Below are 118,812 nucleotides of genomic sequence, written 5' to 3'. Positions count from 1 at the left end.
GCGCAAAACGCAGCGTTGTGCATGCGTTTTGCGGCGGTTTTTGTTTGCGTTGTGCGCTGCGGCGCCGACGCTGCGGCGCACAACGCAAATGTGAACGTAGCCTAAGACAGAGTGGGGCCACACATGCTCCCATAGTGCACCATATAGAGCCATTCAGCTGTATTTACATATGCTGATGATCTTAAAGGCAATCTATATAAGAAGGCTTTCAGGGCTGATACAGCATTCTTTAATGCTCCTGATGCGGCCTGCAAGAGAAGAAAAGTTTTATTATTACTCGCCCGAGGGCGGTCCGGTCCGATGAGTGTCACGGGTCCGGCGCCTCCCATCTTCTTGCGATGCCGCCCTCCTGTTGCTTCATGGCTCCCCGGCACTGCGCTCCTGCGCAGGCGTACGTCTCTGCCCTGGTGAGTGCAGACCAAAGTACTGCAGTGCGCAGGTGCTGGACTTCTCTGACCTTTCTCAGCGCCAGGGCCGGCGTTAGCGGCAGGCAGACCAGGCAGTGGCCTAGGATCCCCACTCCCCCAGAGGCCCCCAGCCTGCCGCCAGCGCCAACTACCCCCCCGCCAGCGCTGACTTAATTCAACTATATCGGTGTCTAAGATGCCGGTACAGTTCAATGCAATGATGGAGGAGAGAGCGTCAGCTGACACGCTCCCATCATTCCCCTCTGCCCCTGACACTGCGGCTGCGCGATGATGGCTGTGTGCCGGGCATTCTGCAGACACTGAGACTGGAGCCAAGCTGGGAGCAGCGCGGGCACGAGGAGAGGTGAGGATTGTGGGGTTTTTTTAATTATATTAATGAGTGAGGGGAGGGGGTCGGCCACATTATATTCTCTGGGGGAGGGTTGTATTATATTGTATGGTGGCCTACATTATATTCTATGTGGGGCTGTATTAGATTCTATGGGGGCATACATTATATTTTAAGGGGGCCTACATTATATTCTATGGGGGGCTGTATTAGATTCTATGGGGGGCCTACATTATATTTTAAGGGGGCCTACATTATATTCTATGGGGGGCTGTATTAGATTCTATGGGGGCCTACATTATATTTTAAGGGGGCCTACATTATATTCTATGGGGGCTGTATTAGATTCTATGGGGGCCTACATTATATTTTAAGGGGGCCTACATTATATTCTGTGGGGGGCTGTATTAGATTCTATGGGGGCCTACATTATATTTTAAGGGGGCCTACATTATATTCTATGGGGGGCCGTATTAGATTCTATGGGGGCTTAAATTATATTCTATGGAGCGGCTGTATTCTATGGAGGGCTGTATTATATTCTATGGGGGCCTACATTATATTCTATGCGGGGCTGTATTAGATTTTATGGGGACCTACATTATATTCTATGGGGGCTGTATTATATTCTATGGGGGCTTACATTATATTCTATGGGGGGCTGTATTATATTCTATGGGGGCCTATATTATATTCTGTGGGGAGTTGTATTATATTCTATGGGTGGCTGTATTATATTCTATGGGGAGGATTGCATCAAACTCTTTGATGGGGCTACATTATATTCTATGGGGGCTATATTAGATTCTATGGGGGCCTACATTATATTTTAACGGGGCCTACATTATATTCTATGGAGGGCTGTATTAGATTCTATGGGGGCTTAAATTATATTCTATGGGGCGGCTATATTATATTCTATGGGGGCTGTATTATATTCTATGGGGGCCTACATTATATTTTAAGGGGGCCTACATTATATTCTATGGGGGGCTGTATTAGATTCTATGGGGGCCTACATTATATTTTAAGGGGGCCTACATTATATTCTATGGGGGGCCGTATTAGATTCTATGGGGGCTTAAATTATATTCTATGGGGTGGCTGTATTATATTCTATGGGGGCTGTATTATATTCTATGGGGGCCTACATTATATTCTATGGGGGCTGTATTAGATTTTATGGGGGCCTACATTATATTCTATGGGGGGCTGTATTATATTCTATGGGGGCCTACATTATATTCTATGGGGGGCTGTATTATATTCTATGGGGGCCTATATTATATTCTGTGGGGGGTTGTATTATATTCTATGGGTGGCTGTATTATATTCTATGGGGGAGGATTGTATCAACCTCTTTGATGGGGCTGCATTATATTCTATGGGGAGGTGGGCTGTATTATATTCTCTGGGGGTTACATTATATTCTATGTATTAAATTTATTCTATGTATTAAATTCATTATATTCTATGAGGGGTGATTGCATCATACTCTATGAAGGGGCTATATTGTATTCTATGGGGGCCTGCATTATATTTTATGGGGGGCTAGATTATACTCTATGAGGGGGCTACATTATATTCTATGGGGGCTGCATTATACTATATATGAGGAGAGCTACATTGTATTCTATGGAGGGGCTACATTATATTCTATGGGTTCTGAATTATATCCTGTGGAGGGCAGCATTATACTCTATGAGGGGGCTACCATATATTCTTTGGAGGGGCTGCATTATATTATATGGCGGGGCTGCATTATACTCGGGGCTACATTATATTCTGTGGGGTGGCTGCATTATACTATATGTGGGTTGCATTAACTGTGTCGAAGACTATGGGGAATACATTATACTGTATGAAGAACTATGGGGTGCATTATACTATGGAAAGTGAATTGTACTACATGGATGACTATGGCGGTGCATTATACTATATGGAGCACTATGAGGAGTGTATTATACTATATGGAGGACTATGAGGAGAGTATTATACTATATGGAGGACTGAGGAGTGTATTATACTATATGGAGGACTGAGCAATGTATTAATAATAATAAATAATAATCTTTATATAGCACCAACATATTCCGCAGCGCTTTACAGCTTAACAGTTTCAAACACAACAGTCATAAGTAACAACGTTAGCAATACAATAATTAAAGAGCTTACAATCTACAATGAGGTGGGGAGATACAAAGTACAGGTGTGTATTTACAATGATTTATTTACATAGATGGTCCAGCCATCTTCAGGGGGTGGGGGATAGATGGAGATAGTGAATGGGCTACACACACACACAAACGTAAAATGACTTTGATTAGTGAACATGATAGGCCGCTCTGAACAAATGTGTTTTGAGGAAGCGCCTAAAACTATGCAAATTGTGGATGGTCCTAATATCTTGGGGTAGATCATTCCAGAGGATTGGCGCAGCACGGGAGAAGTCTTGAAGTCGGGAGTGGGAGGTACGGATTAGTGCAGAGGTTAGTCAAAAGTCTTTTGCAGAGCGCAGAGGTCGGTTAGGCTGTTAGACAGAAATGAGGGAGGAGATGTAAGGGGATGCCGCACTGTGGAGAGCTTTGTGGGTGAGAACAAGTACTTTGAATTGTATCCTGTTATGAATAGGCAGCCAGTGTAACGACTGGCGAAGAGCGGACACGAGTAACGATTAGCTAGATGGACAACCCTGGCTGCTGCATTAAGGATAGACTGGAGAGGGGAAAGTCGAGTAAGGGGGAGGCCAATTAGTAGAGCATTGCAGTAGTCCAGGCGGGAGTGGATCAAGGCGACAGTGAGGGTTTTCTAATATGTGGAGGACTATGAGAAGTGTATTATACTATATGGAGGACTGAGTAGTGTATTATACTATATGGAGGACTGAGTGTATTTTAATATATGGAGGACTATATTATATCGAGGACTGAGGAGTGTATTATACTATATGGAGGACTATGAGGAGTGTACTATACTATATAGAGGACAGATTAAACCAAAAGGACAAAACAAAAACACAGGTGAAAAATACCAAAATAATTCCCTGTGTCCGTCAGGAGATGTTAAACCACATAACAGTCCCGTACTAACAAATATATACCTATAAGCAAAAAGTACGACTCAGACCATAATTATACAAAAAATACCAAGCTTTATTGACAGATAAATAACCAAGGACACCAATGATGATGTGTACCAATACAAATGGCACCATAGACCCGAGGTTTATATGTATATCATGATCTCTACTACCATATGAGTTGTAACCAAAGGTATATATGCCTATACTATATAAGCCACTGGGCGGTATAGGCATATATACCTTTGGTTACAACTCATATGGAGGACTATGGGTAGTGTATAATACTATGTGGAGGACTGAGGAGTGTATTTTAATATATGGAGGACTATAGGGAGTGTATTATACTATATGGAGGACTATGGGGAGTGTATTATACTATATGGAGGACTATGGGGCACATTATATTATGTGGAGGACTATGGGGTATGCATTTTACAATATGGAGGACTGTGGTGCACATTATACCATGTGGAGGTCTATAGGGTGTATTATACTAAACAAGCAAAATGCTGCATACTCATCAAGTGATTGTTTATGCAGGAACAAAAAATCATTGTTCTCAGCAGCACATCGCCCGGTGTAAACTGTACATGTGCTGTTGATAACATGATACTGTATGAGGACAGATTGATCTAATAGTGTTTGTTCTGTTCCCATCATTCTTTCTCAGTTGGTGTAAAGAGGTTGGGAAACAAGCGAACTACTTCAATATTGTCGATCACACTCGTTTAGCGGCCTGAACTCAGCGCATGTAAATACAACAGAAATATGTCAGCATTTGGGGCCCTATTTTAAACTTTTGACTAGGGCCCGACTTTGCTTAAAACCAGCCCTGCCCAGCACCTGCGCACTGCAGTACTTTGGTCTGCCCTCACCAGTGCAGAGAAGCACGCCTGCGCAGGTGCACGTTGTCGGGGAGCCATGAAGCAAGCAGGAGGGTGGCATCGCAAGAAGATGGAAGGCGCCGGACCCGGACCTGCGACACCCATCGGACCGGACTGCCCTGCAGGTGAGTATAATAAAACTTATTTTTATTCTCTTGCAGGTTGCATCAGGGGCTTATATACAGCATTATAGAATGCTGTATATAAGCCCTGAAAGGCAGTGGCTGTATCTTATATTGACCAAACCCGGTGACAGCTTCCCTTTAAACGAGTGTGATCAGCGATGTTGAAGTAATTTGACACATTTTTCCCGGCTTCTTTACAGCGGCTGAGGAAGAATGATGGGCACAGAACGATCACTAATAGATCAGTCTGTCCCCATACAGTATGATATCAGCAACATATCTGCCGTTTTCACAAGGCGATGTGTTGCTGAGAACAATGATTTCTGTTCTTGCATAAACAATGCAATTGATCATTTAGTATAGTGTGCCTCATAGTCCTCCACATAGTATAATGCACTGCCCATAGTCCTCCATATAGAATAATGCACTCACAATAGTCCTCCATATAGTATAATGTGCCTTATAGTGCTCTATACAGTATAATACACACCCCATAGTCCTCCACATAGTATGATGTGCCCCACAGTGATCCATATAGTATAATACACCCCATAGTCCTCTATATAGAATAATGCACTCCCCATAGTCCTCCACATTGTATAATACACACCCCATAGTCCTCCATATAGAATAGTGCATTCCCCATAGTCCTCCACATAGTGTAATACACATCCCATAGTCCTCCAAATAGTTTAATGTGCCCCATAGTGCTCCATACAGTATAATACACACCCCATAGTCCTCCACACAGTATAATGCATACCTCATAGTCCTTCATATAGTATAATGTTCCCCATAGTACTCCACATAGTGTAATACACACCCCATAGTCCTCCATATAGTATACAGTGCTGTGCAAATTAATTGGGACAAAGCATTTTTTAGGTAAAATCGTAAGTTGGTTACCAGTCAGTGATTCAAACCAGTTTTAATATATAATAAATAAATCTTGGTCAACTAGCCAGTGGAAAGGTAATTTTCAGAAATAGTATGTAACTAGTGCATTATAACATTTTATTTTTTTGCTTTGTCCCAATTAATTTGCACAGCACTGTAATGTGCCCCATAGTGCTCCATACAGTATAATACACACCTCATAGTCCTCCACATAGTATATTGCACACACTATAGTCCTCCATATAGTATAATGTGCCCCATAGTCCTTCATATAGAATAATGCACTCCCCATAGTCCTATATATAGTAAAATGTGCCCCATAATGCTCCATACAGTATAATACACAAAAATAGTCCTCCACATTGTATAATGCACACCCCATAGTCCTCCATATAGTATAATGCACCCCATAGTCCTCCACATAGTATAATGCACACCCCATAGCCCTCCATATAGTATAATGTACATCTCACAGTCCTCCATATAGTATAATGCGCTCTATAGTCCTCCTTGTATATATACCCCATAGTTCTCCATATAGTATAATGAACACCCCACAGTCCTCAATATTGTATAATGCACACCATATAGTCCTCCATATGGTATAATGCACATCCCATAATCCTCCATATAATACAATGCACACCCCATCGTCCTCCATATAGATGCACTCCCCATAATCCTCATATAGTAAAATGTGCCCCATAGTGCTCCATAAAGTATATTACACACCCAATAGTCCTCCACATTGTATAATGCACACCCCATAGTCCTTCTTATAGTATAATGCACTTCATAGTCCTTCACATAGTATAGTGCACACCCCATAGTTCTCTATATAGTATAATGCACCCCATAGTCTTCCATATAGTATAATGCACACCCCATAGTCCTCCATATATTATAATGCACACTCCATAGTCCTCCATATAGTACAATGAACATCCCATAGTCTCCATATAGTACAGTGCACATCCCATAGTCCTCCATATAATACAATGCACACCCCATAGTACTTGTTAGAATCTGTTTTATTTTTGACCATCCGCCATTGTTGTGGTTTTCTGGCTGCTGGTCTTTTTCCCCTAGTGCTGGGTTGCCTTAGGTCAGGTGATTGTATCACCCTTTATTACCCAGCACCTGCCTCCCATTCCTTGCTGGACAACAGTGTTAATCCGCTAGACTTCTGGCTAGGTGCTTTGATAGCTTTCTGTGTTTGATATTGTGCAGTTCTGGGACCTCTGCTTCTGCTATCTTTAGCTTCTGTTTTCAGTTCGTTTCTGCAGCCGTCCCTTTGTTTTCTATTAGGAGGTGACCTGTTTTTATACCCAGTCCTTAGATGTTTCAGGGACCTCCTTCCCCCTATCTATAGGTCTTTGCTGAGATTAACCTAGGATCATTGTGGGTCTATTCGCAAGGAATGGGTCGCCCACTCCATCATAGGCTATCAGCCTAGTCTCAGTGCAGGGTCAGTTTTCCCCCTTCTATCCTAGTTCTGTGTTGCAGTTCCGTAACGTAACAGTACTCCATATAGTATAATGCATCCCTTAGTCCTCCACATTATTATTATTATTATTATTATTATTTTTTTTTTTTTTTATTATTATTATTATAGCGCCATTTATTCCATGGTGCTCCACATAGTACAATCCACACCCCATAGTCCTCCATACAATACAATGCACACATCATAGTCCTCCATATAGTGCAATGCACCCCCATAGACCTCCATATGGTACAATTCACCCCTATAGTCCTCCATATAGTACAATGCACTAACCATAGTCCTCCATATAGTACAATGCACGCCCCAAAGTTCTACATATAGTGAAATGCACACCCCATAGTCCGACTCCTACATATAGTAAAGTGCACACCCATAGTCCTCCATATAGTACAATGCATCCACATAGTCCTCCATAGTACTATTCACCCCCATAGTCCTCCATATTGTACAATGCACTACCCATAGTCCTCCATATAGTACAATGCATCCCCTATAGTCTTCCATATAGTATAATGCATCCCAACAGTCCTCCACATAGTACAATGCACCTCCATAGTCCTCCATATAGTACAATGTACCCCATAGTGCTCCATACAGTATAATACACACCCCATAGTCCTCCATATACAATGCACCCCCATAGTCCTCCATATGGTACAATGCACCCTCCATAGTCCTCCATATAGTACAAAACACCTCCCATAGTCCTCCATATAGTGCAATGCACCCCCCATAGTCCTCCATATAGTATAATGCAGCCCTCCAGAGGAGTGTAATGCAACCCCCATAGGAGTATAATGCAGCCCCCCACAGGAGCATAATGCAGGCAGCCCCCACAGGAGTATAATGGAGCCCCATACAAGTATAAAGCAGCCCCCCACAGGAGTATAATGCAGCACCATAGGAGTATAATGAACACCCCACAGAAGTAAAATGCAGCCCCCACAGGAGTATAATGCATCCCATCATAGGATGATAACAGGAGTCCCAAATACATATTATACAGCCGGGATCGTGGCAACAAATACCACCCACCACCAGACTAACTCAATCCGCTCCAAGAAATACATGTGAATAAGGAGGAAAATAAGGAGCTTCAATGAAATTTATTTGGATAAAAACAATAATTTTATTGATCAATGTATAAAGGTTAAAAATGCCATATTATATCACATAGTAACAAGACAACGCCAATCCAATGCAGAAAAGAAAATCCACCCAAAACCCCCATGATCCAATATATGTCAAAATGACTAAAAATATACACCAGGCAGGGGTGCGCGCTGGGCATGACGCCCTTGTCTGCATTTCAGGACCTGATGGCACCAATGCGCATGTGCCAATAGCGCTACTGTGATTGGCCATCCGCGACCATGTGACCGGGTTCACCAGGGTATTTGAAGGTCCTATGTGGAATCTGGCTTCATTCCCTTGAGAAAGCGGTACTGTGCTGCCGCGAAACGTGCGTCAGGGTCCATCATCTGGCTTTCCCCTTTCTCACCCACTCACCGGGATTGCTCTGCTTATTTACCTCTCCTGTTTTGGCATTTGTTATGGCATTTATTGATACTCAGCTCCTTTAGGGAGCTTGGTGCCACGTTATTCTTTCACCATTGTGCTTGAGCCTACCTGGTGTGTATTATTAGTCATTTTGACATGTATTGGGGGTTTCCCTGGGGTGATTTGGGTGGATTTTCTTTTCTGTATTGGATTGGCATTGTCTTGTTACTATGTGATATAATATGGTATTTTTAACCTTTATACATTGATCAATAAAATTATTTTTATCCATGTTTTTATCCATATAAATTTCATCAGTGCTCCTTATTTTCCTCCTTATTCACATCCTATCATAGGAGTATAATGCAGACCCACCCACAGGAGCATAATGCAGACCCCACAGAACTATAATGCAGCCCCATACGAGTATACTGCAGCCCCCCACAGGAGTATAATGGAGCACTATAGGAGTATAATGCAGACCCCATAGGAGTATAACGCAGCCCCCCATAGAAGCATAATGCAGCCCCCCACAGGAGAATAATGCAGCCCCCACAGGAGTATAATGCAGCCCCATAGGAGTATAATGCATCCCCCACAGGGATATAATGCAGCCCCCACAGGAGCATAATGCAGCACCATAGGAGTATAATGCAGTCCCCACTGGAGTATAATGCAGCCCCCACAGGAGTATAGTGCTGCCCCCACAGGAGTATAATGCAGCCCTCACAGGAGTATAATGCATCCCCTCATAGGAGTATTATGCAGCCCCCCATAGAAGCATAATGCAGCCCACCACAGGAGCATAATGCAGCCCCCACAGGAGTATAATTCAGCCCCATAGGAGTATAATGCATCCCCCACAGGGATATAATGCAGCCCCCACAGGAGCATAATGCAGCACCATAGGAGTATAATGCAGTCCCCACTGGAGTATAATGCAGCCCCCACAGGAGTATAGTGCTGCCCCCACAGGAGTATAATGCAGCCCTCACAGGAGTATAATGCAGCCCTCACAGGAGTATAATGCAGCCCCACTGGAGTATAATGCAGCCCCCCACAGGAGTATAATGCAGCCCTCCACAAGAGTATAATGCAGCCCCCCCTCATAGGAGTATAATGCAGCCCCCATAGGAGTATAATGCAGCCCCCCACAGGAGCATAATGCAGCCCCCACAGGAGTATAATTAAGCCCCATAGGAGTATAATACAGCCCCCCACAGGGATATACTGCAGCCCCCCACAGGAGTATTATGCAGCACCATAGGAGTATAATGCAGACCCCACAAGAGTATAAAGCAGCATCCCACAGGAGTATAGTGCAGCCCCCATAGGAGTATAATGCAGCCCTCCACAAGAGTATAATGCAGCCCCTATAGTCCTCCAGTATTATGGCCACCACAAACTCACTGATTTAAAAAATACATAAATACAATACTGACATCTCGTTCCCCCAGCAGCTCCACAACACGGCACAGCGTGGCACACGTTAAAGTGAAGTCATTGCGCCTGCTGTGTCAGAGGCAAAAGGAGGATGCTGGGAGAGAGAGCGTCATGTAATGTTCTCTCCATCATTGCTTTCAACTATATCGATACAGCTGAATGCACAATTACGGTAGGAGTGCCAGCAATGGGCCCCCCTGACTCATGGGTCCCATAGCGGCTACGTGGTCTGCCACTATTAGCTGCGTACCACTGGCTGGGGGCCCCTGGGGCAATGGGAGCCATAGGCAGATGCCTAGTCTGCTTGCCCCTAACGCCAGCCTGTGCTGCTGGGGCTGATTATGTCCTGCTGAGGCTGATGATGTCCTGGGGCTGATGATGTGCTGCTGGGGCTGATTATGTGCTGGGGATAATGTGCTGCTGGGGCTGATGATGTCCTGGGGCTGATGATGTGCTGCTGGGGCTGATTATGTGCTGGGGCTAATGTGCTGCTGGGGCTGATAATGCGCTGGTGCTGATGTGCTGCTGGGGCTGATTATGTCCTGCTGAGGCTGATGATGTCCTGGGGCTGATGGTGTGCTGCTGGGCCTGATCATGTGCTGGGGCAGATGTGCTGCTGGGGCTGATGATCTGGGGGGGTTGATTTGCAGCTAATGATGTGCTGGGGGTGATGTGCTGCTGGGGCTGATGTGCTGTTACTGCTGTGCTGGTGCTGATGAGCTGCTGAGGCTGCTGTGCTGGTACTGATGATGTGCTGCTGGGGCTGATTATGTGCTGCTGGGGCTGATTATGTGCTACTGGGGCTGATGATGTGCTACTGGGACTGATGTACTGCTGGGGCAGATGATGTGCTTCTGGAGCAGATGATGTGCTGTGGGGGGCTGATGATGTGCTGGGGCTGCTGTGCTGCTGTGGCTGATGATGTGCTGCTGTAGCTGATCTGCTGCTGGAGCTGATGATGTGTTGGTGCTGACGATGTGCTGCACATCATCAGCCCCAGCACATCAACAGCCCCAGCATCACATTAGCCACATCAGACTCTTTCATAATATGATGCCCCCCAAACACAGTATAATGGACCACACACACTATATAATGGCCCTCAGAGTATCATGGCCCCCACACAAAATAGCATAGCACTCACAGGCACCAACACAATATATGATGCCCCGCACACACAGTATCATGGCACAGTATGATGCCCCACAGCTCACCCACATACAGTATGATGACCTCCACACACATTTCATCCACAGTCCTGGCTTCACGTTTGATTATTCTCAAATCTTTGGCAGTTTATGTGCTTCTTTTTTTCTCAACACATTTTTGAGACCCTGTTGACTATTACCTACTGTTAACTACTGCCTAATAATTCTGCACACCTTGATAAAGGGTATTGATATTCTTAGGTCACATTCTCCCTCATTAGATGATAAAAGCAGTTAGTGGACAAATTCCGCTCTGCCAACAGAATTGAGACGTATATATCCCAGTATGGTACAGTAGGAACGTGGTTTATTTCAACGCGTTTCGAAGTATATAGTTACTTCTTCAGGAGAAACCACATGTATCTGCTGCAGCTTTGATTTTCTACATTATATGCTGTTTTAACAGACTGAACAGGTGAGTATAATATGAGTGTAAAGCTTACTGTTTGATTCGGATAAGACCCTATTTGCTCACTCTCCTACAGCTCATTATATACATCACCTGATCATCTTCATGCAATATACCTCTTGGAGGTCATATGGTCAAAATAGTCGCTTGCCTATTGATGGCACACACATTACATCGTTATGCCCGTCTTTATGTCAGCTAGAAGGAAGGTCCTCCAAGCAGGTAGATTACAGCACTTTATACTCTTTCTCACGTAACCATACTCATTTATTGCAAAGGAATCTATTGATGACTATCTAACCTGCCTTCGCATTGGGGTTCATCTTGAAAGTCTAAAATCAATCTTTGAAAGAAAATCAGGAAGCCTTTCACGTGTTACTTTGTTGTTTATTACTGCATATAGTATTTACAGTTGTGTAAAAAAGTGTTTGCCCCCTTCCTGATTTCCTATTCTTTGGCATGTTTGTCACACTTAAATGTTTCAGCTCGCCAAACAAATTTAAATATTAGACAAATATAATACAAGTAAACACAAAAGACGGTTTTTAAATTAAGGGTTTTTTTATTAAAGGAAAAGGAAATCTAAAACTACAAGGCCCTATGTGAAAAAAATGATTTCTCCTGTTCTCAATTAAGAAATCACTTACATAGGACCTGCCTGACAAAGTGGAGTAGACCAAAAGATCCTCATGCCGTGATCCAAAGAAATTCCGTAACAAATGAGAAACAAAGTAATTGAGATCTATCAGTCTGGAAAAGGCTATAAAGGCTTTTCTAAAGCTTTGGGACTCCAGCAATCTACAGTGAGAGCCATTATTCACAAATGGCAAAGATATGGAAACAGTGGAGAACTTTCCCACGACTGGCCGGCCAACCAAAATTACCCCAAGAGCGCAGCTATGACTCATCCAAGAGGTCACAAAGGACTCCACAACAACATCTAAAGAACTGCAGGCCTCACTTGCCTCAGTTAAGGTCAGTGTTCATGACTCCACAATAAGAAAGAGCCTGGGCAACAATGGCCTGCAGAACAGAGTTCCAAAATGAAAACCATTGCTGAGCAATAAGAACACAAATGGTTATCTCACTTTTGCCAGAACACATCTTGATGATCCCCCAAACTTTTAGAAGAATACTTTGTGGACTGACGAGACAAATGTTGAACTTTTTGTAAGGTGTATGTTCCATAACATCTGGTGTAGAACTAACAGCATTTCAGAAAAGGAAAATCATACCAACAGTAAATGGTAGTGGTAGCATGATGGTCTGGGGCTGTTTTGTTGCTTTAGGACCTGTAAGACTTGCTGTGGTAAATGGCCCCATGAATTCTGCTGTCTACCAAGAAACCCTGAACGAGATTGTGCGGCCATCTGTTCGTGACCTCAAGCTGAAGTGCACTTCGGTTATGCAGCAGGACAATGATCCAAAAACACACCAGGAAGTCCACCTCTGAATGGCTTAAGAAAAACAAAACTAAGATGTTGGAGTGACCTAGTCAAAGTCCTGACCTTAATCCGATTGAGATGCTTAAAAAGCAATCACAACAATTCTGCAAAGATGAGTGACCAAAATTCACCCAGAGCGTTATAAAACACTCATTACCAGTTATCACAATCTCTTGATTGCAGTTGTTGATGCTATGGGTGGCCCAACCAGTTATTTGGTTTAGGGGGCAGTCACTTTTTCACACAGGTCCCTGTAGGTTTGGATTTATTTTTCCCTTAATAATAAAGACCTTCATTTAAAAACTGCATTTTGTGATTACTTGTGTTATATTTGTCTCATATTTTAATTTGTTTGGTGATCTGAAACATTTAAGTGTGACAAACATGTAAAAGAATAGGAAATCAGCAAGGGGGCTAACACTTTTTCACACAATTGTGTATAAAGGCCCCGTCACACTTAGCGACGCTAAAGCGATCCCGAGAACGATACGACCTGTCAGGGATCGTTGCTGCGTCGCTATGTGGTCGCTGGTGAGATGTCAAACAGTGAGATCTTCCCAACGACGCAGCAGCGATGTGGCGACCTGTAGCGACCTGTACAACGATGTCGTTGGTCGTTGTGACCCTGTCACATGGCAGCTATTATGACGATTCAGACCTCGATGAGGGACGTCCTGTGTGACGTTGTAGTCAACGAGGTCGTTGGTAAGGTGTCAAACACAGCGATGTGTGCTACCCAGCGGGACCTCAACGATCAAAAAAAGGTCCAGGCCATTCCGACACGACCAGCGATCTCACAGCAGGGGCCTGGTCGCTGCTACGTGTCAAACATAGCGAGATCGCTACTGAGGTCGCTGTTGCGTCACAAAACTTGTGACTCAGCAGCGATCTCGCTAGCGATCTCGCTTAGTGTGACGGGGGCTTAAGAAGCATCTGCAGTTATGTGACTAGAAAAAGCTTTCACTACACCTTCAGTATATTAGTTTATTAGTTAAGTAGTTACCATCAGCCCATAATTAGTCCTTTAAAAATTGGCCTCTAATGGGTCATCCATGTAATAGATTACCGTATATACTCGAGTATAAGCCGAGATTTTCAGCCCAAATTTTTGGGCTGAAAGTGCCCCTCTCGGCTTATACTCGAGTCATGATCGGTGGTGGGGTCGGCGGGTGAGGACTGTCATATACTCACCTAGTTCCGGCGTTCCTGTCGCTCCCCCTGTCTCCACGGTCTCCGGGTGCCGCAGCTCTTCCCCTGAGCGGTCACGTGGGACCGCTCATTAGAGAAATGAATAGGCTGCTCCACCTCCCATAGGGGCGGAGCCGCCTATTCATTTCTCTAATGACGGTGCCGGTGACCGCTGATAGAGGAAGAGGCTGCGGCACCGAAGACCAGCTGTCCGGGGGAAGGAGCGGGACGCCGGGAGCAGGTAAGTATGACATATTCACCTGTCCTCGTTCCACACGCCGGGCGTCGCGCCATCTTCCCGGCGTCTCTCCGCACTGACTGTGCAGGTCAGAGGGCGCGATGACGCATATAGTGTGCGCACCGCCCTCTGCCTGATCAGTCAGTGCAGAGAGACGCCGGGACGGGACGCTGAGGAGCTGGAAGGTGAGTATGTGTTGTTTTTTTTTTATTGCAGCAGCAGCAATGGCACAGATTTATGTGGAGTATCTATGGGGCAACGGTGCAGAGTGCTATATGGCACAGCTATGGGGCAACGGTGCAGAGCACTATATGGCACAGCTATGGGGCAACGGTGCAGAGCACTATATGGCACAGCTATGGGGCAACGGTGCAGAGCACTATATGGCACAGCTATGGGGCAACGGTGCAGAGCACTATATGGCACAGCTATGGGGCAACGGTGCAGAGCACTATATGGCACAGCTATGGGGCAACGGTGCAGAGCACTATATGGCACAGCTATCTATGGGGCAACGGTGCAGAGCACTATATGGCACAGTTATGGGGCAACGGTGCAGAGCACTATATGGCACAGCTATCTATGGGGCAACGGTGCAGAGCATTATATGGCACAGCTATGGGGCAACGGTGCAGAGCACTATATGGCACAGCTATCTATGGGGCAACGGTGCAGAGCACTATATGGCACAGCTATGGGGCAACGGTGCAGAGCACTATATGGCACAGCTATGGGGCAACGGTGCAGAGCATTATATATATGGCACAGCTATGGGGCAACGGTGCAGAGCACTATATGGCACAGCTATGGGGCAACGGTGCAGAGCATTATATATATGGCACAGCTATCTATGGGGCAACGGTGCAGAGCATTATATATGGCACAGCTTTATGTGGAGCATCTATGGGGCCATAATGAACGGTATGGAGTATCTATTTTTAATTTTGAAATTCACCGGTACCTGCTGCATTTTCCACCCTAGGCTTATACTCGAGTCAATAAGTTTTCCCAGTTTTTTGTGGCAAAATTAGGGGGGTCGGCTTATGCTCGGGTCGGCTTATACTCGAGTATATACGGTACTTATTTTTTCGGCTTTGTTCCCACATGGCAAAAACGCTGCTTTTTTTCCCGCTGCATTTTTTCTAGTTATCCACACCAAAGAATGTCATTCTGTTTTGATTGTTGCATTTTTTTAATTGCATTTCCCCATTTTTTATGCATTTTTGGTCCAGATTTGAAGCAGCAGTTTTTAAAAGTATTTTTTTATTGCAGGAATGCTAGGATTGTGTACTTAAAAAAAAAGAGGCGTCATTTTTCAGGATTGCCTATAGGGAAAAAAAAACCTGCACAGTTCAACAGCATCTTTAAATGTCCATTGGGTAAGAGTTTACATGAAATCACATTGTTAAATAGATTTACTGCAAAAAAACAAACAGTATTTAGGCAATAAGGGTAAATAGCCTCAATCAGTTGTGATCAGACGTGTGTGAAAGCATAGCCATTGGCTACTAATGAATCTTTCATAGTAATAAGCATTGAGTCATTTGTGGTGCTAAAGTGGCCATAAAAGGGGAATGTTCTGACCCCAGAAAATGCCTCTGATAACTCAAATGAAAAATAGTATTAATATAACGATAAAGTCATTCACTTGCCATCATAGAAAATTATATTCTAAAGCAACACTCAAATCCAAAGCAATGTCACCGCACAGTCAAAAGAGGAATGATAGCAGCAGGTTTCAAAGGGAAAGCACCGGGTATGTGTGCCACATTTGGCCATGTGTAGCCACATTTTCATCCTGGATTGGTGGGTGTGTATTCCAATCCATTGCTACACAGTTTCAATAAATTGTGTCATTATCGCTGCAGAGATGCAGACTTCATTGGCCATATGGGCAATGACAGTAATAGATGACCGTGAAAGATCTCATAGGTCAAAGGGGCACATCGCTTCCCTTTGTCATAGTGATTTCTGCAGGTTCTCACCTGGTGGACACCACTGACCGAACACTCACTATAATCTAGGGACATGCTATAATCCATAAAAATGTAACAAATTTTGGAATTTCTGTCCTTATTAGTCTTTGAGACATTTGCCTACAACATGGACTCCATCTGGAAATGTATAAAGCCTAAAAAAATGCACTTCTTCTTAGTGTTCATTGACCGCGGCTGAAGGATAATCGTCCCCATCAATGTAACCTTTTGTTAAGTAGGGAATGTGGTCACCTTTTTAGTCACCTTTAAAACCCCTTTGAAAAGAATACCAGTGCTTTTTCTTTTACGGCAGGGCCTAAGTGGCCTTAAAACAAATATTGGACATAACATAAGGACACTTATCTGTCGGACAATTAGACACATTCCCTGCAGTTGGAATTTTAGTGTTTCAGCTTGACATTCCCAGTGTAAAAGTTGTGTGTGGTGGTCATATAAAGAATTAGGCTCTTGGTACTGGGATGGGTTAGGATTTATACCTCACACGGTTTAGATGCTGATAAGGGACTATTTGAGTAAGTAATGGAGGAAGTGTGTGCCTAATGGTCCTACAGATTACTCTATAGTCTCTCCAGTGCACCTGGGCAATGTCAACTGTTTATTTCCAGACAAGAAGTACGTGCCCCACTGCAAAGGGAAACAATCCACCCAGGAACTCTGTATGGACAGGAAGACTTAGCAGATAGTTTAGAGGTGGATCTGTAATTTCCCACAAAAATAACCTTAACCAAAGTCAACAGATAAGGTGGGGCTTTAAGCATGGCTTTATACACAAGACGTTAAGGCTTCTGAAATCGTAGAATAGAAACCTATTACCAAGACAAACTCTACAGGAAAGTATCACAGAGCTGTTTACATAAATGTAGGGTCATCTTTTCATGGAAAGAATTTTCTCACTATGCGCTTTTGTTTCTAGAATGTCTTTATGTGAAGCAGACGGAAGCAGTCACGCTTGGCCGCATCCATACAAGACCAACCATCACACCTTCATTTACAAACTTAACAGCAAAAAGAAACACATTTGTCAGCACTCAGATCTCCCACCGGTTAGAACGTTTCTAGGAGAAATCAGAAATATAATACCAGATCCGTATGCGCAGTCTTTCATATTGAGCAATGAGAAAAAAAATCAACCTTAAGCATTGGACAACATGAAGACCACAAGCTAAATAATCGGTGTATAGAAAGCCTAGGAGGTTATACAGCTCAATATTTAGAGTTGAAAACTGTGAAAAAAATAAACCAGATCAAGCATTTAGCCAAGCACCTAATCCATAAACCATAATAGAGCTGCCACTTTAATCTCCGAAAGGTTTCTACACATTTTGATGTTATACATTGTCAAGCATGACCCTGGATTTCACCTGCCAGTACTGTGCCAGATACCCAGAAAGTTCCAAGTTTAACATTTTGAAATATTTTTACATTGATTTTTTTAATTGTTAATTTCTCTGAAATGGCTGAATACGAAATTGCAGGTTCTGACCTCAGTTGGTGTTCCCCATGAAGCCTTCACAATCCTCCTGCTTTCTCACAATGTCTTAGCCTCGGTGCATGTGTCTTTTCTGCCTCCCTGTCTTAAGTTAACATAGGTTGGCAAGCTGTAATTTCTGTTGTCTGTGAATAACGGTGCCCTTAAAGCAGTGAGGGAATGATAGTTGTAATTGGTCTTCAATATTGTGATTCTGGAAAGTTCCTATGATATATTGCCTGTGTGCTCATACTGTACCTCCACGTTCCTCTAATACTACACTGAAGCATATGGAAGTTTTTTAATAGATTCTATATGAAGCTGTGAAAACTAAAATTGTGGTATTCTCTAACACTGCTGCCCCACTTACACATACCAAAGCTCGCAAAATCAACAGACAGCCCTGGCACACCAGGCTGACCAAAGAACTGAGGCGAGCTTCCAGGGCTGCTGAGCGCAGATGGAAAAGATCCCACTCCAACGAGCACTTCATCGCATTCAAACAGTCCCTCACTAGTTTCAAGACCACACTCGCCACAGCTAAGCAAACCTACTTCTCATCTCTCATATCCTCCCTGTCTCACAACCCTAAACAGTTATTCAACACCTTCAATTCTCTCCTCTGTCCCCCAGCACCTCCTCCCTCCCCACTTATCTCAGCTGAAGACTTTGCCTCATTTTTCAAGCAGAAGATTGATAACATCAGAGACAGTTTTGGTCAACAACCCCCAGAGCCCTTCCTCCCGACTTCCCAGCCCTCCACCTTCAAATCCAACTTCTCCACCATTACAGAAGATCAACTCTCCACTCTACTCTCAAGATCGCATCTCACCACCTGTGCACTTGACCCGCTCCCATCCCACTTCATCCCAAACCTCACCAAAGTCTTCATCCCAACCCTAACCCATCTCTTCAACCTATCACTAACAACTGGTGTTTTCCCTTCAAGCTTTAAACATGCCTCAATCACACCTATCCTCAAAAAGCCTTCTCTTGACCAATCCTCTGTATCTAGCTATCGCCCGATATCACTTCTCCCTTATGCCTCCAAACTACTGGAACAACACGTCTACCTTGAACTGTCCTCCCATCTCTCTTCTTGCTCCCTCTTTGACCGCTTACAATCTGGCTTCTGGTCACACCACTCCACTGAAACTGCCCTAACTAAGGTCACCAATGACCTCTTAACCACCAAGAGCAAGCGACACTACTCTGTCCTCCTCCTCCTCGACCTGTCGGCTGCCTTTGACACAGTGGACCATTCCCTATTACTACAGACCCTCTCATCCCTTGGCATCACAGACTTGGCCCTATCCTGGATCTCATCATACCTAACAGACTGGACATTCAGCGTCTCCCAATCACACACCACCTCCTCACCTCACCTCACCCCCTATCTGTCGGAGTCCCACAAGGTTCAGTCCTTGGGCCCCTGCTCTTCTCCATTTACACCTTTGGCCTGGGACAGCTCATAGAATCTAATGGCTTCCAGCATCACCTCTATGCTGATGACACACAGATCTACATCTCTGGACTAGATATCACCTCCCTTCTAACTAGAATCCCTCAATGTCTGTCCGCCATTTCATCCTTCTTCTCCGCTAGAGTTCTGAAACTTAACATGGACAAAACAGAATTCATCATCTTTCCCCCATCTCACGCGACCCCCCCAACGAACCTATCCATTACAGTGCATGGCTGCCCACTCTCCCCAGTCCCACAAGCTCGCTGCCTCGGGGTAATCCTTGACGCTGATCTCTCCTTCAAACCACATATCCAAGCCCTTTCCACTTCCTGCCGACTTCAACTCAAAAATATTTCACGAATCCGTACATTCCTCAACCAAGAATCTGCAAAAACCCTAGTCCATGCCCTCATCATCTCTCGCATTGACTACTGCAACCTCCTGCTCTGTGGCCTCCCCTCTAACACTCTCGCACCCCTCCAATCTATTCTAAACTCTGCTGCCCGACTAATCCACCTGTCCCCCCGCTATTCCCCGGCGTCTCCCCTCTGTCAATCCCTTCACTGGCTCCCCATTGCCCAGAGACTCCAGTACAAAACCCTAACCATGACATACAAAGCCATCCACAACCTGTCTCCTCCATACATCTGTGACCTCGTCTCCCGGTACTTTCCTACACGCAACCTCACAAGATCTCCTTCTCTACTCCCCTCTTATCTCCTTCCCACAATCGTATACAAGATTTCTCTCGCATATCACCCCTACTCTAGAACCCTCTACCACAACACATCAGACTCTCGCCTACCATCGAAACCATCAAAAAGAGCCTGAAGACCCACCTCTTCCGACAAGCCTACAACCTGCAGTAACCACCGATCAACCAAACCGCTGCATGACCAGCTCTATCCTCACCTACTGTATTCTCACCCATCCCTTGTAGATTGTGAGCCTTCGCGGGCAGGGTCCTTTCTCCTCCTGTACCAGTTATGACTTGTATTGTTTAAGAATATTGTACTTGTTTTTATTATGTATACCCCTCCTCACATGTAAAGCGCCATGGAATAAATGGCGCTATAACAATAAATAATAATAATAATAATAACAGTGTTCCCCAACATCAGTCCTCAAGAGCCCCAACAGATCACATTTTCAGGACTTCTAAATCACCGAACAAACATAGTAGTCTCGAAAGCTTGCAATTTGTTACCATCTTTTCAGTTAGCCATTAAAAGGTATCAACCACTGAGGACTCTCAATTCTAAACATTTTTCTATCTACTGGCTAACACGGTATGAAAATATATATCTTTCCCGAACAAACATAGCTTTTAATGCTAAACATAAGGCACTTATATGTCAAGATATATATTCATGACTCAAATACCCCAATTAAGTGTCCCTATTGTGGGTGGAAGGAAGGAAGAAAAAAATACCCTAATATATTACTAGTATCTCACTTGCTAACAGCGGAGGTTAGCACCTTATTCCTGTGCAGTGATGCCCCCTCTCGTCGGCGGCTATCCCTCCCTCTCCCTAAATCGCCCTATGGTAAAGATAAGGGTGCAGAGGATTTAGACAGTAGAGAACCATATGTTAGTAATCAGGTCAACATAGCACCCTGTTTCTGATATATCATATGGTACGTGCACTATATCAGAGAGGGAGGCTTAGCTAGCCAAAAAGGACAAAAGTAGTTTCAGAACAATGTCAAAAGCTGTGGTTTAGTATTATATTAGGGTATTTTTTCTTCCTTCCGTCCCCCCACAGTACGGACACTTAATTGGGGTATTTGAGTCATGAATCTTGACATAGATGTGCATTGTTTTTTAACATTTAGCATTAAAAGTTATGTTTTATATGGTTTACTCCTAAATAATTGGGTACTTTGTTCGGTGATTCAGAAATAATTCTTGGATCTTCTCTATTTGACATACAGTGATTTTTCCTGTCAATCAGTTCTAACAGCGCTGTGAAGATCAGGTCGGGGGAAATGCAGGACTAGTCTCGGGTTATGGTGTCCTGCCAGCTCTTCAAAGTACACTTCATCTGAAACGTTGGAGCGTTTCAGAGAATAATATCCCTGGCTACACATGGACTGCGGGGCTGTGATTCATGCCGCCAGTGGTTTGGGCAGCATGAATCGCCTGACAGGTTTCCTGTAAGAATTGGTTGTCCATGTAGTTTACAACTCCTTTAAACACTCATGATGATGAGTGCCATGAAACCAATAGATATCCTGATATTGGTCATTTAGATTACAGAACGTCTAGGCACGGCCAGTTTGACCTTTTGATAATCTATTTGCAAAAATGTCAATACTATTTTAATTCCAAACTCAAAAAGCCCTTCCGACCTCAGACACATGATTAAAATGAAGTTCCTCCAGCTAAAAAAAGACCCAGGAGTTCTGCAACAGATGGTATGATCTGTACATCATCAAGAAATTCTGGGGTTTTCAGCAAAAGGCAAGAAAGCGTAAAACAGCGAAATTCTATAGAACTACTACACATTTATGTAATAAAAAAATATATATTTTCTTGTAAGCATACACAACAATGACCCAAAAAGAACTGCTTCAGAATTAAAATTAAAGGGCAATTACGGATGGATGGATAAATAAATACATTACAAGGCTTCTCCTATACTTTGCAGTGTTAATACGGCCAGTACACAGATGTCGTCCGTGTGCCGTACATGTTTTTCACGAGCCCTTTTCATTTGTGCTGCTGGAAAAATTGTACATGTCTCCGAGATCCATGATCCTAATTATGCCAGTTCTCCCCAGAGTGCTCTCTTTATATACCTGCATCTATAATGTGCTACACTGACATGTGACCGCTGCAGCCAATCACGTGACGATAAAGCTGCATTTACACTGGAAGAACAGTCGTTTCAAAATAATTGGTCAGTCGAAACAGGCTGCCGAACATTGCAGCGAAACGCTTGCTCATTGGGTGAAATGATCAAAAGACCGTCAATCTCAACGGAACATCATCCTATGTAAACAGGTCTTGCACTCCCAACTGCACGGAGCGATCTACTGCAGATCACGTCGTTTACCGCGGTCTGCCGGTGTAAACAGACTATTAAATGACCACTGATTGGTAAATGTTTAGGCCGTTTAGTGCCGCTGGTCGGTCAAGAAAATGGGATCCTTACAGTATTGTAGTCACATCATTGATGCAATTGTAAGAAAGGACCAGCAGCGAAGTTGGATGAATAGAGCAGAAGTCGGCAATCTTGACTCCTACTGGAATGGCAGAGGTAATTAACTACTCCATGAACCTCATTAGAGCAAATAGAGTGGTGGCCACATACAGTCCTGGACAAAAGTGTTGGCACCCTTGAAATTGATCCAGAAAATGAAGCACATCTCCCAGAAAATTATTGTCATTACACATTTTGTTATAAAGATATTTCCTTTGTGTGTATTGGAACAACAACAAAAAACAGAAAAAAAAGGCAAATTGGACATAACTTCTCACAAAACCCCAAAATGGGCCAAACTAATTTGTTGGCATCCCAACTTAATAATAGGTCGCACACCCTTTGGAATAAATAACTGCAGTCAAATGCTTCCTATAACCATCAACAAGATTCTTACAACTCAAACTGGAATTTTTCACCACTCTACTTTTTCAAACTACTCCAGGTCTCTCATATTTCTTCCAACAGCAATTTTAAGATCTCTCCACAGGCGTTCAATGAGATTTAGATCCGGACTCATTCCTCGCCACTTCAGAACTTTCCAGCACTTTGTTTCCATGAGTTTATCGATGCTTTTTGAAGTATGTTTGGGGTCATTGTCCTGCTGGAAGACCCATGACCTAGGACGCAAACCCAGCTTTCTAACACTGGGCACTGCATTGCGACCCAAAATCTGTTGATAATCTTCAGATTTCATGATGTCTTGTACACATTCAAGGTACCCAGTGCCAGAGGCAGGATAATAATCCCAAAACATCTTTGTACCTCCACCATATTCGATTGTAAGTACAGTGTTCTTTTCTTTGTAGACCTCATTCCGTTTTTGCTAAACAGTAAAATGATGTGCTTTACTACAAAGCTCTTATCTTGGTCTCATCTGTCCATAAGACACTTTCCCATAAGGATTTTGGCTTACTCACATACATTTTGCCAAACTGCAGTCTAGCTTTTTATGTCTCTGTATCAGCAGTGGGGTCCTCCTGGTTCTCCTACCAGAGCATTTCATTTCATTCAAATGTTGACAGATAGTTCATGCTGACACTGATACACGCTGAGCTTGCAGAACTTCTTGAATTTCTTTGGAACTTGATTGGGGCTGCTTATTCACTATCTGGACTATCCTGTGTTGCAACCTTTCATTAATTTTTCTCTGCCATCCATGTCAAGGGAGATTAGCTACAGTGCCATGGATTGTAAATTTATTGATTATGTTTCACACCGTGTTCTCCATGCTTAAGGTGGCACACACAGACACAGAGCGCAAAGATTAAGTCAACTTCTTCCCTTTTTGTCTGGTTTCAGGTGTGATTTTTATATTGCCAACACCTGGTCCTTGCAATTTCAAGCGTGCCAACACTTTCGGCCATGACTGTATGTGTGTTATCGCCCCAATTATGCCTGCTACTTTGGGACTACTATTCTTTGGATGGATGGGGGGTCAGACCCCAAGTGATTGCATATTTATCACCTATACAGTCGACAGTAGTTAAAAATTTTTAATGGAACAATCTCATTAAAGGGGTTGTCCCACAAACAACATTCACTTTCATCAATAGATCTTGGACTAATAATAATTTCCACAATTGGATGTGTTTAAAAAAAGTTAATTTTAAAGATGATTTTAATCAATAGATGTTGGAATAATAATAATTTTCACAATTGGATGTGTGCTAAAAAAATGTTCCTGTGCTGAGATAATCTTATAAATGTGCCCCTACTGTGTCTTACCATGCAGGAACATGGTCTGATCATACCACATCTCCTGGACAGGTAGGAGTATACAGACATTACAGCATGGGATCGCAAATAATTCTCTTTGAGATAAAACATTTTTTAAAAACAGGCAAGGAAATGTTTTACTTCACAAAAAGAATCAGCTGCTAGTCCATGCTGTGCTATCTGTATATACTCTTTTGCTTCCCCCCTGCCCAGGAGATGTGGTATGATCAGACCATGTTCCTGTACGGTCAGACACAGACATTACACAGTAGTGGCACATTTATAAGATTATCTCAGCACAGGAACATTTTTTTTTAGCACACATCCAATTGTGGAAATTATTATTATTCCAACATCTATTGATTAAAATCATCTTTAAAATTAACTTTGTTCGTGGGAAAACCCCTTTAAGGATTTTTTTTGGCCCAAAGTAAAGCTCTTGCATCGTACAACTGGCACCACAGTAGTATTTTGTGAAATCCAATAGATCTATCCCAATTGTAGAATCCAGAGAAGCACAATACACTGGTTACAACACAAATATTACACCAAAATCACAGGATGGGAATTTATATAGAACAAAACCAGACAAGCGTCAACGCAGAGTTCTGTATAGTTCTCAGATAATAACTCGGGGAGTCGGGAGCAAACTTTGCAGGACCCTGAATAACAAGCATCAATAGTGGACTGAATGTGCTTGTGTTTTATGTCATTAATCAAGGTTGTGGGCATGATTTATTCTTCTGGTGGCAATGGATGACCTGCATGTGGACAAACCTATTAATTACAGAAGGGTTCCACATACTTTGGGCCATTAGATACACATATGGGAAATTCAATAATTTTACAAACATTAAATGCATTGCTTTGTAGCCCTGTAATGTAATGTGAGGTCACTGCGGAGGAAAATACATTAATATACATTTTCTCACGATAATTTTCTCTTATCAAGGGTGAAATTTTATTAAAAGAAAATTTTACAAATGTCATAAGTGTGATATACAAAACTAAACCAATGCATTTCCCTTCATAAATAAATCCTCAAGAAAGCCGCACAAAAACAGGAAAAATAGAATTTCATATTATACATAAGAAAGCAATCCATTGTGCAATATGACTATAAATGGAATTATCGTAATTCTCTTGGAATGTCCGCCGCTGTTGACAAGGTTGTAGACCAAGGAGAGCATAGTAAACATAGCCAAATGCATCGGTGATAGGTAAACATTGGTGCCACCCTACAAGAAGTTCTAGCCCTTAGTGGAAACAGTATATAAATATTGTACTAGTGTAAAAGACATTCCCCAATGATCAGATATGGAATGAAAAGCCATTTCTCTAATCTGTTATTTAAAAAAAATAAATATATTTCATGTGGAAACATCAATGTGAATAAATAAGATTCCAAGGCAACAATGTAATAAGTCATACATTAAATAATCACACATTCCGAGACATAGTCAATCATTTTCGAGTACCTTCCCCCACAGTCTTCGTACAGGACCTGGTGTGGTGCTGCAGTGTTAGCTTGCTAAAGAGTAATGTAAAATCGGTCTCTGTTCCTCTTGGTTAGTTCCTCATACTGGTGCTATGATATAAAGCACGGCGGTAGTGGAAGGCTTATTAGTGTCACAGTTCCTAATGCAGCCATGTGCTGGATGTCCGCGTCACTGTATATAAGACAGTACTTCCCTTTCGGTAACTTTGTGCAAACAATAAGTGGTGGACTCATCTCTGAGTCAGACCTGGCGGGTGCCACCCATCATACTACAGCACTACCCCACTATTCATATCTCCACAATTAGTATCTCAATCTGGTGTTTCACCTCCAGATTGGGTGAGTATCCATGTAAGTATTCTTGTTCCCCCTTGTAAGGGTTGAGTTGACCTCACAGTGTTTAATGACATGAATAGCTACACGAGCCACAGAATTAGCTTTCTTAGATGAAAGTTGTGATGTCCAAGCCTCACCCTTGGGTGAAGCGGGAATACAATGTTTAGAAGTTATAGAGGGGCTTCCATTGCCCTCAGATTTAGCAATGTCACTATTATTTGCATGTGAACTTTCCTTCTCCTTGAAGGGGCCCATATTTTTGCCTGGGATTGATTTACTCGCTCCAGCAGCAGAGAGACTTATTTTTTGTTGCATCTTGCTATCTTTGCTCTCTTTTTGCACATGTCTAGGTTGTTTGATGACAGATGGACTCACTGATGCCATGGCTGGGTCTTTGGTTAAAGGGACTCTTCTAATCCCCAAATCATTAGTTTTTGCTTTCTTTGGGATGCTCCTTCCATTTCTCCCTGCAGAGTTTTTGATGGCATCTCCGCTCTTGTGCTCCAGATTGTAGCGGTTAGTCCCAAAATTGTTCTCTAACGTTGGTTCTACTCTAACACCGTTGGCTTTTTCTGAGGTATTTTTTAATTCCCTTTTCCATTTGGAGCAAGGACTATTAGTTTCTTTCTGTACCACTGTATGAACATCCCTAATGCACTTTGAACTATATTCTATGTACTGGAGGCCTCTAGAGGCTTCATTTGATGGGTCCACATTTTTCTCCTTTGACATTACAATGTGATCAATAGTTTCTTTCACTGTGATATCTTGTTTAGCTGATAATGGCTCCACAAACTTTATCTTTGACACAAAACGTCCAGGCTGGGATCTCCGAGTTTTGGGAGTCTCAGATTTATTAACAATTTGATTTTGACCGGATGCATCAAATCTTGGTGGAATTGATGATGGACTGGATACCTGGGAGGCAGGGAGAGCCACTGAATTCCTCATGTTCCGCACTGCAGATTTCACTAATGTGTGTTTAATTGTTTTAGCAGTAACTTGGGTTGATGGTTTGGAACTCTTAGGAAGAATTGATGATTCTGACACAATATTAAGTCCATTTGCCTGTTGGGAAGATGTAAGGTCAGATGTTTGGGCAGGGTTCTCTGATTCATTATGGTACGATATCTGGAAGGAATTATTTTTTAGTTTATTTTCTGAAATATCTTTAAAGTCACTTACTGTCTGTGATTTCCCTTCAGCTACTGTCTGCAAAGAGGTATTGTATGTACACGGCATGACTGATTTTGTATTGCTTTCATGCACTTGAGGATCAGGTCCAACAAGACCTTCAGAAAATGTAAAAGTCTGGGGCGCAGAAGGGTAGAGTATTTTCTTGGACAGATCCGGTGTTTGAGGAGCACTGTCACTTGTGTCCTTTTCTATTAATTTCTTGACAACTTGAGCTTTCAAATTGTCTGGCAGAGCTCCTGGTGTAAGATGCGTATTATTACAATGAGTTTGTGACTTGCTGAGATTGTCACCATCTAAATGTACAGGTATTGTTTTTAGTAATATTTGGCTGGCACATTTTTGTGTTGGATGGGATGGTGATTCCTGGAGAAATGCACTTGTAATACAATGATCTGATGATATTTGGATTTCTTGTCCATGTAATGCTTTTGATTGTTTTGATGCCTCAAATATTAAATGGCCCATTGGATGATTGTCAAGTAATTGTACAGAACTCTTTTCTAGACAATCTAATGATTTACTCAACACATGACAGTCTTTCAATGGAGGAGAAAATGTATCTGTGAGGCACTTTATCTCAGATTGTTGTAATGAATTATCAGGTAACTCTGATATATTTTCCAGCTGGTTCCTATTATATAGTATGTGCTGTTCGGTTTCTGAACATCTAGACCTATGGAGTGGTTGATGATCAGAAGCGTGACATGCATATGTCTCGGGGAACACCTGGAAAATCTCTGTTTGCTCATTTGATAATAGCAAACTGACTTTGTGAAAGTCAACTTTGGCTTCCGACTGGTAGGAAGTACTATTTTTTGTAACAGGTAATTGATAAAGTCTGTTCTTGCTTTCAGTATTGACATTCTTTTGACTTTTATACTTCATCTGTTGCTTTAGAACACGCTCAGACACCTTCCTCATCTGCTCAGCACTCTTCTGCTCACAACGTTCCTCACCTTCATCACCACAAGATATAAAGGGCTTTGTGCTGTTCCATCCTAAAGAACGCATTCTGCACACTCTTCTTCCCACAGGTCGACTTGCGTTACGTAGGTTCCTCTCCAGTGTAAGTTCAAGTTCATCTTTTGACTGGCTCGCTTCTAGTGCACCACAAGTAGCCATTGAATGTCTTTTCTGTAAACGCTTTTTTTCCCACTCTTTCCGTCTCTGTTCTTCCTGATCCCGGTGTTTATTTTCCTATGTGAAAATTATTTATATCATGAGATTTTACAATTATGCATGATATTATTGTAAAGATATTAGCTTACAAAAAACTTTCAGTGGTTCAGATACTTCTCTAAACTACTCCCTGTGCTTGATACAAGACATGACACCCTGTCAACCACGTGCCCATTTGCCTCTGATACCACCAGTGTTCATGTATTTTACACTAGGAGAATGCTGGTCACACACACCGCCAGAAAGCTACAGCCATTACAATGCTTTTCTGTTTATGGACTTCACTAGACTTATATTTTATCCATACAACATCTGATAAAGAACTGCTAAATATTCAGAATTGTTATTACAGATGGTACAAATTATCACTGATCGGGAACAATCATTTTATTCCTAACAGCATGAGGATATGTAACAACTTTCTATTACTATTACCTTTATTATTATTCACAAAGCACATTAACTACTGAGAATGTGTAGGAATGTGCAATATCATTAAGGGTCTACGTGGTAATGTCTCTCATTCTGGAAAGAGACATGCCTGAAATGCCGGTATGAGGCGACTTATAGGCCATGCAATGCTCTGTTTGGAAATTAAATATGCAAGTTGCCACTTCAAAGGAAAAGAAGACTACAACTCTAGCGCCATCAACTGGAAGTAGCAATCCTAAAAGTCAATATTGACCCTTTAAGGATTCTTGCGACTAAGAATAAAAGCCAAACCACATACATGTACTCCAATTGCAAACATGTGTTTCAGGTAGCTTGCCCCTCTTCAGTGCAAAGCAGGAGAACTGATTTGGCTGGGTGAGAGGCCTCTGACTGGGGTCTAAGGGGCAATGGCTTTCCTTGTAAAGAGTGCCATGCCTAACATGCCAGTATGAAGAGACTTATAGGCCATGCAATGCTCTGCTGGGAGTTAAATATGCAAATTGCATATTTAGAATAAGGGAAATGTTATTTTGCTCATACATTTGCATGAGTAATATTAGAGGAATGGCAAAATGTAGATGATAACAAAATATGCTGTACAACTGATGGGGAATACAATCACTAAGGAAGATGATCAGGAAAGTTGCCTCTAAGCAGGTAATGAGTGCAGAGTAGTGAGTATAGATGCGGCAGCTGCATGTGGGCTCTGGATCCTGGGGAGATATAAAATGTCCCACTGACTCATATAAGGACACCAGGACTATAAATGATGCGTGATAGTTGGGGGGTGAGGAGCTGATATCGTTTTCAGCGCACATCATTTGGGCTCCTAACCAATTCTCCTTGCTTTATATCACTTAGGTATTTCCCTTCCGCAATCCGAAACATAAAGGCTGATCCCGCACCATCTTTTCCATGGACGGTTCTGATGAAGGCCAAATGACCGTCTGAAACGTCATAGTGGATTGCTTGTATGAACTACTTTCGCTGCATCAGCTTTGGCGCGCCAAGTTTTAGGAATGTTATTATAATTGGAGAGGAATCCTAATTGAGCACCCACTGGTTAAGGAGTGCCAGCAGTCTTCTTAATCTGTAGACTTCAGCCCAGACACGTCCGGCATGATATTAACAAAAATCATAAAAATAGCGATTCTGGAGCTACATCCTTGTTCAATAACCTCCCAGATGACATGCTACCATTGCATGACTAAAATTAATCTCATGTTTCCTGTAACAATGAGAATGAGAAAATCTTTTTCACATGCGTGTTAAATGGGAGCAGGAGTGTTACTGATAGAACAGATTATGATGAAGCAATGAACTATGTCTGCCGTACTCCGTTCTGTGCGGCGAGGGGAAGTGAGAGCCCGGCGGTTAGTCTGCTGTTAACCCTTGTATCTGCCCAGAAAGTATTAATGTGAAGATCTGCGGTGATGTTCTGGCTATGCTCAGCTTCCTCAATAAATTCTGTTACCATTGCAGAAGTATCAATTTATCAATTATTATCAACAAAAATGGTATGTTTCTGGAAATCGGGAAATCTGTAAAATAATTGCGGCTTGCTCAAATGCTTGCTGTGTTAAAGGGGTTGTCCGGCCTTGGGGAACAAGTCTGCAGACACTCTATGTGACTGTAGACTGGCAAATCCTCAATACATGCACACTGCAAGCTGTCAGGATTCTCTAGTGCCGGCGCTCGGCGATTTGCATACTTCCAGCCACATTCCAAGTAGATGTGTCGCGCGCCTAGTCGGCATGTGACCGCATGTATGCAAATCGCATTCGTAGGTTCACATGCCCACCATTCCCGATGCTGGCACTGGAGAATCCTCACAGCACGTAGGGCACAAAAGATGACTGCAGACTTGTACCCTAAGGCCGGACAACCCCTTTTTTAAAAAAAAACAAAAACAATTCTGACATTTTCTGCATACGCCCTGTACATTTTTCTCAATCAGCTTCATGTAGTAGGGAATAATAGTCTGCAGATGTGGAGATCCTGGTAAGCAGAGGGCGCATAAGCTGTGTTCACACTTTGTGTTTTTCTCGCATTTTTTTGCCACACGTTTTTGCCTTGAAAACACTGTATTTTACAGGCCCAACAAAGAGAATGAGATTCCTTAATTCTCATGTACATTACTTATTTTTTTCCTCGCAGACTTAAAGCAGTTTCATATCTGCAGCACGACAATTCTTTCAGTGTTTTTGCATAGTTTTTCACCCATTCTAATGAATGGGAAAAAAATCATAAAAAAAAAAAACTCATGTATTTTTCCTGCCAACACATCAGAATTTGCAGGAGATTACAGGAACAAGTTGGAGAGTGCAGTTTTGAGGTATATTTACTATTTGGGGAAGGGACAATATAGTGAATTGTGAGGATAGGCCACGGAAGTATTGAGGCCCTGCTGTGACTAAGGGGGGCTAGGAGTCAGCGCTAGGGTTACAGTGGCAGGAAAAAACTGGGAGGAAAAAGACAATTAGGGTGTTATCCAAGGGAGATAGGGGTATTAAATAAGGTAACCTGATTCAGTTGTGTATATACAACATTTCTATCACTTGAGACCGGGAAAACACAGACAAGGAGGATTTGTGGATAATCTGCGCTGCTGGTATCCCATATAATAGATTCAAGTCAGTCCAGACAGAAAGTCCATGTGGTTTTTCTTTATTCAGTCAATGCGTTTCTAAATACTACAGACTTCTTCATCAGGACAATGATGCTTTTCTTATCCTGATGAAGAAGTCTGTGGTACTTCGAAAAGCGTTGACTAAATAAAGAGGAACTGCATGTACTTTCTGTCTGGACCAGTATCTATTATACGGGATACCAGCAGCGCAGATTATCCACAGATCCTCCTTATCTGTGACTACAGTGGGAAGCTTTTAAAAAGTCAGCCTGCCATGATTTTTTACTATGTTTTCTAAAGAAAAACAAAACAGGAGATTGTCAACCATGTATTCGCAATGTTTTCTTTCTGCTGCCTCTAAAAGATAATTACCAAGGAGAGGTAGGAAATATTAGCAATGGATCCAGGAGACTGATGTCTATGATAACAGTGCTGTGCATGGTGACACTAGCGCGAAACCACGATGTACATTCAATCATCGATAGGAACGGAGATCTGGAAATCAGGGACATATTGAAGAAGGGAGGAAATGAAGCAAGACTGGAGTTTTCTATAATAAGATGCACATGCCTCTTAATAAATGTGGGCACCTTAGGACTGTAGATTCCAGCGGCCATGTAGTCCAGTGTTCTGGCGTACAGTATAGTAAGCTTGACATGTGGCGTCCTTCCTTTTTATAAGACATCAAGGCCAATGCAAAAAGTGACAAGGCGGATGCAAAAAGTTGCAAAACTGTCCGCAATTAGTGCGTGTGGCAAATTTTGTGACTGTTTGACAAACGTTTTCGTGCATACGGGTGATGATAAATTTCTCAAGTGGCTTTCTAAAATCTAGAGAAGCTGATGTATAAATGGCCTGGCTCTCCTACAGCGCTCAGGACAATGTCATACATGATGCTCACCATCACTACCTGTCACACAATGGAGGAGAAGCAGCTGTTATTTTCCGTTTACTCACCTTAATGGCTAGCTGAAATTTTTGAAAAAAGCAGCTGAACACTTTGCAGCATTCCTCCATGCGAAATGTGTCTTCATCCTCACAAAGAAATTCTCGTAGGTTCTGTCTGGAGGCCTGCAAAGCATCTATTTCCTTCTGAACCTCTTGTAACCGGTGATCGGCACACTGGGAAACAAATTCATTATGGTCACAACTTCATACAATCCTAAATATTCTTTATACATTGTTAATATTGTATATTCCACAGACAATGAAAGCCTAGAGAACACTGTGGTGTGAATGAGGTGGTCTACAGCTATTACCCACCTGTCCCCAAACTGTTGGTGTCTGCCCCCCGATTAGTCTACTGATACATGGGTATATCCATCAATAAAGCTGCTGAGACATCACAACTGGTTTATATTCGGGTATGCATGTCCGACATCACAAGTGAGTTTAGGTTAGGAAAGTTCCCATCACAAATGTATTTCAAACATTTTAGTAGCAGTGACATCACAAGTCAAGTTTAATCAGGTAACTGCCTATTATCTCACTATTGTGTTTCTTGTGGCCAAGCTACAGAACAAAACAAGTGGGATTCCATCCTGTAAGCTGTTGTGACATCACACCTGTGTTTCCATCCTGTAAGCTGCTGTGACATCACACCTGTGTTTCCATCCTGTAAGCTGTTGTGACATCACACCTGTGTTTCCACCATGTAAGCTGCTGTGACATCACACCTGTGTCCATCATGTAACTGTTGTGACATCACACCTGTGTTTCCACCATGTAAGCTGCTGTGACATCACACCTGTGTCCATCATGTAACTGTTGTGACATCACACCTGTGTTTCCACCATGTAAGCTGCTGTGACATCACACCTGTGTTTCCACCATGTAATCTGTTGTGACATCACACCTGTGTTTCCACCATGTAAGCTGCTGTGACATCACACCTGTGTCCATCATGTAACTGTTGTGACATCACACCTGTTTCCATCATGTAACTGTTGTGACATCACACCTGTGTTTCCACCATGTAAGCTGCTGTGACATCACACCTGTTTCCATCATGTAACTGTTGTGACATCACACCTGTGTTTCCATCATGTAAGCTGCTGTGACATCACACCTGTTTCCATCATGTAACTGTTGTGACATCACACCTGTGTTTCCACCATGTAATCTGTTGTGACATCACACCTGTGTTTCCACCATGTAAGCTGCTGTGACATCACACCTGTTTCCATCATGTAACTGTTGTGACATCACACCTGTGTTTCCACCATGTAAGCTGCTGTGACATCACACCTGTGTTTCCACCATGTAAGCTGCTGTGACATCACACCTGTGTTTCCACCATGTAATCTGTTGTGACATCACACCTGTGTTTCCACCATGTAAGCTGCTGTGACATCACACCTGTGTCCATCATGTAACTGTTGTGACATCACACCTGTGTTTCCACCATGTAAGCTGCTGTGACATCACACCTGTTTCCATCATGTAACTGTTGTGACATCACACCTGTGTTTCCATCATGTAAGCTGCTGTGACATCACACCTGTTTCCATCATGTAACTGTTGTGACATCACACCTGTGTTTCCACCATGTAATCTGTTGTGACATCACACCTGTGTTTCCACCATGTAAGCTGCTGTGACATCACACCTGTTTCCATCATGTAACTGTTGTGACATCACACCTGTGTTTCCACCATGTAAGCTGCTGTGACATCACACCTGTGTTTCCACCATGTAAGCTATTTTTGTGACACCGCAGGAACGGCATCGGCACAGGTAGCAAGTATAAGCTATTATTTTATCAGTGCCAAACATTTTGATCAAGAAGGGGTTGTCCTAGTACTGGACAATTCCTTTAAGGGATGGATGCGGCTTATATCACCAAGTTAGAAGCGAGCTCATATACTGTTAATGTGTGGAGGCCTGTGTGGTTGGCGTCTGCCCCTGTGTACATATACATTGACATTTACTCTTGTAACTTCATATATTAGGTTTGAATATATTATGACAAACATCAACACTGAATATTTTTTCTTTTACCAAAAACGTAAATTTCATCACCAATTAGCCCCATATAAGCCTGTAGTGTGGTTGCTGAAGCTGCAGAGCGGTTTTTCCTGTATGGAGCTCTGATCCTCTCATCTACACTGCTATGACAGTGAGTGTGCTCAGTACTGCCACCTTTAGGCAAATTTATAAGGAATAACTTTTTCTACCAATCACAAAATGCTAAACTTAATATAAGCTAATGAGTGATATTCATTTCACTGCGCTTCTTTATTGCCTTCCATCATGTCAAGTTTAAATAATTTGTTATCAGGTAGACCAGGTAGACCAGGTAGAATTGATGTCATCATAATACTCTCATACCCAAACTGGTCAAAGTGGGACACTGGGCCGACTGAAATATTCCACCTAGAGCAGCTTCTCCAAGTCCATCGGAGCACATCAAACAGCGCCTGCTGAGCAGAGCTGAGCACATTCCAACTACACCTCACAATCTAGAAGAAGGCACTGTCATTCAAGGCTCATCTACGAAGTAGTAGTCCCAGCTGCTACCATCACAAAGCCTTCCTACACCAGGAAGCCTCCCTACACAAAGTACCCAAAGCCAGCCTGACCAAGCCATCAACCTACATGGCCTGACAAAAAGCGAAATCCGGAAGATGGTACACAAAGTCAAAGACGAATATCTCAGCATCTGGAGGAACGACATAAACAAATCCCAGATACTGGCGATAAACCAGAACCTACAGAGGGAGTACAAACTGGCCCCATATCTAGAGAAACTAGAAAACCCCAAAGAGCGACAAATCATGAGCCGGTAAAGACTGAGCGCCCACAGCCTACCCATCGAATCCGGGCGGCACCAACAGAACTACAAGCCAGACAGACTCTGCCAGCAGTGCCCTCAGGAGGCCATGGAGGACGAGGCCCACTTCCTGCTGAGGTGCCCCAAATACTCCGCAGTGAGGGACACTCACTTCAAGAGACTGTCTGATCTCCTCCCAGACTTCACCTCCATGGAGGAGGAAGAGAAACTGCCGATAATACTGGGGGAAGAAAAAAGTGCAGTGGCCATAGCAGCAGAATATGTCAGTGACTGCCACAAACTAAGAGGAGACTGATATGTCATCGACTTCTATACCCCACCCTGGATATGTCCCCATCCTCAGACTAAGAAGAGCCTGATACATCATGGACCTCTATACCCGACCCTGGACACGTCCCTATCCCCCGACTAAAGAGCCTGATATGTCATGGATTTCCATACCCCACCCTGGACATTCCCCTATCCTCTAAAAGGAGCCTGATATATCCTGGACCTCTATATGCCTCCCTACCCCCGTCCCCCTATTTTTAGCATTTGCTTTGGCAATGCTAATATGTACTTAGTCCTGCCAAGAAGGCTCATTTGAATTTGAAACTCATTTAAAAGGGGTTATCCACTACTTCCTAAAATTTACCTAAGGGTACTGTCACACAGTGGCACTTTGATCGCTACGACGGTACGATTCGTGACGTTCTAGCGATATCGTTACGATATCGTTGTGTCTGACACGCAGCAGCGATCAGGGACCCTGCTGAGAATCGTACGTCGTAGCAGATCGTTTGGAACTTTCTTTCGTCGCTTGATCACCCGCTGACATCGCTGGATCGTTGTGTGTGACACCGATCCAGCGATGTGTTCGCTTGTAACCAGGGTAAAGATCGGGTAACTAAGCGCAGGGCCGCGCTTAGTAACCCGATGTTTACCGTGGTTACCATCGTAAATGTAAAAAAAACAAACAGTACATACTTACATTCCGGTGTCTGTCCTCCGGCGTCTCAGCTTCTCTGCACTGTGAGCGCCGGCCAGCCAGAAAGCGAGCACAGCGGTGACGTCTGACGTCACCGCTGTGCTTTCCGGCTATGGTGCTTACACAGTGAAGAGAAGCAGAACGCCGGGGGACAGACACCGGAATGTAAGTATGTACTGTTTGTTTTTTTTACGTTTACGCTGGTAACCAGGGTAAACATCGGGTTACTAAGCGCGGCCCTGCGCTTAGTAACCCGATGTTTACCCTGGTTACCCGGGGACTTCGGCATCGCTCCAGCGCCGTGATTGCACCGTGTGACCGCAGTCTACGACGCTGGAGCGATAATCATACGATCGCTGTGACGTCACGGATCGTGCCGTCGTAGCGATCAAAATTGCACTGTGTGACAGTACCCTAAGGGAAAGGATCCTTAAATAAAGAGAGAAAGAAGTAATTTGTTCCTCTTTTCCAGTCCTTCCTTTCTGACAGTCAATGCTGAAAGTGATGACATTCGTCCTACCAGTCACCTGAACCTACAGCCAATCTGTGGCATCATCAGTCTGCTCAGTAGTGGTCAGGATGTCATCACTTCAGTCCCGGTAGAGATCATCACAGGGGCAGTACTAGAATAAGGGAGAGGGGATTCCAGTGGTACATACTGCTTATTTATATATTTTGTAAGGATCCTTATCCTCTGATAAAAAAAAGTATTGGACTACCCCTTTAGGTCATTAATGCAATGAGGTCAAGCCTACCCAGTGTACATCAACTCCCACGTGAACCATCTCGCTCTCATTTCAGATTCCTATGTAAATGCTGTCATCATGGGGCTTATTAATTTACCTCCAGAAACTCCTCCATCTGTATTCTGAGCTCTTGTAGCTCTGGAGCAGCCAACGTCTGATGGATTGAAGCTATCCGAGACTGCAGCCGGTAGAACTCCTCCAACAAGCTATCTTCAGACAACCTAGGAGCAAAACCAGATCTGGTCAGACACATAAATAAACCAATGTGTCTGTATAATTACAGCTCAAAAATAACTTTCAAGCTCTTTTAACCTCCAATAGAACAGAAAAGAATCTAAAAAGCGGAATAATAAGGAATGTAACAACTCAGCTCCTTGCCACTTACCAAACATAAAATATATAAATGTTGTTAGCATTCGCCATACATTGTTATTAGAATGACGGGGGAGTCTGCCACACCCCAATTTATTACTAGGAAAAAATACAAGAAGCAGAACTAGCATTCTTGACAAAGGCTTCAATAGCCGAAACCTTAGGTTCCATTTTTTTTTTATTACTAAACACATTTTTTTGCATAGTGCTGCTTCTAGATTTTTTTTTCTGGATTTATTATCTGTTGGATTAGGTCTGTTGGAGTGTGCACTGCTGATAAAAGTCCAGTGCCGCTTCCTTGAAATTGTAGAACGCATCAATAAGATCCTAGGATGCGTACAATCCTCAGTGACTGATGTGGATGAAGCCCCCTGAAATCCATTCATCAAGCAAAGTCAGAGAGGCAAACCTGATGACAGGTTCCCTTTAAAATGTAAAAGCCCCTACTTAGATACTAGAAAAAAATGTTACATTGATGTGTCCACCTTTACTTTTCCATAATTTTTACAAAAAAACGGAAACAATTTAGACTAATTCCCAAACAGACACAAATAGCATAAATAATACCTAACAGAGCAATGTAAATTTTTATTTTCAAAGTTGGAAGATAAGAGCAAAGTTAAGAAAGGACACATTTATTTCCTGGAAAGATGTGTAACAACTAATATCAATCTACATAGAGAAACAAAAAAATGTGCTGGCACTGCTATATACACTGGCCAAGTATCCACCAAAGTGATAGCTTGAAGTTCAGCACATGGTGGTTTAAAATCCAATAGATAATAGGAAGTGAAGTCCGGCACATTTTGCATGGATACGATGACTTTTAAACTTTATTCTCCATAATAAAAGGTAAAATCCAAGACAATCAAAAACGAGGAATTCTGGTGTTTCCAGTTCGTGTTGCCCATGGGTCATTCCACGTCAAGTGGACCAGTTTTAAAAATCGTCCCCACTCGACCTTCTCCGATTTTGCTGAAAATTTATAAGGATGTACATGTATGTTTGAAAAGAGGTTCTGTAAATTTTTAGGGCCAGATCTCAAATACATTGGGCAATGTTGACCTTTCACTGGAGGTTCCACCAAGCCTGCGGCTTCAGCTAAGAGGATTTTGCAAACTTTGGCACATAGCCATTAGAGTTCTATACTGGCTATGATGCTGAAATTTGGCATACTAGCTCAACTTTTGCTGCTAAACACGATAAAATTATTACTGGCTATGACAAAACAATATTTCGGCCGCAATTTTGTGTCAAAGTAGCTTGAAAAACGCTTCGCGTAAAATTTATGCCAAACTTTGCCCATATATAACTCAAGACCAAAAACCAATAGTAACTGGTGCTTTGCCCTGTACACCAAACATCTACATAACTTTGCATTGCTGCAATATCACGGTCAAAGCATATGTATTTGTGGAAATATTCACACCCACATATGATGAAAAACTTTAAAAAAAATGAATTTTACCTATTTTTAGGTCAAATTTCTCAAAAAGGGTACCCCTAAAATATATGAATTCTGATATCATTAGAAAGAGCACATTTTTCTCTACAAGGATCATTGTTTGTTTTTTTGGAGTCTCTCAGTTTAAGAAATGAAAAATGCCACTGAACATGGTGTTATTTATTAATACGCAATGAATGGTAACTGCACTATTCAAACCCTTGCGTTGGTCCATGGTGGTTATGCCACAACCAATTCCCTAAGAAATGGTATTATAATCCTATTAAGAATTGTAATAATGCTGTCTTTCGAGAACTGGCAGCCCCATCAATGATGACTACAAAGAGCACATATGCAAAATGGTCTGTGGAATTGAATCCAAGGACTGTATGTTTGGCCGTTGTGATAAATGCCCGGGTCTTGAAGTTTTAAAAGAATTTCTAGTCAATGTGTTTGTCAACAGTGACCCTGAAGATATTATTGAGTTCAAAAATGGATTCACACTGATCGAGACACGCTTGATACCAAACAACTGACTATAGAAGATTTCATTGAAGAATTGGTTTTGAAAATTTCTAAATCACTACATCGCCAAGCATCAAAGTTGATATCTGAAATCGTTGAAGGAAAATCTGAGACCTGGAGAGCTTGTGATCCTTATGGACTTTGCTGAAAATTACTCATTTATTGTTCAAGATGCCATTCAAGGTTTCCACTGGGAAAATAGTCAAGCTACAGTACACCCATTTGTAATTTACTTCAAGGAGTTAAATGGTGAAGCTGCGCAGAACATCAGCTTGTGCATAATCAGTGATTGCTCACGACATGACACAGTTGCAGTCCACACTTTCTTAACAGTAATTGTGGAGTATCTCAAGACTCATCTATGGGATTCGTCATATCCGCTACTTCAGCGATGGATCTGCAGCCCAGTACAAAAATTTCAAAAATGTTCTCAACTTGTGCCACCACAATGCTGATTTCAATATCAGCGCTGAATGGAATTTTTTTGGTACCAGTCATGGAAAGTCACCCTGTGATGGGATTGGAGGGACAGCAAAGAGGTTGGCAGCTCAGCAGGTCAGGATTGTGATTTCCTTGCTCCGGGGCGACCCTCAGGATTGGGCTTTTGCATTGGCTCCAGGGGATCCTGCGTTGCTCAATGTGGATGCGTTTTTTCTGGCCTTGGGGTTGCTTTATGAGGAACCTCAGTTAGAACTTCAGGCGGAAAAGGCCTTGATGTCCCTATCTCAGGGGCAAGACGAAGCTGAAATATACTGCCAGAAATTCCGTAAATGGGCTGTGCTTACTCAGTGGAATGAGTGCGCCCTGGCGGCGAATTTCAGAGAGGGTCTCTCTGATGCCATTAAGGATGTTATGGTGGGGTTCCCTGTGCCTGCGGGTCTGAATGAGTCCATGACAATGGCTATCCAGATCGATAGGCGTCTGCGGGAGCGCAAACCTGTGCACCATTTGGCGGTGTCTACTGAGAAGACGCCAGAGAATATGCAATGTGATAGAATTCTGTCCAGAAGTGAACGGCAGAATTTTAGACGAAAAAATGGGTTGTGCTTCTATTGCGGTGATTCAACTCATGTTATATCAGCATGCTCTAAGCGTACTAAGAAGCTTGATAAGTCTGTTTCAATTGGCACTTTACAGTCTAAGTTTATTCTATCTGTGACCCTGATTTGTTCTTTATCATCTATTACCGCGGATGCCTATGTCGACTCTGGCGCCGCTTTGAGTCTTATGGATTGGTCCTTTGCCAAACGCTGTGGGTACGATTTGGAGCCTCTTGAAACTCCTATACCCCTGAAGGGGATTGACTCCACCCCATTGGCTAGCAATAAACCACAATACTGGACACAAGTAACTATGCGGATTAATCCGGATCACCAGGAGATTATTCGCTTTCTTGTGCTGTATAACCTACATGATGTGTTGGTGCTTGGATTGCCATGGCTGCAATCTCATAACCCAGTCCTTGACTGGAAAGCTATGTCTGTGTTAAGCTGGGGATGTAAGGGTACGCATGGGGACGTACCTGTGGTTTCCATTTCATCATCTATTCCCTCTGAGATTCCTGAATTCTTGACTGAATATCGTGACGTTTTTGAAGAACCTAAGCTTGGTTCATTACCTCCGCACCGGGAGTGCGATTGTGCCATAGATTTGATTCCGGGTAGTAAATACCCTAAGGGTCGTTTATTTAATCTGTCTGTGCCTGAACATGCTGCTATGCGAGAATATATAAAGGAGTCCTTGGAAAAGGGACATATTCGTCCTTCGTCATCTCCCTTAGGAGCCGGTTTTTTCTTTGTGGCTAAGAAAGATGGCTCTTTGAGGCCGTGCATTGATTATCGGCTTTTGAATAAAATCACGGTTAAATATCAATATCCGTTGCCACTGCTGACTGATTTGTTTGCTCGCATAAAGGGGGCCAAGTGGTTCTCTAAGATAGATCTCCGTGGGGCGTATAATTTGGTGCGAATTAAGCAGGGGGATGAGTGGAAAACCGCATTTAATACGCCCGAGGGCCACTTTGAGTATTTGGTGATGCCTTTTGGTCTTTCAAATGCCCCTTCAGTCTTTCAGTCCTTTATGCATGACATTTTCCGTGATTATTTGGATAAATTTATGATTGTGTATCTGGATGATATTTTGATTTTTTCGGATGACTGGGACTCTCATGTCCAGCAGGTCAGGAGGGTTTTTCAGGTTTTGCGGTCTAATTCCTTGTGTGTGAAGGGTTCTAAGTGCGTTTTTGGGGTTCAAAAGATTTCCTTTTTGGGATATATTTTTTCCCCCTCTTCCATCGAGATGGATCCTGTCAAGGTTCAGGCTATTTGTGATTGGACGCAACCCTCTTCTCTTAAGAGTCTTCAGAAATTTTTGGGCTTTGCTAACTTTTATCGTCGATTTATTGCTGGTTTTTCTGATGTTGTTAAACCATTGACTGATTTGACTAAGAAGGGTGCTGATGTTGCTGATTGGTCCCCTGCTGCTGTGGAGGCCTTTCGGGAGCTTAAGCGCCGCTTTTCTTCCGCCCCTGTGTTGCGTCAGCCTGATGTTGCTCTTCCTTTTCAGGTTGAGGTCGACGCTTCTGAAATCGGAGCTGGGGCGGTTTTGTCGCAGAGAAGTTCCGATTGCTCCGTGATGAGACCTTGTGCTTTTTTCTCGCGTAAATTTTCGCCCGCCGAGCGGAATTATGATGTTGGGAATCGGGAGCTTTTGGCCATGAAGTGGGCTTTTGAGGAGTGGCGTCATTGGCTTGAGGGGGCTAGACATCAGGTGGTGGTATTGACTGACCACAAAAATCTAATTTATCTTGAGTCCGCCAGACGCCTGAATCCTAGACAGGCGCGCTGGTCGTTGTTTTTCTCTCGGTTTAATTTTGGGGTGTCCTACCTGCCGGGTTCTAAGAATGTTAAGGCGGATGCCCTTTCTAGGAGTTTTGAGCCTGACTCCCCTGGTAATTCTGAACCTACAGGTATCCTTAAGGATGGAGTGATATTGTCTGCCGTTTCTCCAGACCTGCGGCGGGCCTTGCAGGAGTTTCAGGCGGATAGACCTGATCGTTGCCCACCTGGTAGACTGTTTGTTCCTGATGATTGGACCAGTAAAGTCATTTCTGAGGTTCATTCTTCTGCGTTGGCAGGTCATCCTGGAATCTTTGGTACCAGGGATTTGGTGGCAAGGTCCTTCTGGTGGCCTTCCCTGTCTCGAGATGTGCGAGGCTTCGTGCAGTCTTGTGACGTTTGTGCTCGGGCCAAGCCTTGTTGTTCTCGGGCTAGTGGATTGTTGTTGCCCTTGCCTATCCCGAAGAGGCCCTGGACGCACATTTCGATGGATTTTATTTCGGATCTTCCTGTTTCTCAGAAGATGTCTGTCATCTGGGTGGTGTGTGATCGTTTCTCTAAGATGGTCCATTTGGTTCCCCTGCCTAAGTTGCCTTCTTCTTCCGAGTTGGTTCCTCTGTTTTTTCAAAATGTGGTCCGTTTGCATGGTATTCCGGAGAATATCGTTTCTGACAGAGGTACCCAATTCGTGTCTAGATTTTGGCGAGCATTCTGTGCTAGGATGGGCATAGATTTGTCTTTCTCGTCTGCTTTCCATCCTCAGACTAATGGCCAGACTGAGCGGACGAATCAGACCTTGGAGACATATTTGAGGTGTTTTGTGTCTGCAGATCAGGATGATTGGGTTGCTTTTTTGCCTTTAGCGGAGTTTGCCCTCAATAATCGGGCCAGCTCTGCCACCTTGGTGTCTCCCTTTTTCTGTAATTCGGGGTTTCATCCTCGATTTTCTTCTGGTCAGGTGGAATCTTCGGATTGTCCTGGAGTGGATGCTGTGGTGGAGAGGTTGCATCTGATTTGGGGGCAGGTAGTGGACAATTTGAAGTTGTCCCAGGAGAAGACTCAGCTTTTTGCCAACCGCCGGCGTCGGGTTGGTCCTCGGCTTTGTGTTGGGGACTTGGTGTGGTTGTCTTCTCGTTTTGTCCCTATGAGGGTTTCTTCTCCCAAGTTTAAGCCTCGGTTCATCGGCCCGTACAAGATATTGGAGATTCTTAACCCTGTGTCCTTCCGTTTGGACCTCCCTGCATCTTTTTCTATTCATAATGTTTTTCATCGGTCATTATTGCGCAGGTATGAGGTACCGGCTGTGCCTTCCGTTGAGCCTCCTGCTCCGGTGTTGGTTGAGGGCGAGTTGGAGTACGTTGTGGAAAAAATCTTGGACTCCCGTGTTTCCAGACGGAAACTCCAGTATCTGGTCAAATGGAAGGGATACGGTCAGGAGGATAATTCTTGGGTGACTGCCTCTGATGTTCATGCCTCCGATTTGGTCCGTGCCTTTCATAGGGCTCATCCTGATCGCCCTGGTGGTTCTGGTGAGGGTTCGGTGCCCCCTCCTTGAGGGGGGGGTACTGTTGTGAAATTGGATTTTGGGCTCCCCCGGTGGCCACTGGTGGAATTGAACTGGTGTGCATCATCCTCTCTGTTCACCTGTTTCCATCAGGATGTGGGAGTCGCTATTTAGCCTTGCTCCTCTGTCACTTCCATGCCGGTCAACATTGTAATCAGAAGCCTTTCTGTGCATGTTCCTGCTGCTAGACAACTCCCAGCTAAGTTGGACTTTAGTCCTTTTTTGTTTTTGCATTTTGTTCCAGTTCACAGCTGTAGTTTCGTTTCTGTGTCTGGAAAGCTCTTGTGATCTGAAATTGCCACTCTGATGTTATGAGTTAATACTAGAGTCTTAAAGTAATTTCAGGATGGTGTTTTGATAGGGTTTTCAGCTGACCATGAAAGTGCCCTTTCTGTCTTCCTGCTATCTAGTAAGCGGACCTCAATTTTGCTAAACCTATTTTCATACTACGTTTGTCATTTCATCTAAAATCACCGCCAATATTTGTGGGGGCCTCTGTCTGCCTTTCGGGGAAATTTCTCTAGAGGTGAGCCAGGACTATATTTTCCTCTGCCAGGATTAGTTAGTCCTCCGGCCGGCGCTGGGCGTCTAGGGATAAAACGCAGGCTACGCTACCCGGCTACTGTTAGTTGTGCGGCAGGTTTAGTTCATGGTCAGTTTAGTTTCCATCCTTCCAAGAGCTAGTTCTTATGTTTGCTGGGCTATGTTCTCTTGCCATTGAGAACCATAACAGGCTGCCAATTCTCGAAAGACAGCATTATTACAATTCTTAATAGGATTATAATACCAATTCTTAGGGAATTGGTTGTGGTATAACCACCATGGACCAACGCAAGGGTTTGAATAGTGCAGTTACCATTCATTGCGTATTAATAAATAACACCATGTTCAGTGGCATTTTTCATTTCTTAAAATGAGAGACTCCAAAAAAACAAACAATGATCCTTGTAGAGAAAAATGTGCTCTTTCCAATGATATCAGAATTAATATATTTTAGGGGTACCCTTTTTGAGAAATTTTACCTAAAAATAGGTAAAATTAGTTTTTTTTAAGTTTTTCATCATATGTGGGTGTGAATATTTCCACAAATACATATGCTTTGACCGTGATATTGCAGTAATGCAAAGTCATGTAGATGTTTGGTGTACAGGGCAAAGCACCAGTTACTATTGGTTTTTGGTCTTGAGTTATATATGGGCAAAGTTTGGCATAAATTTTACGCGACGCGTTTTTCAAGCTACTTTGACACAAAATTGCGGCCGAAATATTGTTTTGTCATAGCCGGTAATAATTTTATCGTGTTTAGCAGCAAAAGTTGAGCTAGTATGCCAAATTTCAGCATCATAGCCAGTATAGAACTCTAATGGCTATGTGTCAAAGTTTGCAAAATCCTCTTAGCTGAAGCCACAGGCTTGGTGGAACTTCCAGTGAAAGGTCAACAGTGCCCAATGTATTTGAGATCTGGCCCTAAAAATTTACAGAACCTCTTTTCAAACATACATGTACATCCTTATAAATTTTCAGCAAAATCGGAGAAGGTCGAGTGGGGACCACTGGTCCACTTGACATGGAATGACCCCCATACCCAATAATCTTTATTGTAAATCCATTAAACTATAGATGGTACTGAAGAGTTTTTCTGATGCTTTTCGAGTTGATCTAAATCTTAATCAACTAAGAGTCAGATTGACTCAAAACGCATCACAAAAACTCTTCTGTACCATCTATATTTTAATGGATTTGCAATAAAGATTATTGGATTTTAAACCACCAAGTACTAGACTTCAAGTTATCATTGGGCTTTATCAGTCTGGAGCCTCAACAACTTAGTCCATGCACTTATCATCTGCAGGCTGGACCAACGTATGCACATCAAGCAGGGGTGAGCTGTATCTAACAATACTATTCATCTACACACACTCAGATGCCCTTGTCATTCCAATAGGAAAAAGGAAGTGAAGTCCGGCACACTTTGCGTTGATAAGATTACTTTTAAACTTTATTCAGCTCTTTAAAGTCGATCTGGCTCTTAATCGATTAAGAATCAGATTGGCTTGAAACGCGTCAGAAAAACTCTACTGTATCTTCTATATTTTAAGGAATTTACAATAAAGATTGGATTTTAAACCATGTTATGCTGGACTTCAAGCTATCATTGGACACTCACCACTGATAAATTGACTTCTTTTACTGCTTATTCATAGTCAACAGATGCAAAAACGAGACATTAAAAGATACGAAATAGAGATAAGGTGCATGTTTCTATTTTGCATCTTGTGACAATGAATGAACTATTAAAGGTGTAAAAACATCAGTGGTGAGTGCCACATTATCTTCATATGCTGGAGTAAAGAATCTCCTGATGTGACCACCACAATGCCTAACACAGAAAATTTGCTGATTTTTAACAATTTGAGAGCAGAGAACAACTCAAGAATAAATATTTTCCGGTGATCGTGTTTTTTTTATTCTTCTTTGCAGATGTCTATTGCTTTGTGTTTCGTGTAAAATAGAATGCAGAGCCACATGTTTTTAGCTGATGTGAAGAGGGGAGTTTAAGTTCAGAAAAGAAAACCATTCACTTATTTTCAGTTCCACATACAGATATATATATATATATATATATATATATATCATTACGGGTGACTTCAAACAACGGTCAGTGATCGCTTCTTGTATTTTACAATAAAGAGATTGGCTCGGGCTCACAGATAAATGATTCCGTGATTTCGGAAAACCTCTGGGACACATCTGTTACATGTGAAAGCGATACAGAATATGAACCGTGGAAATATGGTAACATATGTGGAAAGAAAGCATGGCTGAAATCAGTAAGGGTATCAGAGTAAGGATGAATGCTTCCAGATCTGAAGCAGATAAGGTTTATACAGGGGTGAATTATATGATATACAAGCATTTTCCTAAAATTTATATCCAAGGAAATTAAGAAAATTCACTGTTCATGTGGAAATAGATCAGTCTTCTATGTGAAAATAAAATATGCACCAAGAAGCTTATTTATTGAATAGTTCTGTATATATTCTGTTCGAGTAATACTAGCTACAGTGGATATAAAAAGTCTACGCTCTCCTGGTAAAATGCCCGGTGTTTGTAGTTTAAAAAAAAAAAATTCATACCATGAAAAATAATTTCTGAACTTTTTCCACCTTTATTCTCCCCCATAATCTGTAGTAATCCACTGAGAAACAAACAAAAATCATTTTGAGGGGAAAATAAAAATAACAAAATTAAAATAATGTGGTTGCATAAGTGTGAACATCCTCTTATAATTGGGTATGTTTGTGTTCAGAATTATCCAGTCACATTTAAACTCATGTTAAATAGGAGTCAGTACACTGCAGCCATCATTTACAGTGGCGCTGATTAACCCCATATAAAGTTTCTGTTCTTGTAGGATTTTCCTAAGATTTTCAAAGCTATATTTTACAGTAAACTCCACGGTCTGTAAACAGCTTACAACAAAGCAAAGGGATCTCATTTATGAACGTTTGATCAGTAAAAGGGAATAAAAAATTTCCAATACATTAGATCTACCATGGACACTGAAGACAGTCATCAACAAGTATCTAAAATTTGGCACACTAGTAATGTTTCTAAGAACTGGACATTCCTCAAAAAATTGATTGAAAGACAAGAGGAAAATTGGTTCTGGAGGAGTGTACAGAAACACTGAAGAAGCTGAAGAAATTTCTGGCGAGTACTGGTTGTGTACTGCATGTGACAGTAATCTCCCATATTCTTCATATATCTGACCTGGAGGTAGGGTGGCAGTACAGAAGAATTTTCTTGCAAAAAAAATCCAAGCACGTGGGAAAATGTGTTATGGTCTAGTGAGACCAAGGTTAAAACATTTTTACCATAACTCCAAAAAGGTATGCTTGGCACAAAGCCCTTACTGAACATACATTTCAGTACGCCAACATTTCGGATTTTAAAATAATTTTTCAAGCTGGTGTTATACGGTATTCTAATTTACTGAGATAATGACTTTTGGGTTTTCATTGGCTGTAAGCCATAATCATCAACATTAACAGAAATAAACACTTGAAATAGATCACTCTGTTTGTAAAGACTATATAATATATGAGTTTCACTTTTTGTATTAAAGAGCTGAAATAAATTAACGTTTTGTTCATATTCTAATTTTGTGAGAAGCACCTTTATATATTATAATTTATATAATAAAACCACCTGCAATGTTACCTCTAAATCCTAGCAAGTGAGCTGATCATCTCCAGACATGGGCGCTGCACGGAAAAACAGCAAAGCTATAATTAACTGTAAAACACCTAAATATACGGAGCCACATAGTGTCCAGGCAAATAGTGTTAGTGCTAATGCAGTGAAGGGGGTTTACTGCCAGGGCCGTCTTTGGTGGTCTACGGTGGTACATGTGTTATAGTATTAGCATCCCTGGTAATAAGGGGCTGAGAGTGGGCTAACGTCGGTATGTCTGCTGATCCAGGGACGTAAAAGAGGTTAATGTCAATATTCTTATAGGTCTACTACAGTGAATGCGTAAATGTAAAAAACACTGGTGGTATAGGGCAGCAGAGGGCTTAATGTCAGAATCTCTGGTGGTCTAAGGCAGTGAAAATGGGCTAATGTTAGGATGGCTGGTGGTTTAGAGGAGAAAGGGGTAAATTACAGCTTCCCTGGTAGTCTATGGCAGTGCAGGGCTTCATGTAATAAATCCCTAGTTGTCTAAAATCAATAATAAACATGACACTCAGCTTTTTTCCTTAAGGTGCACAAAATACGTAGTTGGAAAAGTCCATAAGTGGTCTCATCAAGCCCCTATATTAGTTCACATGCATCCAGAAGAAGCGACTAGGAAGAAAGTCCAGCATGACCTTATGTGTGGCGCCCCAGGGTCCTGGTCGTCGCAGTGGTATTGCTTTCCTCTCGGGGAGAGTGATGCTACGTTTCGAGGCAAAGAAGGATAACTGCATCCAGGTATCACAAACATGCAACACATTTCACACTCCAGGGGGAGCTTCTGCTCCTATTAGGTCACTCCCCACATAGGTAAAACTGGTCGCCTGTAGGGAAAGTGAGTCAGTTGCTGGCTGAGCTCAGCTCAGTTAGTTGGTCCCTGACAGGAGTGGGATCCTGTCAGTGAATGAAGGAGAAAGAACACGGAGCTGTGCATGCCCTCAGAGCTGCAGCTCCTAGGAAGAGACATTGAAGGCAGAATTGTATTGCAGCGAGCATGAAGTAAGTCGTAGCAAAGGAGAGAATACCAGAAGGGGACCAGCCCTACACAGGCTGCCTTCTTCTGAGGTGCAGAATCCCGGTAGCTGGAACACCAAGGGAGTAAGGACCTTTATGCTTTGCTCCAGAGACCGGCAGGACAGCTTATTGCAAGTTACCTGTCCGCCCCTACACCCAGGAGGCACGGTGGCACCCCTTAGAGGCTGGGGTATGCTAGAGTCCCTATAAACAGCCTCAAGCCACCAGTCATACGGGTTTGTCCTATCCTATCTGGGGGACAGAGAAAGACATTACATCTGTGAGGACCTTTTGTGAAGCCTTAGGCAGTAAGGAACTACAACACTGCAGCGCAAGGGAAGGCTACTGATTTCCACCTGGACAAGGGGCCTCTGGACTTGCCTCCAAACCGGCCGGGCTCTGCCTGCCCTGTGATCTGGTGCCCTGGACTGTGGATGCTGAAGTCTTCAGTAAAGGTAAAGAGACTGCAACCTTGTGTCCTCGTTCTTCTCTGCGCCATTCACCATCCACCATCTACACACCGGGAAGCCCTGGGGATATACTTCACCTTTGGGAAGGTATACCATCTAGCTGCCATAACATCACCCCAGCGGACCCCTTAAAGCAGCGTCAGTCACCCTGACCGAATACCAGAGGTGGCGTCACGCTCACGAACACAAACTTTATCCCTTTAAAGACCTTTCCCTTTTACACGGACGTCCAGGGCCACGGACCGGGTCAGCCACCATGACACCCCCCTGTGAACTGAAGGACCCCACGGCCCCATGGGGGCGCTCCATATGCACATGTAACATGTTTCGTGACGCTTCTCCTTTGTAAAGTACCCAGCATTTTTGAGGGGTCAAAACCACAGCGGACTCCTATTAAAGCAATCTGAAGGTCGCACAGAAGGACATGAGAAATGCAGCGATAATCGGAACTACAGATAAAGACGCTGGGTGAGAATTCAACTTATATCGGACAGCTAGATCCAGCTGAAGACATTACAGATGTCTGACTATAAATCATGTATGTGGTTAGACAGAATCCCTCAGAAAAAAACACATCTCATATTGAACAATAATTGTGAGCCCATGTCCAGATACATACAGACTTATTGCACTTACTTGCTGGCGCTGTGAACGTGTTGCAGTTTGTCTGCAAATGAAAGGAATCTTGGATCTTTTTTTTGGACTTCCTTTAAAAACAAAGAGAAAGTTAGAAAGAAAACATAATCTAAAGTAAAACCTAAGGACAAACAATGCAAGCGGCCCGTAATGCCAAATCATTAGTTTATGACGTCTGAAGTCAGTTCCTGTTTCTTTCTAATCAGTACTGAGCTGACAGAAAATTAGTAACAGAACATTTTATTGTAAAATGATGGCGGTAATATAACGAGTGCCGATAAATATGGCTTCCATTACACCGGCCCAGCCTTTCCTGGCTCCTAAAGCAATGCTTCACTAGTAGTGATGAGTGAGTGTGCTCGTTATTCGAGTTTTCCGAGCATGCTCAGATGTTCTCTGAGTATTTTGGGCATGCTCGTAGATTATGTTTGAGTCCCCGCAGCTGCTTGATTTGCGGCTGCTAGACAGCATGAATACATGTGGGGATTCCCTAGCAACCAGGCAACCCCCACATGTGTTCAGGCTATTTAGCAGCCGCAAATCATGCAGCTGCGGGGACTCAAATGTGGCACCCCAGGAGTTCGGGTACCACAGTAGTGCTGCCTTCCTCTCGGGGAGGGTAGTGATATGCCTGGAGACAAGTGAGATTTCCTTTGGCAGATTATCACACACACAACACCTTCTAAATCCAGGACAGGAGGGGGAGCTCAAAACCCTGTTTTAGGGCAGCTTTCCTGAATAAAGATCCTGGTTTGGAAGAGGGGTTAGGCTAGTCTGGAGCAGACAGTGAAGGGAAAGGAGCAGAGGAGAGATTGAGAGCTCAGGGAGACTACAATAGAGCCTCCTAGGAGCCACCGCGCAGAAACTGGGTGCCGGGAGCCCGAGGCTGTGGGGAGCTGTAAGCCCCATAGCAGAACCAGAGGGCATAGGACTGCATGTAAATTGCCAACACCACACCTGAGGCACAGCAGCAATTTAGACCCTGGAGTCACCGTGTAAGAGACCCCAAGAGAACAGCTCAAGCTGCCTGCCGTGCAGGTTCTGTCCCAGGACAGGAAAGAGAGAAAGGAGTACTTGGCCAGCAAACTACAGGTAGCAAGGTACCAGAAATCCAGAACATAGTGGAAGGCTCCCAACCTGACCTGCCAAGGGGATTTCACTGGACTGTGGATTACCACCTTCAGTAAACCAGGTAAAGACTTTACCACACTGTGTCCTCTACTTATTCGACGGCTTATACCATCTGGCCCATATACCTTGGGAGCCCTGGGGACCCCGCTTCACCTGTGGGAAGCATCACCATCACGGCTGCATCAACATCCCCCAGAGGACCCCTATAAAGCAGCGTCGGTCACCCTGACCGAAAACCACAGGTGGCGTCACGAATAGACTACATCATGCCAAACCCCTTTAATTGAGTCCCAGGGCCACAGACCGGGTCGCAGCGACCGTGACAGCCCCGTTAAGACCGGACCCGTACCTCACTGCCCTGGCGGGCGACTCACAAACATAATCTACAAGCAAGGCCAAAATACTCGGAGAACGCCCGAGCATGCTTGGAAAACTCGCTCATCACTACTCACTAGTCAAAATTATTTTACCGCTAGGGAGAATAAAGCTGTGGATGCAACAAATTTTATGAGACCTGGGTCTCTAAGTAGTTTGGATGTACCTAACTACTCTTGATAAATCCCCTCCGCTCATGTGCTTCCCCATCCTTGCTGCAAAACCAGAGCACTTAGGTTATGTACGAACAACACCAGAGAACTCAATGAAGTTTTCCTACGCAAATATGTTATTTTTTCCCTGAAGCAGCTTCAATGGCAGTTTTGCTGTCGTTTTTGCGGTGGCTCCGCTACCAGCGTCTTTTTTCTAGAATTTATGTTATAAATAGAGAGTGGCTTCCTAGTAAAAACTGACCAAAGGATGAACATGTAATTTCTTTTAACGGTTTCACAGGTTCCAAAGCCTAAAGCGATTAAAAGAAGTAAAAAAAAAAAACAGAACATGGCACAGCAAAGTATTTTTACATTGCTGTGCAATATGTTTATTCTTTAGGTGTTTCGCAGCGCTTTTTGAGGCGGATTCTAGGTGTAATCTGACTGAAAAATACACTGTGCACAAATCCTTATTGGTAAAAGGTTATAGTGGCTTTGTAGCCAAAAATATGCCTTTATGTCTTGTAAAACGGCATCAGAATGGGGTAACCTGGCATTATGTAGTAGAAACAAGTAGCAGCAGTAACAGCGGAGCCATATAGCAGCAGACTGCTGAAAATATAGTTCATAAAAATGGACTTCTGGATTGCAACACTCACTGGTGAGGTCTGAGCCCTAATGGAGGTGATCTTAGCACACAACTGTTCATTGACGTGGATTTCTATGACAGATCTGTCACACGCAGGTCGGAGATCACCATCTGCAATACTAAGCTCTACCTGTGGCCTTCAGATTCTGCAGCAATGGAAACATGTTTCTATCACTATTCACTACCTGGCAATCACACTTTCCTGCCCAATTTCCTATAATGCTCTCTAGGGTACTAAAGGCCTGGCGCTGCTCTGTGGTGCAGTAACTCATAGAAATGAGACTGTAGAGTTGGTGCAAATCCTCTTACCTGCCGGCATCTGCAGCTCTTCTTTTGATTGGTTGGCCTGGAGTGAGGTCATGGTTGCAGCGTGACATACATGTGACATCACTCCAGGCTGGCTAATTAAAAGAAGAGCAGCAGCCATTGGCAGGTAAGAGGTGGTCCTCCGGCTCCCATGCAGCGATCATAGGCCACAATGTGACATGTGAGTAGTTTCACACCAGCTCTACCTCTGAGCAATAGACAATCCCAAATGATGTCCATGTGCCATAATGAGTCTTACAGGGCTGTTCATATTGATATATATATGTATATACTGTATATATATATGCATTGGCGGAGAGAATTTGGGCCCTTTACAGTCTAACAGCTCATCATAATGTACAATTCCAGCTGCTTCTCGTGTGGTAGTGCCCCCCCATGTCTCTGGAGCACACGCTGCCCCGATGATACGTCCGCCCCTGTATATATGTGGTTGTGATGTTTGGGTGTCCATATGTTACTTGTCATGTGGTGATACTGAGGTCTGCTCACAGGACATTATATTGCTATACAGACTTCTACATGAGGGCAGATTATATACCAGTCGTTCCTGGAAACTATTGTAAGTTTCATTAATTTCCCTTTCTAATCTGCTATAATTCATGATCACTTTGTGTTACAATCTAGAACGATTCTCCTCAGCTTGTTTTATCTTTAAGTAATGGCACACTCATTGATTTGCTACTGGGTTTTATTCAATTTCTCAGATTTTAAATCTTTATGGGAAAAAATGGATGACAAGATTTAACAAATGATCCGGCCACCTTACAAACCACTGAAAGCATCGATCATGGCCACCTAAGTCTCTATTCTAATGGAATACTGTATGCATCAGGGTATATATAACTTGGCATAAATGATAGGTCCCTGCAGACTGATAATAAGTCATATAACATGAGTCACAGGGCGTCTCTTCTTAATGATTACGCAATGCATGTCCAGCACAATTCAATGGATATTGTTATATCTCACATATTATTGTGGCTTTTATGACACATTTTAGTGCTACTATTAATTATTTTTGCCTAAAATACAAATAAAATCCCGAATACAGGGAAGTTCCCCAAAAGATACAAAAAAGGAACTTTTGTTCTCTCCTTCCTTACAAATAGTATGAGATGGTGACCACCACAATATGTATGTACGGCGTAGGGATTCAATTTTCAATCTTCCAGAATCCGTCCTTTCCTCAACCCTCACTCTACCAAAATGCTTATGCATGCCCTTATCATCTCCTGCCTCGACTACTGCAACATCCTCCTCTGTGGCCTACCTTCTAACACTCTCACACCCCTCCAGTCCATCCTTAACTCTGCTGCCCGACTAATTACGGTAATCTCTCTCCTCGCTACACTCCTGCTTCCCCTCTTTGCAAATCCCTTCACTCCAATTTCCCAGCGTATCCAGTTTAAACTACTAACACTGACCTACAAAGCCATCCATAACCTTTCTCCTCCGTATATTTCTGAACTAGTAATCTCCCAATATCTTCCCTCATGTAATCTCTGGTCCTCCCAAGACCTCCTTTTCGCCTCCACACGTTTTCGCTCCTCACCCAATCGCCTCCAAGATTTCTCTCGACTATCCCCCATCTTCTGGAATTCTGTGCCCCAGCACGTCCGGTTATCCACCACATTTGGATCCTTCAGACGGAACCTGAAAACCCACCTCTACAAGAAAGCTTACAACCTGTAATGACCACACGACCACCTCAACACCATTGGAGCTACTGCAACCCCCGACCTACTGCCTCCTTCCCCATCCTGTAGAATGTAAGCCCGCAAGGGCAGGGTCATCTCCCCTCTGTACCAGTCTGTAATTGTTAGTTTGCTTACTGTAAGTGATATTTGTATTTTGATGTAACCCCTTCTCATGTACAGCACCATGAAATCTATGGTACTATAAAAATAAATAATAATCTAATTTTGGTGCCAAGATACGTTTCCATTTAGCCTTTGTTCTTTTCAGCACAATTCATCCACATACCATCACTACGAAATGCAAGAGATTCATCCCGGGTTTGTTGGCTTTTGTGTCGGCAAGTTTGAGCAGAGATGACACACGAAAACCAGCCGCATTCCCAGCATAGCCGCCCTGCAAAGACAAAATGTGTCACAAGGAAGAAAAGTAACACAAGGTGCAGTGGACTGTGAGAAGACACCTTACAATGGAGGAAACGCGACCTACTCCGTCATCTCCCCTCACCTTTCTGTCTAGAGGAGATGACAATCTAATTGTTCCTCTAGCACCATAAGGACCGGTGAAGTGAAAGGCACTGAAGCTGCAATACCAGACACAGCCCAAGGACAAAAAAGGCGTTTCAACAAAAAGACATTTCTTTAAAAAACACAGATGCTTTCTTCGAGTCTCATACAACCCCTGTAATCAATGGATTCTCAGATGTCATGCTCACTTATCAATCCAACAAACATGATATTTCTTTTATGATGTGTTACAGCTAAGTACAGATGAAAAGCTTTATGGTAACTTGATATTCTTTATGACAATGCAGGTTGTTAAAGTGGAAAACGTGCTTGTGACACAATTGATAGACTGGTGTGATTAAAGAGGAGACTTGTCATAAATATATCATTCTTTACCTGATGTTCTCCTGAATCTGGCATTGTATTTTTTTTATTGTTACACTGGGGCAGAGAGGAAGACCCTGGCGATAGGGAACAGGGAGAGAGGGTCAACTCCGAACATAAACCTGAGTCTGATCACTGAACTCCCTATCATCCCCAGATGGGTCCTTCCCCCCTCGTGCTTGATCATGTGCCTAAGCTCTTGACAACATGAGGAAGGTACAACAAACAGTGGGAAAATAGCACTCCTCAGCTTCTCCAACAGAAACGAACACCACAGCTTCTACATAGACTGGCTCCTTCAAAGAGGTCAATATAGATGAACTCTAACCAGCAAGGAATGAAGCTAGCAGTGGGTTTATATGGTGGAATGGAGTGGTCACAAGGTGCTGCAGCTGAGAACTCAAGCTCCAAATTCACAACCAGAAGAGAAAGGGTCCTTAATAGTGATGAGTGAATATACTCGTTACTCAAGATTTCTCGTGCACGCTTGGGTGTCCTCCGAGTATTTTTCAGTGCTCGGAGTTTTCGTTTTTCTTGCCGCAGCTGAATGATTTACATCTGTTAGGAAGCATAAGTACATGTGGGGATTCCCCAGCAACCAGGCAACCCCCACATGTACTTATGCTGGCTAACAGATGTAAATCATTCAGCTGCAGCAATAAAAACTAAAACTCCGAGCACTAAAAACTACTCGGAGGACACCCGAGCGTGCTCGAGAAATCTCGAGTAATGAGTATATTCGCGCATCACTAGTCCTTAACTCTTTCAGCACCGAAAGAAACTAAATCCACTCCAATTCAAGGTAAACAACAAACTGATCCTAAAGAGGACCTGAGATGTAATAAACGTTGTGACCTTCTGATCCCAGATCCTCCAGGAGTCACATAAGGGCTTGACACGCCTGAGACACTTATTTCTGCACCTCTCCGCTCCGGGATAAGACCTCCTCTTCCCTGTATGTAAATAGAATCTTGTTAGACAAGTGGACGTGGGCCTCAACTTATCTTGAGGATCATGCCCAGTTGACTAAAATAATTAGATTTATATACAGGAAAGAGGGAGCCATAACTCGGGAACGGAGAGGAGCAGAAATAAAGAGAAAAACCATGCCAGATTCAGGAGAACAGCAGAATTTACGCCAGGTTAAAAACACACATTTATTGTAAGTGACACGTCCTCTTTAAAGAAGTTGTAGATTAGAAAAAAATGCTACTTTCTTGGTGAAACAAAGCCCTTCTTGTGTATTGTCTGTGTCTGGTACTGCAGTTTAGTCCTGTGATTACTGACTGCTGGAGTGGTCACATATGCCCTAGCCACTTCTGTTATATTGCTCTCTGAAGCAGAATACAGAAAGTGAAGGATGGACACTAATAGTGGTCAAAAGACCCCACTGACTTATAATGGGTCAATTGGGTTTACATCATGGAGTCTGTTATTTTACCGTATGCTGCTCTATTTTTATGAAAGTTATGATGAAATCCAAACAGATATGAACATTTATTGTTACTAATGGGTTTCTACTCTGTACACAGCTTATATTCTGTTTGCACTATACTGAAGTGTGAATCTGGCAAATAATGTGGCACGGTCAGGATAAGGGCAGGTGCAGATGACAGTCCGTGGAAATTGGACTGCACTTACATGTCATCCGTGTGCAGTTTGATGGTTTCCACGGACTCACTGACTTGCATGGCTGAGTGTGATCCAAAAATCGGATGAAACTTGGACATGCAGTGATCTTTTCCTTGGACATGTGCGCTGCCCCATAGAATAGCATTGGTCCAAGTGCAATCCGATGTTTGTCAGATCACACTCGGACCGATAATATGGTCATCTGCTCAAGTAATAAGAAAGTACAGGTGCTTCTCACAAAATTAGAATATCATCAAAACGTTAATTTATTTCAGTTCTTCAATAGAAAAAGTGAAACTCCTATATTATATAGAGTCATTACAAACAGAGTGATCTATTTCAAGGGTTTATTTCTGTTAATGTTGATGATTATGGCTTACAGCCAATGAAAACCCAAAAGTCATTATCTCAGTAAATTAGAATAATTAACAAAAAAACCTGCAAAGGCTACCTAAGCATTTAAAAAGGTCCCTTGTGGAGTAGGCTCCACAATCATGGGGAAGACTGCTGACTTGACAGATGTCCAGAAGGCAGTCATTGACACACTCCACAAGGAGGGTAAGCCACAAAAGGTCATTGCTAAAGAAGCTGGCTGTTCACAGAGTGCTGTATCCAAGCATATTAGTGGACAGTTGAGTGGAAGGAAAAAGTGTGGTTGAAAAAGGTGCACAAGCAACCGGGATAACTGCAGCCTTGAAAGGATTGTTAAGAAAAGGCCATTCAAACATTTGGGGGGATTCACAAGAAGAGGACTGCTGCTGGAGTCATTGCTTTAAGAGCCACCACACACAGAAGAATCCAGGGCATGGGCTACAAGTGTCGCATTCCTTGTGTCAAGCCACTCATGACCAATAGACAACACTAGAAGCGTCTTACCTGGGCCAAGGAGAAAAAGAACTGGAATGCTGCTCAGTGGTCCAAGGTGTTGTTTCCAGATGAAAGTAAATTTTGCATTTCATTTGGAAATCAAGGTCCCAGAGCCTGGACGAAGAGTGGAGAGGTCACAATCCAATTTGCTTGAGGTCTAGTGTGAAGTTTCCGCAATCAGTGATGGTTTGGGGAGCCATGTCATCTGCTGGTGTAGGTCCGCTGTGTTTTATCAAGACCAAAATCAGCGCAGCTGTCTACCAGGAAATTTTAGAGCACTTCATGCTTCCCTCTACCAACAAGGTTTTTGGAGATGGAACCTGTCCACACTGCCAAAAGTACCAATACCTGGCTTAAAAACAATAGTATCACTGTGCTTGATTGGCCACCAAACTCACCTGACCTTAACCCCATAGAGAATCTATGGAGTATTATCAAGAGGGAGATGAGAGACACCAGACCCAACAATGCAGACGAGCAGAAGGCTGCTATCAAAGCAACCTGGGCTTCCATAACACCTCAGCAGTGCCACAGGCTAATCGCCTCCATGCCACGCCACATTGATGCAGTAATTGATGCAAAAGGAGCCCCGACCAAGTATTGAGTGCATTTACTGAACATACGTTTCAGTAGGCCAACATTTCACATTTTTAAATAATTTTTCAAGCTGGTGTTATAAAGTATTCTAATTTACTGAGATAATGACTTTTGGGTTTTCATTGGCTGTAAGCCATAATCATCAACATTAACAGAAATAAACACTTGAAATAGATCACTCTGTTTGTAATGACTCTATATAATATGAGTTTCACTTTTTGTATTGAAGAACTGAAATAAATTAACTTTTTGATGATATTCTAATTTAGTGAGAAGCACTTGTAAGTGAAATCTAAAAAACATCAAGGCAGCGTAAAGAGAATATGTCAGCATGCTGGAAAATAGCGATGAACGATGATTGCTGACAGTGAAGAACTGGCTGATCCTCATATATACAGAGTTACAATATGTATGGAGCAGATGACTTACAGCGTTCATAAAGTTGCCAGCATCCAGTACCAGCTTCAGGATGAAATGAAGTTCTGTGCACTGCAGCAACTCTAAAAGAAACACAAATCAGAAATATCAGAACACCTTATATCTGAAACCATCAGATCACTATTTATATTTATTGCTGTAGATAACTCTATTCCGATTACAGTGAGTTAGTAATTATATGGTAATTGTTTCTCATATTAAGGCCGGGGTCACACTAGAGAGTTTTACGGACGTATGACAGGCGCAAAAACAACGCATTGCACACGGACCAATGATTCTCTATGGGGAAGCTCCTATCTGCCCTATATTTCTCAGCCGTATTTTACGGGCTGAGAAAATCACAGCATGCTGCGTTTGTCAGCGTATTCCGAGAAAAATCCAGCAATGAAAGTCTTTGGGGGCGAGAAAAATATGGATTAGGCCTGTTTCACACGTCAGTGGCTCCGGTACGTGTGGTGACAGTTTTCTCACGTACCGAAGAGACTGACTCACGTAGACACATTAAAATCAATGTGTCTCTGCACATGTCAGCGTGTTTTCATGGACCGTGTGTCCGTTTAAAAAACACGGAGACATGTCAGTGTTCGTGGGAGCGCACGGATCACATGGACCCATTAAAGTCAATGGGTGCGTGTCAACACGTTCCGCACACGGATACCGTCCGTGTGCCGACTGAGGACCACACGGACCGTGCAGGAGACAGCGCTAGAGTTAAGCGCTGTCCCCCCTGCGTGTGGTACTGAAGCCGGCAATCATTCCTTCTCCCCAGCAGCGTACGCTGGAGAGAAGGAATGAAAAATCAAGTTTTTTTTATTTTTTTTGTGTTTAAAATAAAGTTCCTGGTCACCTCCCGCCTCCCACCCCCTGTGCGCCCGCCAGCTGGCATTAAAATACTCACCCAGCTCCCGTGATGCCTCCTCTCAGCGCCGCAGCTTGTCCTGTGTGAGCGGTCACGTGGTACCGCTCATTACAGTGATGAATATGCGGCTCCACCTTTTGCTATCTCCTTCCCAAACCCAACAGGATATGAGACATGGTTTACATACAGTAAACCATTGCATATCCGTTATATTTTTACATATTCCTCACTAATAATGTTAGTAGTTTGTGTGTGCAAAATGTTGGAGCTCTAGGTGTTAAAATAAAGGGTTAAATCGCGGAAAAAAATGGCGTGGGCTCCCGCAAGAGTGGGAAAGCCAGTGACTGAGGGCAGGGATTTAAGGGAACCTGTCACCCGTTTTTTCGATAGGAGATAAAAATATGGTTCAATAGGGCCTGAGCTCAGCTTTACATCAGTATCTTTCATATCCCCCAATTCCCCACCTTTGCTGCAAAAATACCTTAGTAATCTCTCCGTTTCCGTATGTCAATCACCCCGGTCCGGTCCGATGGGCGGGGCTTAATCGCAGTCTCTCCCCCCGCTCCTCGGCGTGTCAGACATAACTACATCTGTGAATAGCACAGATTGCGGTCAGTTTCTGCGGTTGCGCATTGAATTAGCGCCTCGCACGTGTGCAGTATTCTTTGACCAACTGTGGGCAAAGCATGAAATCATTATTGCGCATGCGCTGGCTTTTGACCCTATGCTCTGTGCCCCGGAAGCATAGAAAGACTTCCGGGGCACAGAACGTCAAGGAAAATGCCGGTGCATGCGCAATAATGATTTCATGCATTGCCCAGAGTTGGTCAAAGCATACTGCGCATGCAAGAGACGCTAATTCAATGCGCAACCGCAGAAACTGACCGCAATCTGTGCTATTCACAGATCTAGTTACGTCTGACACGCCGAGGAGCGGGGGGAGAGACAGCGATTAGGCCCCACCCGGGGTGATTGACATACGAAAACGGAGAGATTACTAAGGCATTTTCGCAGAAAAGGTGGGGAATCGGGGGATATGAAAGATACTGATGTAAAGCTGAGCTCAGACCCTATTGACCCATATTTTTTATCTCATATTGAAAAAACGGGGTGACAGATTCCCTTTAATAGCCTAGAGAGGAACCATGGTTATTGCCCCCCCCCCCCCCGGCTAAAAACACCTGCCCCAGCCACCCCAGAGAAGGCACACCTATTCTGGTACTTAGCCACTCTCTTCCCACTTCCCCCTTTACTAATATTGAATTAATAATGGATAGGTGGCCTATTGACATCTGTCCATTATTAACCAGGCTTAATGTCACCTTACATTAGCAAGGTGACATTAACCCTTTATTACCCCATATGGGAAGAGAAAGGCTAAGTGCCAGAATAGGCACATCTTACAGATGTGCCTTTTCTGGGGTGACTGGGGGCAGATGTTTTTAGCCGGGGGCAATAACCATGGACCCTCTCTAGGCTATTAATATCTGCCCTCAGTCACTGGCTTTTTCACTCTTGCGGAGAAAATTGCGCGGGAGCCCAAGATTTAGCCCTCTATTTTAACACCTAGAGCTCCAATATTTTGCACACACACACTACTAACATTATTAGTGAGGAATATGTAAAAATATACCAGATATGAAATGGTTTACTGTATGTAATCCATGTCTCATATCCTGTCGGGTTTGGTAAGGAGTTAGCAAAAGCCGGCAAATGAATTACCGGCTTTTCTGCTATCTAGCGCTGCATTAAATATAAATATATACAGTATATATATGTGTGTCTCACTGACATATATATATACATATATATATATAGACTGTATATATGTTTTCACGAATATTTGAGCCCATGGACCCATTATATGTCCATTTTGCAAAAATCTCGCCGTACGGATGCCATACGGATGACACACAGATATTTTTTGAAGAAAAAAAATCGCATCTTCGCATTGAATACGGATCACTGTTCAGGAACTTTTCTTTGTATCTCGGCTGTAAAAAAACGGACCGTATTTTTATACGTTAGGTCTGACCCCGGCCTCAGTTTGCAGTAAATGTAACAAGATCTTGGCAGGTAAAGGTGAAAGACTAATATTTCAAAGAGTTTCTGCAGCAGAAGTATTCAGCCATGAAACAATAGTATCCCCTTTTGAAGCTGCAGATCTTAGGTCACCATGGAATACATAAGGCTGGGTACAGGAGACTGGGTATTCTCTCATCGGGGAGAATTAGTTTGATTATGCAAATCATACTCAGATCAGAGTTTAATCAAAGTGTGATCATAGTGTGATCTGATTCTCCCGGATGAGATGAAGATGGAGAAAAACATTTCTCCATCTTCTCCATTGTGACAGTCAGTGGAAACTAGACTGCACTCAGATGTCATCCAAGTGCAGTTCGATGTTTTTCATTGACTTGCATAGCCAAATACGAACCGAATATCGGATTGAACTCAGGGATGTAGTGATTTTCTCAGTCCGGCTCGATCTGAAGACAAAATCTGGCATGTACACGGTCCCGTAGCATAACATTGGTCAGAGTGCACTTCCATGTTTTATCGGAGCGCACTCGGACCGAAAATAAAAGTGTCTGCATGAGCCCAGATGTCTACACTCATATAAATTTGTAATGAATGATCCTGTATGTGCTAGATTCCAAATGTCGCTGGTAACCCGCCTTCACAGAAAAGCAGGTAAGTACCTAACTGATGGGATACAATGCCATATACCGTCCAATGCCAGCACTGCAGGAAAGCACAAGCATGGAAAATGTTACAAGGGTGAAGGCAGTTACCTAAGGGCATGTGGTCTGTGTGATGTTACTTTGTTGGGGGTGGCAGTGTAGACTGGGAGAATAAAGACCCTTTGTAACCACTTAATAACAATAATTAAGGAAAAGAAAAGAGCTAAATATTTAAGAAATAACTAAGACCTATGGAATTTATTGGCCATGAAATACGCTGTGAAAAGTGTTATGCAGAAAAGTGATTCACCGCAGTTTACTTATCAAAAAGGTGCGTTAGGTACAAAGACTTGCAGTGCTACGGACACAACGGGGGCAGACCACTGCGTGTCAGACATAACCAACTGCTGGCATCCCCTGCCTGTGTACCAGGGATGGGCAACCACTGGCATCCCAGGAAAGCTCTCAAGTGGTGTGATCAGCTCTAGGGAACAGATCCTAGCCATTTCATGGATCTATTCGAGGTTTCTTAGTGGGGGCAATCCCCCCTGAAGCGTTCCGTGAGGTTATGCTGCGTATGTTGAGGAGCACATGTGGCGGCTTATCGCTGCAGTGATCCCCTGGCTGGCCATAGATTACATTAATCAGCGTTAGGGCTTATTCACACTGCGGTGTGTTGTACAGAACCCATATGTGTTGTACAGAACCCATATGTGTCACTTCCAGAACTCTATCAGGCCACAATGTATCTCCGAATGCTTCTGACTTTATAAAGAGGCATTAACCCCTTGTATCCGCAGTAGGGTGGTCTTGAGTTGCATGCATGAGGCGCTGCCTTTATTCCTGGCTGTATATGTCTAGGAACAGAACACAAGGCAGCCATGAAGCCCCGTATCCTTATATGTCTGCTGATCCATGGCCCGGCTCCTATGATTACTTTACTTGGTATTGTTTATCTTGTCAACAGTAAATATTTTACTGAGCTCCATGTGAGAAATGTCTCCTGGACAAGAGGAAGGAGTCAGGAATGGTTCTTCTCCTCATGTCAGTAATGACTCAGCAGAGGATCGTTAATGAATATGGACCCTCTCCATGCCAATTCTATGTCTTTTTGATTAATAATCCTTTTTGCTATTGGGTTGCATTAAATATAGTGCACAGTTTGTCTTCTGCTTGCGCTGTCTATTGCTGGCTGCAGAAGGAGGTACCTGGGAATCTCTCAGTGAGCTTCATCATGAGCTGTTTTTGGCTGATTTAATTATGACCACATAAATTCAGCTCAATGAGTCCGCTGAGAGGGGTTCTGGAGATAAAAGCTATAAACTCTCCCAGCAGAACAAGTTCACCGACTGCTTCTCAGTTAGTTGATTCTGCAGCCAGCCATAGACTGTAAAACGCAGAGGATATAGAAGGTTAAAGGTGCAAAAGCTTTAAATGCAAAAATAATTTTTAACCAAAAAATATCTGCATTTAAGTAACCCAAAGGCGTCTATATCCTTTAAGTCTCATAACATGTATTTTCAGGGGACACATAAAGAGCTTTCACACAATAAGCACGACTTTGCTACGTACATTGGGCCCAACCTGGAAGTACAAGGCTATGCCCAGCGGGATGGAAAGCAGATGTTGGACCTGCACTCATCAGACTTTGATGGCATGTGCAGTTGGTATTCAAGTAAACCATATCATGGAAATGCCCCTTTAGGATATGTTCCCACAAGCCGAATACACCAAATATTTTCCACTGCAGAAAATCTGTTGCTTATTACAATGGCAATGTTGTAAATTAGATTTCATTGAATTTCACTTGAATTTTGGGATGAATGACCGTCCCAGACCCCTGCATGGCAAATGTACCTAGATATGCCAAATAGATTGACTCAATTTAAAAGGGTGGTCCGAAACTAACACTGATCCTAAATCTTTATCTATATAAAGCCCCACTCCAGCATTATTTTATTTTTATTTCAGTGCTGGAGTGGTGTCACTAATCTAAGGTCACTGACCGTAGTCTTATACCTACTGTACCAGCTGCCGTCTTCTGCTCTTCCCAGTGTCGCGCCGATCCCATGCCGCCATCTTGTGACTACAGCTTCAGACTGGCCGGGAGGTAGCAGCAACGGTCACTCACAAGCTCTCAGTATAAGTCTATGAGAGCCACGATCTGGCCCCGTTCTGGCTCTCACAGACTTACATAGAGTTGTGACCTCCAGCAATCACTGGGGCGAACCGGCAGGTCACAAACTGCTGAGAACCGACCAAAGCAGCACAGATAAAAGATGAAGATGGCGGCTGCTAGGTATAAGACTAAGGGCAGGCGACTTAGATTAGTAGCATTCCAGCGGTAAAATAAAATAAAAAAAACGCTGCAGTGGGGCTTCAATATCATAATCTAATCGCTTTTCTAATATACTTTAATTAAAAATTCCAGACCGTTCCATCACTACTCCTTATTTTTTTTACTAACTTCCTGTTTGATGGCGGTTGGTTTGAGAACCCACAGTGCATTCTGGGATACTCAAACAAGGCGTCCTCAGGGGGCAGAGGCTGCGGTCACTGCGACAGGCTCTCTTCCCACCCTTAAATGAACCATGACCTCAGTTTCAGGGGCTGAGCAAGTCCCAGCTGTACTGAGCATGTGACGGTTGTCAATTCCTACACATGCTCAGTAGGAGCTTTTCACTGTACAATATTATTTTTAATGCATAGTGACATTAGTGAGCAGGACCAGCAGAGATCAGCCCCGTCCCCAAAACTGATGTCACAATCGGGGACGGGGCTAGTCTCTGTATTTCCTGCTTGTCAGGTTCTCTCCTGACAGTGCGCTCTATTGCCGACTTATCACTTCACACCAAAGCCAGTGAGGGAGTGCACTGTCACTGTGCATTAAAAAGAACATTGCACAGTGACAAGATCCTACTGAGCATTGACAACCGACACATGCTCAGTAGAGGTCAGACGTCACCGACGATGCTTTGTTTCAGGGTGGGAACAGAGGCTGCGTCAGTGAGTGCAGCCTCCGCATCCTGGTGATGTCTTGTCTGGGTACCCCAACTTGAATAAGGTTATAGAATGTTTGATGAAAGTACATTAGAAAAGCAATTAGATTATTACACTAAATAGACATTTAGGATGAAATCATTGTTAGTTTCGGACTATCCCTTATAACAAGTTATCACCTCTGCACTGGATAGGACTGCTGTACAGAAATATTATGAAGCTAGAAGAAGGGGCCAGCACAGAAGAAATATCAACTCCTGATCATAACAGGAGGCACGAGGCAGGAATAGCTTCAAGCATAAGACAACATGTCACCTTGTGCAGCTGTTGTCAGGTCTTTTGCTGCAGACAACTGCGATACGACAGCCGGGTATAAATCCTTCTTGAGAATAAGTGCTTCCAGCCGCAGGCGGTAGCTACATGGGGAAGATAGTAACAATATGGCAATTCTTATTAATCATGTAATAACATCTATTACGGTATGTATCATATACAGCATTCCCTCATGTTACTATTAAATAACCCCCAGATATTATATATGTTATACAGATATTATATGATGGCGCTCTGCACTGCGGTGTGCGTTATAATGTACATTGTATCTGGAAACGGGCAAATCAGGATTTAATCAGGGATAATAGATTTTTGGAACATCAGCGGTGTTATGGCATACTTTTCTGACATACATGCAGTGATTCTTGAAAATTTGTGAAACCTTCAGAATTTTCCATATTTCAACATGAATTTGACCTAAAACGACATCAGTTCTAAAAGTAGAGAGAGCCAAATCAAACAGAGGAGTCAAAGATGTTAAACTGTGTCATTCCTGAAATGAGGAAAAAGATCCAATATCATGTCTGTGAGTGGAAAAAGTATGTGAACCTTTTACGATTAGCAGATAATTTGGAGGTGAAATTAGTCTATTGGTTTCAATGAATGGGATGACAATCAGGTGTGAGTGGGTTGCATGTTTTATAATATGCAAGATCATAAAGAAACCCAAGGTAACCTTTAAGCAACTAAAGGCCTCTTTCATATTAGCTAATGTTAATGTGAAGGAGTGCACCACCAGGAGGACACTGAACACTGTGCCTGGTAGGATTTCAAGGAGAAAGCCACTGCTGTCCAAAAGAAACATTGCTGTCTGTCTGCAATATATTAAAGATCACCTAGCCAAGCCCAAAAGGTAGTGGAGCATTTTTTGTTTGGATGGTTGAGACCAAAACTGGGCTTTTTTGTTTAAATGAAAAGTGTTATTTTGGAGACAGAAAAACATTACATTACAGAATGAAAATCTCCTAACATCTATGAAACACAGTGATGGGAGTATCACGGTCTGGACCTGTTTTGCTTGACCCTGGTATTGTTGAGGAAATGGGGTAAGGAGGGATAATCATCACAACCCCCTAAAAAATCCATGATACTTACAAATTAACCGCAAATAAAAACATGGACAACAATTTATTTGGAATATTATAGGCCACAGCAGCCTTTATTTAACATAAAATAATACATTGAAATACACTACATTAACTTTCTTAAACTAGGAGGAGTCCTTGAAGCTCCCAGGAATCTGGTGATTAACACTGCATAACGTGAACATAACATCAAACCAAATTACTCCCAGCCGTTACCACACTGGCTCGGGAGCACCAAAACCCAGCGGGTTCACTGTTCACGCTAAAAATCCTAGGGGAATCGACCACCCCTGCCGGAACTCCCCTCCACAATTCACCAGATCCAAAATATGTTGAACTCCAAAGACAGAGGAGCCATATTCCAATGGATCCCCCAGCCCAATTTCCACCAACTCCAAGGACTCCACCCAGCCACCTCGGCCACAATGACCCAAAAGAAAAACAACAGCCACACACATTAACCCCCTTTAACACAAAAGAAAAATTAGGGCGGGACAGTCCCTCTACCCAGAGAGCGGGTACTGAAAAGACCCCACCCCCAACTCTGCCCTAAGTACCATCCTTTCCAGGCCGCTCCCTTCATTACCCTCACCCCACCCTCCATTCCATTGTCATGCTGTCCTCCGCCTACGCTGTGGGGGAGGGGCGGCTCTGCTACGGCCATTTCTGTATCTGGTCCAGGACTGGTTGCCATCATAAATGGAATAATGAATTCTGAATTTAATCAGCAGATTCTAAAGGAAAATGTCTGGACATCTGTCCATGAGCTGACTCTCAAGAGAACATTGGACATGCAGCAAGATAACCACCCGAAGCACACAAGTCGTTCTATGATAGAGTGGGTAAAGAAGAATAAAGTTACAGTTTCAGAACAGCCAAGTCACAACCTGTCCTTAACCCTGTAGAAATGTTGTGCAAGAACCTGAAGAGCAGTACATCGGAGGGAACCAGCAACGTAACGGAGGTGAACCTGATCTCTAGGCCTAAAATTGGGTTCATACCAAACACAACATCTGCAAGGAGTTTGTATGTTCTCCCCGTGTTTGCGTGGGTTTCCTCCGGGGTCTCCGGTTTCCTCCCACACTCTCAAGACATACTGATCGGGAATATAGATTGTGAGCCCCAATGGGGATAGTGAGAGTGATGTCTGTACAGCGCTGTGGACTATGATGGCGCCATATAAGTGAGTAAAATAAATACTTCCTGTTCATTACAACAGCCAAAACATGGCCATAGGCAGCAATAGATTGGCTCTGACTCATTAACTTGTATAGGAAAGTTCTTTTCACATTTACTAATCAGGACAAAAATAATTGTAAGGAGGAAAGGAGGTGAGCTGTGACATCTCCTATTGTGAATAGTGGATCCTGTGTTATCGACTGTATATAAAGGTGTCATCTGTTATTGTACAGGAGGAGGAGGTGAGCTGTGACATCTCCCATTGTGAATGTTGGCTCCTGTGTTATCGGCTGTATATAAACGTGTCATCTGTTATTGTACAGGAGGAGGAGGAGGTGAGCTGTGACATCTCCCATTGTGAATGGTGGCTCCTGTGTTATCGGCTGTATATAAAGGTGTCATCTGTTATTGTACAGGAGGAGGAGGTGAGCTGTGACATCTCCCATTGTGAATGTTGGCTCCTGTGTTATCGGCTGTATATAAACGTGTCATCTGTTATTGTACAGGAGGAGGAGGAGGTGAGCTGTGACATCTCCCATTGTGAATGGTGGCTCCTGTGTTATCGGCTGTATATAAAGGTGTCATCTGTTATTGTACAGGAGGAGGAGGAGGAAGTGAGCTGTGACATCTCCCATTGTGAATGGTGGCTCCTGTGTTAACAACTGCGTATAAAAGTGTCATCTGTTATTGTACAGGAGGAGGAAGTGAGCGGTGACATCTCCCATTGTGAATGGTGGATCCTGTTTTATCGACTGTATATAAAGGCGTCATCTGTTATTGTACAGGAGGAGGAGGAGGTGAGCTGTGACATCTCCCATTGTGAATGGTGGCTCCTGTGTTATCGACTGCATATAAAGGTGTCATCTGTTATTGTACAGGAGGAGGAGGAGGTGAGCTGTGACATCTCCCATTGTGAATGGAGGCTCCTGTGTTATCGACTGTATATAAAGGTGTCATCTGTTATTGTACAGGAGGAGGAGGAGGTGAGCTGTGACATCTCCTATTGTGAATGGTGGCTCCTGTGTTATTGACTGTATATAAAGGCGTCATCTGTTATTGTACAGGAGGAGGAGGAAGTGAGCTGTGACATCTCCCATTGTGAATGGAGGCTCCTGTGTTATCGACTGTATATAAAGGTGTCATATGTTATTGTACAGGAGGAGGAGGAGGTGAGCTGTGACATCTCCTATTGTGAATGGTGGCTCCTGTGTTAATGACTGTATATAAAGGTGTCATCTGTTATTACAATCCTGTCTTTTATAATAATGCCTGCCCAAAAGTGATCTATACAGATTAGGAAGTGTGAGTTTAGTATTCGGCTTCATGATCAGTGTGATAATTACCAGGGTTGTGAATTCTTTATTTATTAGTGATATGTAAGTGCTGGGTAATATTTTGGGAACGGTATGTGCTTGCATAATAAATAAGTAATACATTTTGAAAGTTAAAAAAAAAAAAAAAACATTCTGCAGATTGCGCTGGTGGAGAGAATGACACATCATTTGCATTGTGCGTCCGTATTAATAAAGCTCCTCCAGTGAGAAACTGGTGAACTAAGCCTTCAAAAACCACCAATATCAGATGTCGAACTGTAAATGTGCTTCCCAGAAAATTCCCAAAATGATGCACACGGCTGCAATGCTCAGAGCAGAAACCTGACTGCTTCTGATAACACACAGCACGAATGTGCCGATCACTACAGCACTGTGAATTGTAATCTTATCAATTGTATTACTGTACATGAAACATCTGACTGTAAAATACTGAACTAGAGAGATGCAACATATGTGTGTTCTCATCCAAGGCCATATTCACACATTCAGTATTTGGACAGTATTTTACCTCAGTATTTGTAAGCCAAAACCAGGAGTGGAACAATCAGAGGAAAAGTATAATAGAAACATATGCACCACTTCTGCATTTATCACCCACTCCTGGTTTTGGCTTACAAATACTGATGTAAAAGACTGACCAAATACACTCTGGAGTATGTCCTCAACTGGTATATAGTGTTATACCTAGTGCTGGGCCTGTGGGTATGACACAGAGATTCAAGAACACAGAATCACAGTGCCCCCTCTGGTCCGGCACTTAGTATAACCCAGTGCATTACTTTTTGCAGGAGAGTTCCTTTAAAGATTCAGTTTATGAAGTGGTCAAAGTGTAACTGCTGATTCAGGAGCACGTGCAGCTGAATGTCAGTGTCTGCCTCAAGCTCCTTCTCCCTCCTCCTCCCCCTTCTCCATAGAGTACTATGAGCACCAACTGTCACCACCTGTCTCAGCAATGGGAAAGTTTGTATTCAAAGAAGACATATGATACAGATTTTACCAATAGTTTGAGAGTGAAAATCAATCCAGAAGGAGGAAGAAGCAGATTTTTCCGATAAAATATATTATTTTCATGTGTTGTATTGACTTATGTTACTCTTTAACCCCTTTATAACTAATGACGGACATTTCCCGTCATGCGCAGGTGTTAGTTCCCACACCAGGACGTGCTATGTCCATCCTGTCCTTAAACTGTCACTGCGTGTAAACACGCAGTGAAAGTTCAGGGCCGACAGCTGTCAATGTCATCAGTCCCAACACTCAGGGCTCTGGGATCGATCAGTCAATCTGACTAAATGATCACAGCATGACCACACAGAAGATGCTGAAATATCAGCACCTCCCGCCTGATCACAGCAGGAGCTCGGCACTGCTAGTGGCCGAGCTTCTGCAGTAACAGCCAGGAATGGTGCCAGCACCACCTTCGACTATTTAACCTCCTAAATGCCATGATCGAGAACAATGGCAATATTTAGGAGGCAGGGAGAGGGAGGGGGCTCCCTCTCCCTTCAAATTAGTGCCCTGACATCATTGCAAGGTCCTGATCATTGCAATGGTAACCCTATGTCATCATGATGACCCTCGGGTCACCAAGCTACGGCAAGCCCTTTAGACAATGCTCAGCGCATGGTCTAAGATGATTCTGCATATGTATAATGCATTACAATGCATGATACCTGCGATCAAAGTAAAAAAAAGAGAAAGTCCCATGGAGGGACTAAGTAAAACAGTTAAAAAAATTGTAAAAATATATATTTTTTAAATTACAAAATAATAATAAAAATGTATATATTATACCAATACACATTTTTATGTAAAAGAAAAAGAAACAAAAAAAGTACACATATTTGGTATTGTCGCATCCGGAACGACCCGATCTACTGTATATGTTACACTAGTTAACCCCTTAAGTAAATGCTGTAAAAAAAAACAACCCCAAAACATGGTAAACTATGGTTTTTCATTATACCGCTGGAAAAACAAGTGGAAAAAAGGAGATAAAAAGGTCGAATGTACGAGTAAATAAAAATGGTATTACTGAAAACTAGACCCCTTTGGTCCCGTAAAAAAAACAAGCCGCCATACAGTTACATCAGTGGAAAATGATGTTCCCTTTAAATACTGGATAAAAAAGAAAAACATATTTTTTTAATAGCTCTGTATTTCACCTTCAGTTCAGGGCAGGAAGGGCGAGTGATGTGTCCCTATGTACATTTGTTGGAACTGGAAGGAAAAGTCTTGGCAACTTGGAAGATGTCAGTCAGTAAGTATCAGCTAGAAATAAGGAAAGTCATTTCCAAATACTCGTCTATTGCTGTGAAATAAATTCAACAACTGCCTTTTTCCAGCCCCTCCCACAACCTCCCGTGACCTTCCCACCTATCCCCTTCCTTCCTACAATTATGTTCAAGGGATGTCTGAGCAGCTATGAGGGAAAGTGGATTTTGATTGACAGTTCTCCCTCTGTTTATTTTCACTGCTTTTTACAGTCTTATTAATGTTTTCCAAATATCAGCCGCTTGGCAGCACAGAACTAAGCTAGCCGTTCATATACTCGGCTGCAATACCATTGGTTATTACAATCATACAATATTATACAGTGAAAATGAAGGCGAGGAAGATAAAAAATGGCTTCTGCACCCGGCTGAGTTGTCCACAGGCATGACACTACAGAAAGCTATTGCTCACACAAGTTCTCTAGCTGCCTCACAGGACAGAAACATGTGGCTGCTCCACCCGACGACTTATTCCATTATTCTCACTAGACGAATAGCTCTGTGAAACAAAGCACTGGAGAAGCATCATGAAGCGGCACCAGGAGCGCTTATGGCTTCACAAAGCACGCTTATCATGGTATAATGATTCAACAGCCTTTTAACCCCTTCATAATCAGAGGTATTTTCGTTTCTGCGTTTTCGTTTTTTGCTCCCCTCCTTCCCAGAGCCATAACTTTTTTTATTTTTCGGTCAATATGGTCATGTGAGGGCTTGTTTTTTTTTGCAGGGACAAGTTGTACTTTTGAACGACACCATTTTAACATATTGTGTACTGGAAAACGGGAAAAAAATCTGAGTGCGGTGAAATTACAAGAAAAGTGCAATTCCACAGTTGCTCTTTGTTTTTTTTTGTTTTTTACCATGTTCACTAAATGCTAAAACTGACCTGCCATTATAATTACCCAGGTCATTGCGAGTTCATAGACACCAAACATGTTTTGGTTCTTTTTTATTTAAGTGGTGAAAAAAATATCAAAAGTTTGGTACAAAAAAAAAATGGCACCATTTCTGTGATCTGGGGCTGGGTAAGGGTTTATTTTTTGCGCATCGAGCTGCTGGGTTTTTTTTTTTACCATTTTGGTGTCGATACGATCTTTTGATGGCTCATTATTGTATTTTATTGCAATGTAGTGGTGACCAAAAAAACGTAATTCTGACGTTTTGAATTTTCTCTCATTACACCCGTTAAGCGATCGGATTAATCCTTTTTTATATTGATAGATCGGGTGATTCTGAACGCGGCGATACCAAATATGTGTATGTTTGATTGTTTTTTTATTGTTTTATTTTGAATGGGACCAAAGGGGGTGATTTGAACTTTTATTTATTTTTTATATTTTTAACAACTTTTTTTTTGTATGCTTCAATATTCTCCATGGAAGACGAGAAGCTGCAGTACTTTGATCTCCTCTGCTACATACAGGCGATGATCATATTGCCTGTGTGTAGATGAAATGCTCACTTGCTAAGAGTACCGACCACCAGGCGGCGTTCATCGCAATCTGGCAATGACAACCATAGAGATCTGTTGGAGACCTCTGGTTGTCATGTCAACCCATTGGTGACCTGTGATCATGTGACAGGATCACCGATGGGCGGGATTTATGACGCGCTTCCGGAAAGTGTGAGTTAAATGCTGCTGTCAGAATCTGACAGCAGCATTTAACTAGTTAACAGCCATGGGCGGATTGCAATTCCACCTGCGGCTGTTGCGGTCACATGTCAGCTGTACATATTAACTGACATGTGCCCGGAAAGGTGTGGGCTCCGGCGCTGAGCGCGGAGTCCGACAGCTGCATACTATTACACCCAATATCAGAAAGGGGTTAAGGCCACGTTCACACGGTGCGCTTTTTTTATGCTGCATATTTTTTACTGCATCAAAAACAGTATCTTACAGTTCCAGCCGTGTGGATGGGATTTATAGAAATCTCCTGCCCACTGTTCTTCTTTTTTACTCACTGTAAACTGATCTGCAGTGCGAGTTTCAGATCCGCAGCATATACATTTCTCTTGTGGGTACCCTAAGTTTTCTGTGCAGATTTTTCCCATATACTTACATTAGATGCGGAAAATCTGCAGGTAAAAAACACACATGTGGTTTTAGAGCATTTGCACGTCAGAAACACGTGAAAAACAAATGTAATCGGAACCTAAGTATATCACCCCTGACGAAGCCACCTGGAGTGGCGACACGCGTCGGGCGTCTTTTCTTGCCTGTCCTATCACCATGTGTGCGCTACCAGCTTACTTTACCTCTGCCTTAGGCCAGTCTCACACGTCCAGATAGTTCCGGTACCGGAGAAATCGGTACCGGAGTTATCCGTGTCCGTGTGCTCACGTAGGCCATCCATGTGCTGTCCGTGTGTCCGTTTTTGCTGTCCGTGTGCTGTACGTGTGTCCATGTCTTGCAACAATTTTTACAATTTTAACTCTATGACAGGAAAAACGCACACGGACAGCATCCGTGTGCGGTACGTGTTTACACGGACCCATTGACTTTAATGGGTCCGTGTGATACGTGCGCTCCCACGAACACTGACATGTCTCCGTGTTTTGCAAACGGACACACGGTCCGTGAAAACACGCTGACATGTGCAGAGACACATTTATTTTAATGTGTCTACGTGAGTCAGTGTCTCCGGTACGTGAGGAAACTGTCACCACATGTACCGGAGCCACTGACGTGTGAAACCGGCCTAATAACATTCAGCCACGGCCATTTACACGTTCAGTCAGTCTTTACAGGTCTGTTTCAACTTTCTGCCGCATGGTCTAGCTTGGGCTAATATGCAATTTCCCTACTTAAGTTTCTCCATGGGTGGATACATAAATTTGGGATTTACTTGCTGACTGATTTTGGGTAAGCCGTTGATCTCATTTATTCTATTTTATGGCAGATTCTTGTTGCTGAGGGAGGTTATTTGTACAATTATATATATTTTTTCCCTCTTCTATCTTTCAGTATCACATGATGGTATGATATATATATATATATATATATATATATATATATATATATATATATATATATATATATATATATATATATATATATATATATATATATATATATATACTGGTATACTAATTTTTGGCCCACATGCGTGATGGGTTCTGGGTTATAGCTTTATTGTAAGCTTATTCATTCTAAGGGTATGTCACATGTGTGACTTTTTAATGTTTTAAAAGTTTTCTTGAGTGGATTTGTACTTAATAAAATTTGTATTTTGTGTATTTTTGTGTGGTGATCCTTACTTCATGGCCTACATCTTTTTCTTGTTTATGAACCCAAGTATATCAATAAAGTTTTGTCAAAGCCAAATACCAGGAAATATTAAAAACAAAGGAGCTTTATTTAAAGCACTAGATGAAGGCTCGATGCTATAGCATCGGGAGGGCAGTTCCCGGCGGCTGTGTGTTCGCGACGGTGTTCTGCTAGTGGTACCGCGCAAGAGGCTGCGTACAGTGTATACAGTGTGTGTGTGGTGTGTATGGCATATACAGAGTGTGTGTGTGTGTGTGTGTGTGTGTGTGTGTGGTGCATACGGCGTATACAGCGTGTGTGTGGTGTGTAAGGCGTATACAGTGTATGTGTGTGTGGTGCATACGGCCTATACAGTGTGTGGGTGTGGTGCGCACGGCGTATATAGTGTGTGTGTGTGCGGTGCATACGGTGTATGCAGGGCCGTATTTAGAGTTTCTGCTGCCCTAGGCACTTTTAGCGCTGCCTCCCCCTTTGGTGAGTATGACACTATCGGCAGTGACTTTAGCAAGAATCGCTGATGTGAAAGTCGCCTTTTGCAGCAGATCCGTCAGTTTTTCTGCATGTGCCGCATAACGGATCACTTACAGCAACACTGCGTTCGGCCTCATTCATTCCCTATGGGATTTGCGGCACTTGCCATGATCTGGCAAATGCGGTACCATACCTCCCAACTCTTGAAGAAGGGAAGGAGGTATAAAGTGTGTGGCGCGCGTAGCGCGCCGCGGCAAATTTTAGGCCATGCCTCTGACCACACCCATTTCACAACTAGTCACACCCATATCCACGTCCCAACCACAGCCATTTAGCACTGCTGATCACACTGTTTTATATACAATAATTATAAACGAAACAATATGGCCACAGTGCTCCATACTGTATAATGGCCACACATGATGCTCCATTCTGTATAATGACCACACATGATGCTCCATACTGTATAATGGCCACAAATGATGCTCAATACTGTATAATGGCCACACGTGATGCTCCATACTGTATAATGGCCATTGGCCACACATGATGCTCCATACTGTATAACGGCCACACATGATGCTCCATACTGTATAACGACCACACATGATGCTCAATACTGTATAATGGCCACACACAGTTCTCCATACTGTATAATGACCCCCCCTCCTGTATGCATGGCTCATATTCCCCCCCCACGTATGCATGGCTCATATTCCCCCCCTGTATGCATGGCTCATACTCCCCCCCCCCCTGTATGCATGGCTCATATTCACCCCCCCTGTATGCATGGCTCATATTCCACCTCCCCCCTGTATGCATGGCTGATGGCTCATATTCCCCTGTATGCATGGCTGATAATTCCCCCCCCTATGCATGGCTGATGGCTCATATTCCCCTGTATGCATGGCTCATAATTCCCCCCCCCTGTATGCATGGCTGATGGCTCATAATTTCCCCCCCCCCCGTATGCATGGCTGATGGCTCATATTCCCCTGTATGCATGGCTCATAATTCCCCCCCCCCTGTATGTATGGCTGATGGCTCATATTCCCCTGTATGCATGGCTGATAATTCCCCCCCTATGCATGGCTGATGGCTCATATTCCCCTGTATGCATGGCTCATAATTCCCCCCCCTGTATGCATGGCTGATGGCTCATAATTCCCCCCCCCCCGTATGCATGGCTGATGGCTCATAATTCCCCCCCCCCCCTGTATGCATGGCTGATGGCTCATAATTCCCCCCCCTGTATGCATGGCTGATGGCTCATATTCCCCTGTATGCATGGCTCATAATTTCCCCCCCTGTATGCATGGCTCATAATTCCCCCCCCCTGCATGCATGGCTGATGGCTCATAATTCCCCCCCCCCCCGTATGCATGGCTGATGGCTCATAATTCCCCCCCCCTGTATGCATGGCTGATGGCTCATAATTTCCCCCCCCCCTGTATGCATGGCTGATGGCTCATATTCCCCTGTATGCATGGCTCATAATTTCCCCCCCCCATATGCATGGCTGATGGCTCATACTCCCCGGTATGCATGGCTCATCTCTCCACCCCCTCCCCCGCTCCTTCTCCCATCTTGCATGGCTCGGGCGGCTTACCTTCCTCCTTCATCCCCCTGCCCCCTGTCCCCCGTCCCTCATACTCACCTGTCAGCTGTCCCACACACCACGCGGCTGCGCCGATATCCTCCCTCTGGCTCTGTCCCGCCGCAGCGCCTTCTTCCTGAGTGAGCGGTCATGTGGTACCGCTGATTAAGTCATGAATATGCGCATATTCATGACCTTAATCAGCGGTACCACGTGACTGCTCACTCAGGACGCGCTACAGACGCTGAGAGCCGGCATCGCTGGAGCAGGGTGAGTATCTTCTTCAAGGAGGGTGGGTGGGACTCGGAGGCGGGCGGGAGGTGGGGGGGCGGGGCGGGGCGGTCGGTCGCGTTTGTGACCCAGGACTAAAAAAAAACCAAACAAAAAAAAAAAACCTTGCTCAGGTGCTGCCCCCCGCAATGTCGCCGCCCTAGGCACGTGCCCTCGAGTGCCTAGTGGCAAATACGGCCCTGGGTGTATGCAGAGTGTGTGTGTGGTGCGTACGGCATATAAAGTGTGTGGGTGTGTGGTATGTATGGCATATACAGTGTGTGTGTGTGTGTGTGTGTGTGTGTGTGTGTGTGTGTGGTGCGTACAGCGTATGCAGAGTGTGTGTGTTGCGACGGTGTTCGGCTGGTGGTACCGCGCAAGAGGCTGGAACCAACAGCAGTTTCCATATTGAGACACCCATCACTTGGGTGTCCCAATATGGTGGTCGGTGAACTTACGCCGCTTGGAATGCTGGGATCTGGACACATGTGGATGGAACAGGATGTGAAGACATTACAAGGTAAGTATATATTAAGATGACATACCAACAAGAGACAAAAACCGGAGCGTCAAAACCGCGATAAAAACGTATGTTAAAAAAAGCACACAAAAACCTAATTTAAACAATAGGTGCAGGAATCCTGCAGCGTCAGAAACTTACCTAAAGCTCACTGTGGGAACGTAGCCTAAGTTTCAGGGGTTTTTTCTGCATGTCTTCAGCAATCTAATATTAAGAAGCATCTGTGGACTTGTCCTCACTTTCAATCTGAACCTCCCAATGTTCTCAAGGCTCAGTGCCAAGGTTGGGTCATTGCTGTCCATCAATGTGTAGATCACCAGCTCATTGTCTCGCATGACTTCTCCTCCCTACATATCAACTTTAATTTCCCGTTTCTGCTCCTTTCCTGTGTTAATGGATTTTAATCACACTTTTCACCCCTTGCTCAGCTTCACTTTATATAACAATACTTGATTGCATGTTCAGTGCCTAAATTATCATTTTTATCATAATCCTGGTTCTCACATTCATATATTGATGAGACTTAGGGAACCTGTCAGTAAGATCACTGTTATGGCCTGGTGGTTAAGAGGCCACACTGATATGACCTGGTGGCTAAAACGCAACATGGGACGAGCTCTGAGAAGGTGGTATCTCTACTGACCGCAGTCCCTAATCCTAACAACAATACTAGTAATAGCCGTGGGATGTTCATGACTCTCCCTAGACACCTCTTCACAGCCTAAGAACTAACTACCCCTAAAGAAGGAAATAGAAAGCTATCTTGCCTCAGAGAAAACCCCAAAAGGAAAGACAGCCCCCCACAAATATTGACTGTGAGTGAAGAGGGAAATGACGTACACAGAAATGAAATCAGATTTCAGCAAAGGAGGCCAATACTAAACTTGATAGACAGAGAGAAAAGGATACTGTGCGGTCAGTATTAAAAACTACAAAATCCACGTAGAGTTTACAAAAATGAACTCCACACCGACTCATGGTGTGGAGGGGCAAATCTGCTTTCCCAGAGCTTCCAGCTAGCCTGAATATGACATAGTGACAAGCTGGAAAAAAAGAGACATATTTGCAGAGCAATAGAGTCCAAGCAAATGGACAAACAAAACTAGCAAAAACTTATCTTTTGCTGACAAGGACAGGCCATATGAGAAATCCAAGGAGAGAACCAAATCCAACCAAGAACACTGACAGCTGGCATGAACTAAAGCCCAGAGCAGGTTTAAATAACAAACCCAGGCAAGGCGATTAGTGAAGGCAGCTGCCACAGCTACCTAAAGGAGCAGCAGTTCCACTGGAAACCACCAGAGGGAGCCCAAGGGCAGAACTCACAAAAATACCATTAGCAACCACAGGAGGGAGCTCCAGAACGGAATTCACAACAGATCACCCCTCCTAAGCCGTCTATATGGGCATGCTGGTCATAGGAAACTGACTAAAATCATACCTTGATAGCTGTGATCTGATGTCTTTTTCCAGACAAATCTGCATTTTTCTTATATGTAAATGAGCTGTTAGGATCTATGGGCCGGACATAGATCTCCCAGAGAATCTGCCTCCAGAGATTATAATACATGAAAGGCAGAGTTACCAGTGTGAGACATATAGATCAGGAGAGCAGATAGTCAGTCATTACATATCTCACACTGGTAACTACCCCTTTTATTTAAAACAAGCTCTGGAGGCAGATTCTCAGGGAGATCTTTGTCCCACCCATAGATCTTAACAGCTCATTTACATATTATGAAAAACATGGATTTCTCTGGAATAAGACATTGGATCACAGATATCAAGTTATCGTTTTATCTTCCTATGACCCATATAGAAGGCTTTTGAGAGGTGATCCTACTGATAGATTCCCTTTAAAATAGAGATAACAATGAATTGAAGGTAAAAATAGAAGTATTTGTTTTATAAAATGTTCATTGATCTAATAATCAGATCCATAAGAGTGACGATTTGTTGGACTGACACGTATAAGAGATAAGGTAATTGACCCTTTTAGGGTGCAGTCTTATTATGGCTTTCAGGAAGCAGCAATTTCTTTTGGTTTTATTTGCCTGTATTCCAAGAACTATAACTTTTTTAATTTTTTTCTATTCATGTAATTCTATAAGGAGATGTATTTTTCAGGATGGGTTATATCTTTCTAATGGTACCATTTTTGGGTACCTATAAATTATTGATTAACTTACCGTACAGTCACCAATTCCACCACTGTGTCTACCATACAATACCATTTTACAGTTATTCTTCTCATTACATAGTGACACGCTGCTATATCATTTCCCATCAAATGAAACCATATTAGGATACATCTCACTCATCCCATGGTCACATGAGTGAGTGGGAGGATGGGGGTTGGGATGAGTTATATGTACCCGGAAATGGTTTCATTTGATGAAAAGATGATAACATTTTTAACCCTTTCCAATTCCTTTTTTTTCAAAACACGTTTCTTTTCGAGAAACTGAAGGGGTACGACCTGCGCTATATGCTGGGTACAGTCAGTACTAATCAGAAGAAATGCAACAAAAAACGAGTTGGATGTATTCTGTCATCGGAGCGGAACAGGAGAATCATAATGTCAGACGAGGTCAGACATTGGATAAAAAGAGTTAAGCTATGTGTTGAGAGTGAATTTATGAGGAAAGGAGAAGCAACTCAGATTGGTCACTGGTAAAACTCGGGGTAGAAAAATGGTCTGTTGTCTTCTTGACACCTTCAAGAATGACATGGGAACGGATCAAGCAATTGAAAGGGACTTGTGAGTATGGAATGACTGATCAAACCATGAACTGGTGCTCAGAGCATGACGGCGTGGCTAACCATTTATATACACCTTTCAACCTGCTTATTTTCCTGCCCTCTCCGCCCTTCTCTTGCTCTATTATTATTATTATTTATTTATATAGCACCATTATGTAGCCACATCTGTCAATCAAAGAGGGGGGTGGAGATAAATGGAAAACAAGCAGGTGGGAAGGTGTATTTAAATGATTGGACCGCCATGAAGCACTATGTGGCAGGACTTAGTTTGAACAGTCATTCTGTGCGGACTGAGTCCCTGTAAAGAAGCCGTTGGAAATGTAAGCATGGCGAAAACTGGTCTACAGAGTAACCAAGGGTCAGACACGACTGAATAAATAGAATCAGATTAATTCATTAACTTTTTATTTAACCCCTCTCTGACATGTGCCATAATAGTATGCACATGCTGGATTCCCCCTGATCTATACAGCTGACATGTGCCTGCAACAACCGCGGGTGGAATCGCGATCCACCTGTGGCTGTTAACTTGTTAAATGCCGCTGTCAATCTCTGACAGCGGGATTTAACTTGCGCTTACAGGAAGCGCGTCACTAATCCCAGCCATCTGTGACCCTGTCACATGATCGCGGGTCACCGATGGGTCGGCATGACAACCAGAGGTCTGCACCAGACCTCTATGGTTGTCATTGCCAGATTGCTAGCGGAGCGCTGCCCCGTGGTCGGTGCTCATAGCAAGTCAGTATTTCTGCTACACACAGGTGACCTGATCATCTCCTGTGTGTAGCAGAGGCGATCAAAGTACTGCAGCTTCTAGCCTCCCATGGAGACAATTGAAGCATACAAAAAGTATAAAAAACGTTTTTAAAAATAAAAAAAATATATAAACTTTCAAATAACCCCCCTTTCGCCCCATTCAAAATAAAACAATTAAAAATCAAATATATACATATTTGGTATCACTGCATTCAGAATGGCCCAATCTATCAATACATATAAAAAAAGAATTAACCCGATTGCTAAGCACCAAAAAGAAAAAAAGAAAAAACTCCAGAATTATGTTTTTTTGGTCGCCGCTACACTGCAATAAAATGCAATAACGGACGATCAAAACCTTGTATCTACACAAAAATTGTATCAATAAAAGCATCAGCTCGGCACACGAAAAATAAGCCCTTCCCTAGCCCCGCATCACAAAAAATGGAGACGCTACACGTCTCGGAAAATGGCACCATTTTTTAAAACAAATTTAAGATTTTTTTTTTATCACTTAAATAAAATGAAAACCTAGACATGTTTGGTGTCCTGAACTCGTAATGACCTGGAGATTCATAATGGCAGGTCAGTTTTAGCATTTAGTGAACGAGGTAAAAAACAAAAATCAACTGTGGAATTGCACCTTTTTTTGCAATTTCACTGCCCCTTTTCCCATTTTCCCATTTTCCAGTGCGCAATATGTTAAAACCAATGGGGTCCTTCAAAAGTACAACTTGTCCTGCAAAAAAACAAGCCCTCACATGGCCATATTGATTGAAAAATAAAAAAGTTATGGCTCTGGGAAGAAGGGGAGCATAAAACGAAAACGCAAAATCGAAAAATGGCCCGGGGCTTAAGGGGTTAAATTTATTTTTTTAGGCTTTTTTTATGATTTATTTGACTAAATGTCTGTAAAGAGTTGTGGAATTATTGGCACTATATAAGTGAGTAAAATAAATAAATAAACTGATGACTAATAATAGACTGCAATATTTCTGCATGGTAGTTTTTTATTGACTGTCAGTGTTTTACAGACAGGGAAACGGGCCAATACACATAGTAAACACATTGGCCCTTTGCTATGCCCTTGGGGGCCATAATGCTTTTGATGTAGCTTGACCTATAGACCGCAGCATTCAAGATGTTAAACAGCCGGGATATGAGTTATCTCTGATCTTGGTTATCTCTGATCCTGGCCATCTCTGCAGGATGTCGGCCTACTAATTACAGACAGCAACCTCTGGTGAGATACCTATAAGTTCTATCCATGTCATCTATATAGTCCTAGTGCTGTGGACGGACATCCGCGATGTAACATCAGACAAACATTTTGTCAGTGATGACCATGGCTGTGTCTTCAGTCAGAAGTGTTATTTGACCAGAAAAGAACGTGGTCTGATTGTTAAGGGAGATGTTTGATGCCAAAAGCTACTTAGCAGGAAAGGGTTTGGTTGGCCAACTGACAGGACCGCTGCGCCTTCCGGACACATTTCCCACCATTCCTTTAGTACAAGCTCATCTCATTTTATCGTCAAGGTCTCATTCAAGACACTGCAAATATTCTGTCATCTCCATTGCAAATATCACACACTCCAACAATAAGCACAGTAATGTTTAGGAAAATCTTGCATGAGGGTGACAAAACCTACCATGGAAGATCCAAGAGCAGCAACATGAACAGATCTGCTTCACTCAAATGCCCTCTGTCCCCCTGGAAGGATTTCAGACGTTGTATCTTATGTAAAGACAAAAATTAATAAAAATATGCGACCAGAATCCACCACCTACTAGACCACAGTACGGACATACGGACAGAAGCCTTCCTTACCTCTTCCCTGTCTGGCAGTTGCTTCAGAAGCTCATTCAACTTTTCTGAGCTGTATATTTCTCCTCTCCCCAGCTTTATATCTTCTACTATCTCTGCCGCTGATCTACGAGGGAAATATGTGTAACTATCACCAGCATTGCATTTTACAGTTATGTTCACATGGCTCTGATATGGATTTCTTATCTGCAGTATATCAATTTATGGAGCAAATTATGAAAAATCCTCAGCAGAAAAATTCTATGTGAAAGGTTGAACTTCATGGACTTAGGCCTTGGTGGACCTAAGCCTTGATGGACCTAGAGGCCTTGATGGACCTAGGCCTTGATGGACCTAGGCCTTGATGGACCTAGGTCTTTTTTCAACCTATATAACTATGAGGTGCCTGACTGGTGAAGCAAAAATTGGAACCTAAAGTGATTCTGCGCCCAGGGTCTAAAAATTGACCATATATTTTTCATGTATCATATATTTTTCTTTAGATTTACCACTGTCATTGTAGCTGTCATCTTAAAATCAAGAGGAAAGGAACGTTGATCTGAGCAGATGAAGCAGACAAATAGGCAACAGGCCCGATGATTATTCATGTTCAAAAATTTAAAAAAATTTTTGTGAGTTTTGGTGTCTTCATTTTGTTTGAATCAGTTCCGCTGAAGTGGGTTGAACTGGGGAGGAGCTGGGGCGGGACAGGGTGAGAACACACACTCATCAAATTCATTAAATGTCCCAGCATTTTCTTGGCAAGCAATGCTATTCCACTCACGGACTGGAGTAGAATTTCTGGCACAACGTACTGAGGCGTACCCCACATAGAAGAGGAGCTGAATTCATTAAGTATAATGCACCTCTTAATGAATTTGGTGCCATGTATTCTGTCAAGATCGGTGTCCCTAGAGCTTGCTGTACTCCAGTCTTGATGAATCGGCACCTATGGGCTCACGCTATGCCAGTTTTGACAGAGTAAACAGCGCCAAATTTATTAAGAGGCGCACGTTACTTTCTAAATTAAGTGCCCTTCTAAATGGCACATGCCTCCGTGTGCTGTACCAAAAATGCTACTCCAGTCAGGGACTGGAGTAACATTTGTGGAATGGAAAACAACAGTAAATTTCATTAATAACCTGGGGGCAAAGCTGTGCCCCATCCATCCCACCCTAGCTCTTCCTAATTTCTCGTTACACAAACATTTTACAACTTTTCAAAGCCTTATGTGGAATGAAAGATTTGATGAATCGACCCAATAGTTACTTTATAGTCCCAGGGTAGAGGGTCCTGATAATATCTCTGGAATCCATGGCTGCTTTTTTACTTTTATAGCTAAAGGTTAGTGGTGACGGGGAGCTCTCGCACACGAGGCAGGAGTTTCCTGGCCATCAATCGGCCATTTTTCAGAATGCATTTATTATATTATGGCACTCCATATACCGGTGCCGGAGGTGATATCCATAAATAAGTGTATACAGATGGTGTTGCCAGTGTGGAACTAATGTACAGCGCAATGATTTCTTCCTTCTACTGCTGAGGTCAGTGTCTTCTCCACTTTCACTGTAAGTTGAAAAGCTCTGGGTTGACCATTCAGAAGAGCATTTTAACATTTAGACGCAAACATGAAAAAGATTACAATTACTCTATAGAAAAACTCCTGTAAAAATATATTTACACCCAAAATTATATCAAAATGTTGCTGACCCATACGACAACCTTATTTCTGAATGTGAACTAGGGAAAGTTTAACATAAAAACTTACTGCAAAACTTAGAGGGGTTATCCAGTTTTAAAAGATAAATATTTCGTAATCCTAAATTATGATATACCGGTAATCAATTTTTCAATCATTTTTCCAAGATATCTGCTTGCTGCAGTTCAAAAGAAACCTTAAAGTGAATCTGTCCCTAGACTTCAAAATACGGATGGCATAATGAAACAAATCTCTTGCATCTGAAGAGGCTGGTGTACTTACTTTGAAAATCAATATGAGAATGGTTATGAGTGTATATAATATTTAGATATCAAAATTACCATTTTATAAGTCCAGCTAAGGAGCAAAACAGTTCATAAGTCCATGTTTTTAATTTGGGCCCACTAAGCCTGAATAACAGCTTGTACAGAGCAGTGTGATTTCTCAGCGTCAGCCGCAGGGAGGAGGGCCACTGAGGAGCTGTCATCAGGGGAGTGGAGGCTGAGATTAAACTGTGTGGAACATGAGTTGTAGTCTGCTGCAGTGCTGAACTAGTCTGGTCTCCGGCTATAGTACTCATCTGCATCTTGGAAATGTTGGCACGTTTTAGTGAATAATATACCTGGGGACAATTGTGTATCCAGCCTCGTATTCCTGCAGCCCACGGTATGGACAACATGACAGCTTCCCTCTATACTTTTTTTCCTTCATCCTCCTGTGAGATCTCTGCCATGATGTTGATTGTGCACAGCAGCATTTCCCCAGCTCTCCACACACATCTACATCGATGTGATGCTGTGGCGTCCCATGATAACATCAGTTTCCCATGTGAAAACTGGTATCAGGACTTCTTGCTCAAGGACACAGGACCAATGAGTAGTCAGGAGAGAAAATTAAATCATAGCACATAATTTAGAGCCAAGTTGCATTTCCAAAAATGGAAATTACCTTAAGCAACCTGATTTCAAAACACTGAGAGCTAACAGAGACCTCCAGAGTTCCCGAGAAGCCTCAGTGCAGTGCTTACAAGATCGATTGAAAAGAGCTTTAAACATTCAAAAAGAAGAATGTACTTATCAAGAGATTAAATATGACTTTACTTAATAGTCAATTTTAGAAGCACTTTTTAACAATTCCCTTTAAAGGGAATCTGTCACCAGGTTTCTGCTATATAAACTTTGAACACCATGATATAAGAGCAGAACGCCTGATTACAGTGATGTGTCACTTACTAGGATATATTTTGCAGCTTCAAAACAATCAGATTATCACTACAGTTCAAGCTGCCTCGTGCCTCCTAGTCCAACCAGGCCCCAGCACTGATTAACAGCCCCCTGTCACTGTACAATGCACACAATGTGGTGTGTGGGGTTCTACACAGCTCAACAACTGAGCTCTGCTAGATCTGCAAAGCTTTATTCTATCATAACAGCTGCACACAATATCCAAAGTGATACATCGCTGGAATCAGGGTCTCCGTCCCTACCTCCTGCTACTATCAGATTACATAGAAAAAACCTGCTGACAGATTCCTTTCAAGTAGCTCATTTTAAAATAGTGCAAAACAGATATAAATGTAGATTGCAGAGATATTTATTTTACAGTACATCCTGTGTCACTTTAGCACTTTTCACTTATTAGGGAATCCCTTTTAATTTCACTTTTAGACCAAAAGTTTGTGTCCTAACCAAGTGACAATCAAGTTGGTGTAACTATCAAGGCTCTGCATGCAATGACACATAAATCATATGGCCAGGTAAAGTTTCATCCTTTCAACCAAAAAAAAGCAATAATGGTTCCTATTAAATGACTGCAAGCAGAGATCTTGAAAGCCATGAGGATTTGATACATAAAGCATTAAAAATGGCATAACATTTCATTATATTGTGATTTTCAGGATTTTTTGTGCTTAAAATAGAATACCCCCTGTGAATATATACAGGTCCTTCTCAAAAAATTAGCATATAGTGTTAAATTTCATTATTTACCATAATGTAATGATTACAATTAAACTTTCATATATTATAGATTCATTATCCACCAACTGAAATTTGTCAGGTCTTTTATTGTTTTAATACTGATGATTTTGGCATACAACTCCTGATAACCCAAAAAACCTGTCTCAATAAATTAGCATATTTCACCCGGCCAATCAAATAAAAGTGTTTTTTAATAACAAACAAAAAAACCATCAAATAATAATGTTCAGTTATGCACTCAATACTTGGTCGGGAATCCTTTGGCAGAAATGACTGCTTCAATGCGGCGTGGCATGGAGGCAATCAGCCTGTGACACTGCTGAGATGTTATGGAGGCCCAGGATGCTTCAATAGCGGCCTTAAGCTCATCCAGAGTGTTGGGTCTTGCGTCTCTCAACTTTCTCTTCACAATATCCCACAGATTCTCTATGGGGTTCAGGTCAGGAGAGTTGGCAGGCCAATTGAGCACAGTAATACCATGGTCAGTAAACCATTTACCAGTGGTTTTGGCACTGTGAGCAGGTGCCAGGTCGTGCTGAAAAATGAAATCTTCATCTCCATAAAGCATTTCTGCCGATGGAAGCATGAAGTGCTCCAAAATCTCCTGATAGCTAGCTGCATTGACCCTGCCCTTGATGAAACACAGTGGACCAACACCAGCAGCTGACATGGCACCCCACACCATCACTGACTGTGGGTACTTGACACTGGACTTCAGGCATTTTGGCATTTCCTTCTCCCCAGTCTTCCTCCAGACTCTGGCACCTTGATTTCCGAATGACATGCAAAATTTGCTTTCATCAGAAAAAAGTACTTGGGACCACTTAGCAACGGTCCAGTGCTGCTTCTCTGTAGCCCAGGTCAGGCGCTTCTGCCGCTGTTTATGGTTCAAAAGTGGCTTTACCTGGGGAATGCGGCACCTGTAGCCCATTTCCTGCACACGCCTGTGCACGGTGGCTCTGGATGTTTCCACACCAGACTCAGTCCACTGCTTCCTCAGGTTCCCCAAGGTCTGGAATCGGTCCTTCTCCACAATCTTCCTCAGGGTCCGGTCACCTCTTCTCGTTGTACAGCGTTTTCTGCCACATTGTTTCCTTCCAACAGACTTACCATTGAGGTGCCTTGATACAGCACTCTGGGAACAGCCTATTTGTTGAGAAATTTCTTTCTGGGTCTTACCCTCTTGCTTGAGGGTGTCAATGATGGCCTTCTTGACATCTGTCAGGTCGCTAGTCTTACCCATGATGGGGGTTTTGAGTAATGAACCAGGCAGGGAGTTTTTAAAAGCCTCAGGTATCTTTTGCATGTGTTTAGAGTTAATTAGTTGATTCAGAAGATTAGGGTAATAGGTCGTTTAGAGAACCTTTTCTTGATATGCTAATTTATTGAGACAGGTTTTTTGGGTTATCAGGAGTTGTAGGCCAAAATCATCAGTATTAAAACAATAAAAGACCTGACAAATTTCAGTTGGTGGATAATGAATCTATAATATATAAAAGTTTAATTGTAATCATTACATTATGGTAAATAATGAAATTTAACACTATATGCTAATTTTTTGAGAAGGACCTGTAAATGTTTCTGGTCTCGTAAAGAGAGATATGTAATAAAATAATGATCTTTGCTTAAAATAACTATTAACGATGTTCCTAGCCATGTGGGAAGGCGGTGTACCGGTGCCAACATTGCTGCTGCATGATATCACAGAAGAGGCATCAGACAGTGGACCCAGCATTACTGCTCATCCTTATGGACGCGGGCCAGAGCTCCAGAGGTTACTTGGTTGTGATTTTCAAATATTTTTACAGTGACAGTGTCAGCAAGATGCAGAACTCTGTGGTCTGACCATAAACCTCATACATCTGAATCTGCACATCTTCTTTACCCCGATTACATGTCTGATGTTGAGTTATGCCCAAAAGGTAGCAGGAAGTTAAAGGGAATCGGTCACCAAGTTATTACTAGGAAATCTGAGAGAAGCATGTTGTAGAGACAGAGACCCTGATTCCAGTGATGTATCACTTACTGGGCTGCTTGCTGTAGATTTGATACAATCACAGTTTTATCTGCTGCAGATCTACCAGCTCTCTGAATGTTGAGCTGTGTATAACCCCGCCCACACCACTGATTGGCAGGAAGCTGCCAATCAGTGGTGTGGGCGAGGTTATACAGAGCTCATGAATATGGAGGACTACCTGGCAGCAGGTTAACTAGTCCTTTAGTGATAATCTCCTGCTGATAAAATAGGGACTTTATCAAAACTACACTAAGCAGCCCAGTAAGTGACACATTGCTGGAATCAGGGTCTATGTGTCTATGCTCTCAGATTAGGTGGCAGAAACCTGGTGTCAGATTTCCTTTAAAGGAGTAGAGCAGTTTAATGATTTGTGAATGAATAGAGATACTTTTCGTCTTTGATTACAGACTGAAATTTGCTCTGATCTGTTGCTCTGATGATTTGCTACAATGTATTGTCCTGACTCTAAGTTGCAAAAATGCAGGAAATCAACCACCATGGTACAAATGAACATACAACACAATGACGTGATTTATGCCGTTTGGAACTCCTCATTGTTACCTTTTGAACTGCTTCAGGAAGATGCCAATATTCATGCTTCTCCTGGAATCAAGCAAAAAGACCTGCAAAGCAAATGATCAAACATGAAAGAGATCTCGCCGTGCAAAGATGTCACACCTGCACAACCTGTCTTCCCGTCATCCCCGCATGTCATGTACCAGCCTGCCTGCAGCATCTTCATGTACCAGCCTGTTCTCTAAGAACTCCCATTTCATAACATCTTTCATGCCAAGAACAACACTTTGCCGCACAGTACCGTAAACCCCGGCTTCCTACAGGAGCATCAAAACGTTTCCTATCAAAAGAGGAGTCAGAGCGCTGTCCTGAACAATGGGCAGAATCGGGCCCTCGCTCCATCTCTCCCTGAGATAACACGCCACCCGCACATTTCACACGGGAGCCCTAGCACAGTCATGTTTGGTCACGTGTCAAGATAACTGGCGGCTAGACTTTTACATTGAGCAAATACAAAACATTTCCTTTCCCCTAAAATAAAACAAGAGTTTTATGAAATTAGGAAAGTATGGTGGATTTCTTAAAGAAACAGTGCCATGGTGATTGGGCTGATCTACAATACCAGACACAGTCTACGGACACGCATGACACTATAAAACAATCATGTTTCTTTTTTTTTTTACTTTATTTACTTTTTTTCTATTTTATAATTTATTCTCTATTTGGTATCTAATGGGTTAATTTTATTCAAGTCCAAGTGAGTTTTATCAGATAGTTTTCAGTGGGGGCATGTATTTTTTCCCCTGTATGATGCTGACCAATCATAAGTTTGCAGAAACACGCTAGAGAAAGAGCACACCCTTCACTATACCTTAAAGCAGGCTTCTTAGTGCACTAGAAGTAATGATACAGCCCTGATCTCCTCATCTAACTGCTTGCATGACTAGAAAGCACTGACACCTTTCAGATAAGGTTCATGTGGAGGAGGGGCAGTGCAGCAGAGTTTAGCTGTGTCACAGCGTGTTCTTACCTCTGAGTCTTGCTGCCTATTTATGATTGGGTGACTCATACAGGGGGGCAGAAGTACATGCTCTCAGTGAAAACTATCTGATAACACGCACTTGGACTTAAAGGGAATCTGTCAGTTGGATCACCCCTCCTAAGCCATCTATATGAGCATGTAGGTCATAGGAAGCTGGATAAAAGGATACCTTGATTTCTGCTATCTGATGTCTTATTCCAGAGAAATCCATGTTTTTCTTATACAGTCAGAGGAGAAGAGAACTGTATGAGGACTTGAGAACCAAAATTGTTGAACAATATTAACAATCTCAAGGATACAAGTCCATCTCCAGAGATCTTGATATTCCTTTCTCCATGGTGCGCAACATAATTAAGAAGTTTATAACCCATGGCACTGTACTTAATCTCCCTGGGTGTGGACGGCATAGAAAAAGTGATGAAAGGTTGCAAAGCTGGATAGTCCATATGGTGGATAAGAAGCCCCAATTAAGTTCCAAAGAAATTCAAGCTGTCCTGCAGGCTCGGAGTGCATCAGTGTCAGCGCAAACTATCCGTTCACATTTGAATAAAATAAAACGCTATGGCAGGAGACGCAGGAGGACCCCACTGCTGACACAGACATAAAAAGCTATACTGCAGTTTGCAAAAATGTACATGAGTAAGCCCAAATCCTTCTGGGAAAGCGTTTTATGGACAGATGAGACCAAGATAGAGCTTTTTGGTAAAATGGAATGATGCCAACAAGGAAAAGAACACAGTACATACAGTCAAATATGGTGGAGTTTAAAGTTGTTTTGGAGTTGTTCTGCTGCATCTGGTACTGGGTGCTTTGATTGTGTGCAAGTCATCACGATATCTGAAGATTACCAAAGGATATTGGGTATCAATGTAATGTCCAGTGTCAGAAATTGGGATTTGTATCCTAGGTCATGGGTCTTCCTGCAGGAAAATGATCCCAAATATACTTCAAGACGCACCCAGAATTAAATGAAAACAAAGTGCTGGCGATCTGTGAAGTGACCAGCAATGAGTCTGGATCTAAATCCCATTGAACACCTGTGGAGAGATCTTAAAATTGCTGTTGGGAGAAGGCAGCATTCAAGTATGAGAGACCTGGAGCAGTTTGCAAAGAAGAGTGGTCCAAAATTCCAGCTGAGACATGCAAGAAGCTTGTTGATGGTTATAGGAAGCGATTAATTGCAGTTATTTATTCCAAAGGGTGTGCAGCCAAATATTAAGTTGAATGTTCTGAACATTTGGGGAGTTTTGTGTGAAATGATGTCCAATTTGCCTTTTTTTCTGAGTTTATTTGCGTTGTTTCAATACACACAAAGGAAATAAACATGTGTAACTGCAATAATCTTTTTTGAAGAAATATTTACTTTTCTGGAACAATTTCAAGGGTGCCAACACTTTTGGCCATTACTTTAAGTAAATTAGCTGTTTAGGCCTATGGGCTGGACACTGATTGAGATTCTGCCTACAGAGATTATTTTTAATATAAGGGGGAGTTACCAGTGAGACAAGTAACTAACACAGAACAAGAGAAATGAACTTTGTCTTCTTACAAACACCTTTTGCTTCTCTCTGAGCTCTGTTGTATTGTAACAATATTGTAGCCCTGTCGGCCTGTGAACTGGAAGCTGAGAGGAACCTGCAGATGTGTCAGATAGAATCACACACAGCTCTGCAGTGAGATCAGGAGAGCAGAGAGCGGACATCACACATCACACTGGTAACAGTAACCATCACACATCACACTGGTAACCATCACACATCACACTGGTAATGCCCCCTTTCATTTTCTAATAATCTCTGGAGGCGGATTATCATGCAGATCAGCATCCCGCCCATAGATCTTAACAGCTCATTTACATATCAGGCTCAGGATGTTTACTTGTCTTTTTCCCTATCTTTATAGGGAATATTCTCTCCTATTCTTTTTCTCCTCCCCTTTTTCCTCCCAATAAAAATATTCCTTTATCTCATTACTTTTCCTCTCCCCCTATTTTCCCTCCCCCATTCTTTTATCCGTTCCCTAATTCCTTCCGACATTCCTCCCTTTTGCTTTGTTCCCTGATAAAGCAATGCAGGAAACTACCCTTACTACTACTACTGCGATCCTTTTTTTAAACCATACTTTCCCTAGCTTCCCCTTCCCTACCCAGGTTGTGTGTTAAAATTTGAAAATGTTAATAAAGTTTGTTTGAAAAAAAAGGGTGGATCCTACTGACAGATTCCCTTTAACAAAAGTGAACTCATTAGGTACCAAATACTTTGATAATATCTCTGAAATGGAAAAGTAAAATAAAAAATATATACAATCTACTTTGCAGCCATTATTACATTGTGTGTCCAAGGGTTAATTACGGCCAAAATGTCACTTTTTTTCCCTACGTGGTGATTTTAATAATGCAATAAATTTTGGGAGCAACTCTGGTGTCCTGTATTTTCTTTGCTGTGGACTTACATAGTGTATGGTGTGTAGAGCCCCCCAAAGACATTGCAGAGATCTATGAGTGTTGCAGAAGAAACCTTTACGTGGGACTGCAAGGACAATTTTAGTTATATGAACAGTATGATATTTTTTACAACTGGATTTCACAGATTTCATAACTTATAACCAAGTTCTTACTTTCTAGATTACTTCTCACCATTGGGACAACTTACTATCTGGATGCAGCTACATTGGGCAACTGATACTAGAAACATAATGGCCATTATATAGAATGCAAATAACATGGGATCAAAACATAATTTATGAATTAGGAAATTGATCATGCGTTAATCAAAATGTGACAAATAATCAGCCATTGTCATGAGATCGGCTGTCTATACAGCCCTCATTATAATGTGTGTGATGTCAGGGGTACACTCCATGGGGCATTGCTGTATTCTGTAAGTGTCTACCCCCGCCCCATACTGACTCTTCCTGACTGCTTAAATAACATACGGTTTCTTAATACATTTATATAAAGCTCGAAACAATAGCAAGATTGTTTATAAACAGGTCACGACTGGGCGCCTTTAAATAATATTGTGGTTAAAAGCAAGAATGATCTTACATCAGCACAGAAATATGCTCCAAAACTGGGCCACGGATGCGCCACGTGGGCCACAATGAAGACTGCCATGAAATGTATCATTTATAGGATTACAGTGGTTTATTTACTAAGACCTCTTGCAACATAATATAATTATATCTAAAGACCCCAAAGAAATGTACTGCAATTCTCATAGTCTTGTTAATCCGGGAGGAGACAACTGGTGGTCTGCGGCTGCTGGATAATGTGTGTACGGGCAGGCACGCAGAGGGTTATACTTTCTATATACATATGTACTATGTACATATACTTTCTATAATAGATAGATATACATTATGAATGGAACATATTTGTGATATCAGATGATATCATCAAGGAGGTTTGCTGCTTAGTAATGCCTAAGAATTAAAAATTAAGCCCCATGACAACTACATACTGGTAGGTTGCCTTGTGGTCAGTCATATTTCCCACCATAACCAATGTCCCAGTTTATATAATGCTGCTATATTACTTGTTGTTTTGGCCAAGATAAAAGAATTTCCCAACAAAAGACATCAATCAGACATATCCAAACTTATCTTAAAAACCCTAGTAGATCATTTCATTTTCTCGGTGGATTTACAACTAGTACGGTCTTATTCAAACATCAGATTCATGAGTTTAGGTCATGTTCTTCATAGATGGAACATGTACCTGTTATAGTCTATGGGGCTGTTCCCTTGTCCATGTACTTTTGTGGAGAAAGTGACTGTTACGACTCTGTTGTCGGGTGTCCTGGGACCAGGGGCTCCTTCCCTGACCATAACGCTAGGGGTGCCCTAGCTCACCCTGTTCCCCAGATTACTTTTGATAGAGAAGACAGAAGGGTGACGTACCTTGCTTAGCTCCTGAATTCCCCTCAGTCTGTACCTTCCCCCCACCCAGGGAAGTGGGGAGTAGTAGTGTACCATAATAAACCAACCAGACTAACAAGGTAATACGAACAGGGATAAAGGAAAATACCAATCATATAAATATACACACATAAACAACAGAGGAATGCACTGGGGAGTGGAGGATGGGGCTAAACCAAAGTAGGAGACGAAAGGGAATTATCACACACTCAAAAGCTAGCAATAGTCATAGATAAATCCACCAAATGCCTTCCCAAATAACAACCACTATCTTTTAACCATGCAGCATAAGCTAGTGCTGACAATGAGTGCTAGTCAGGACCCCGATTATATATTAGATGGGAGTGGCTAATAGTGCCCAGCTGAGAGCGTTAACCAGGAAAGCTTCCAGGAGCTCGCAACTGAGCAGATTAACTCCTGCACTGCTAAAATAAACCTGCACCATTTAATATTAAGGTGAAGTGCTTCTAATCAGTGCAGGAGTAGAAGAAATCAGATGCTGCGGTCTTCTGGCTCCTCTCCGTCGCGGTAAACCCGTGACAGTGGCCAATGCCAAAACACCATTAGACATGTTGGATTTTGAACCAAGTCACAGATCAAATTCGCCAATGCAAGCCTATAGGCCCATGAAAAAAATTGAAAAGAACTTGGATGCTATCCATGTGTTGTCGGTTTTTCACTCACTTTTCGATATGAAAAGCTGGAGAAACTTTCATGATTGCAGCACAATATTCACAAGAGCAAGATGTCTGTCCTGCCAGGTGGGGTTACTGTGGGTCTTGATTGGTCATAAAAAGAAAGTGACCATCTGTCTGCTGCTATCAATAATTCTTAAAATGTAGGAAGCTTCAGTAGAAAAACAGAAATTAAGCTATTAGTGATACAGGAAGGAGCTAATGGGTGCAGAAGTAGCGCGGTAAGTGATCACCAGATACCGCAGAGTGGACACGATCTAACTGGAAGTTTATCAGTGCATGGACGCAACCCAGTGGGTCAATGGGAGATTCCTGTTCATAAAGTTACAACCTTGGATGTATGTTTGTGTGTGTGAAAGAAGTTATATAAGGCAACTAATACTTTAGGTTTCTTTGTTTTTTACTTCTAGGTTAAGAAAAAGTAAGGGCAGGTGGGGATAAGTATATTGTGACAGCTGTCAATGTTCACATCCTTAAGTCTAAAAAAGGCAGATGACCTAACAGTACGAGGAGGGAGGGAGAGAGGGAGGAAGGAAGGAAGGAAGGAAGGAAGGAAGGAAGGAAAGAAGGAAGGAAGGAAGGAAGGAAGGAAGGAAGGAAGGAGGAAAGAAGGAAGGAAGGAAGGAAGGAAGATAAATGTAGGATATATTAGTTGACTTATACGGATATATTCATAATAAATAAATATGAGTGATGACAGATAGATAATAGATGATAGATAGATTGATTAGATAGATAGATAGATAGATAGATAGATAAGGTTCCTGTTACCTTGTTCATGCAAGCATCTCCGATTGAAATGGATCTTCGTTGATTACAAGGTTTTGGTAGGGCTACTTCTTCCTGCTTTCCAAATAATTCTTCCATTTTCCCTGTGTCAATCTGAAGATCTCCCTGGAACGTTTCTGAGCTCCACAAACTAGTTCGACCCTTTACTTTCTCCAATGGAATGGCCTCCCAGTTAAAATTCCTCAATCGTGATCGCCGCTTTGGGTCACATTTTTGAAAAGTACTTCTTGAAGAATCTGAGAAAGCAATGACTGGAGGAGGTGGGGGTGGGGGTGCTGGGATATCAGGAGCCATGTGTTTGTCCAAGTCACCATACAGGACTGCAGCCTTGTCTTTATCGGTGTCTTTGTCCATGGATCCCATGTTCATGGTGATAATCATGGCATAGAAGTTCCTGGCACTGCTCTTGTGCCCTGAAGGCTTGGATCGGGGCTGGAACCTGCAGAATGGGAAAAATAAGCAGCAGATTCTCATTGGAGGCTTTCCATGGCTCATTGAGCATAGGCACGCGTGGGATCCCTGTGAACAGCTGTCAGAACAAGAGATAAACCACAGGAATTCCAGCACTGACAAAGGAATATGCACTTACTTCAGAAATAAATGATTTACTAAATGTCTACACCTGAGAGGTGAACAGGGTGTTGAATGGTGTAGTAGTGCCGTACCAGCAGCCGGCACGCCACATGTCAGTGCTACAAGCCTCCCTGTCTGTCTGCACCAGATATCTGCTCTCCGCACTGACAACAGCTGCACCGCCGTCACGTGCCAGGGGGTAGGACAGGTCAGTCATGGTTATCTTTGATTCGATCAGATTTCCTGCCCTTGGGCTATTTTTTTCAATTGTCAGACAACCTCATTAATATATGTTAGCAAAAAGAAGGAAACAAAAAGGAGCATGACTGCAGTGACGCGGAACGAGGGGTTTGGGACCGCCATCCCAATGATCATCAGGCCGTCAGCAATTTACTTATTTATTTTACGCATTTATGTAGCACCATCATATTTCACAGCGCTGCACAGACATCATCATCATCATTTCCCCATTGGAGCTCACAATCTAAATATCAGACATTTATTTCCTTACTTATGAATGGGTGATAAACATCCATTGGGGGACAACTCTTTAATTAAAAGTAATGTTTATCCAGAAAATGGCCTATTGTTTAAATCAGATTTTTACATTACCTATTTTATTATTATTATTTTTTTTATTAAATTGTTTATATCAGTATATTAAAAAGGCATACATACTGAAATTTGGCAATTTTCACGCTGGACACTAGGTCTACTATTAGGGTAGCACTTCTAAGCAGTCTCGTTATCATCACAGACAGGATTATAATTAAAGGTAACATCTCTAAATATGCAGTAGATGCAACAAGATTCACCACTCACAATAGGAGATATCATAGGTCCCCCTCTCCTTTTACAAGTAAACGTTAATAGGGTCAGAGCCAGTCTATTACTGATTATGTCTATTAGGCCGGGGTCACACTTGTGAGGGCAATGCGAGAAACTTGCGCGAGTCTCTCGCATCAATACCCGGCACTGCCTCTGACGGTTTGGACCGGAGCATTCAGCTGCATAGAAATACATGCAGCCGCACACTCCGGTCCCGAGTGCCGGCGGCAGTGCCGGGTATTGATGTGAGAGACTCGCGCGAGTTTCTCGTATTACACTCGCAAGTGTGACCCCAGCCTTAGTCTATTATAGGGATGAGCAGACCCATGGACGATCAAGTTCTGGTACCCAACCTGAACTTTACCCAAAGTTGAACCAGAACATGAACCCCATTCAAAACAGTGGGAACCCGAACTGTAACAGACTTCACCCCAAAGTCCAAACATCGCAACAGACTTCCCGAAGAAGTCCGCATTCGGCATTTAGCGCCAGACACTAACTGTCCGGTACGAACCCCGAGCTTTTAAGTTTGGGTTCGCTCATCTCTAGTCTGTTACTGCTTATGACCATATGGCTGCCAAAACAAACAGTGGCCAGTGAAAAACATGCAGAATTTCTGTTTGTTTGTATGATTTTAACTATAGATTGTGACATGAAAAATATATATAATTATAGAAATAAAAAAATATAACATTTAACATAAAAATGGTCTGATGACACATCCCCTGTAAAATCATAACATTTTCTCTTCTACTCTTATTATAACAAGATTTTACTGTATAATTTATTTCTATATTATTATAAATGTCAAGATCAAAGGAGAAATAAGTAGAACTGCCAAAAGACTCTGACCATGGATATACCTTATTTTTCAGATGATAGGATGCACCTCCCTATAAGAGCCCCTCAGAGTTAGACAACAGAAAATAGGAAAAATATATTTACTACTTATTATAACTTATATATTTACTACTTATTATAAATGTTAATGCACTGGGATATAATAGGGATGTAGCAGATCTGTTGTCAGTGTTTCTTTGCTGCATGTGTATTATGCACTTAAGAGATTTACAGCATGCACACACGTACACAACACTGCAGCATGTACAGTACATACTCACAGCTCTGCTACATACACACACAGCTCTGCTACGCACACACTGGTCTCCAACAGACACAGTCCTCCTACAAAAACAGCTCTGTTCCATACACACAAACCTCTGCTACATAGACACACTGCTGTGCTCCATATGCACAACTCTACTGCATACACACAGTTCTTGCTATATGTGCTTACACACAACTTTGCTGCAGCAACACACAGCTCAGCTACATAAACACACACAGCTCGGCTCACAATACCTTCTTGCTAAAAATGTGCCTTTTGCTGTCCTAAAAATACAGTAAGGAAATACAGTAAGAGATTTCAGCACTCGTCTTCTTCAGAGGAGTAAATATTAATTTGCTTACAGTAGATTCCCACAAGAAGGAATCCATGTTTTGGGCAGTTAATCCATTGCTCTGCTACAGACTGGTGGCGTTTTCTTACTTTATTTTGCATGGTATATTGCTTCTTAGACTACAGACGGCCATATACCCACTTTTTTCTGCAGGGTTTAATGTAGCTGTGCCATCTGGTTCCATTTTCTTGTGCCTCAACTGATATCTACTGATATTAAAACAGCATCAATAGTCATCAGGCATTTTCATCAGTTTCTACTATAAAACTGGTGAGCCCAATAAAAAACAGAACACATAGCTTAATCTGGTCCGGTGATGTGGGGGATGAATGTGCACGATCCCATAGTGAACAATAGGATCAGTTCTTGCATCAGTTTCCTTCAAGTGTTTTATTGCGACGACAGATGGAAAAAGAGCTGGATCTATGGATAGGAGCAAACGAGACCTTAGGCTATGCTCACACAGATTTTTCTTTGAAGCATTCAAAAACCACAAATTTTTCTAGTGGTAACTGCTTCAGGAAATGCTCCTTTTGGGGGGAAATTTTGGAGTTCTTCTAAACATTAAACAATTCCCTAAGAGGCATTAAAGAGGTTTTTTTTTAATTCTGAAGTGTAATTTGTAGCCTTTTGATTAGACAGTAACAAGCTCCCTAAAAAACATAGCCTTTGGGTATGTGCACATGGCGCCACTTAGATGCTGGTGCGGCCGCCAAGTTTTCCCAGGCGAAGCAACTTCAGGAAAACAGCAGCGGTATTGCCAAGTATAGAGAGTGAGCAATTTCCCAGTGGAAGAAGCAAGAAGATCGAGATTGTCACCTCATGAGTTCTGAATCCCAAAGGGTTGAAAGAAATGACATAAGATGGAACGTGCACAGCAAAGTTGTTTTGACATTGCTGTGCTCTATGTTCGGATTATGGGGTACTTTTACTGTGCTGTTCCAAGGGGTTTCCCAGTGCAAACCACCTGAAAAAGGCGTCATCTGCACACACCCCTAGGGTTTATGCACACAGCTCTCTTTCTACCTGGAATCCACCTGGAAAAGTGCTCAAAAATGGCAAAAGAACGAATGACAAAATGACTTGCTGTGCATGTTCCATCATTTGTGACTTCTTTTAACTGCTTTAGACCCTCAACAGCCATGAAGTGGATAAAAGAAGTGACCAATCCATTCTTCAAGTGACTTCCACTTGAAAGCTGCAACTACTATGTTATATATGGATTTTTCTAAAAATGCTGGAGAAAAGACGTTTGATACGATGCTTCAAGGAAAACACCTGCGACTTCTTCTTTAAAATCATGTGGGTACGCCGGTGTCTCAAAACGTCATGTAGACATAACCTTAGAGCGGCAAAAAAGCCGCTGCAGCAGGAAATGTTACCGCCTTAGGCTAAGATCACACTGGGCGTTTTCGCCACCTTTTTTAATGCTGATTTTCAGCTGCTTTTTACAGTTCCAGCAAAGCCTATGAGATTTCAGAAATCTCATGCACACATTCTTTTTTTTTGTCGTCAGGATTTTGTGCTTTGCAAGGAGAAAAACCGCTAAAATAACGGAGGGTATCATGTTTTGCTGCGTTTTTTGTGCCAAAACCTGATTCTATATTCTATCAGCATGAACAAGAGACAAATTTAGCATGCAAAACTGCTGCAAAAAATGCACAAAAAACGCATCAAAACCGCTGCAAAAAATGCACAAAAAACGCATCACAAACGCTGCAAAAAATGCACAAAAAAGCATCACAAACGCTGCAAAAAAACGCATGAAAAACACATCACAAACGCTGCAAAAAAACGCATGAAAAACCAAGGAAACATGCTTTTTTCTGCAGCTTCTTTCCTGACAAGAGATCAGGTTTTGCTCCAGAAAAAAAAACGCCTAGTGTGAACTTACCCAAAGACTCACAACACCTTATACAATAAGGCACTGCTACGAAGAAATCTACTGATACTATTCATAGGAATATTGTACATTCACTTTGCAAGATGACAAGAAAACATTACAAAATATTCACTTATGATATCCAGTGAACTAAAAGGACTCAGTACCATTGGCTAAATAGTAGGAAGATTGTGGCCGTAGCACATTTCTAACATGTTTCTTATGCGTCTCCTTTCTCAGCTTTTCTTTTGTCACAAAGGGCTTTTTCGGTTGCATGTTGCTCCATGTAGGGCATAAAAGAATACATATTGCTATGAACAAGATGCTGTTGACTGATCTTAATCAAAAGAGCCTTCCTAATAACTATGTCCTGATATGTGATATTATGCCAGAAGACATCACAGCCACCAAGGTATTCACTGCCTATGGCAGTCCTATGCAAATCCCAGGAGCCCGGTAGACAATGATGCCAGAGGACTGGGCGCCCATGTGCCTATGACTGCTACTGATCTAGAATTTGGGCAGTTTATTTCTATTAATATCTATAACATTCTACTGGCCACGAAGTCTTGTGGGAAAATCACCTGTTAACCTGCAAGACTAAGAGATTATGCAGGGAAATGGTGGAACAGGACTGTGGATGTCTAGGCATGAACACAACCTAAAGATCCTGCAGCTTTCTAATATAGTGGGTTCATGAAATTCTCACTGTTCCAAGATTTCTACCAGCTGTCAATCAATTTTCATGACATCCAAAGGCTGAAAACCCCTTATGGCTCATTCATAGGTCACAGATTAGTTCATGTGTATTTGCAGCCGATATGTGAGCGTCGCTCATGTGCCGCAGACTCACACATGGATTATGGCTATTGTCATTTTATGAGGATGAATGCTGATTTTTTTTCTTTTTTTGAGTTTGTGATTGGGACAAAAAAAAAAGGCCCCATTCATTTGCACTGGATGCAAAATCCTAGTGGATGTAATGTTGATTTCTGCCTGCAATCAGCAGCTAAATCCTGAACGTGTGAACAGGGCTTTGCTGCAGTTTTTTTCCAGCAGTTCTGGGTGCTGATGGCGGTCCTGTGTGTGAGTAAAGCAGCGAGGCGCCTGCACAGGGCAGAGGATTTCGCTCACACACCACCTTCAGAGGTTGGGAACATGTGAAGATAAAGCCTCGGTTATGAGAACCTTGGTTTCTGTCCAGGTTTTCAGCCTCACGTACACAGACGGCAATCAGAGATCTTGTAAATGGGCAGAATTATATATTATATGCCCATAGAAAGCTGCACAGTCTGAATAGGGAGCAGCGCAGCCAAATATCTGCAGGAAATGTGCGCACAAAGATAACGATGCTAGATCATTAACCCTGCAATTGCTGCCAGATTTTCTCAAATTCAGATTGGATTTAAAGAAATACAAAGTTGTTAGTTTTTTCTAAAAGCTATTAGTTCTAAAGTGAAAACTGAAATTTCAGAAGTAACAACTGTGCTGGAACTACAACTCCCATCATTTCTTCCCTTCCTTCTCTCCATACTCATCTGTTCTGATCTATATCATGACCGGTCATGATTTTACGATTAGTAGCTTTTACACACTGCAGGAGCATCTGATTGTTGAAGAGGAGACATGCTGAGCCCTGTAGTTCCCCCATAGATGCTGACTGCAGAGATAGCTTATTTCTTGAATGAGCCCTGTATCGGTACCTGTCATGAGTCCTCCTGTGATGTGTGGTCCCTGGATGTCCTGTGTGTTCTGCACCGATCACATCTCTGGAGCTGGCAGGGTGATGTCTCCCAATCTCTGCCTTATAAGTCTATGTTGCTGTGGCCGCTGCGCACTCTCCTGCCGTCCTCACCCCCAGGGTCGCATCTCTCTGCTCTTCTTCCTCCTAGGTTTCCATGCTCCAGCAGATCTTCTCAATGAGCGACTTTCCCTGCGATCACCTCTCCGTCCTCTCTGCCTCGGTGCCCGCAGCCCGATGTCAGCCCGATCTCGCCTCTGCACCTTGCCAAGTCACTCGCGCATGCGCACATGACGGAAGCATTCTTCACCTTCTAGTTCTCTGCAGAAGATGCTTCTCTTGCTGTGTATCCCCCATGGGTGTGATCCCAGTGGTGACATAACACAGAAATGGGCATTGCCAAGAATACATATAGACAGCATCCCCTCAAAATAAAAGCTACCTCCATGTTCAGTTGCATTCTTCTCCTCTCCTCCTCTCTTCTCCTCTCCCCTCTTCTCTATTCCTCTCCTCCTCTCTTCTCTTCTCCTCTCCTCCTCTCTTCTATTCTCTATTCCTCTCATCTTTACCCTTCTCCTCACTTCTCTTCTCCTCTCCTCTCTTCTCTTCTACTCTCTATTTCTCTCCTCTTTACTCTTCTCACTTCTCTCTTTTCCTCCCTTCTCTTCTCCTCTCCTCTCTTCGCTTCTCAAATTCAAATTCTCCTCTCCTCTCTTCTCTTCACCTCTCTTCTCTTTTCTGCTGTTCTCTCTTTTCTCTTCTCTTCCTTACTCTTCTCTCTTTTCCTCTCCTCATCTCTTCTCTTCTTTTCTATTCTCTTTTCTGCTCTTCTCCTCACTCTTTTCTTCTCCTCCCTTCTCCCCTCTTCTGTCCTCTCTTTTCCTCTCTTCTCTTTTCCTCTTTTCTCTTTTCCGCTCTTCTCCTCTCTTCTCTTTTAACTTATCCTCTCTTTTCCTCTCCTTTTTTCTTTTCTCTTCTCATCTCTTCTTTTCTCATCTCTTCTCTTTTCCTTCTGCAGCACCCCAGGTAGCCGGTTGCTGCAGTGATGTTGCCTTCCCTTCGGGGAAGGTGATGTCATGCTTGGAGGCAAGGGAGATTCTTTCTATCAGGTAAGGCACTTACATTCAACACATCTGAATCTAAGCCAGGAGGGGGAGCTCTGAACCCGGACTCAGGGGAGCATCCTTACACTTTATGTATCCTGGTCTGGAGGAGGAGCCAGTCAGTCTTAGGGAGTCTAAGATGGGAGAGGAGAGTAGAAGGACATCTGGAGCAGATGTAGGGGCCGAGCAGCCACGAGGGAGCTGCTACCTGTGGAAAGAGAGATATCGCGAAGAGTTGAATTGTGAAAGAGCTTAGAGGGATGAAGCACAGAGGAGGAAAGGGCTCTGGAGGGGAACAGCGGAAGGACACCCTTAGAGCCAGATCGCAAAAGCCGGGTACCGGGAGCCTGAGGTCGTGTTGTTCTCCAGGACGTGCGGCAGAGCCGGAGGGCATAGTGCTATAAGTCATTTGCCTGTAACAAGTCTGAGGTGAAGCAGTAACCCTAAGAGCCGGGTCATCTAAGGCCTCTTTCACACTTCTGTCTTTCAGCTCCCGTAACAATCCGTCGTTTTTTGAGAATGCAGGATCCTGCAAAAAAATTTGCAGGATCATGCATTTTCCCATAGACTTATATTAGCGATGGATTGTGATGGATGGCCATCCGTTTAATCGGTCGTGCACTGGATCCGTCGGAAAATAGCGGTCCATTGTGCAGAGAAAACGTTCAGAGGAACGTTTTTTCTGCACGTCGGAAAATCGGTCAGCGACAGGTCCTGCACTGTCCGTCATTGGCTATAATGGAAGCCTATGGACGCAGGATCCATCGCTGACCGTCACACACAGGAATCCAGCGATGTATCACGTTTTTCCCCTCTGAGCATGCCCGGACGGATTTTCGGATCCGGGAAAAAGTCTCTCTCTCTCCTTTTGATTTCTGTAAATTTCTCCATTGAAATTGTGGCAACAACACAAACTACGCATCCGTCATTACACTGGATGCATCACACACGTTTTTCACTATCTTCGTGACGTCCGTCGATACGTCATTTTACTGCACAGCGACGCACAGCAGAAGCCGGAAGTGTGAAAGAAGCCTAAGAGATCCTATCAACAGGCTCGAACTGCCTATCGTACAGACATCTGTCTTAGGACAGGAGAGAGGGGACCCTGTCAGCAAGCTTTAAGCCGCAGGGACCTCGCCATCTGGTGCAAGTAGGGAAGGCTTACGGACCTCACATGAAGTGGGATTCCCTTATTGCCTCCAAGCCTGACGGACTACAGCTACCCTGCACCTGGTACCCTGAACTGAGGACTGCTACCATCAGTAAACCAGGTAAAAGACTGCAAACTCTGTGTCCTCCACTTATTCGTTGGCATATACCATCATTACCATACACCTTGGGAGCCCTGGGGATCCCGCTTCACTTGTAGGAAGCGTTACCATCTTGCCGCAACAACATCACCCCAGAGGACCCCTTTAAGCAGCGTCGGTCCCTACTGAACGAATACCACAGGTGGCATCACGAACAATAGGCATTACAATTCCCTTTAAAGACCTTTCCCTTTAATTGGGCGCCCAGGGCCACGGACAGGGTCTCAGCCACCGTGACATTACCTTTAAGACCAGACCCAGTACCAAGTACCCCGCTGTCCTGGCGGGCGTTCCACTTTCTTCTCCTCTCCCCACAACAGAGCTCGAGATGAAAACTCATTGACTATATTGAGTTTTACAATCTTTTAAAAAAAATTTTAACTAAAAAACTCACACTCTATGGCTGCGTTCACACGTTGCATAAATACAGAGGTTTTTGCACTGCTGCTATTTTAGCAGGAAATCTGCTACATTTAACAATCCAAGCAAAATAGATGTGATTTCATGTGAGCTCCTGCTCGATACGCGTTTAGAGACGCTTTTGAACTGATCATTTTTGATACGTTTCTCTACAGCCTTCTATGGGGAGCTGAAAAAACTGCAGTTGTGTTTTAAGTGCAGAATCAAAACTTTTCTGTACTAAAAAAACATTAAAAAACGCTGCTTCACATCTGAACCAAAACTGCATCATACAAAGGCGAAAATCCAGCAAAATACATAGGAAAAGGGCAATAACCAGAGAAGGTTGCTATTGTGCAGTGTGGTGCGGACCCCTGCAGAAAACACGCGGATAAAGAGCAGCAGAAAAAAACTCAGTCTTTACATTACGTGTGAACTCTGACTTATATTTAAAAAAAATAATCTGTTATTAGAAGGGTTTTCCAGGATTTCATCTTAAAATAATATATAATAAAAAAAAATGAATTAAAATAATACAGAATAATTCCCTGGTACTTGCTGTTTACTTCACTACTGAAGAGGTAGCAGTAGCACAAGGCGGGATGTAACAGGTGAGAATTGGGGTCTTGTTTATTTTTTTAACCTTCATAAGGAACCATGACAATTGTGAATGACTGATGTATGGATCCTAACATGTAATGAGTCTATTAGGTCTTTTTTAGGTATTTTTTTTTCCAGCAGGAATAACATTGTTGGCTGTATCATGCATATGGTTAGTGTCATTCACACTTCATCTAAATCCTGGCTCCCGGGCCCATAATAAGTCATACTTCTTGTGTAAGGTAAGTAGTCAGGGCCGCCATCAGTGCATTACTGCCCTTACTGGTGTATGGGACCCGGTAAGCAGAAGCAATGCCCCACCTCTTTTGCTTCTGCTCGCCGGGCCCCAGTGTATAATAATGTATTGTGCACCGGCGTGCCGCCATTGGCGGTGCGCATCTCAGAGCAGGAAGCTTTTCTGGAGCTCCACAGCAATCAGAACAGAATGGCAGCACAGCTACAGGGGATCTCCCTCAACCTTTTCTGTGACGTGCTGCTGACAGCGCCTACACGATGATGTCATCGCGCAGGCACGGGCATGTACACGCGTCAGGATACCAGAAGTGGATCTGCAGTGGATCACATGAGAGGTCAGTATGATATATTGAGGGTGGGGGGGAAACAAATAATGAATTGAGGGTGGGGGGAGTAAATTATGTTGTATTGAGACTGGGAGATAGGGAGCAGTAAATGATGATGAATTGAGGGTGGGGGAGAATAAAGGATTATGTATTGATGGTGGTGGAGAGCAAATAGTGATGAATTGGGGGTGTGGGCAGCAAATAATGACAAATTGAGGGTGGGAGAGAGTAAATGATACTGCATTGAGGATGTGAGAGACCAAATGATGATGAATTGAGGGTGGGGGAGAGCAGGACATAGCAATGAATTGGTGTGGAGGTGGGGCATGTAAATGTAATGAATTGGGGGAGCAGGAGGTACAGAGTGGGGGGCGTTGAGGATGCAGTAGTGTGACTGGTATTGAATTAGGGGAAAGAGTACACGTGCTAATTAATTTATATGTTTATTGGGTGGGGAAAGTGACTATTTATAGCTAGTGGTGGCACAGTGGTGGATTACAGTTTATATTTGGAATGGTGGGTTGCATGAGAATTATATATTAATGGTGCGTACACAACTGTATTCAGTTGTGTAGTGTAGAAGTTGGGGAAAAAGTGGGGAATGTGCTCTGGAAGCGGGGGTCTACGTAACTGTATGCTATTTTCTGCAGAGACTAGTCCTGACTGGTAGAAGTGATGGCGGTTGGCTCTGGATGAAGAAGAAAAGAAAGATGAAGGACTTCAACTACAGACGTCTTCCCTTAAAGAAAAATAAATAAAAACATACCTAAAAAGAGAGCATTGAATATTTTTAGATTTTTTTTTAAAGGTTAGAGAACAGTAGGGCCTTGCCAAAAGAGTCTACCTTGTCATGGTGACAGGCTTAAAAAAATCATTCATTTCCCAAACTACCCAGTTAATTATTATATAGAGATATAGATAGATTTACACCGTGTTCCAAATTATTATGCAAATTGGACTAAAGTGTCATAAAGATTTAATTGTTTTGTTTTTCACATAAACTCATGGATGGTATTGTGTCTCAGGGCTCAATGGATCACTGAAATCAATCTTAAACACATGTAATAATTAGTTTTCCAGGTGATTCTAATTAAAGGAAAGCTACTTAAAAATGATGTTCCACATTATTAAGCAGGCCACAGTTTTCAAGCAACATGGGAAAGAAAAAGGATCTCTCTGCTGCCGAAAAGCATCAAATAATGCAATGCCATGGTCAACGGATGAAAACATTAGATATTTCCCGAAAACTTAAGCATGATCATCGTACTGTTAAGAGATTTGTGGCTGATTCTGAGCACAGACAGAGTTCGTGCTGATAAAGCCAGAATGAGGAAGGTTTCTGCCAGGCAAGTTTAAGATTAAGAGAGCAGCTGCTAAAAAGCCATTACAAACCAGCAAACAGATATTTGAAGCTGCTGGTGCCTCTGAAGTCCCTCAAACCTCAAGGTGTAGGATCCTTCAAAGGCTTGCTGTGGTTCATAAACCTACTATTCGGTCACCCCTAAACAGTGTTCACAAGCAGAAACGGTTGCAGTGGGCCCAGACATACATGACTAATTTTCAAACAGTCTTGTTTACTGATGAGTGTCGAGCAACCCTGGATGGTCCAGATGGATAGAGTAGTGGATGGTTGGTGGATGGCCACCATGTCCCAACAAGGCTGCGATGTCAGCAAGGAGGTGGAGAGTCATGTTTTGGGCCAGAATCATGGGGAAACAGCTGGTAGGGCGCTTTAGGGTCCCTGAAGGTGTGAAAATGACCTCTGCAAAGTATATAGAGTTTCTGACTGACAACTTTCTTCCATGGTATAAAAAGCAGAAACGTGCCTTCAGGAGCAAAATCATCTTCATGCATGACAATGCACCATCTCATGCTGCAAAGAATACCTCTAAGTCATTGGCTGCTATGGGCATAAAAGGAGATAAACTCATGGTGTGGCCACCATCTTCCCCTGACCTCAACCCTATAGAGAAGCTTTGGAGTATCATCAAGCAAAAGATCTATGAGGGTGGGAGGCAGTTCACATCAAAACAGCAGCTCTGGGAGGCTATTCTGACTTCATGCAAAGAAATACAAGCAGAAACTCTCCAAAAACACACAAGTTCAATGGATGCAAGAATTGTGAAGGTGATATCAAAGAAGGGTTCCTATGGTAACATGTAACTTGGCCTGTTAGGATGTTTTGGAGTTAAATAGCTTTTTTGTTCAGTGAATGTGACCTCCTAATGCTGCAAATTCCACAAATGAGCATTTTCAGTTCTTTAACCCCTTCACCCCCAAGGGTGGTTTGCACGTTAATGACCGGGCCAATTTTTACAATTCTGACCACTGTCCCTTTATGAGGTTATAACTCTGGAACGCTTCAACGGATCTTGGCGATTCTGACATTGTTTTCTCGTGACATATCGTACTTCATGATAGTGGTAAAATTTCTTCGATATAAGTTGCGTTTATTTGTGAAAAAAACGAATATTTGGCGAAAATTTTTAAAATTTCGCAATTTTCCAACTTTTAATTTTTATGCCCTTAAATCACAGACATATGTCACGCAAAATACTTAATAAGTAACATTTACCACATGTCTACTTTACATCAGCACAATTTTGGAACCAAAATTTTTTTTTGTGACGGAGTTATAAGGGTTAAAAGTTGACCAGCAATTTCTCATTTTTACAACACCATTTTTTTTTAGGGACCACATCTCATTTGAAGTCATTTTGAGGGGTCTATATGATAGAAAATACCCAAGTGTGACACCATTCTAAAAACTGCACCCCTCAAGGTACTCAAAACCACTTTCAAGAAGTTTATTAACCCTTCAGGTGTTTCACAGGAATTTTTGGAATGTTTAAATAAAAATGAACATTTAACTTTTTTTCACACAAAATGTATTTCAGATCCAATTTGTTTTATTTTACCAAGGGTAACAGGAGAAAATAGACCCCAAAATTTGTTGTACAATTTGTCCTGAGTATGCTGATACCCCATATGTGGGGGTAATCCACTGTTTGGGCGCATGGCAGAGCTCGGAAGGAAAGGAGCGCCATTTGACTTTTCAATGCAAAATTGACTGGAATTGAGATGGGACGCCATGTTGCATTTGGAGAGCCCCTGATGTGCCTAAACATTGAAACCCCCCACAAGTGACACCATTTTGGAAAGTAGACCCCCTAAGGAACTTATCTAGATGTGTGGTGAGCACTTTGACCCAACAAGTGCTTCACAGAAGTTTATAATGCAGAGCGGTAAAAATAAAAAATCATATTTTTTCACAAAAATGATATTTTCGCCCCCAATTTTTTATTTTTCCAAGGGTAAGAGAAGAAATTGGACCCCAAAAATTGTTGTGCAATTTGTCCTTAGTACACTGATACCCCATATGTGGGTGTAAACAATTGTTTGGGCGCAGGGCAGAGCTCGGAAGGGAAGGAGCGCCATTTGACTTTTCAATGCAAAATTGACAGGAATTGAGATGGGACGCCATGTTGCATTTGGAGAGCCCCTGATGTGCCTAAACATTGAAACCCCCCACAAGTGACACCATTTTGGAAAGTAGACCCCCTAAGGAACTTATCTAGATGTGTGGTGAGCACTTTGACCCAACAAGTGCTTCACAGAAGTTTATAATGCAGAGCCGTAAAAATAAAAAATCATATTTTTTCACAAAAATGATCTTTTCGCCCCCAATTTTTTATTTTCCCAAGGGTAACAGAAGAAATTGGACTCCAAAAATTGTTGTGCAATTTGTCCTGAGTACGCTGATACCCCATATGTGGGTGTAAACCATTGTTTGGGCGCAGAGCAGAGCTCGGAAGGGAAGGAGCGCCATTTGACTTTTCAATGCAAAATTGACTGGAATTGAGATGGGATGTCATGTTGCGTTTGGAGAGCTCCTGATGTGCCTAAACATTGAAACCCCCCACAAGTGACACCATTTTGGAAAGTAGACCCCCTAAGGAACTTATCGAGATGTGTGGTGAGCACTTTGACCCAACAAGTGCTTCACAGAAGTTTATAATGCAGAGCCGTAAAAATAAAAAATCATATTTTTTCACAAAAATGATCTTTTCGCCCCCATTTTTTTATTTCCCCAAGGGTAAGAGAAGAAATTAGAGCACAAAAGTTGTTGTGCAATTTGTCCTGAGTACGACGATACCCCATATGTGGGGGTAAACCACTGTTTGGGCGCATAGCAGAGCTCGGAAGGGAAGGAGCGCTATTTTACTTTTCAATGCAAAATTGACTGGAATTAAGATGGGATGCCATGTTGCGTTTGCAGAGCCCCTGATGTGCCTAAACATTAAAAACCCCCACAAGTGACACCATTTTGGAAAGTAGACCCCCTAAGGAACTTATCTAGATGTGTTTTGAGAGCTTTGAACCCCCAAGTGTTTCACTACAGTTTATAACGCAGAGCCGTGAAAATAAATTCTTTTTTTTTTTCACAAAAATGATTTTTTAGCCCCCAGTTTTGTATTTTCACAAGGGTAACAGGATAAATTGGACCCCAAAATTTGTTGTCCAATTTGTCCTGAGTATGCTGATACCCGATATGTGGGGGGGAACCACTGTTTGGGCGCATGACAGAGCTCGGAAGGGAAGGAGCGCCATTTGGAATGCAGACTTAAATGGATTGGTCTGCAGGCGTCACATTGCATTTGCAGAGCCCCTGATGTACCCAAACAGTACAAACCCCCCACAAGTGACTCCATATTGGAAACTAGACCCCCCAAGGAACTTATCTAGATGTGTTGTGAGAACTTTGAACCCCCAAGTGTTTCACTACAGTTTATAACGCAGAGCCGTGAAAATAAATTCTTTTTTTTTTTTCACAAAAATGATTTTTTAGCCCCCAGTTTTGTATTTTCACAAGGGTAACAGGATGAATTGGACCCCAAAATTTGTTGTCCAATTTGTCCTGAGTATGCTGATACCCGATATGTGGGGGGGAACCACTGTTTGGGCGCATGACAGAGCTCGGAAGGGAAGGAGCGCCATTTGGAATGCAGACTTAAATGGATTGGTCTGCAGGCGTCACGTTGCATTTGCAGAGCCCCTGATGTACCCAAACAGTACAAACCCCCCACAAGTGACCCCATATTGGAAACTAGACCCCCCAAGGAACTTATCTAGATGTGTTGTGAGAACTTTGAACCCCCAAGTGTTTCACTACAGTTTATAACGCAGAGCCGTGAAAATAAATTCTTTTTTTTTTTCACAAAAATGATTTTTTAGCCCCCAGTTTTGTATTTTCACAAGGGTAACAGGATAAATTGGACCCCAAAATTTGTTGTCCAATTTGTCCTGAGTATGCTGATACCTGATATGTGGGGGGGAACCACTGTTTGGGCGCATGACAGAGCTCGGAAGGGAAGGAGCGCCATTTCGAATGCAGACTTAAATGGATTGGTCTGCAGGCGTCACGTTGCATTTGCAGAGCCCCTGATGTACCCAAACAGTACAAACCCCCCACAAGTGACCCCATATTGGAAACTAGACCCCCCAAGGAACTTATCTAGATGTTTTGTGAGAACTTTGAACCCCCAAGTGTTTCACTACAGTTTATAACGCAGAGCCGTGAAAATAAAAATTCTTTTTTTTTTTCACAAAAATGATTTTTTTAGCCCCCAGTTTTGTATTTTCACAAGGGTATCAGGATAAATTGGACCCAAAAAGTTGTTGTCTAATTTGTCCTGAGTATGCTGATACCCCATATGTGGGGGGGAACCACTGTTTGGGCGCATGACAGAGCTCGGAAGGGAAGGAGCGCCATTTGGAATGCAGACTTAAATGGATTGGTCTGCAGGCGTCACGTTGCATTTGCAGAGCCCCTGATGTACGCAAACAGTACAAACCCCCCACAAGTGACCCCATATCGGAAATTAGACCCCCCAAGGAACTTATCTAGATGTGTTGTGAGAACTTTGAACCCCCAAGTGTTTCACTACAGTTTACAACGCAGAGCCGTGAAAATAAAAAATCCTTTTTTTCCCACAAAACTTATTTTTTGGCCCCCAGTTTTGTATTTTCCCAAGGGTAGCAGGAGAAATTGGACCCCAAAAGATGATGTCCAATTTGTCCTGAGTACGCTGATACCCCATATGTTGGGGTAAACCCCTGTTTGGGCACACGGGAGAGCTCGGAAGGGAAGGAGCACTGTTTTCCTTTTTCAACGCAGAATTGGCTGGAATTCAGATCGGATGCCATATCCCGTTTGGAAAGCCCCTGATGTGCCCGAACAGTGGAAACCCCCCAATTATAACTGAAACCCTAATCCAAACACACCCCTTACCCTAATCCCAACATTAACCCTAACCACTCCTCTAACCCAGACACACCCAACCCTATTCCCAACCGTAAATGTAATCCAAACCCTAACCCTATCTTTAGCCCCAACCCTAACTGTAGCCCCAACCCTAGCCCCAACCCTAGCCCTAACCCTAGCAATAACCCTAGCCCTAACTCTAGTCCTAACTCTAGCCCTAACCCTAACCCTAATGGGAAAATGGAAATAAATACATTTTTTAATTTTTTTATTTTTCCCTAACTAAGGGGGTGATGAAGGGGGGTTTGATTTACTTTTATAGCGGGTTTTTTAGCGGATGTTTATGATTGGCAGCCGTCACACACTGAAAGACGCTTTTCATTGCAAAAAATATTTTTTGCGTTACCACATTTTGAGAGCTGTAATTTTTCCATATTTGAGTCCACAGAGTCATGTGAGATCTTGTTTTTTGCGGGATGCGTTGACGTTTTTATTGGTAACATTTTCGGACACGTGACATTTTTTGATCGCTTTTTATTCCGATTTTTGTGAGGCAGAGTGATCAAAAACCAGCTATTCATGAATTTCTTTTTGGGGAGGCGTTTATACCGTTCCGCGTTTGGTAAAATTGATAAAGCAGTTTTATTCGTCGGGTCAGTACGATTACAGCGATATCTCATTTATATCATTTTTTTAATGTTTTGGCGCTTTTATACGATAAAAACTATTTTATAGAAAAAATAATTATTTTGGTATCGCTTTATTCTCAGGACTATAACTTTTTTATTTTTTTGCTGATGATGCTGTATGGCGGCTCGTTTTTTGCGGGACAAGATGACGTTTTCAGCGGTACCATGGTTATTTATATCAGTCTTTTTGATCGCGTGTTATTCCACTTTTTGTTCGGCGGTATGATAATAAAGCGTTGTTTTTTGCCTCGTTTTTTTTTTTTTTTTCTTACGGTGTTTACTGAAGGGGTTAACTAGTGGGCCAGTTTTATAGGTCGGGTCGTTACGGACGCGGCGATACTAAATATGTGTACTTTTATTGTTTTTTTTATTTTATTTAGATAAAGAAATGTATTTATGGGAATAATATATATATTTTTTTTTTCATTATTTTGGAATATTTTTTTTTTTTTTTTTTTACACATTTGGAAAAATTTTTTTTAACTTTTTTACTTTGCCCCAGGGGGGGACAATACAGATCGGTGATCTGTCAGTTTGCATAGCACTCTGACAGATCACCGATCTGAGAGAAGTGCAGGCTGCTTCACAGTGCCTGCTCTGAGCAGGCTTCTGTGAAGCCACCTCCCTCCCTGCAGGACCCGGATCCGCGGCCATCTTGGATCCGGGTCTGGAGCAGGCAGGGAGGGAGGTAAGACCCTCGCAGCAACGCGATCACATCGCGTTGCTGCGGGGGGCTCAGGGAAGCCCGCAGGGAGCCCTCTCCCTGCGCGATGCTTCCCTGCACCGCCGGCACATCGCGATCATGTTTGATCGCGGTGTGCCGGGGGTTAATGTGCCGGGGGCGGTCCGTGACCGCTCCTGGCACATAGTGCCGGATGTCAGCTGCGATATGCAGCTGACACCCGGCCGCGATCGGCGGCGCTCCCCCCGTGAGCGCGGCCGATCGCGTATGACGTACTATTCCGTCCTTGGGAAGTAGGGCCCACCCCACATGGACGGAATAGTACGTCTAATGACAGAAAGGGGTTAAAACATATCAAATGTGTAGAAATTCGACTGTGCCTAATAATTTGGAACAGTGCATTTTGAGTTTTTATTAATTTTGGAGATTATACTGTTATCATTGGGAGGTTTCTTCAATAAAATTCGATGTAAACTCTAACTGGTGATGACTTTTATTAGAATGACTGTCATTTGCACCAACCATTTAGGAAAATCCGAGAAAAATATCATTTGCATAATAATTTGGAACATGGTGTATGAATGAGGGTAGAGTAACATTTGTATGCAGGTGAAAAGTGGGGCCCCCAAAGTCAATGTTACTGATGGGCCCGACACTGGGTAGCCCTGTATATGGTGTCTGCTGCTGACACGTTGGAAAGCTACTTTAGGGAATATTCCTTCATGTCAGATTTGTCATAGATTCTAGTGCAGATTTTGTAGCAAAATCCACATCATATCTAACAAAACCGCACGTCCCATCACATGCAAGTGGATGGGGTTTTCCCAACTATATGCACATGCAGTGGAATGTTTCTGCATTTATTTTAGCTGCTGAAACAAAGTCACCTTTTTCCAAGTATTTAGCACAAAAAATCCCAGGATTAGTCCCTGTAAATGACAATTTGGCTAGTTCTCCTGCAGAGCTGAAGCCCTGCATACTGTACATTTAAAGATAAAAAAAATTCAAGCTTCAGCCTTGGAATTCTGTAGTGAAAATGTGTTGGATTCTAATTTTATAAGTCAACATACTCTTAAGTATCCCATCATTATATGATTCTCATGTCTGTCCAAAACTAGCAAAACACATGCAATAACTTATCAGATAGTTCAGCTCACAACAATGATGCCTGATTTCCCAGTAAATCAACACGTTTGGAATGGCTAAACATGGGTGTAAATGTTAATGGGGAAGAGAAAAACAGCTGCTGGTCACATCTACATATTTTACTGTAACAAAGGATGAAGTGAGGAGACAACGCATTTCTGGCATGTAATGGCACATCAATAGACACGACCAACAGATGTAGCATTGCCCATACACACTAAATTTTTAGCAGGTGATTAGTTAATATTGAGGAATTTGCATAGGAAATTTAACACACACACATACTGTATATACTTTTCAACTATGAAATTACACCACCAATGTTCAGCCAAGCTGAATGTACTTGGACAAATCATCAAGATCCACTGCTAGCAGCTCCCTTTGCAATTGCATGGTGTCCCAGATGTGCTCAATGGGAGACAAGTCCATAGACACTGCAGGCTATGGTAGAACGTTTAGGCCACTCAGGTTGCTCAAAGCTGGTGTTGTTGTGTTAAAGTATTGGTCTTGGGACACTTTAACTTTTCTCAGTGAAGGCCCCATCATGGTGTTGTCCACATAGTCTCTAGACCAATCTTTGGCTATCATTGCAACCAAGACAAAAGAGGAACTCATCACCTAAGAAAATAGACTTTTATGCCAGTCTACATTGCCGCCTGGCTCTGCACCACGATAGCCTTTGAGAGTGATGATGTGAGGTCAGAACACTTATAGCTGGCCATATATCTCATAGCCCGATGTCATGCAGTTGGAGCGCCCCGCTAGGGCCTAGGGGATACTCAGTACTGGGTCAGGTGGTCGTTAAAGGGGTGGTCACGGTGGCAGCGACCCGGTCCGGTTCCTCTCTGTGCTCAGTGTTGAAGTCCCTTGCTGCCTTAGGCCTCACACAAGGTCCTCACTTTCTCTCTGTCCCTTTTAATAGGACACTATCTGCATGGCAGACAACTTGAGCCTTTTTACAGGTGTCTCTAGGTATGACTCCAGGCTCTATGTGCTGCTGTGCCTTCGGGTGTTAAGGGTGGGCAGGCGACCTGCAATCTCCTGTCCGCCGGTTTCTGCTGTGGGGCATACAGTTACCCCCACAACCTCGGAATTTCAACCTCCGGTATTCTGTGCTTCAGCGTGGAGGGAGCTCAGTCGCAGCTCCCCTCCAGCTCTTTACTCTCCTTTATTTCTCCTCCCCTATCAGTCTCCTACAGAATGCTCTATTTCTCTTCTCTCCATCCAGGAGCTGCAGATCCTTTCGTCTGCATGGCCCAGCTTTCCTCTCTCTGTCTCACTCCTCTCTCCTCTGTCCCTCTGACAGACTGACTCCCTAACTCCTCCTCCAGCCAGAATATATAGAGAAGTTCCCCTGAATCCGGGTCTCGAGCTCCCCCTTCTGGCCTTTAGTCAGAACATTGTTGCATGTACTGGTTACCTGTTAAAGGCTTCCTTCCTCACTTCCAAGCATGGCATCAACCTCCCCATGAGGAAGGGAACACCACTGTAACAACCGGTTAACTGGGGTGTTACACTGTCACCTTCTCATGGTTTGTACGAGACACTGTTTGATGCCTTAGGCTTGGTTTATGCAGATTAATTTCACATGTAGTACTGAATAAATATTATTTGAATCTGAAAATACCACATGGGCAACAACATGAAGAGGTCTTCCCAAGAGAATCTCATACAAGTCCAATACGATACACCTCTGCAGACTCCATTGTGCTGCTAGATAGGGCAGGCCAGGACCAGAAGTTAGGGAATGAATTGAGGAAGACCAAAGTCCAACTTTAAACTGAGTTTTACTGAACATGAACTTGATAATAACTATGTACATCAGATATTAGTCATGTTTTTTCACAAAAGTTTATTTGGCTTTAAGTAGGCATGGGCACTTCTCAGTTACACTTTGTTTCTCTTGCACGTCACACTTTTGCATCTCATGACAATCCAGTAAATGGTTATAGGAGACTTTGTCTTCCCCTGAGAGGGCTGCATGGGTGGAAGTATAATGCTACGGCCGCTTCCAGCTACTCTTAGTTCTCAACTGACTATTGAGGACCTCTTTGCTTGAGATGAGTCGGTATAATTCCTCACTAGAATCTTGAAAGTCCACTGTTCTCTGTTGGAGAGTTTAAGTCATAATATGGTGACCATTGCTTCCTTTCAATACATACTATTGAGTTCCCTTTCACCATAGATAACTATTCACTAAATTCCTGCTGATCCTTCTCATTCAATCCCCTTTAGGTGGGCCTTCTATTTTCCCTGGGTTAAATTTTGTACCGTTTAGGTGGCCTCACTGGCCTGGGACCCAATATCTGTTGTTACGCTGGAACACAGTGACTGTGTTCCATTGGAGGGCGAATGTAACACCGGTGGATGTGGATCCACTGCACGACAGGCAGTGCCTACCTTGAAGGGGATTAACTAGGTATCTTCACTAGGGCCTCTGGTGGTGAGTATAGGCTGGGCTGCCAGTAGACACCAGGTACCATTCCAGGGCAGTCCCTTGGACTAGAGCACCTGACCGGGGGTTCAAAAGCACAAGTGTGAGGTATAAGAGAGCGAAGACAGAGATGAGGTCAGACGGTCCGAGTTTAGGGCAGGCTGCTCGGGATCAGTAAACATAGCTGAGGTCAGAACTGGAGCGGATAGGTCAGACAGGATGAGTATATATGTCAGGTTTAAAACAGGAGAAACAAACACACAAGCACAAACTGGGCACTAGCTGAAAAAACAGGCTAAGTGTCACGGTTCCACACCTCAGTGTGTCTGGGATGAGGTTACTGTGAGTTGCAGGATACTCCGATCACATGGGAGCGCACAGGACACAGATGAAAGGATTAAAAGTTTCTTTGTTTATTGAAATCCACAACGCGTTTCGATGGAACAGCTCCGTCTTCATCAGGTGGCAGTATCTGTCACCTGATGAAGACGGAGCTGTTCCGTCGACACGCATTGTGGATTTCAATTAAACAAAGAAACTTTTAGGCTAAGCTCACACGTTGCAGAATTGCCGTGAAAATTTCCGCGGAAATTCTGCGCCTCCTGCCGCGGGTATATCGCATGCAGAATTAGCATGCATATACCCGCAGAAAACTAGCGTTTTGCAAGCATAATGAGCTTGCAGAATGCTAGAGTTTTCCAAGCGATCTGTAGCATTGCTTGGAAAACTGACTGACAGGTTGGTCACACTTGTCAAACATAGTGTTTGACAAGTGTGACCAACTTTTTACTATAGATGCAGCTTATGCAGCATCTATAGTAAAAGATCGAATGTTTAAAAATAATAAAAAAAATAAAAAACATGGTTATACTCACCTGCAGACCTCAGCGGCGTCCGTTCCTATAGCTGGAGTGCAGTGAAGGGCCTGCGATGACGTCACTGTCTTGTGATTGGTCGCGTGAGTCACATGAGCGGTCACGCGACCAATCACAAGACAGTGACGTCATCACAGGTCCTGAACCACATCATCTATAGGAACGGAAGAGAGATCATGCACCGGAGAGGCGGGAACACTTCGGGGGCCATCAGAGGGTGAG

The 118,812-nt window shown here is 42.9% G+C and overlaps 1 protein-coding gene across 1 annotated transcript; it reads right to left on the bottom strand.

The window, feature by feature from the left end:
* Positions 1-25,472: 25,472 nt before the first annotated feature.
* Positions 25,473-102,777, bottom strand: LOC143805530 (uncharacterized). The gene is made up of 12 exons (XM_077285004.1): positions 102,466-102,777; positions 96,002-96,458; positions 89,621-89,682; positions 83,389-83,491; positions 83,210-83,295; positions 66,027-66,127; positions 59,160-59,230; positions 55,033-55,140; positions 50,416-50,486; positions 37,412-37,535; positions 32,766-32,930; positions 25,473-28,765 (listed from the first exon to the last, which is right to left on the bottom strand). Exons 2-12 carry the CDS (start codon positions 96,398-96,400, stop codon positions 26,360-26,362), a joined length of 3,696 nt encoding a protein of 1,231 aa, XP_077141119.1. The 5' UTR covers positions 96,401-96,458; positions 102,466-102,777; the 3' UTR covers positions 25,473-26,359.
* Between the last annotated feature and the right edge of the window lie 16,035 nt (positions 102,778-118,812).

Source organism: Ranitomeya variabilis, chromosome 2 (assembly GCF_051348905.1).
Source record: "Ranitomeya variabilis isolate aRanVar5 chromosome 2, aRanVar5.hap1, whole genome shotgun sequence".
NCBI lineage: Eukaryota > Metazoa > Chordata > Amphibia > Anura > Dendrobatidae > Ranitomeya > Ranitomeya variabilis.
Note: the sequence above shows the minus strand (reverse complement) of the source record. Positions and strands in the feature narration are given on the sequence as shown.

Excerpts from the sequence above, each read along its gene's own strand:
- LOC143805530 (XM_077285004.1), bottom strand. The coding sequence starts at position 96,400 with ATGATTATCACCATGAACATGGGATCCATGGACAAAGACACCGATAAA. Across the intron at positions 59,231-66,026 it reads CCTGACAACAGCTGCACAAG|AGTTGCTGCAGTGCACAGAA; the intron begins GTGACATGTTGT and ends TGTTTCTTTTAG. Across the intron at positions 37,536-50,415 it reads CACGTTCACAGCGCCAGCAA|GTTGTCTGAAGATAGCTTGT; the intron begins GTAAGTGCAATA and ends TTTTGCTCCTAG.